This window comes from Sus scrofa, chromosome 6 (genome assembly GCF_000003025.6).
Source record: "Sus scrofa isolate TJ Tabasco breed Duroc chromosome 6, Sscrofa11.1, whole genome shotgun sequence".
NCBI lineage: Eukaryota > Metazoa > Chordata > Mammalia > Artiodactyla > Suidae > Sus > Sus scrofa.
The window spans coordinates 81,779,391-81,920,797 of NC_010448.4; the positions used below are offsets into that span (position 1 = coordinate 81,779,391).

The 141,407-nt window shown below is 49.8% G+C and overlaps 3 protein-coding genes and 1 long non-coding RNA gene across 8 annotated transcripts; all 4 read right to left on the reverse strand.

The window, feature by feature from the left end:
- On the reverse strand, window positions 16,745-19,369 carry LOC102160820. The gene is made up of 2 exons (XR_300432.3): window positions 19,311-19,369; window positions 16,745-17,784 (listed from the first exon to the last, which is right to left on the reverse strand). It is a non-coding gene; the product is annotated as an uncharacterized LOC102160820 (long non-coding RNA).
- Window positions 24,487-80,116, reverse strand: MYOM3 (myomesin 3). 2 transcript variants are annotated; one of them, XM_021095533.1, is made up of 38 exons: window positions 79,903-80,116; window positions 79,565-79,693; window positions 77,093-77,271; window positions 76,796-76,876; window positions 75,923-76,082; window positions 75,092-75,249; window positions 70,527-70,622; window positions 67,778-67,866; window positions 65,783-65,827; window positions 65,167-65,307; window positions 63,617-63,778; window positions 61,522-61,663; window positions 60,220-60,419; window positions 59,478-59,531; window positions 59,005-59,132; window positions 56,857-57,040; window positions 53,585-53,759; window positions 50,823-50,944; window positions 50,243-50,430; window positions 49,887-50,013; window positions 48,367-48,545; window positions 43,563-43,677; window positions 42,175-42,331; window positions 41,342-41,451; window positions 39,510-39,554; window positions 38,661-38,797; window positions 36,547-36,691; window positions 36,299-36,358; window positions 35,835-35,902; window positions 34,736-34,846; window positions 32,730-32,817; window positions 32,169-32,207; window positions 31,788-31,896; window positions 30,526-30,689; window positions 30,262-30,298; window positions 30,064-30,086; window positions 28,198-28,253; window positions 24,487-25,975 (listed from the first exon to the last, which is right to left on the reverse strand). In XM_021095533.1, the coding sequence occupies exons 3-38, from the start codon at window positions 77,251-77,253 to the stop codon at window positions 25,715-25,717; spliced, it is 4,317 nt and encodes a 1,438-aa protein (XP_020951192.1). In that variant the 5' UTR covers window positions 77,254-77,271; window positions 79,565-79,693; window positions 79,903-80,116; the 3' UTR covers window positions 24,487-25,714. The 2 variants fall into 2 exon arrangements, with proteins under 2 accessions (XP_020951192.1, XP_020951193.1); XM_021095534.1 differs by lacking the exon at window positions 79,903-80,116 and having other exon boundaries at window positions 32,736-32,817; window positions 79,565-79,710.
- Window positions 88,459-105,627, reverse strand: IL22RA1 (interleukin 22 receptor subunit alpha 1). Its single transcript, XM_021095535.1, has 7 exons — window positions 105,477-105,627; window positions 100,227-100,359; window positions 98,927-99,105; window positions 97,041-97,216; window positions 93,865-94,003; window positions 91,605-91,726; window positions 88,459-90,418 (listed from the first exon to the last, which is right to left on the reverse strand). Exons 1-7 carry the CDS (start codon window positions 105,517-105,519, stop codon window positions 89,468-89,470), a joined length of 1,743 nt encoding a protein of 580 aa, XP_020951194.1. The 5' UTR covers window positions 105,520-105,627; the 3' UTR covers window positions 88,459-89,467.
- Window positions 114,607-134,714, reverse strand: IFNLR1 (interferon lambda receptor 1). Of its 4 annotated transcripts, none has more exons than XM_021095536.1 (7): window positions 134,596-134,714; window positions 130,247-130,382; window positions 124,665-124,849; window positions 122,860-123,002; window positions 120,546-120,705; window positions 120,110-120,243; window positions 114,607-118,816 (listed from the first exon to the last, which is right to left on the reverse strand). In XM_021095536.1, the coding sequence occupies exons 1-7, from the start codon at window positions 134,651-134,653 to the stop codon at window positions 118,043-118,045; spliced, it is 1,590 nt and encodes a 529-aa protein (XP_020951195.1). In that variant the 5' UTR covers window positions 134,654-134,714; the 3' UTR covers window positions 114,607-118,042. The 4 variants fall into 4 exon arrangements, with proteins under 4 accessions (XP_020951195.1, XP_020951197.1, XP_020951198.1 ...); XM_021095538.1 differs by having other exon boundaries at window positions 114,608-118,816; window positions 130,247-130,300; XM_021095537.1 differs by having other exon boundaries at window positions 114,610-118,816; window positions 130,177-130,300.

Sequence of the window (141,407 nt, forward strand, 5' to 3'; positions counted from 1 at the left end):
GACCATGTTAGAAAGTTATAGCCCACCCTGATCACCTTAATTAATTAATTAATTAATTTATTTATTGGCCACACCCAAGGTATGGAAACTCCTGGGCCAGGGATTGAACTCCCTGCTCAACCTATTTAATATGCAACATGGTGCCCCAGCTCCTGATCCTCTTTGTTTGACTCTTTTCTCTCTCCCGTAGCCCTCATCACCTTCTAACTTATCTATGTGTTATTGTGCCAGTTACAGGTTATTTTAGCTCCGACCCACCTTCCTATATTCTCTATGATGCTGGGGCTGGAACTCTGAAAAAGATCTTTCTACTTTGCCACCTGGTCCCTGTTAGACTCTGCATAGACAATGCCTGAGGGAGGTTGCAGCATGCAGAATTTCCTGGACCAGGGATCAAAGCTGAGCCACAACAGTAATCCGAGTCACAGCAGTGGCACAGAGTCCTTAACCGCTAGGCCACCAGCGAACTCCCACTTTGCAGTGTTTTTAATATTTCCAGAAACAGCTTCACCGCACCCGCCTCAGAAATACCAGCTCCAACCAAGCAGTACTCCCTCCCTGTTCCCCCCCACTTCTCCCCACCCCACTATAACAGCAGCTTCATAAGGGCAGGGGTTTTGCCTGTTTTGCACACAGGACTATTCCAAGCAATTAATACAGGGACTGGGCACTTAATAAGTGCTCAATAATATTTGTGGGCTGAGTGAATGGCTGGGTGCATGGGTAGATTGTTGCTGGTTTATGATTGTATTTGAATTACTTGTTTGACTGAGTTTTCTATTCATTCTGAGCCAAGATTAACATAAAGTATAAATACATTAGAATAGCATTTTTTTTTTTAAAAGATAGACACAGTCTCCAGAACTTGGGTGTTTAGACTTAAGGTTTGTCTAGTGAGGTTTTGGGGACAGTCCTGGATTGGGAGATTGAAAAGCAGGATAAAGCTACTAATGACAGGGACAGCCCAATATTCCTCTAGTCAGTGGTCAGCTCAGGAGATCAATGTATTTAACAAAATAATTTAAGACACACTCATTCTGGACCAACCAATAGCCTTGTCCTTTTTTTTTTAGAAACTAGGATTTCACAGTCAGGGCTGAATCCCTGGTAGAAGCTGCTGAGTTATGGAGACAGGAATAGAGAACAATCTCTGGCAAGAAGCAAAGGACATGTGAGGTCAGAGTGCTAGCTAGTCCAAAGGGAATTCATGCACTGGTTTTCCATTTGATCAGAGGACAAGTGAGTGACTGGGATCCAGAAGTGGGACGACTCACTTCCAAGGAGTATTTATTATTTATTTTTAGGGCTGCACCTGCAGCACATGGAAATTCCTGGGCCAGGGGTCAGATTGGAATTGCAGCTGCCAGCCTATACTACAGCCACAGCAACTCCAGATTCTTAACCCACTGAGCGAGGCCAGGGATGGAACCTGCATCCTCATGAATACTAGTTGGGTTCTCAACCCACTGAGCCACCATGGGAACTCCCCAAAGCACCCTTTAGACTACAATTGGAACAATGCAGAGAAGATTAGCGTGGCCTGTGCTCAAGGATCAGATGAACATTCATGAAGTGTTCTGTTGTTGTTTTTTGGGCTGCATCTGTGGCATCCAGAAGTTCCCCAGCCAAGGATGGAACCCACACCACCGCTGTAACCAGATCCACAACAGCGACAATGCTGGATCCTTAACCTGCTGAGCCACAAGGAAAATCCAACTTGCTTTTTTGGTTTGTATTGTAGTGTTCCATGGTTTTGAGTCCCCTCACCCTTTCCACTTGTGAGGACACAGCAGAAGACAAGCAGCCCTCCCAGGAAGTGGGTTCTCACCAGATACCGCATCTGCAGGCATCTTGACCTTGAACTTCTCAGCCTCCAGATTTATGGGAAATGAATGTTTGTTGCTTAAACCCCAAACAAAACAAAATGACACCCCACCCCCAAGTATCTTGCAGATACCGGTGACTTAGAAAGTCACTCTTCATTAAAATAAATTTTTTCTTTTCTTTTCTTTTTTATTTATATATTTATTACTAGTTTTTTAGCTCATCAAACACCATTTTTTAATTCTCGGTCTTTTTTTTTTTTTTTTTTCTAGGGCCACACCTGGGGCATATGGAAATTCCCAGGCCAGGGGCTGAATAAGAGCTGTAACTGCCAGCCTACACTACAGCCACAGTAACGCTGATCCAAGTGGCATATGCAACCTACACCACAGCTCACGGCAATGCTGGATCCTTAACCCGCTAAGTGAGGCCAGGGATGGAACCTGTGTCCTCCTGCCTACTAGGTTCCTTACCGCTGAGCTGCAATGGGTACTCCCAGAGTTGCTTCTTTTAGGTTTTGGCTTCCTATGAAGAAAATGGGATTATTGAGTAACTTTGATTACTTTGTTAGTGGATGTGCGTGAAGTTTTAACTCAGTGATGTTGTACAGAATGTTTGGTGTCCTTTGTTTTTTTCACTAGTCTTGTGTCTGCTGCGTGCTTTAAGAAAAGAGTCTGACCCCTTGAGTCTTTGCACTGGGTAGATTTCTTCTCGGGGATTGACTCTCAGACCCACATGGAAAAGCCCTCGTGCTTCCCAGCAGTTTATGAGCTCTGGAGAACAAGGTAAGGTTTTTTTCCTGTGTGAGTCTAAAGCAGTTTTCCTTTGTCGACCTTGAAAATGAACTGACAACCAGGGTATAAACCGATGGCAGGAGCAGGGAGGGCTATGTGGAATTATTTGTTTTGTGGTGCTTGGCAGAAACTTAAAACTTTATGAGTGTTTTTGAAGGTCTTTTGGGGCTTGTTTTCTTCTTTTTTCTTTCAGTAATCCGGGTAAATCAGGATTATGTTTTATGCATCTTCTTCTGACAAGACGGTGTAAGCTCAGATTAGTTTACAGGTTGGAATTTCTACGATGTTAGCGGAAGGAGAGTGATTTAGGCCACTTAATGCTGGTGGCGGCATGTATTTTAGTGAAATTTGTCTTTTTAGAAAAAAAGCCTTTAAATGCTTCTGAACTTTAGTATAGGGCTGTAGAATAGGGCGATCCCAGAGACAATATGAACTACGTTGAATCGGGAAGAATTTTCAGGTTTTAAAAAACAATCTGGAGTTCCCGTCGTGGCGCAGTGGTTAACGAATCCGACTAGGAACCATGAGGTTGCGGGTTCGGTCCCTGCCCTTGCTCAGTGGGTTACGGGTCCGGCGTTGCCGTGAGCTGTGGTGTAGGTCTCAGACGCGGCTCGGATCCCTCGTTGCTGTGGGTCTGGCGTAGGCCGGTGGCTACAGCTCCGATTCAACCCCTAGCCTGGGAACCTCCATATGCCGCAGGAGCGGCCCAAGAAATAGCAAAAAGACAAAAAAAAAAAAAAAAAAACAACAAAAACCAATCTTTTAAGTGAAATGAGCACCTCTAGAGAGTTGGTTTGCAAAGGGGATTAGTATCACAAAGGAGTTTCTTAGCAACAGTGGCATAAACAATATTTGCAGCACAGGAAGTCTTTAATTCTTCCAGGAAACCCCCCACGCCCCACCAAAACATTTCATTTAATTATGAAAGAGGATCGCTAGAAATCAGCCTTAGGAAAATGAATGGATGTGGTTTGGAGGTGCAGGAAAGAGCCAGGAGGCATGAGCTCCATCCTTCACCATCTTTATATAGGGCTGACCTCGTGGTGGGTTTGGCAGATAGGCTGATAAAAAGTCCTAGTCCAGTCTGATATCAAAACTTCAGACTCTCATCCAACTTAAAAGTTTCCCTTTTGGGAGCTCCCTGGTGGCCTAGCAGTTAAGGATCAGGTGTTGTGGCTCAGGTCTCAGCCGTGGCGAGGGTTCCATCCCTGGTCTGGGAATTTATGCATGCCGCAGGTGTGGCAAATAAATAGATGGATAGATAAATAAACAAATAAAATTTCCCTTTCCTTCCTTCCCCCCTCCTGGCCACTATTGGTCCCTCTAGGACTGGGGCAGGGGGAGGGAAAGGTCTTTCTTGGTAGCGTCAGTGATAATCTGGTGTTAGTGCCTTGGATGTGGTGGAAGTCGAAGGATGACTGTCTCATAAAGGATGATTTTGTGGATGTTTTGGAGGTCCTCTTTCTGGGGACCCCACCCCACAGTTCTGTAGGGTGGAAGATGCCTCCTCTGGCTGCCCACCCTATTTCTGCTTGATGGTCTTAAAATCCAGCCTCTTTCTGCTGATGTCATTGGGCTTCGGGCAGGAAACACTCTTGGGCAGATTTCTTTGGGGGCATCTCACTCCTGGCAGTTCCCCTGGGTCTGCCCCTGTGAAACATGCAGCTTTACCTTCCTGTCTGTTGAACTTCTCCCTGGAGGTAGCAGTTTTACTGGTTTCTCTTCTATCCTTCGAAGGACAGTCTGGGTTATTGTTTGTGGTGCCAGTTAACAAGTCACTGTGTCTCAGCATTGAAGCTACCCTTCATCGCCCTGCTTTGTGACAGTTACCTTGGACCCTGTGAGTATTTCTTCCTTTGCTGGCTGGCATGACATTAAGCCTTGTCTGTAGAACACGCTCAGGGGACACTCCTGGAGGAAGGGGGCTTTCCATGATCTCTGTGTTCTTTTCTTGCTCCTGTGACATGGGGCAGCCAGCAGTGTGTAGTGACCGGGATGTGGGAAAACCAGTGATGTTCATGTTTTAGAGTCACTGTGGACGGCTTCACTGAGTTTCAGGGGCCCCCTGTGGGCATCTTCTAAGTGAGTTCTTCGGACACCCACTGAATGGCCTCCCAGCTCTTCTTCCCCAATGCGAGGTTTCCCAGTGAGTTTTGTTGTCACCCAAGTGGGCAGTTTTCGGCTCGCCAGCCCTGGTCTGCGGGATCTCAGCAAACTTCTCCTCCATCCAGGGCAGCAGCATCTTCTCTAATGAGGTCTGAATCTCTTCCAGATTCTCTCTTTCCCTGAGTGCTCTACCAAAGTCTCACAGGTAATGCCTGATCCCTGTATTTGCTATTGGTTCATTCCTTTGAATTCTCTTTACACCTTAGTCGTTAATTATTATCTGTCCCCTGTTATCCAATAACAATTCTTTACATTAAGCTTTCCCTGTGCAAATTGCTGTGTGTTTGCTGTCTCCTGACTAATACATTTGTCTTTTTATTTTGATTTTTGGTAATTCTTTGTATATTTTGAATCTTAATACTAAGTTAGGCATTTGTTACATGTCTTTCTCCAGACTCTTACTTATATAAAAAGTACACATAGATATATTTTAACTAATTGTTATAAAGAGGACACTGGTGTGTTATCCCACTCCAAGGTCAAGACTTAGAACAGTGTAAACACCCTGCAAATCCTAGCATATCTTCTCCACCATCATGATTCCATTTTTAAACTTTTTTCTTTTGGGGGCTGCACCTGCAGCATATGGAAGTTCCCGGGCTAGGGGTTGAATTGAAGCTGCAGCTGCTGGCCTATGCCACAGCCACAGCAATGCCAGATCCTTAACCCACCGAGCAAGGCCAGGGATCAAACCCGCATCTTCATGGACCTGCATCTTCATGCATCTTTCGGGTTCTTAACCTGCTGAGCCACAATGGAAACTCCCACAATTCCATCATCTCCCCTCCTCCCACCCCAGATAACTACTATCCTGTTTTTTATAATAATACAACCTTGGCTTTACTTAATTTTTTAAAAATTTTAATGATTTTTTTCCACTATAGCTGGTTTACAGTGTTCTGTCAATTTTCTACTGTACAGCAAGGTGACCCAGTCACACATACATATATACATTCTTTCTTCTCATATTATCATGCTCCATCAAAAGTGACTAGATATAGTTCCCAGTGCTATACAGTAGGATCTCATTGTTTAACCATTCCAAAGGCAATAGTTTGCATCTATTAACCCCAAATTCCCAGTCCATCCCTCTCCCTCCCCCTCCCTCTTGGCCATCACAAGTCTCTTCTCCAAGTCCATGATTTTTTTTCTGTGGAAAGGTTCATTTGTGCCATATGTTAGATTCCAGATATAAGTGATATCATATGATATTTGTCTTTCTCTTTCTGACTTTCTCTTTCTGAGAGTCTCTGGTTCCATCCATGTTGCTGCAAATGGCACTATTTTGTTCTTTTTATGGCTGAGTAGTATTCCAATGTGCATATATAGTACATCTTCCTAATCCATTCATCTGTGTTGGACATTTAGGTTGTTTCCATGTCTTGGCTATTGTGAATAGCGCTTCAATGAACATGCAGGTGCATGTGTTTTTTCAAGGAAAGTTTTGTCCAGACATATGCCCAAGAGTGGGATTGCTGGGTCATATAGTAGTTCTATGTGTAGTTTGCTAAGGTACCTCCATACTGTTTTCCATAGTGTTTATACCAATTTACATTCCCACAAACAGTGTAGGAGGGTTCCCTTATCTCCACACCCTCTCCAGCATTTGTTATTTGTGGATTTCTTAATGATGGCCACTCTGACTGGTGTGAGTTGGTACCTCATAGTAGTTTTGATTTGCATTTCTCTAATAATCAGGGATGTTGAGCATTTTTTCATGTGCTTGTTGGCCATCTGTATATCTTCTTTGGAGAAATGTCTGTTCAGGTCTTTTGCCCATTTTTCCATTGGGTTGTTGCCTTTTTCGCTGTTGAGTTGTATAAGTTGTTTATATAGTTTAGGGATTAAGCCCTTGTCAGGTGCATCGTTTGAAACTATTTTCTCCCATTCTGTAAGTTGTCTTTCTTTTTTTTTTTTATGGTTTCCTTTGCTGTGCAAATGCTCGTCGGTTTGATTAAGTCCCATTGGGCTTTACTTTATAGTTTTACTACATATGTATGTGTCTGGCTCTTGGCATAACTGACACCATCTTGGGCGCTCAGCTCCTCCTGTCCTCCCACTGACCCCACCTAGGACTGTACTGTGTAGTAAATCTCTTCTCTGTCGTCAAAGACTTAATAGTTAATAGATAATATTTAATGATTGTTAGGTCCAGGCGGCCGCTAAGCTCTGTTAGTCTTCAAACAACGAAGACCTTCTCTGACATATTCCTAGTGCCTGGGAGACTAGTTACTCATTCCTAAATCCTGATTGAGAAATACACTGTGTGTTTCCAAGCACGTATCCCTCTACCCTAGGTTAACTAAAGAAAATATTCTCTGGGGAGTTCCCTGGTGATCTAGGGGTTAGGACTTGGTGCTTTCACTCCCGCCTGCAGCCTGGGTTTGATCCCTGGTGTGGAAACTGAGATCCCACATTGAGCTTCTGCATTTGTGGCCAAATGGCCCCTTGAGGCTGCAGAGCGCTCCTGCAAATGCTTGCAGATTGTCATCTGCCTGATCCCACCCCGTGAGTAATTTACCATATAATAAATGGATCTGTTGCGTCCATGGAGCTGCCTGCCTTGTTTTTCAGTCTTAAGATAACTTCTCGGTTCAGTGGACACTTTTCATTCCCTCTGCCCTCTGACAATGTAATTATGTTTATTTTTAATTCTATAAGAATAGAGTCTCACTGGATGTGTTTTTTGATAACGTGTGTTTGTGAGATTGGTCCATGTGACTGTGTATAGTCCTGACTAATTTGCTGTATAGTATTTTGTTGTGTGACTGTATAAACCTATAATGGGAGTTCCTGTCATGGTGCAGTGGAAACGAATCTGACTAGGAACCATGAGGTTGTAGGTTTGACCTCTGGCCTCGCTCAGTGGGTTAAGGATCTGGCATTCTGACAATACACATCATTCATAGATCACCAGCAAGTATTTCTTCATTAATTGTATACCTAGTGAATAGAAACCATGGTAGGATAATTACAAATTAGCATATGGTTCAAAAATTATTCATATTTTGGTGTTCCCATTGTGGCGCAGTGGAAATGAATCCGACTAGGTACCGTTGCCGTGAGCTGTGGTGTAGGGTCACAGACACGGCTTGGATCTGGCGTTGCTGTGGCTCTGGTGTAGCCTGGCAGGAGTTGTAGCTCCTATTGGACCCCTAGCCTGGGAACCTCCATATGCCGTGGGTGTGGCCCTAAAAAGGAAAAACAAAACAAAACAAAAATCTATAATGTATCCATTTTAACTGGTGATGGACAACAGAGTTGTTCAGGTTTTAGCTATTATGAACCATGTAAATATGAACATTTTTTATTGACGTATAGTTGAGTTACCATGTTTCGTTAATTTCTGCTGTACAGCAAATTGATTCAGTTAAACATTAAATACGAATATTTTTGGACAGGTCTGCTCCACTGGGCTCTTTCATCTGCCAGAGAGCCCCTCCCTGGCTGTTGCCTCTGCCTGCAATATCCTTCCCCTGGAACATTCTCTACAGGGCTGCCCCCTCTCACATTTCAAGTCTCCGTTCAGACGTCAGCTTCTCAAAAAGACTTGCCTTGATAATGCAACCTAAAATAGCTCCATCCTCACTCTTCATCTGTCCCCTCACCCCATTCACAGCTTACTATCTGAAATTGCTTTTTTTTTTTTTTTTCTTTTTCCTTTTCCTTTTTGGGAGTGCACTTGAGGCGTGTGGAAGTTCCTGGGCTAGGGGTCAATTTGGAGCTGCAACTCCTGACCTCCATCCGCCACAGCCACAGCAACACCGGATCTGAGCTGCATGTGCAACCCACGCCACAGCTTGTGGCAGCGCTGGGCTCTTAACCCACGGAGTGAGGCCAGGGATCAAATCCGCATCCTCAAGCACACGATGTTGGTTGGGTTCTTAACCTGCTGAGCCTCAGTGAGAACACCTCTTGGGGTTTTTTTGGTTGTTTGTTTTGTTTTGTCTTTTTGCCTTTTCTAGGGTTGCTCCCGCGGCATATGGAGGTTCCCAGGCTAGGGGTCTAATCCGAGCTGTAGCCACCAGCCTATGCCAGAGCCACAGCAACTCGGGATGCGAGCCTCGTCTGCAACCTACACCACAGCTCATGGCAACGCCGGATCGTTAACCCACTGAGCAAGGGCAGGGACTGAACCCGAAACCTCATGGTTCCTAGTCGGATTCGTTAACCACTGAGCCACGACGGGAACTCCTCTTGGGGTTTTTTTAATTGATTTTTTTTTCATTGTGGTAACATATACATAACACAAAATTTGCCGTTTTTACCACGTTTAAGAGTGCAATGCAGTGGCCTTTTACCTTTATAGTGTGGTATAACCATCACTGTCTATTTCCAGAGCTTTCCATCATCCCCAACAGAAACTCTACACCCATTAAACAATATCTTCCCCTTTCCTCCTCCTCTCAGCCCTTGGTAGCCTCTATTTCACTTTTTGTCTCTTAGGAACTTGTGCATTTCTAAGTGCCTCATGTAAGTGGAATGATATAACATTTGTCCTTTGGTGTCTGGCTTTTAGGATTCATTCATGCGGTAGCATGTGTAGGAATTCCATTCCATTTAAAGGATAAATTATATGCCATTGTCTGTATATACTACATCTGGTTTATCCATTCATCGGTTGATGGACACTTTGGTTGTTTCTCCTTTTTGGCCATTGCGGATAATGCTGCCATGAAGTGTATAAGTTTCTGTTTGAGTCTTTGTTTTCTGTTGTTTTGGACATATACCTAGGAGTGGAATTGATCTTATTATTTATTTGTTCATTTGTTTATTTTTTCCCTTTCATTAGACTATAGACTGAAATACCTAGGGCAGTCTGACTCACAGACTCATTTTTGAGCTCAAGACCCATTTTTGAAATGAGATTCCGCAGGTCAACTGAACAGGGCATTATAATTGCAACCTACATCAGAGAGAATTAAATGTCCCAGATCCTATGTGTTTGGTTTCTGTTCACTCTAAATGAAGACGTCACTCAGCCCAAATTCTGTCGATGACTGCTTTTCAGACTTCCGTTGAACTCTCTGTTGACAGCAAAGTTGTTTTGTTTGGTTTTTTGATTTTTTGACCTTCTTCAATTTGCTCAGTGCCATGAGGAAACCAACTATCAGGATCATCAATACAGGTGTGATAAATTTATTGAGTAATAATAATAAAAAAAAGATTGTCAAGGCGCTGCACTGTTCTCAGGCAATTCGTGATGTAATTAAATTCAGGACTTAGTCAACAGTGGAAACTAGAGGAACTGCTCACGAAGCAAATTCACTTGCATTTTAACTTTAATCAGATTAGTTATATAATGGACAAATGTGACTCGGGAGGCCTGTTCAACATGGGTGAAAGCAGACTCAGAACAAAACGTTGTCCACTTGTTTGTACACTTCTGCAACCTCTGATGGTCCCAGTAGGATCTCATGTCCTGGGCTAGAAGGTGACACCCACCCTTTAGCTTTTCACTTCACCACTGCATATCAGGGGACAAGAAATTGCTTAAAGTTTTGCCAAACTACTCTCATTTCATGCTTCTTGGAATTGTAATATGTGAGTTTTGGGGGAAATCCTGATGGGAGGAGGGGAAATGGAGAGAGGAAGAGAAAAAAAGCAAGAGCTGTTAACAGTAGACTCTAAACAAGTGCCAAACCCCCAACAAGTTCTTAGTAAGTGTCCACTACATGCTTGCTACAGTGCAGTGAGACAGGGGTTGGAGGATAGACAGGTGATCATTTACTGTTGTTCTGTCCTCAAGGAATTTATGATCAAGATGGGGCAGATAGAACTCCCAGCTGAGAAATTCCCACAAGCCAAAGATGTAAGTACCAAGAGCTGAGAGAGTTGCTGGTACTACTTAGACTATCAGGGTGGAAGGACTCATTGAAATACTCTGATCCAGTCCCTCATTGGGGGAAGCCGATGCTCAGAGAAGGTAAGAGGTTTGCTTAAGGCCACACAGCTAGATGATGTCAAACCTAGGACATCTAGGACTTTAACTAGGGTCTCCTGACTTCTCCACTAGTATATATTTTTTTGGGGGGAGGGAGGCGCACTCATGGCATATAGAAGTTTCTGGGCTGGGAACAGAACCCGTGCCATAGCATCGACTCAAGCTGCTGCAGAGACAATGCTGGATCCTTAACCTGCTTCACTACAAGAGCACTTGATCTCCACCAATGTTTTTTCTATTGACCCGCAGATGTCTCTGTTCAGCGACTAGTCTAGCTTGGCTCTGTCCAATGGACAGATCAAATTCTATAGCATAAGCTATATACAGAGTTAAACAGTTTCTAATAGTCACATTGAAAAAACAGAAAGAGGGAATTCCTGTTGTGGCTCAGTGGTAATGAACCTGACTAGCCTCCATGAGGAGGTAGTTTTGATCCCTGGCCCTGTTCAGTGGGTTAAGGATCTGGTGCTGCCGTGAACTGTGGTATTGGTCCCAGAAGCGGCTCGGATCTGGTGTTGCTGTGGCTGAGGCATAGACCAGTAGCTGCAGCTCCAATTCGACTCCTAGCCTGAGAACTTCCATATGCCACAAACAAACAAACAAACAAACAAAACCAAAAAAAACAGGTAAAATTAATTTTATTTGTTTATTTTTGAGGTATAAGTCATTTCTAATGTGTTCATTTCGGCTGTTCAGCAGAGTGATTCAGTTATATATCTGTATCTATATGCCCTTTTAAAATATTCTTTTCCATTATGGTTTATCGCCGGACATTTAATATATTTCTCTCTGCTATATAGTAAGAGCTTGTTGTTTATCCATTCTATATATAATAGCTTACACCTGCTAACCTCAACCTCCCACTCCATTCCTTTCCCACTCCACTCCCCCTTGGGAACCATAAGTCTGTACTTTATGTCTGTGAGTCTATTTCTTTTTGTAGTTGGGTTCATTTGTGCCACTTTAGATTCCACATATAAGTGTTATTACATATTATTTGTCTTTCTCTGTCTGACTTACTTCACTTAGTGTGAGAATTTCTAGTTGCATCCATGTTGCTGCAAATGGCATTATTTCATTCTTTTTTATGGCTGAATAGTATTCCAATGTGTATATGTACCATATTTTCTTTATCCATTTATCTCTATAGCCATTTATGTTGTTTCCATGTCTTGGCTATTGTGAAGTGCTGCTACAAACATAGGGGTGTATGTATCTTTTTTTTTTTTTTTGTCTTTTTGAATTATGATTTTCTCCAGATTATGGTTATGCTCAGGAGTGGGATTGCTGGATCATATGGTAACTCTATTCTTGGTTTTCTTTTTTTTTTTTTTTGTCTTTTTGCCATTTCTTGGGCATATGGAGGTTCCCAGGCTAGGGGTCGAATCGGAGCTGTAGCCACCAGCCTATGCCAGAGCCACAGCAACGCTGGATCCGAGCCGCATCTGCAACCTACACCACAGCTCATGGCCACGCCAGATCATTAATCCACTGAGCAAGGGCAGGGATCGAACCTGCAACCTCATGGTTCCTAGTTGGATTCATTAACCACTGTGCCACGACGGGAACTCCTATTCTTGGTTTTCTGATGGGCCTCCATACTGCGGAAATTAATTTTAGTTAACATTTTATTTAATCCAATATATCTAGAATATCATCATTTCATCATGTAGTTAGTATAAAATTATGAATGAGCTAGTTCATATTTTTCTTACTGTACTATATCTGAGAAATTTGTATATATATATATTTTTTTTGGTCTTTTTTTTTAGGGCTGCATCCATGGCATGTGGAAGTTCCCAGGCTAGGGGCTGAATTGGAGCCAAAGCCATGGCAGCACCAGATCCTTAAAACACTGAGTGGGGCCGGGGATCCAATCTGCATCCTCATGGATACTAGTCGGTTTCTTAACCTGCTGAACCACAGTGGGAACTCTGATCCTCCTTTGATTTACATCTACCAAAGGGCAACGGTAGATTAATTGAGCAGCATAGATAAAACATATTTATGAATATATAATATGTAAATATATATGTATATATATGTATATATCCATGTATATATATGTGAAAACGATTTGCTAGTGTAGCATCTGGTACTCAAAGTGTTATTCTTATTTCCTAAGAATACAAGCGATTTGGAAGTAGTGTCATGCGCTGAGCACCAGCTGGATGGATGAGACAACTTTATTAAGCATGTTTAGTATCCTGTGAAATCAGTACAAAAGCAAGTGGGGAAAAACTAAAGTTGTCACAGGATGTTAGAGCAGGGCAAGCCAGCTCATCTGGTCAGAGTCAGGAGAAGCAAATCTCACTGAGCCCCATGGGGCCTGACCCTGGCTGACAGCTGGTATGAGCTCCAACTGCCAGGGAGATCTGAGCTCTTTGGCCAGCAAGCTACGTGCATTTATAATCTGCCGTGTGAATGTATCCACTTCAATTTCTGATTTGGAGCTAAACAGGGAACGGCCCTGCTGGAAGCTGAATTGCTTCAAAACCCAGATCCAACAAATCCTTGGAGAATAGAGAGGTTCATAGTCACCTGGGTGGGTAGGCAGCCTTGTTGTCACCACATGGCAGCTGAAAACACTGAGTTCTGGGAGAATGATGGGGCCAAGATAAGTGTGATTTGATGTCGCCTGCCCCAGAGGATGCCATAGGGACCAGAGATTGTTATTGGAGAAATAATAAGTAAACTAAATGCTATTAATTGCCTTCCCATCTTCAGAAAGCCACCTGGCATCTACTGCTTTAAATGGTTCTGTTTTTAGTTCTTCTAATGGTCTCTCTACACTTCTAAAGATAGATTTATGTGGTTACTTCTCAATGCATTGATTTCTACTGAATTCTCATTGTGGGTTATACAACCTCCAGCCTCTTCCTGTTCTTATTTTGATGTGTTATATGCATTTGAGCTTCATAAACATGTTTTCCTTCCCTCAACTTTCTGCAGTTATCTTTTGATCTCCAATAAACAGAGTTTACATACTTATCATTAAGGAAGTAGAACCACGTAATGTGCTAGGATGGCATTTTCTTCTTTTCTAATTCAATGCCCTCAAGGAAAATGTCCCCAGAATCAATTTCAAGTGAATTCTTCTTTCATACACATTACCAATTGCTTAAAATCATGACATATTTTATTTTTGGATTATGTCTTTCCCACACCATCCCTCCCTGCCCCGGGCATTTCTGAGCTTCTATTTTCTTGTTGGGAGTAGCTAATAAAAATTGCTCATCTTTTTTGAGCAATTACCACATGCTGGGCACATTATAAAGTGCTTTATACATAATAATTAATGCAGTCTTCATGGCTACCCAAAGAGGAAAGGACAATAGCAGCTCCACTTTATGGACGAGGATATTGGACCACAGAGAGGTTACATGGTGGAGCGGACTCTGCCCAGCGTCCATGTCCACACGCTTTACTGCTCTGTTCTTTTCAAAAGGGACGTGTGCCATCTCCACCATATTTCAAATCCTTTCTGGCTCCCTACTCACTCTGAGTATTGCTCCCCTGTTCTAATTTAAATGTTTCTCTACATTTGGCTTATGTCTTTCTTGTTCAACTATTAAATTTTATTTTAAATGAACATTTTTGGAGGGCCGGTATTTGGCCTTCCACATCCAGGCAAGAGGTCCATGCAGTTCCTGGTAGTGAGTTGAGACCATTCGGCCAGAGAATTTTGGGTTCTGGGTCCTGCGAGCCTAGTTTGGAAAGGTGAGATGTCACAGACTCTGGGTGACCACGTTCCCTTGGCTCCAAAGACTCTCTGAGTGGTGGAGAGGGGGGCAGCTGGCAGATGGTCAGAGTGCCCACTGAAGAAGGAGACCCTCTGGCCTTGGTCCAAAGCCAATGCTGTTTTCTTCAAGTGGCTTTTAACAGCTTTTGAAAATAAATTCATCCTCAAAGCTCAGGGATCTGAAACCACTAAGATGATTGGGAAAAATGTACCTTAAGTTCTGCTTCCTGTCCAGCTGTGGGTGCCACTTAAGGGTCAGACCTACTGGGCAGTCTCTGGAGTACCAAGGCAAAGGGTGCCCATCCCTATCCGGAATCTGATCAGAAGGCAGATGCCATAAATTGCTGAGGCATTTCCCAGGAGGAAGGGATGCTCTGAAAGGCACATCCTCTTGGCTGTGGTGACTCCTCACCAGGAAGGGGCTACTGAATACTGAAACCAGGAGACTGAGTCACGGTGAAAATCTACTTATGATATGCCCAAGTAAAACTCCAACTAGATTGGCCCTCCTGCACACTGCAGCTATGAACCTCTGGATGAAAAATAAAATAAAATAAAATAAAATAAAATAAAATAAAATAAAATAAAATAAAATAAAATAAAATAAAATAAAATAAAATAGTAAAAGAAATAAAATAAAAAATAAATAGCATAAAAATAACATAAGATATAAAATAAAATAAAATAATAAAATAAAAGAAAAAACTTACCCAAAGCACTGGAGAATAAATAAAGCAGACAGATTCTGGAGGGGAGTCAAGACCCAAAAGAAGGGAATGGAATAGGGTGAGTTTCTCATTCTTTTTACAGCTTTCAACATATTACAGTTGGCACATTTGCGGGTGTCTAACATTTCAGTAGAAAACCTGCAGTATTTCTAGTCTGAAAATCCAAAGGACAGAGTTGAGAGCCATCACAGCCACAGGAAAGTGAGGGGGAAATTCTGGAAAGGTGAGAGCCAGAGAGAAGAGATCTTTATAAACTCTATACAAATCTCTGGCAGACCTCTAGTTCACACATTTGTTTGTATATATGAGACAGAAGACACACAGATCAGGTAAAGATAAGGAAATGAACTGATCTTTGAGCTTCTCGCCCTAAGACACTGTTTGAATTTTGAGCCCAACCAAGTTAACTACCTGACAAAACAACAACCACAAAAATCAGCACTCTGTAGGGGAATATAACATAATCCAGGGTCTTCATAACATAATGTTCACAATGAAATTCAAAGTTATTTGATGTACAAGAAAAGAAAAATGTGATCCATTTTCAAGAGAAAAGATAATCAATAAAGGCTGACCCTGTGATGACCAGATAATGATTTTAAAGCAGCCATTATGGTGATACTCAGCTATAAAGGAAAGTATGTTCATATTGAAGGAAATGATAGGAAAATATTGATAGAGAAACCAAAACTATAAAAAAGAACCAAATGGAACTTCTAAAACTGTAAAATTCAATATTTGAAATTTAACAAACCATTGAATAGGCTTAAGTCTCAAAGAATCATGAAATGAGAGAGCTAGGTAACATCAATGAGTAAAATACAAAAGCAAAATAAACAGGATCCTGGAACTAGGAACACAGAGATAAGGAGAAGCTAGTTTGGCAGAGACAGGGCACCTTATCTGCAGTAGCTTTTAAAACATTCAAAAATCTTGTTTCTCTTTTCTGCCTAAAATTATTATTATTGTTATTATTATTATTATTTGCTTTTCAGGTCTGTACCAGTGGCATATGGAGATTCCCAGGCTAGGGGTCCAATTGGAGCTACAGCTGCTGGCTTACACCACAGCCACTACAACATCAGATCTGAGTGGAGTTTGCCACCTACACCACAGCTCACAGCAATGCCGGATCCTTTAACCCACTGAGCGAGGCCAGGGATGGAATCTGCAACCTCATGATTTCTAATTGGATTCGTTTCCACTGCACCATGACAGGAACTCCTCTGCTTAAAATTATAATGCAAGTTTGTTATAGATTTTGAAAATGCAAATAAGAAAATAAACATCAATTATAATCGCACTGCTAGAGAATGCACTGTCAAAATTTTAATGTTTATTCTTCCGCCAATTTTAATTTTCCTTAAATAAAAATCACATTCTACATACTCTTTGAAATCTGCCTTTTGATTTTTTTTTTTTTTTTTTGGGTGGTACCCAAGGCATGTAGGAATTCCCAGGCCAGGATCAAACTTGCACCACATCAGTGACCTGAACCACAACACTGACAACTGCTTAACCACTAAGCCACCAGGAAAGTCCTGCCTTTTGATTTTTAAAACCTATCCTGACATCTTTCTGTGCCTCCATGCATTTTTTTTTTTGCATCATTTTTAATGATGGCATACCAGTCATGATATGACAGGATTATAATTGTATAAGAAGTATATTGGCCTTATATTTTCAATATAGATCACAAATGTTTTTCTCAGTTAGATTTTGCCTTTTAGCTTTATGGGGAACCTCTCCTTTCATCAGTTGACCATTGTTCAATAAAAACCTGTCTCCGTCTCTCTGGGTGGCCATCTGATACATAGTATTTCCCATGTGGACAGGACCCATGTCTGTTTTTGTCCACACTGTACAGCCAGCATGGAGGATAGCATGGAGCATAATGCCTGGAGTGAAATAACTACTCAGCAAATATGTGTTGGATGATTGACTGACTCCTGATCCATGTTCCTGAGGGGAGGCCTAGGGTACCATCCACTGATTGCTGTCTTCCACTCCTGCCATGTAGCTAGTCTGCTTTCCACCTAGTAATTCATGTTCTTTGACTCCTCTTTTAGAATGTACCCTAGAAAATGTTTCAGTGGTGCAGGCAGAGGTTTATACACGAGGATGTTATCCCAGCCTTATTTACAATAGTGAAAAACTAGAAACTATTTCTGGCAACATGGAAATGATACATAGTCATGCAATAGACAAACACCAATATATATGGGATTTTGGAATGCTTTTCTGTGATGTGAGAGAATTTTTATGATTTTATAGCATAGGAAAAAAAAAAAAACCCAGAATGTAAACTTATAGGTAGGATTTCTCAACCTTGTTAAGACTGGTAGGAAATACACCAAAAAATGTTAACAAGTGGTGTGTGAACTGGGAAAGCTTTTGGCTGAAAGGATCAGAAAACCTGACTGCTAGTGCCTTAAATATAGGGGGTTTACTTTTCTCTCATAATTTATCTGGAGGTCTGAGGGGCTGGCATCAGCAGCTTGGTGATGTCAGGGCTGGCATCTCTGCAATCCTTTTTTCTTGATGGGCACAAGATGGCTGCCCCAGCTCCAGGTGTCACATCCACATCTGCAGCAGGAAGGAGGAAGAGGAATGATCTGGTACCTGCAGTGTCTGTCCCTTCTATCAGGAACATGAAGAGCCCACCCAGCAGATTTCTGTTTAGGTGTCTTTGACCAGAACTGTGTCCCATGGCTACTCTCAGCTACAAGGGAGTCTGGGAAGGTGAATATTTGGCTTCCCAATCTCTTGAGTGGAGGCAGCAATGGGGAAGGGGTGGGAATATCTGTTAGGTTCATTAATAAACAGGGTCTTCTCCTGTACTTATTTCTGGTTGGTGGGCTTAGGATATTTTTTCTTTTCTTCTTGGTTCTTCTCTATCTTGTCCAATTTTTCTGCAACATCCATTTATCACGTCTATCATTGAAAAAATACAACAGATGCCACTTTAAAATCCCTTGTAAGGTTGTGGGCGCCTATCTCTGGAAGGGTCTGTCCTGTCATCATCAGTCAAAGAAATGCAGAAGGAACTGTTGAGTTCTGTGGGAGCTGGATGAGCCCATTTATCTTCCCCAGCAACTGGGACTTCAGGGAGTGGGTGGGTGGGGAAATCTGTCGTTTTTTTTTTGATCCTCTCAGGCACCATGCCAGTTACTTGGCAGGTATCCCCTCATCTCATTCTCCTAGCAGCTTTCCTTTACAGATGAGATACAGAACCTTTAAATGACTTAAGTCACACCCATCAAGAAAGGCAAAGCAGGATCTTGGGTTATAACCCGAACCTTTAATTTTGTATATTCCTGCCACAAAGGAAGCTCAGTAAAGTTGGTGCTGATTGAATGCAGTGTTGATGCATCATTTGAATGTGCAATTAAAAAAAAAAAAAACTGCAGGCACTACTTGATAATTATTTCTTAGAGGACATCTACATTACCATTCATTTTAATGAGTGTGATTGAAAAATAGCAGGTTGCATAAACTGGCTTCAAGACAGGAATGCTGTGCTTACTCGCCTGTATCTAAAGCCCTTGACTAATTGCTGAATAAATAACTCATGTGACTCCAGATGAAAAGACAGCCAAGGGTTTGTTTCCCAAGAAGTCTTTAAATTTTTTTATTATGAAAAATTCCAAAGCTATACAAAAGCAGAGAGATGGTCATGTGAACCCCCATGTACCCATCACCCATCTTCAAGAAACATCAGTATTTTGCTAACTTTTTCATTTATTTCTCTCCCTCTTACTTCAAACAATTTAATATTATTATTATTATTTTTCTTTTTGGCTGTGCCAGCGGCATGTGCAAGTTTCCAGGCCAGGGACTGAAACTACACCATAGCAGCGACCTGAGCTGCAGCGGTGACAACACCAGATCCTTAACTGGCTGAGCCACAAGGGAACTCCTTTAAAAAAATAAACAAACCGGAGTATTTTATTTTATTGCCTTTTAAGGCCATACCTGTGGCATTTGGAAGTTCCCAGGCAAGGGGTCAAATCAGAGCTGCAGCTACAGGCCTACACCGCAGCCACAGCAATGCCAGATCCAAGCCTCATTTGCAACCTACACCACAGCTCATGGCAACGCCGGATCCTTACCTGAGCGAGGCCAGGGATTGAACCTGCATCCTCATGGATACTTGTTGGGTTTGTAATCCGCCGAGCCACAACGGGAGGAACTTCCTAAACTGGAGTATTTTAAAGCAAAACCAAAGACTCACTTCACTGTGAACATTTCTTTCTTTTTTTTTTTTTATATCGTTGATTTACGATGTTCTATCAATTTCTGCTGTACTGCGCCATGAACATTTCTATAATTGGAATGAAAAGGTTTTTGCATGGCCCTGTGCTTCTCTTTCTTTAGATCTGCTAGCACAGAAAGCAGTGATCTAAAATCAGCCTGGGGCCCCTGGGTCTCTGGGAGGCCCAGGAAACAGGCGGGGGCGGGGAGGGCACATTCCTCGCAGGCTGTGCAATTTGTTTTGCTCTAACCCAGGGCACTCCTTGGCTGAAACTCCTCCTGCCTCAGAATTGAAACTTTTCTCAAATGCTGCAGATAAAGGAGCTGGCTTCCTCTAGCTAGAGACATCTGGGGAGTGTTGCTTCTGAAACTATTTTTGGCGTGAAAATGTCACCCAAGTTGCTTGAAGTGATTTGGAAGTTTTTAGGTATTGAGAGCATCTGATGAGCGGTGGCTGAGGCCGAGTGGGTGAAGGTTAATTATTCCACAGGCCCATTCTTTCCCACCAGGGTTCTCCATTCGGATGCTCTTCCTGTTTACAGCTTGCAGTGCTTTAGGCCAAGGATTGCACCCGGGGTTGATGTGTGAAAGGCTGCAGAGCGGGTGTGGGGGAGGTGGCCTGCGGTGTGATAAATGGCAGAACCCACTGGCTGGTTGGCATTTTTTTCAGCCTGCCCTCCCAGAAGTCGTGCAGGCCACGAGATCCACGGAGGGTTCCCGGAGAAAGCTAGGACCATGTGTTTCTGGAGGAGCTGCACCAGATAAAAGACAAGGTACCAAGGATCAGGCTGGACCAGATGAGATGCTTCCCAGGATGAGTCTGCAAAAGAATAGCACAAGGAGCAAGTGGCAATTGTAGCTACGGAAACATCAGAGTGGTTCAGAAAGCGGTATGCTGGAAGGAGCCCAGATGGGGGCAAGAGGCCATCAGGAACAGGTCAAGGAGAGAAGAAGGTCAAGGCCAGTGGTTCAGGCTGCAGTGCTACTGGGGTGAAGCTGGGGAGCCTGGCGTCATTGGATAATGGTGTGCCCTGCCATTCCTACCCCACCCCCCCACCCCCGCCCCGGCTTAGGAAATGCGAAGTAGATGAACACGGAGAGGACCTGAGCGGAGGGGGTTGAGTCACCTGGAGCTGCTTTGGCTCCAAAACTCCTGACACCAGATGTGTGGGTGTTTTCAACACCAGCACCCAGTACTTCCAATCCCCAGATGCCAAGGGCATGTCCTGCAATTCAATTTAACCTGACACTAACCACCCAGAGGTAGAGCCAGATTCCACAGGTAAGGGCTTAGTCCCACAAGGCTGCCCTCACCTTGGACACCAGTCTCGAGTGCTGGGCTTGCCCCCTGTGTCTCTGACCGACTGGCTGTGGACTGAGGGCTCCCATGACTTCCTCTTCAGATTCCGTAATTTGCTGGAAAGGCTCGCAAAACGCAGGGAAACATTTTACTTCCAGTTTCTGGTTTGTTTTAAAGGATACAAATGAAAAACCAGATGCAGAAGTGAGTGGGGTGAGGAGTGGGAGAATGTGGCGCATCCTCCCAGCACCCTCCTGGCACCTCGAGATGTCCACAAACCCAGAAGCTTCCAAATCTCCTTGTTAAGGTGTTTTCTTTCTCCCTTTCTTTTTCTCTTTCTTTCTTTCTTTTTCTTTCTTTCTTTCTTTCTTTCTTTCTTTCTTTCTTTCTTTCTTTCTTTCTTTCTTTCTTTCTTTCCTTCCTTCCTTCCTTCCTTCCTTCCTTCCTTCCTTCCTTTCTTTTTTCCTTCCTTCCTTCCTTTTTGGCTGCAGCAAGCAGTGGCTTGATGTGAGATCTCAGTTCCGAGACCAGGGATTGAACTTGGGCCGCCGCCGTGAAAGCACTGAGCCCTAATCACTACGCTACCAGCGAACGCCCTTGTTTGGGATTTTTTAGTGGACGCTTCAGTACTTAGGCACTGCTGACTGAAAAGAAGAAAGCACAGCCTAAAAATTGAGAATTTTGTTTTATTCTGTGGACTTTCTGAGGATCGAAAGTGGACATAAAAATTGAGAATTGTGGGGAGTTCCCATTGTGGCACAGTGGTTAACGAATCCGACTAGGAACCATGAGGTTGTGGGTTCGATCCCTGGCCTTGCTGAGTGGGTTAAGAATCCAGAATTGCCGTGAGCTGTGGTATAGGTTGCAGACACGGCTCAGATCTGGTGTTGCTGTGGCTGTGGCATACGCCAGCAGCTGTAGCTCTGATTTGACCCCTAGCCTGGGAATCTCCATGTGCCGCAGGAGCAGCCCTAGAAAAGTCAAAAAGACAAAAAAAAAAAAAAAAAAAAAAAAAAAAAAAGAAAAAGAAAAAAAGAAAAAGAAAATGAGACATCTCAAGTTAATGAGACACAGAAAAAAGTTGAGGACTTTCAGAGTTCCCTTGTGGCACAATGGGTTAAGAATCCAGCATTGTCATGGCAGTGGCTGCTGTGGCATGGGTTTGATCCTTGGATGGAGAAATTCCACATGTGGCCAACAACAACAACAAAAAAGTGTTTACCTCTTTTCTATGTATGGGTCTGGTCTTATTGAAATCCTTCCTTTCATATGCACCTGAACATCTAGGGCCAGTATCCTGTTTTTCTCCATCCTGAAATTAAATCATTGGCCATTGGTGTTAACTCAATCTCTAGCCCCTCTCCCCTCTCCAGGGGTAGGGGGGTGGTGATTGGCGTGGAGGTGGGTAAGGGGCTGAAAGTTCCAACCCTCTAATCATGCCTGGGTCATTCTGGTGACCAGCCCTATCCTGAAGGTATCTAAGGGCCCCCACACCAGCCATCTCATTAGCATACAAAAGACGCTCTTACCACTCTAGAGGCTGTGGGAGCTGTGTGTCAGGAATCCAAGAACAAAGACCAAATATTTACTTACATTTATTATGTCACAATAACCACTTTCTCCAACTTGAGTAGTCCATGAGGTTTCACTGGGATTAAGTGGAAGAGCTGAGAGAATAACGAAAGGTCTCAGGGACCTTCATCCCACTGCCCTACCCTTGACCCGCCCTGTCCATATTGACTCCGATGAGCTCTGGGAGGTGGGAGCAAGGGAAAAGAAAGCAGAGAAGGCGAGGAAGTGGGGATCCCAGTCTTCAGCAGGGATGCTCCAAGATGCTGCTCTGGGGACTCTAACCACGGAGACTGGATATATGCAGCACAGCAGGGACCAGCTCCCTTTCCCAAACTGATTTGTCACCAAAGCAAGAAGCTCACAGCACTTCCAGTCCCATGATGTTTCTGAACTTCTTCTTAGAGTGCAAGCCCCAACTCCACCAACAGGGGGCGCTCACACCATGCTCCATGGGGCCCAACAGGCAGGATCCATATGCCTCAAGAAGAACTCCTGACAATTGCGGTGTACCATTCTCCCCTCCTGACACCTCCCCTACCCCAGGAAGAAAATTTTGCCCTTCTGGACAGTGGGACCAAGAAGCCACCTCCATTTACCTACCCACACACTGATTTGCTCACTCCCTTCGGTGATTCTCAAGGGTTTATTGAGAAATTAGGCATAGTTCACCTCTGGAATCTGGACTCCGGGTACCCCTGTGCACTGTGGCCGAGCAGATCATCCTCAGAACCAGGATTGGGGGACTTTTGTTCCTGTCCTGACTGCCACTTAAAGCTTGGGTTCTCCACTGTCACACCTGTAAAAATGGGGCCAGGGGTGCTGCTGCATTTGATCTGCTGAGCACTGAGCTATAAGACTGCTTCATAACCTTGTAAGTGCTGCGCCTACATGGTTTATTGTCATCATACAACCTCTGCCTGCCTTCTCGTGTTGGGGTGATGATCACGTGAAGGAGAAGAGATGCTAGATGCTAGGTGTGGAAGTGAACTACATATCTGAGTATAGGAAGGCAGCTATGGTTTTTTTTTGTGTGTGTGCTTTTTAGGGCCACATCTGCTGCATATGGAGGTTCCCAGGCTAGGGGTCCAGACAGAGCTACAGCTGCTGGCGTATGCCACAGCCACAGCAACACCAGATCTGAGCCGTGTCTGCAACCTATACCACAGCTCATAGCAATGCTGGATCCTTAACCCACTGAGCAAGGCCAGGGAGCGAACCCACAATCTCATGGTTCCTAGTCGGATTTGTTTCCGCTGTGCCACGATGGGAACTTCAAGTCTGCTATGGTTTTGAGGGTAAAGTACATGAATACTGTGTTCCCTGATTTCTTTGAAATATATTTTTTATTGACACGTAAAAGAAGCCAAGTCTCTCCTCTGAGATTCCACGTGTGAGGGTGGGAAGGTGGGGTGGGGGATGGAACTTTTCTCATCACATCGTCTTAAGGAGAGAAAAGCAAAGGAGATTCCTTTTTTTTTTTTTTCTTTGTAGGGCCTTACCTAAGGCATAATTCCTAGACCAGGGATCCAATCGGAGCTGCAGCTGCTGGCCTATACCATAGCCACAGCAACACCAGATCCAAGCACATCTGCGACCTACACTGCTGCTTGTGGCAATGTTGGATCTTGAACCCACTCATCGGGGCCAGGGATCAAACCCGTGTCTTCATGGATATTAATCAGGTTCTTACTGCTGACCCACAACAGGAACTCCCTAGATTGTGTTCTTAACTCGCTGAGCCACAACAGGAACTCCAGCAAAGGAGAATCTAATTCTGGGAATTCATAAAAATCTCAGCTGAAAGGGGCCTCAAAAACGGTCTTTGAGCCTTCTTGTTTTATAGATGGGAAGTCAAGGCCCAGAGAAAGGAAAAAAATGCCCAAGATCACTCAGTGTGTGCATGGCTTCAAGCCCAGGTGTGCCTACCTCCTCGACCTGCATGATCCCCCATCCTCATTCCCAGCCAGGCCATAGTGGGGTCCCTGGCTCCCTGCCCCAACCCCCCTCATTGAACACCTGCCTTGACTGCACATGTAGCCTGGAATACAAGCCGCTGGGGGTATAAATTGCCATCACGCCCTAATGCCATGTAGGTGGTGGATGTAGGAGGGATTCATTGTGTCATTAAATTCAGAAATCATTTCAGAAATCAGAGGTGGGGGTTATGTGCTGGTGTTGGGAGCAGAGATGAGTTTTATTTTCTCCTTTATAATTTTCAAGATTTTCCAACACTTTACAACAAACTTTAAAAACCCCACCCCCTCTAAATATTCTTTGAAAAAAAAAGGAAACCAGAGAGTGATGAAACGCCCAGCTCTGTCCTGAGGTCCAGCAAGCAAGGCCAACCCGTATCTGTCCTGCCAGGCAGAGCGGGCAGCTGGAAGAAGTCCTGAAGGTCATCCAACTCCCCCGCTTGGCATCCGAGGTCACTGGGCGGCGTCACCCCACCTCCTCACTTTCGTTCTCCCCATCCCCTACCCCGGACATCTCCTCCCAAGACCCTCACCAAACTGGACCCATGTTTCAGGGTCCAACAACCGACTCCGCTAGTGCCATGAGACGTTTTAAAGCTCACCCTCCCCAGTTGGGACAAACACCTGCCTCTCTCCTCTCACCACCAGAGGACCTTTATTTGGACCTGTTTTATAATCCTTATCATCTGACGTGTCCTGGTGTCATTTGTACCCACGTCTGTCTCTCCTCCTGGGCTGAAGCCTCCTCCAGGGTGGGACCTACGTATTACGCATCTTTGTGCTCCCAATACCATCCCCAGGCTGGGACGCGCTAGACATCAAACGAATGTTTGTTGAACTGAAATGAGTTGAAAATACAGCATCCTTACAGAGGGATGGTGTGTTACATCCGTTTCTGGCAGGGCTCGTCAGCCTCGGCATTGGTGTCATCTGGGGTTGAGCTCTAGGTGGTGGGGAGCTGTCCCGTTTAACAGTACCCCCAGCCTCTACCTTCTAGATGCCGGTGGACACCTCCAGTTGTGACAGCCTAAAATTTGGGCACTGCCAAATGTCCCCTGGGGAAGACACTGTCTCTTGTTGAGAATCCCTGGTATATGGTTTTAAAGGGTTTTCATAAACAATCCTTAGGAGTAGGAGGCATTCCCATTTGATAGATGAGAAAAGCGAGGCTCAGGGAGAGCTTAGATTTGAAACGGCAGGTCTCCCATTCCAAAGCCATCACTGACCCCACTGTCCTGGAGGCCTCCCAGGACCCCAGCTGGGTCTTTGCTTCTCCACTGCGGTGTGACCCATGTCCCAGGTTCCACCCTGTCCCCTCTCCCTCTGCGCCCCCTCCATGGCCTGTGCCAGGCTGGGACCCTCTGGTTGACCCTACTCATGCATGCAGACCAGACCTCAGGCTCTGCCTGAACATCTGTCACATCTTCAGCACCTTGTCCTCCTCCCCGTGCTTGAACACGCTGATGGTGACCTGTCCCGTCTCGGAGCCATACTTGTTCTTGACGAAGACGCCATAGCGCCCGCTGTCCTCACTGTTGACCCTCTCGATGGTGATGGTCACCTCCGACCCCCTCACCTCCATGTGGTAGCGGTCAAGGAAGGTGACGGGCTGGTCATTCTTCAGCCAAGAGATTTCAGGGGCAGGGTCTCCTGAGACAACGCAGGTCAAGCACAGGGTCTGTGTGAAAGGACAGGAAGGGCACGTTCTGTCTCTCCCCTCGCAATGACCCTTGACATTCATCTTCACTCTCCCAGGGAGCTCCCAGGGCAAGTTGCTCCTTGTGATACATTTATCCTGTGTGTTTTATGGTCACTCATAAAGTAACAACATTTTACTTCAACTCCACACTCTCCATCCTCAAGTCAATGGAAACACTAGTAATTTTGGACAATTACTGTAATTTCTTTTTTTTAGGGCCACACCCATGGAACATGGACGTTCTCAGGCTAAGGGCTGAATCAGAGCTATAGCTGCCGGCTTTCCCCACAGCCACAGCAACGCCAGATCCGAGCTGCATCTGCGACCTTCACCACAGCTCACGGCAATGCCGCATCCTTAACCCGCTGAGTGAGGCCAGGGATCAAACCCGAATCCTCATGGATACTCGTCAGGTTCACTTCTGCTGGGCCACAAAGGGAACCCAGACAATTATTACTCTAGCAATTACCTACCCCAGAAGGGCCTGAACTGTTATTGCTTTTTTTTTTTTTTTTTTTTTTTTTGTCTTTTTGTCTTTTAGGGCTGCACTCAGGCATGTGGAGGTCCCCGGGGTAGGGGTCCCATCGGAATGGTAGCCGCTGACCTACACCACAGCCACAGCAGTGCCAGATCCTTAACCCACTGAGCAAGGCCAGGGGTCAAACCTGAGTCCTCATGGATACTAGTTGGATTCGTTACCGCTGAGCCATCACGAGAACTCCCGTTATTACTTTTTTTGTTGCATATTTCACCATGATTTTTACCATGCAAATAAGGCTATGTTGCTTTAACATAAAGATTTATGAACTGAGTTTGAAATTTTTTTTTTTTTGGTCTTTTTAGGGCCACACCTGTGGTATATGGAAGTTCCCAGTCTATGGGTTGAATCAGAGCTGCAGCTGCTGGCCTATGCCACAGCCACAGCAACACTAGATCTGAGCTGTGTCTTGGACATACACCTCAGCTCACTTCAATGCCAGATCCTTAACCCACTGAGCAAGGCCAGGGATTGAACCTGCGTCTTCATGGATTCTAGTCAGATGCATTTCCGCTGAGCCACGATGGGAACTCCAAGTTTGAAAATTCTTGAACCAGCTCAGCTCAGAGCACTCTAGTGTAATGGTCAAATACTCAGAGTCTGGAGCTGGGCTGCCTGTGTGTGAATCTCAGCTCTGCTCCTTTAAGCTGTGTGACCTTAGGTAAATCCCTTAATCTGTCTGAGTCTGTTACCTCAGCCAAGAAGCATGACAAGTGATAGCACATGCTTTCATATGGCTGCCTTGAAGGTTAAATAATGGAATCGTGCCAGGGACAAAGTAAGCAACATAAAAATGTGAGCTATCACTTCCTAGAATATTAGGCTTCATAATTTCAGTCCTGAAAGAGCTTTTCTTTCTTTCTTTCTTTTGCCTTTTCTAGGGCCACTCCCATGGCATATGAAGGTTCCCAGGCTAGGGGTCTCATCGGAGCTATAGCTGCCAGCCTATACCAGAGCCACAGCAACGCCAGATCCGCATCGTGTCTGCAACCTACACCACAGCTCACGGCAGCGCCAGATCCTTAACCCACTGAGTGAGGCCAGGGATCGAACCTGCAACTTCATGGTTCCTAGTCGGATTCGTGAACCACTGAGCCACGATGAGAACTCCATCCTGAAAGAGCTTTTATGAATCATTTAGTCGAGCTCCTGTGGAGCTAAATCCTGTGGAACCTGGAGAGATAGGGTAGAGCTGGGGCGAGTCCCCCGTGGGCCTGACACCAGCCTCAGTGTCTTCCCTTTCTACCACCTGGGACCAGTGAGGTGTAGTCACTTGACCAGACTGTGGTAGGATCTGGCCTGTTTGGCTCTGGAATCCACAATCCTTTTTTTTTTTTTTTTTTTCCACAGTTGTACCTGCAACATAGAGAACTATGGCTAGGGAGTCAAAAGAGCTGTAGCTGAGGCCTATCCCATCGCCACGGCCACACCAGATCTGAGCTGCATCTGTGACCTACGCCACAGCTTGTGGCAATGCCACACTCAACCCACTGAGCGAGGCCAGGGCTGGTACCTGAATCTGCACAGAGACAAGGTTGGGTTCTTAACTTGCTGACCCACAAGGGGCACTCCAACTCAGTGCTTTGCTGTTTCATGCTCTTTGATGGATGGAGGAGGGAAGCCAGGGTGTGAACGCTGGCTGGGGGCTGGGGATGATCAGTACCTTATCTTCCATGATTGTGGCCACGTCCGGCAGGCCCCTCACCACTTTGGCACGATCTGGAAGGGAGAAACAAGACCCCTGGGGATGAATGTTTTCCCGCTGGCTGCTTCCCAGAAGCAGGTTCCATGGGGGGTTGAGGTTTATTTATTTATTTGCCTTTTTTTTTTTTTTTTTTTTTTTAGGGCCATGCATAGGGTATATGGAGGTTCCCAGGCTAGGGGTCGAATCGGAGTTACAGCTGCTGGCCTACACCACAGCCATAGCAATGCAGGATCCTCAACCCACTGAGTGAGGCCAGGGACCAAACCCACGTCCTCATGGATACCAGTCAGGTTTGTTACCGCTGAGCCACGACGGGAACTCTCTCTGAGTTCCTTTACCTACTTTCATCAGGTGGGGTGGGCCTCTTTAAACTTGTATTATGTATTTCCTCGTTTTCACAAACCGCAGCTCGGGGACATAATGTATTTCTGTCACTGAGCTGAAGGTATCGTCATGATTGGTGGTACCTGGAGGGGATGGTGAGCTGCCCCTCCCCTCGAGAGCTGGGTGAGAAGGTGAAGAAGCTTGAACTGATGGCTCTGAGCCTGACTGGGCAAAATGCACACGTGGCTGTGGTGAACCAGCGGAGGAGTGCACTGGAAGGAAGCTCTTGGGACATGAACTCTGGTCGAGGGGGGACCTGGCGGCCATGGTGGTTGGGCAGGAAGAAAATGTGGTTGTAAATCACTGAGTAGAAACCCACCAAACTCCTTATGTGGCAACCGAGGCTGTGGGGATGGACTCTAGACCGCAATCGGACGTGCAAAGAGCCCACAGTGGCTGGTGTCTGTGCAGGGGATGGAGGGGAGCAGGGGTTGAGTGGGGGGAGAGGGTGGCCTCAGAGGTGGACACCATTGTGGGCGGGAATGTTCCCCAGGCCGGTCATGGCGGGGTGCAATGGTCCACTTCCCCAGTGGACTCTTGACTCCACAAACCCCAGCAGCGACGGTTGGGGAGTTCAGTTCTCCTCTCCTAGGGTTCTGGAGGGGATGTCCTGTCCAGGCATTCCGGGGTGGGAGGGCACGTGATTGGACAGTGGTGTGATGGGCTGAGTTGGGTCTCTGGGCTGCAGAGGCGCCCCTCCCCCGCCACTGCCAGGGCTCTTCAGTGTCCTTAAACCCCAGATTGCCCCCTTCCAGATTTCAGCTATGAACAGCCTGCACTTCCTGCCAAGCAAGGACGCTTTGGGACACAGGGAGGGTGAATCCTTCCTCCTACAAATGGCTCCAAATAGTCAGTTTCCTGCCCTGTTGTCAGGTTGTCCGGGGCTGCTTTGCTCTGTTGCCCGGAGTTTTTCCATCATGGAAAGTCCTACCTTGACCCGCTGGGCCAGTAAGACCAGAAAGCCAGCCTCTTGGCTTTAGATCTGGCTGAGGGAGATCCGGTGAAGTCCAGTACATGGACTTGGTGGTGGCCCTGGGCAGCTCAGAGGCTGTATCCAGGATTAGATGAGGCCCTAGGACCCTAACAGCCAGAATCAACTTCAACTTTAAAGTAGATCCCTCCAAGGCCTCATGCTGAGAGGCCAGCCCAGCCTTGGTCCCATCTGTTCCCTGCCTTGGAGTTCCACCGCCACTGCTTGTGTGCCCACTCGGCACCAGGCTCACACCAGGCGCATCCATATCCATGATCTCAGGTACCTGTGGACTCCTTATCCACCTGTCCTCGTGCTGCCGCTGCCTAGGTCTCCTGGCAGCTCTGTGACAGCTCAGAGCCACACACACCCCCAAAGGGAACTGGGACTCCAGCTGCCCCGAGGCATGAGCGGCTAGGAAGCTGCCCCAAACGCAGCAATGGAAATGACTGAAATATGACTGGACTTACTCTTCTCGATGATGGCCAAGGCTCTGAAAAACAGAAATGGGAAAAAGGGTCGTGGTTCCACTTGTTAAAGGACAGTCCTGCCCAGGTGGGGGTGGGGGGGCAGGGGAAAGGTGGAGGGGGCTGGCCTCCCAGTAAGCGGTTCTATGCTCAGGTGCCCCAGGGGCCTTGATCACACTGGGAAATGCCAAGGGAACTTACTTCAGTCTCTGGTGCTCAGCCATGGCATCCTCAAAGGCTGCGAGAAGAAGGGGAAAAGGGGTGTCAGGGCATCTGCCCCCTCCTCATCCCCCCACCCCGGCAAGCTGCAGGTTCAGGGCCCAGTACTGACTGTTCCTCCAGTCTCTCCGTTCCAGCATTCTCTTGGGGCAGTGCCAGGATTGGGTGGGGAGATGGGAGTCTCCCTAAAAGACCATGGGGTTTTCTAAACAGGGTCCATTGAGGTCAGACAGATGGAAAACTCACCTTGCCCTGAGAGATCAGTTGAGAGCTGCCGGACTTCCTTCCCGGCTGCTATCTCTAAAGTGTATTTGCCCTTGTCAGAGTCTTTGGGGTCCAGGATGTGGAGCCAGATCTCATCCAGGGTGGTGCCAGCCCTCACCCGGTCACCGCTCTCCAGGCGTTTCTCTCTGAACGTGAGGGCAAAGAAATGGTTAACACAGCTCAGCCTGGGACAGGCTGGCTGTCTGCGCATCTATAGGCACCCTGGCCCCAAACTCCTCTTCTGGGGTTTTATTTCCAGATGTGTAGGCTGAAAGTGGTGACCATCCCTGAGACACTCGATAAATACCCACTCATCCGTCATTCATTCATTCATCAAACCTTGTGCCCGTGCTGAATCTGTATTTGTGACATGTCCTACATTAGGAAATGGTACTTCAGGGTCAGTGGCCACCTCTCTCCACCTCACATATGAGAGTCACTTTCTAACCTCATCCTAAAACCTCCCAGGATTTCTTCCCACAAGTGTTCTCCCTTAACTCTTAGAAATTATTTCAACTTTTTTCCTTCTTTACTTAAATTTCATTCCTGGAGACACCTGGCCCACAACCCCAGTGTTGTGCTTCAGAAGTGACACCTCTGGGTTGAGTCACGGGGACTCAAAAACTCTAGAGAAGGAGCTTCATTGCTCTGAAATTCAACATGGCATTGGGCTCACTTGCTTGACAAATTTGACTAAGTCAGTCTGGCCTTCTCCAGAGAATGGGTGCAGTCATGTCTGCCCCACAAGGCAGAGGCATGCAAATAAGAAGCACTGGGAAAATTCTGTTCTCAGACTCTCTGGGGTCACCTAGCTTCTGGCTGAGTCTCTGATACCTGAGCCTGCTTTCAACCCTGGCCCTCAGTTAATTGTCAGCCCCACGGGTCCCTCTGCCTGTACCTCTCCCCTCAGCCTGGCTGCCTGAGTTTGCTACAGCTGCAAACACCCACAAGGATACCATGACTCATTTGACCATATGGTTCTTCCTTGTTCCTGCATCCTTCTCTCCCCCAGTTCCCAGGTGCCGCTTTAAGACAATGATCCTTCTGTGACCATGGATATTCTGGGAAAACAATCTTAGCACCACTTTCCCTAGGGAGCCCCCCTCAGTGCCTCACCACTGTTCCCTGTCCCTGACTCCCTCTGTGGACAGCACTACCAGTGGGAGACCCTGTCTCTGCCAAGCCCCTGGGACTGGGCTTTGCAGCAGGTGCTGGGCGAGGGCTCCAGGGCAAGGCCAACCTACTTGTGGAACCAGGTGGTTTTCATGTACTTCACATTGTAGTACTTGACCCTGCTGAAGATCCGGATCCCTTCCTCTGTCCCTTGGATTTTCAGTGGGGTCGCAGAGAGGGCTGGGGAGGAAGAGAAGAAGGGTGAGTCATCCCCAAGGCCCTTTGGCAGCACATCTGGGGGGCAGTCAGCTCACTCCTGCCCTGGGGTGTGGTGGTGCTGGGGGAATGCAGTGTGGTGAGGAGGCAGGAACGTCTCCCTCTCCCCCAGTCTTTGAGGTTGGAAACTAAACCCACACCCCTGGCAGCCAAGGATGGCTGGAGCCCTGCCCCCCCCAACCCCAGGAGGCTATGTGGTATTGGGGCAGGGCTGGGCAAAGAGGGGGCTTGCTTACCACCAATCCTGCCCAGCTCAGTGAAGATGTCGTCCAGGGCTGAAGGGAGACAGAGGGAAGGGTCAGCAGATGGCGGGCTCCCCACAGATGCTTGGGACAGGGGTGGGGGCACGTCCTTGGACAAGGCTGGTGGAGCTTATGAACAGCTCCCAGGATGCAGGCTTGGGGGCGGGGAGGGGATCTGGGGCGCGTTCGACTGATGCAGCCCTGGGGGTGGGGGTGGGGCTGGGGCGACACGGATGGAGGATGGATGGGTCAACCTGACGATTTTCCTGCAGGCTGAGCTAACCAGCCCTGTGAGGGGTCTGGGCCCCACGGTGGGGCAGAGCAGAGAACTCAGGCTCTGGGTTGAGTAGCCTGGGTTTGTTGTGGGATAGTGCAGAAAACATGGGCATCAGCATCACACTGGCCAGACCCTGGCCACTGGCCAGCTGTGTAGCCGTGGGCAGGTCACTTAACCCCCCTGAGCCTCAGCTGCCCCAGGGGACATGGATCCCATACGTTTACCCCATGGGTCACAGTGAGGCCCTTTCAGCCCGTCTCTAACCTCATGGCTCCTACCTTCACCTGTGAGGTCCAGGATGGTGTCGTCCTCCCCCCGATCGTCAGAAACCTCCGCTCTGTAGACGCCCTTGTCCTCCTTGGACAGCTGGAAAGAAGGACGAGAGAAGGTGTTTCTGGCCTGGGTTCCAGAAGGAGCGATGGGCAGCAGTTCGGGAGGCCTGGGCTCCAGGCCTGTCCCAACTCTGTGTGTGACCTCAAGCAAGAGGCTTCTCTTCCCTGGGCCTCAGTTTACGCACGTGCAATGGGTGATGTGTAAGGCTCCTTTCTCCTCCAGAGCCTTTGATCCCAAGCTCATGGCTTATCTGGGCCTGGGGGCAGGAAGGGGAGTCTGCGGCTGGAAACCGCAGGTGGATTTTCAGGGAGCTGCTTTGAGTAGAGCAGAGCGAGCCCCCCTTGCAGAGCTGCGTTGAGCGGAGCACACCCTCCCCCTGAGCTGCTCTGCTCCCTGTGGCCCCCAGATGGAAGGACCTTTCTGCCCTCGCAGAAGGAAGGTGCTTTTTTCTGCTCAGGACAAGGGGATCCTTCTTAGCACATGCTTGTCAACCCCAAGTAAAGCCTCAATCCACACTCAGCAAAGCTGGGCTGTGCTTCGAGAGCAAGGTCAGAGGTCAACGGTGCCCTCTCATGATACAGCATCTCCTTTGGGGCCTGGGGTGGGGGTGATATTCTGCCTCCCTGTCCCCTCAAAACACCCTTCCCACCCTGACCATCTCTACATAGGGTGCTTTGAGCAGGATCCAAGGCAGAGGCATCTCTTAATATGGGGATCGAAGGCTGAAAACCCCAAGAGTCCTGTCCTATGTCCCTTCCCCCCACCCTCAGTGAAGGCTCCAAAGTTCCAGCCAAACCCTGGGGAGGGCGACTGGAGAGATTTCTGGACCGATTCTCTAGCCTTGAATCTTGGTATTTAAACCCTCTGGGCCTCTGGGGGCACAGCCTTGGCCCTGGCTTAGGCACTATCTGCGGTCGTTGTGGGGATCGAGGGAGAGGACACTTCAAAAGCCAGAAAGTTGTGCACCAATACGCCAGATAATTATGACAAGACTCCGTAGCTATTAAGCACCCACTTGAGGCCAAGCCCTGTGCCAGGAGTTTGCACGGTGATGACAAAGGCCAAATTGGCATCATCTTGGCTGGGATTTGGGACGGGACCCTGAAACCACGATTCCTTCCTCGTCAGCAATCCTGCATTTACCGCAGTCCTTGGCACATAGGGAGGCTACAGAAATCAGTGGTAGGGCGGAAAAACACCGAATGCTTAAGAATAAGGCTTGTATTTATCTCTTAACCAGGTCTCACTCCTCCAAGGGCCATGAGGTGGACGTGGGTTGGAGAAGTGAGCTCCAGGGAGTTTCCATCGTGGCTCAGCAGTTTAAGCACCCATGAGGACATGTGTTTGATCCTTGGCCTTGCTCAGTGGGTTAAAGGATCCGGTGTTGCCGTGAGCTGTGTAGGTCGCAGACTTGGCTTGGATCTGGTGTTGCTGTGGCTGTGGCTTAGGCCGGCAGCTGCAGCTCTGATTCAACCCCTAACCTGGGAACCTCCAGGCCTGCTCTGCTCTAGCCCAGACTGTTTCATAGAGACAGCCTTCCTATCCCACATCTCAGGCTGCAGGGGCAGGAAGGAATATATGAGAGAGCGTCCCTTTTGACTTGCTCGAGTTATAGATGAAAATTGAGGTCAGAGAGGGACAGTGACTAGCCCAAGGCTACACAGTCAGTGGCAGGGCCAGGAGTGAAATCCAAATGAGAGGAAAAATCAGTATTATTGAGCCTGTCTTTAAACTTTTGGCATTGTTTTCTCTATAGTCTTTGTTTGGCATTCCTTTTGATTTTTAAAATGATTGCATGAAATGAATTATTTATCTTGATCACTGAGATTTTAGCGCCCCCTAAAGTCTGTGCATGAGTTGAGTGCCTGCTTGCCTTGCCCTCTCCTGACTCCCCGCCCTGTGCTCCGGGCACTGCCTGGAGGCGGAGCCCTGAAGTCAGAGCTACCCTTACCTCTTCAATGCAGACAAGCCCTGCTCCTGTCTGCGGGTCATACTGGCCAGCTGGGAACTCTCTCTTCTGGAAGAACCACTGGAAGCGGGTTTCTTTCTTGGTGTTGGTCACCTAAGGAAGGTGCCGAGTCAAGAGACCCCTTCAGGCTTTGGCTTTTAAGTGAAGACTTAGTTTGTCAGAACTTTTGTTGTAAATGTGACCCCCCCACATTTCCCCCCCACCCCACTTCTCTCTGTCTCTTCTGATGGCTTCTAGACACTGGACTTTCGCTAATGATGTTTCCTCTGCTTCTCAATCCTTCTCCTATTCCATTTTTCCTGTAAATGCCTATCTCATCTCCTCCAGGAAGCCTTCCTAGAGTGCCCCTTATCATGAGTAATCAATTTCTTGCACCCCTCCATCACAGCAGGAGGCATGCTGTTCTCCCATGATCTTGCTTTGGACCGTGGGATCCTAGAGGCCTAAGGAGACCACTGTTTCATCTTTGTACGCCCAGTGCTTGCAGAATGTCTAACGCAGAGTAGGTGCTCTGCATTGGTTGAACGGCTACGCTTCATGGGGTGTGCCCTCCCCCTGTATCTAAAAGGCTGCAGGGTGCTGAGAAGGAGCAAATGTTTTGGAGTCAGACACCCTCTGACTCCCCCAGCTCAAGGCTCTCTCTTACTGTGTGGTCTTGAGCTATTCCTCTGCTTATTTTCTCATGGGTAAAGTGGAATCATAACGCCTCTCTCACAGATGACTGTGAGGCAGTTGAGATAAAAGAATGCCCTGAAGCGCTGAGCACAGGGTCTGGCAAGACTGACACTCAGAATCCACCCTCAGACCCCTGACCCCCCCAAACCCCTCCCAGAGCAGCTGGCAGATCTAGCTCAAGGCTGACCTAACACCCGCCCACTAACTCACTCTAACTCGGCTCCTTGGGATTTTGTTTCCTGGTTAAATACAAAATTCTTAGGGCTACTTCCTCTGCTGGGGAACAGACTAGCGCAGGGCATGGTGTTTCCAGGAGTGGGGCAAGATGGGCAAGGGGCTTGGGAACAGCCACAGGTCTGGCCCCATTGGTTTGGGGGCAGGGCTGGAGGCGGGGGCGGGGATTTGCCTTGCAGGTCAGCAGCACTTGGCAGTCCTCCGTGACCTTCCACTGCAGAGGCTCCTCGAAATACGGACCTGGGAGGGACAAACACACACGACCATCGGTCAGAGCGCCAGGCTTAGCCTGGGCGCCACCTGGTGGCGAGACAGGGGAAGGCAGCTGAAGAGGGGCATCTAGTGACCACTGGCCGCTCGGATTTTGGGATTTCCGTCCCCATCAGGGCGGGGACTGGGGTGAATGAAGTAAGGGAGGCCCTTAGGGTGCAAAATTTAAGGCGGCGCTCATTCTCGGGGTTAAGCAAGTGCTCTTTTGTTCTGGCACGAGGAGGACAACACTGGATCCAATGGTAGTGACCTTCCCTCGCGGGGGCGGGGGCAGGGGCGGGCAGTAGGGTGGAGGGGTTTATTAACCCACTAGCCCAGTGGTTCCCCAGCAATGACTGCTGGCCTGGTGGCCGAGGCAGTTCTTACCCTGTTTTCTCTTCCAGTCTCTTCTCTTGGCATCCGCCTTCCTCAGAAGTTTGTCAAACTCTGTGAAGAGAGAGGGGAACTGGCGTGATTGAGAGGAACGCGGGTCTGGAGGGTCTAGAGTGGGGGCGTCAGGGTGGACAGAGACCTCAGGGCTGGGAGCTGAGGCCAGGTGCGTGGGGTGCACCGGAGCAGGGGTGGGGCCGGGGGTGGGGGTTAGGAGGCGAGGGTAGGTGCAGGGCAGAGCTGACCGTCATCCACCAGAGCCAGAGTGATCTGGTTCTTGGCTTTTCCATCTTGGAGCTGGGCCGTGTAAGACCCTTTGTCGTCCTCAGTCAAGTTCTGGATGATAACTTCCACCAGGCCCTTCTCTCGGACAAAATTGATTTTGCGGTTCTGGGGAGAACAAACCCAGAGAGTCTTTCCTGCCCTTTTCCAATCCCAGGGAATTTATGGGGCACAAGTCTGGCCGAAGTGGGATTTGGGGGTGATATATGCAGCATTAGAAGCCTTCAGAGACTGGAGAGGGGGACTCCTGAGTAACCTTCTCCTGTATATACTGGGTTGTCCCCACACCCGGCCCCTGAGAACAAACACCCTGGGGCCCCGCAGGCAAAGAGTCTGCGTCCTTGATTTAATTGCCGTTAACCATCAGCCCCCAACCTCCTATTGGTCCGCTGCCAACAGGAAGTTGTTTTCCATTTCTTTTGCAATTTGATAGAAAAAAAAAATCCCCCTAAAACTTTAAAGGAAAAATGCGAAAAAGCCTGTGTACGTGCTACCCAGAATTAACACTCATTTACATCGGTCACAGTCTAACATTTTTGCAACATTTTCTTTTCTACATTGAAGACCTTACTCCCTCTGGCTTTATTTGTATGTATGATTTGAAGGAACCATCTGGTTTTATTTTATTTTCCTATGGGGCATCTGATAGCCTTAGCGTTGCGTTTTGAGTCCAGGCTTTGCTATACTTCCTACCGAGAGCCAGGGTCATGCTTATTAATCTTTGTTTTTCCCTCTGCTCCTACTGCATGCAGAGATGCTCCAGGCCAGGGATCCAAGCTGTGCCACAGCAGTGACCCAAGCCACGGCAGTGACAACACCAGGTCCTTAATCCTCCAGGCTACCAGAGAACTCCCCTTGTTAATCTTTTTTTTTTTTTGGTCTTTTCTAGGGCCGCACCCACTGCATGTGGAGGTTCCCAGGCTAGGGGTCCAATCAGAGCTGCAGCAGCCGGCTTACCCCAGAGCCACAGCAACGCGGGATCCGAGCCAGGTCTGTGACCTACCCTACAGCTCACGACAATGCCGGATCCTTAACCCACTGAGCAAGGCCAGGAATTGAACCGAAACCTCACGGTTCCTAGTCGGATTCGTTAACTACTGCCCCAGGAAGGGAACTCCTCCCCATGCTTAATCTTTATGCAGAACTTTCCAATCTAGTTTCTCAATTACTCCTCCTGATCCTGGAGCAACGAGCCCCATTGTACAGATGCACAAACTGATGCACAGAGAGGTGCAGAGACCTGCCCAAGGGCACACAACCCACGGGGAATGAATAGGAGTCTTCTGACATCTGGCTCTGAGCTCTTTCTCCTCTGTCAGAACCAGAGCCCCTCTTTATAACACATATTTAATGTTGACCACTTGGCCATCTGGAGGTGAAATTCACAAATAATATCATCCTATGATTGAATCTCTCATGAGACTGAAATAAGCATGTTTGTAAGTAAAAACAGTTGCGTGTGGGCAGCTAACGTGGTTCAACTAATACAACTGAGCTACACACATGATTTTTTAAAAAGAAATATAATACCACAGCTATAATAGCAAGAGGAAATAACAATAATTTTTTCAATATGCAGCTGCTCAGACACAATCTCACTCGTGCTGCACTGATTTATAATGAATTGATTTGAATTAAAGAGAAGAAAAGCAAAGCTATTCTGTACAAGAAGAACAGGAAAATGAATGAATGAACACACATAAATTGGCTAATAGAATAAAGACTCTATTCCGTGTATACTAAAACCGTGAAAATTCTTTGTGTTTGTATCTCAAGGTTAGGGTCCAAATGTGCATGATTATAACCACGAAAGTAGGGTTTTCATCTTAAGAGCGTCTGGCATGAAATTCTTTGTGGGAGTGTCCCTTGCATTGACAAGTGTCTAACTTGCCTGCCACCTGCCCCCCGCCCCTAAAATCCATGTGTCCCCACTCCCACCTCATGACTATGACAGCCTGAGCAGGTGGCCATTTCTAAAATGTCCACTAGGGGGAGGCACTGGCCAGTGGAGACCAGTGTCCGGGAGGCCACCTTCTGCACTGGGGACCTCACCTAGGAATTCTGAGCCCCTAATTACCGGTGAGCTGAAGATTTCCTTGTCGTTGAAGATTAGATGCAGCTCAGCGGCTGGAGACAACTTTTCTACTTCCAGCCAAAGCCGCACCTCTCCTCGCTCAAGGATGTCAACGTTCCAGCCCGAGATCAGCTTGATCACTGGGAGGCAGAGGACAGGAAGGGGTGGGCAGGGCACCCTTCTCCTGCCCCCACCCCCAACAGCCCCTCTTGAGCACACCGTGAACAAATGTACACAATGCTTCAGAGTCTGATGGAGACGTGACCAGGTGAGGGGCTGGGGAGCGTTTTCTCTCATTCAGTCACCTCACATTGCATCCGCGTCCAGGGCTTTCATTTTTTAAATTCTTTTTAGGGCCACACCTGCGGCATATGGAAGTTCCCGGGCTAGGGGGTGAATTGGAGCTGCAGCTGCCGGCCTACACCACAGCCACAGCAACACAGATCTGAGCTGCCTCTGTGACCTGTGCTGCAGCTTGTGGCAACACCAGATCTTAAATCCACTGAGTGAGGCCAGGGATTGAACCAGCATCCTCATGGACATTTTGTCAGGTTCTTAACCCGCTGAGCCACAGCGGGAACTCCCCCAAGGGAGTTCAAAAACACCAATGTCTGGCTCCAGCCCCAGAGGCTCAGATGACCCAGGATCCAAGTAGAAACCATCCACTCTGCCCTCCCTTTCACCCCATGTGCTCTCTGCTGGCCCCTCTTTTCCTTTCATGGACTGCTGATCCATGGGTCTCTGACTCTCCGGTCCCATGACGCCCCCATTCTGCATCCACACCCCACCAGGCTAGCTTCAGGCTTTTGGCTGACCCAGCCTGGTGGGACTGGGCCTGGTGGGACTGCTTACCGGGGTTTCTGATCTCATGGCTCAACTTCTTCAGCTTGTCCAGCTCTAGGACAGGGAGGAACAAAGAAGAAACCAAAGAGAATGAGACACTGGTGTCATTGGGCACGTGGGAGCCTTCCTGGCATCCACACTGGGTGAAAGTCCTGAGAGACTCAGCTTGGGGTCACATGGCTACCAAGGGGGTGATGATGACCATGGTGGGCCTTGGCTCTGGGGCACCGAGGGGGGAGGGGCAGTGGGTTACCCCAAGATTGCTTATTCTCCTTGGCCTTCAAGGCCTGGTCAAATGCCACCTCCCCCGAGGAGCACCTACTGTGTGCTCAGCTCTGCATGATCTTAGCAGGTCCTGCTGAGGGGCAGGCATTATTGCTGCTTCCTGAGTACAGGGCCCACTGGTTCCCAAGCCCCCTTGTTTATTTATTTGTTTGTTTGTTTATTTATTTGCTTTTTAGGGCCACACCCGTGGCATACGGAGGTTCCCAGGCTAGGGGTTGAATCAGATCTGCAGTTGCTGGCTTACACCACAACCACAGCAACGCCAGATCCAAGCCATGTCTGCAACCTACACCACAGCTCACAGCAATGCCGGATCCCCGACGCACTGAGCGAGGCCAGGGATGGAACCCGCATCCTCATGGATCCTAGTTGGATTCGTGTCTGCTGTGCCACAGCAGGAACTCCTGGAGCGCCCTTGTTAACCCGCGGTGACACGCTCTCCTGGTGCTGAGGGTCTGCTCCCCCGCTGATCACTTCTGTCTCACGTGTCTAGGGCAGGTGGGCAGCGTGCTCTCTCGCTAACTGCTCCTCTGTGTTAGGTTTGTTTCTCCTGCTAAGCTGAGCTCTGGACCTGCATGAGTGTCTAGCACACAGTAGGTGCTCAACAATTTGGTGTTGCATGGATGAATTGGCAGCAGCAGAGCCCGTATCTCACTTGCCATGGTAAGAGCCAGAGTCCTTAGTATGATGTGTTGGAATGCATGGCAAGTAGCCAGCCCCAAACCACAAAACAAACCCCTCATTTCGTGGATGGTCTTTGTTTGCATAGTCATCCACGTGTATCTGCATAACAGCCTTGCTTCAGTGGGGGCGGCAGGGATTATAATCTCTCTTTACAGGTGAGGAACCAGAGGCCTAGAGAGGGGTCCTGACTTGCCCAAGGTCAAAAAGCCAGGAAGTTGCAGAACTGGGACTGGAATCTGGACCTGTCTGGCCTCTGCTTCATAAGGAAATCAAAGGGCCTCATGTGCAACCAGCAGGGAGGACAGTGGGCTGTTCCTCTGTTGCTATGGAGACAGCAGAGGGTGAGTCTTGAAAGTCCTCAGCACTGATTTCACTTTGGCTTAAATCATCAAACATGGATGACTGTTTCGACCAGGCATCCCTTCTCGGGTTTGCCACAGACCCCACTGCTCCCTATTGCCATGCTCATTCCTCAGATCAACTGCCATTGGCGAGTTATCATTACACTGCGCTGCTGTTTTTCTTAGGCTACTGAAGGAAATGAAGTAATTCACTGGCACCTTTGCTTTTATCGAAATTAGAAAAAGGAAAGAGAGGGACAAGAAGAGTGAGCTCTGTCTGGCAGTGATTTCTACCTGCTGAGGCCCCTGATGCAACCCCCTGTGTCAGGACAGTCTCTGGCCCATGGTAGGTGCTCAACAGATCCTTATTCATTGACTGGCTGACAGGATGGGTGGGTAAGGGCCTACTTCCCTGGAAATCTCTGCTTTCCTCATTTTTGTGGCCTCTTGCTGGCCTCAGGAGTGTTTGCGTTTGGGACTCTGGTCTGGGTCTGTCTCTCTGGGGAGGTGACAGTGGAAAAGGGGCATCACCTTCCTGGGTCAGCGTGTGGCTTGCTGAAATTTCTTCATCAGCATCGGTGACCACCACTGAGTAGGTGCCCAAGTCTTCGGGGCCAGGATCTTTCAGGATGATCTTGGATCTGGCAGAGACAGGAGAGCAGTGGCTCAGAGAGGGGCCTTATGCCCTGGAGGCTGGGGAACTGGGGGTCCCTGTCATCTTTGGAAGCCCTGCCCCCCATCCCCAGCCCCATCCCCAGCCCCAAGCCAAGCCAGGAAGCAGGGGTGGCTGCCTCCTTACACCTCCTGGGGTCCCCTGCCCAGACACGTCTGGCCTGCCACCTTCAATGGCCCCTGTTAGGGAACCGCCTTCGCACTGGCCACACTGTCTTGCCTCTCTCTCCAGGGCTCAAGTCATCAGCTTTATCTCCCGCTGGCAAGGCTGAGGCCAGAGCTGCAGGGGTGGGGTTGGGGGGAGTGGGGAGCTAAGGAGGAGTGAGACCTGGGGGCACTTGACATCCTAAGCCCTCTTTTACCGATGGGGAAGCTGAGCTCAGAGACTTGCAAGAGCAAGTCGCGGGCATCCAGGCTAGAATCCACGTCCTGAGCATCTCCTTGGAGGCACCCACATAGAGGCACCCACATTCCTTATAGAAAAGGGATCTCACCATTTCAACCCCTCCAGTGCACCCTCCCTCTCCTGTCCCCAAGGTGACACTCAGCATCCTTCATCAGACACCAAGCAGCCCTCTCAAGCTCATTATCTGAGGGTCCTGCCAGGCAGTCTCACCCATGAACTTCTGGTGACTCATCTGACAACGTCTAGGACCTGTGGACTGGCCGTGCTGCACCTTCTCCTCACTTACTTGTTAACTTCCTCCTCGACCTTGACCCTCTGTGGGTCCGGCGGGCCCTTGTAGTCCTTGGACCACTGAAACTCTGCCGAGTCGGGGGCCTCAGGGGCTTCAAAAGCCATGTAGATGAAGCCTTCATCATCCACCCCAACCTCAATCTCCCGGGCATCTGAGGGTGAGACCAACCGAGGGTGAGACCAACCGAGGGCACCGGATGTTTAGACATAATAAACCGGGTGGGGCCCCTCCCTTGCTCAGACCTTCCAGTGGCTGCTCATTGCACTTGAGAAGATCATAAACCCCAGACTCCTTGTTGTGGCCTCCAGGGCCTTGCATGGTCTGGCTTCTTCTCAGCTCAGATATCACCTCCTCCCTGGCCACTCTGGCTAAAGAAATGCCCACCCCATCCTGGCACTTGCATCGTTTCCTTTATAGCACTTATCACCGCCTTCTTATCAGTTACTTGGTTACTGTCCATTTGTCACCCCCCCCCCACCAGCCAGAGCAGGGATCTTGCTTTCTCATCACTGATGTGTCCCCAGTGGAGTGTGGGCGTCATCAAATACCCTCTGAATGAGTGAATAATTTTATAGTGAGAAGAGCTGAGAGATTCCATCATATATTAACTGTGTGTTCCGGTCATTTAACTTCCCTGAGCTACAATAAAATCATCTCTAAAGTGGGGACAGTGGTGAACAGCTCCCTCAGGGGTTTGTTGGGAGGGCCAGGCAGTGTAAGGACCCAGCACAGCATCTGGCATGTGGGTGATAGGAGGGGACCTCGGGAGCTGTGACTGCAAGACAGGCAACCACGTGGGGCCTCTGAAAAGAAGCTGGGTTTTATTTTAAAGATCCACAAAGAGTTGTATGAATTTAGGGACGTGGCATATAAAGAATGCAAGACCGGAGTTCCCGTCGTGGCGCAGTGGTTAACGAATCCGACTAGGAACCATGAGGTTGTGGGTTCGATCCCTGCCCTTGCTCAGTGGGTTAACGATCCGGCGTTGCCGTGAGCTGTGGTGTAGGTTGCAGACGCGGCTCGGATCCCACGTTGCTGTGGCTCTGGCATAGGCTGGCAGCTACAGCTCCGATTCGACCCCTAGCCTGGGAACCTCCATATGCCGCGGGAGCGGCCCAAGAAATGGCAAAAAGACAAAAAAAAAAAAAAAAAAAAAAAAGAATGCAAGACCTATCAAATAAAAGGAAACGTTCATATGTTCATATCTCAGGATCCCACAGAAATCCATGAGAGTGGGGGATGGGAGAGAGGCAGGCAGGAAGAGCGGGAGGGAGTGTGTGTGTGTGTGTGTGTGTGTGTGTGTGTGTTGGGGGTGGGTGGGAGGAGGGCCCTGCAGGTCCTTTCCTTCTGCTGCAGATCCCTCCCTCCCCTGCCGCCCTTACCGGGTCTGTCCTCCAGAAGTACGGGGTCGGTGGGCATAGACGGCTGCCCTGGACCAGCTGAATTTACAGCCTGGACCTGGAACACGTAAGTCTTCCCCGGCTGCAAGTCAGAAACCTGGGGGGTGGAGGGGAGGGGCCAGGGTGAGACCGAGGATGGCAAGGACCCACCAGTTCCACAGCCACGGCCACGGGCTGCAGGGAACTGCTCATCGTCCACCCCAGCGACGGCCAGGCTGCCGTGGGCTGAGGACAGGCCAGGGGCCCACTGCTCTCCTGAGCTCCACTTTTGGGCCAGCCTCTCCAGTGAGATTACCTCCCATGCCTGCGGGGTCTGGAACGCCACCTGCTCGGGGCTTAACTCATTATCAGCCTTCAGCCAAGAGACCGCTTGCCCCTCTTCCTGGGCCCACACCTCACCTCCAGCCATCACCCCAGAAAGAAGCTTGCGGATCATCTGCCACATCTTTTTCTTGAGCCCTGCACACCTGACTGAAACGGACTCAAGCCCTATGGTCCTTCCCACCCATGTCCTCCGCCTGCCTTTTGTCTGTGGGCAAACTTTACTCAAAGAATAGGTTTAAACAGAGAAGTGAGGGGGTTCTCGTTGTGGCTTAGCGGTAACAAACCCAACTAGTATCCATGGATGTGGGTTTGATCCCTGACCTAGCTCACTGGGTTAAGGATCACACCTTGCCGTGAGCTGTGGTGTGGATCGAAGATGCAGCTTGGACTAGCATTGCTGTGACTCAAGCTGCAGCTCCAATGCAACTCCTAGCCTGGGAACTTCCACGTGCCCCAAGTGCAGCCCTAAAAAGACAAAGCAAACAAATAAACAACAACAAAAAAAACCCAACCTAAAATACAGAGAAGTGAGAACATGCTTTAGCAAACAAAAACCATCAAAAGAGACCAAATAATAATAACAGTTTAGTCTTTAAGCAAAGTCAAGGATCTTTAGCTCCTTCTCAAGGGCTATAGATAATATTCTGAGCCATAACCTATGAGGCATCGTGTAGATAGTGAACCCCCACCAGGTTAACTACACGGAGGCCACAATGTAGCCATGACACAAGCGGCCACAATTCTGAGGACTGGTCTCAAAGAAATGGGAACAAACTGACCCTGGAACCGAAGATGAACTGTACTTAACACAGTCAGGATGACGCTGGTCAGACCACCGCCTGATCAGCTTCAAGATAACCCCCAGAGCTGACTGTGCTGTTCCTGCACGTAGCCCCCTCCCTCTGCCTATGCACCCCTGAAACTCTCTTTTAAAAGCTCTTGCCCATTGATTATCAGTTGGGGGGTGGGTTGGCCTTTGGACTGAAGTCCAGCCTCCCACCCAGGTCCCCGTCCCTGAAATAAAGCCAACCATCCTTTCACCAACCTTGGCTCTTCACTGGCTTTAGAGCAGTGAGCACTCAGACCCCAGTTTTGGTAACATGGTCACCAAGTTCCCATTTAACTTCCCTAAAGTTTCTTGAATGTGGCCTTTCGCTCTGTGTCCCAGCCACAGCTTTGATGGAGCTTTAGTACTCCTCCCCTGGATTAGTCCAACCGCTTCCTAAATGGAATCTCTGCCTCTAGACCCTTCTTTCCCATCTATCTTTCCCTCTGTGACTCTTTTCAAGATGCTAGTCCGATTACCCTTAACCTGTTCAGGGGCCTTGAGGGTAAAGGTCAGATTTCGAGGTTTGGTACCTAAAGTCTTCCTAAGCTGGCCTTAGCCTCCGTCCTCTTCCTCCTCCTTCATTCCCCAACTCCCTCAGGGTCCCCTCACGCATCCTCCCTGCCTTTTCACGCTGGCCTGCCTTTGCCTTTTCTGAGTTCTTGCCTGGAATGCTCTTCCCCCCTTGGTCTAGCATCTCCGACTCACCCTGACCACTCAGTCTGGTCAGATGGGAGGAGTCCAGGAAGGATCTCTTACTTTCCTCCTTGGTGCCTCCAGAAGCCCTCGGACCCTCCTCGATTATAGGGACACAGTGTTGTCGTTGCCTGTTCCCCAAGGCCTGGGACTTTAGCTTTTTATGTCTAGGACCTAGTTCCAGATCTGGCACCAAGCAGGTGTGGAGAAGTGTTGAGTGAATGACTGAGTGAGTGACTGTCAGTCAACCACGCACACGCTGACCCTGGACCAGCCTGCCTGGGGAGCAGAGCAACCATCCATCTCTTGTGGCTCTTGCGGGCCAGCCGTCCAGCACTGGCCACCTCTATTGCCGAGAACCGGGTCCCACGGAGGCAGAAACTGTAGAATCTCAGAGCATTCCACCGGCTGAGGCTTCCCCTCCCCAGTTCGGTCTTTATAGCCCTGATGTTATTGTTTAAAGAAGAAAGTTTTTTTTTTTCTTATTATGAAAGAAATGCATGCTTGTTGGAGGAAATATGAAAGCAATAGAGAAGAATATAAAATGATGGGGTAAGGGCCTCCTGGCAGTCCCACTCCCAAAGATGATCAGAATTGGCAATTTTGCGAAAATCCATGTAGACGTGTAGATGCACATTAACCACATAGAAATGTGACATGCACCTGTTCTGTTTGTTCGTATCTTCGTTCTGCATTGTTTTGGGCCCCTCAAGCCTGCTTTCTTTCCTCTCTGTGCTAATGGAGTGAACGTGTGGTCTTGCAAGCCACACCCCCGCCTGCCTGCTGGTGAAAGATGCCTCAGGAAAATGAGCTGGAAAACATAATCTCTCTTTCCCTAGAGCTGCAGAAAATAAAATCAAATACACACCACGGGACTTTCCTCACCCACTTTCCTTAAACAAAGGAGGCCTGTGAGACGCGCTGGCTTTGGCGATGGACGCCACGGTCTGTGAAGTCTGGGATCCTGACGGACTGTCTGTTAGTGATTTGTGTCTGCTAGAATGCTTCAACTGACACCTTTGTTTTCTGACATGGAAAATAGGTGTGAGTTGTCTTTGTTGTGCCAGGAGAGCACTGTTCGTGCTTTTCCTTCTCCTTCGTGTGTGACGTGAAAACAACCATGCTAGGTGAATTAAACCAGTGCTTCTGCTAGATTTCCTATGTATCCAAAGAGTTTAGAGCTTGCTTCTCATCAAAATTAAGAAACATATATATGCCTATATGTTCATTAATATACAATATGATATACATATTTAATGTTATCTAACATATAAATATCCTGCTCTGCATTGTGCTTTTTTTCTTAGCCATATATGATGGATGTATTTTTAATTTTAATTTTACTGAAGTATAGTTGATTTACAATGTTGCATTAATTTCTGCTGTACAGCAAAGTGACTCAGTTATACACGTATATATATTCTTTTTCATGTTCTTTTCTTTCTTTCTTTCTTTTTTTTTTTTGTCTTTTTGCCTTTTCTAGGGCCACTCCTGAGGCATATGGAGGTTCCCAGGCTAGGGGTCTAATCGGAGCTATAGTGCCAGCCTACGCCAGAGCCACAGCAACGCCAGAGCCACAGCAATGCGGGATCCGAGCCGTGTCTGCAACCTACACGGCAGCACTGGATCCTTAACCCACTGAGCGAGGCCAGGGATCGAACCTGCAACCTCATGGTTCCTAGTCAGATTCGTTAACCACTGCGCCACGAGGGGAACTCCTCATATTCTTTTCCATTGTGGTTTATTGCAGGATATTGAATATAGTTCCCTGTGCTGTACGGTAGGATCTCATTGTTTATCCACCCTGTACATAATAGCCTGCCTCTGCTAATCCCAAACACCCCATCTTTCCCTCCTCTAACCCCCTCCCCTTTGTTAACTATGAGTCTGTTCTCTGTGTCTGTGAGTCTGTTTCTGTTTCATAAAAGTTCACGTGTCATATTATATTTCGTTTTTGTCTTTTTAGGGCTGCACCCATGGCCTATGGAAGTTCCCAGGCAAGAGGGGGTCGAATCAGAGCTACAGCTGCTGGCCTATGCCACAGTCACGGTAATGCCAGATCCAAGGCGTGTCTGTGACCTACACTGCAGCTCTTGGCAACACCAGATCCGTAACCCACAGAACGAGGCCTGGGATTGAACCCTCATCTTCATGGATACTAGTCAGGTTCGTTACTGCTGAGTCATAACTTGTATCATATTTTAGATTCCACATATAAGTGATATCATATGGTATTTGTCTCTCTCTTTCCAACTTACTCCATTCAGTATGATAATCTCTAGGTCCATCCATGTTGCTGGAAATGGCATTATTTCATTCTTTTTAAAGGCTGAATGATATTCCATTGTATATATATACCACGTCATCTTTATGATGGATATATTTTCATGTCCAAACATACATGTGGCTCTATCTCATTCTTTGCACTATTGCCACTCCTTAAATGACCATGGTCTTTATGTTACCTGGCACCGAGTCCACACTAAGGCTACAATATGAGTTATTTAAGCAACTCCCCCATCGATGGGCATTTCAGTTGTTTCCAGCTTTTGCCTTTGTCAACAATGTTACCATGAGCTTCACTCTCTTAGGTCTTTGCACACCCGACTCATTATTTTTCTACAGTTTGATCCTGGAAGCAGAATTCCTAGCTCAAGGGATGTGCTTATCTAAATGCCGATCTGCCTTGCTGATTATAAGTGATTTTTAGGGAGGCGTCTGTCCAGCAGAGAGCAGGTTAAGACCCCCAGCCAGCGAGACCTATTACCAACTTGCTGTGTGACCCTGGCTAAGCCACTCTCCCTTTCTGGTCCTCTGCTGCCGTTACGTGAGGGCAATGATCACTCGGGGTCGTTCCAGCTTGGATGTTCTGTCGTCCTGCCACATCCTGGGGCAGGGAAGGCTTAGGGCGAGTCAGAGGAGGAAGGGGAAGGGACTCACCCTCAGGTGGGTGCCAGAGATGGGGTGTGGAGTGACTGGCTTCCACTGCTCCGAGCCTTCCTCCTGGAAACTGACGAGGTAGCCTGTGACCGGTCCAGCCCCTTTGTACAGAGGGGCCTCCCACTTCAGCATCAAGGAGGTGGCCCGCACCTCAAACACCTGCACATCATATGGGGGGCCTGTGGGAAGATGGGGTAGAGAAGGAGGTGGGGAGCTCAGGCAGCGAGCCGGGTGACAAGTTGGCAAGCTTGTCAATCTTTCAGTCCCAACCAGGCCTGGAAGTGCCTGCTCTGGGCAGGGAGGGGACCTGGCCAGTTTGGCTTCATGACAAAGCTTGGTCTGGGCCTAAAATCGAGTTGACTTGGAGTTCCTGTCATGGCTCTGTGGTTAACAAACCTGAGTAGGAACCATGAGGTTGCAGGTTCAATCCCTGGCTTTGCTCAGTGGGCTAAGGATCTGGCGTTGCCGTGAGCTGTGTGTGGTGTAGGTGGCAGATGCGGCTCGGATCCTGTGTTGCTGTGGCTCTGGTGTAGGCCGGGATCTACAGCTCCGATTCGACCCCTAGCCTGGGAACCCCCATATGCCTCGGGAGTGGCCCTGGGAAAGGCAAAAAGACAAAAAAAAAAAAATTGAGTTAATTCTTCAAAGCGTGCACAGCATCTCTTCCTCACAGAAACATCTTTGATTCTCCCCAGACACACTCATCCTTCTAATCTCTTGGCCATTTCAGTGTTTAATGCAGGGGTCAGGATGTGACCTCGAGTCACATCACAGGGTTCATGTCCCAGCTCCACCCTTTCAGGCTGTGGGGACTCTGAGCAAGTTACTTAGCCTCTATGTCCCTGTCTCTTCATCTGTACAATGAGGATAATAATGGTTCTGATTTATGGCAGGTGTCAATACACAGTAAGTACCCAATAAATCTCAGTTGTTTTTAAGTGCTGTTAAGTCAAGCACCATATATAGCAATTCTCTGCCATTCAGGTAAAGGTTTTGTGCAGGAAACACCTGAGCTGGACAGGATGATGGATGGTGGTGGTCCTTCCTTCCTAAGGGGGAGGCGAAGGGCTAGTTTGTGAGAAAACTAATGGGGCTGTGGGTGTGGCGTGTAGGGTGACCAACCCGTCCTGTTTGTCCAGGACTGGGACTCAGGACTCTCAGTGGTAATTCAAGGAAAGTCCCAAGTAAACTGGGATGAGTTGGTCACTTGTGTGCCTTTGGGGTTTGAGGATGGTCTGTGGAGAGAAGCAGAGCTCAGGTGGTGTGTTGAGCTAGAGGATAATTCGGATGCGGATACAGGGCCAGTCCATGACCAAGGTCAGGGCTCCTGACTTCTTAGGGCTAAGGCTGTCTGTGCCAGGGATTACAGGGCCAGCTGGTGAAAGTGGTCAGGGGTCTGGGGTTTGGGACCAATAGAACAAGCCTGACTGCACTGCAAGCCCAGTGTTCACTTCATTGGTTTGTACTGGGGAGGGAGGGAAGGGGCAGGTGTTGGGCCTCAGCCCCTCCCGGCCGCTCACCTGGCTGGGGCATCGTCCATTCTTTGCACTCAAACAGGCTGCTGGGTGCTGATAGCTCGCCAACACCTGCCAAGTTTGCTGCCCGGGCACGGAACTCATAGAAGTGGCCTTCTTGAAGGCTGCTGACCTTGAAGAGCAGAAACACACTGTGAAGGCTGAGGCTGGGGAGGCAGTACTTCCCCAACCCCCTCCCCAGGTTCACAGCAGGAGGTCCATGGGGCTTTAAACAAGATTGGTCAGCCCTGGACAATGAGCTGGATTATCTAGGCAAGGGAACCTGAGGCCTCTCTCAGCCTCAGCACCTCCCGCCATGACCTCTGGTCTCCACCAGGCCAGTGGCCACATTCCAGCCTTACCTTGCAAAACTGGGTGGGGACCGGCTGCTGGTTGACGGCGTGCCAGTCCAGCTCCTCTGAGTCGTGCTGGTCCAGGAAGTAGCCCAGGATCTTGCAACCTCCACGACGCTTGGGGGGTTTCCATCCAATGACCATATCATTTTTCCCACAGTTCAGGAGGATGAAATCATATGGAGCGGAGGGTGTAGCTATGGGGAGGCAAGGAGGTGAGGGCCACTGCTCCCCAGGGGTGGCCAGACCGGGCGGGGAGGAGCTTGAGGGAAGCAATGGCGCCCCCAGTGGGTGCCCACCCTGCTCCAGGGGTGCTAACTTGGTAGCCTCCACTGGTAACCCTGACTCTGCTTTATGGTGGGCATCTGGACCTCTGAGCTGGTCAGACTTCACCCCCTGACCTCAGGCCATTGTTACTTCCTCCCCAAAGGAAGGCATGGTCAGGGTCAGAGCCAGATGCCACGAGAAGGCTTCTGTCTCATGGCCTCTGGGACTGGACCCTCCAAGTGGTGGTCTATAAGCCCCCGACTCTCTGCCCAGCACCGCTGCCCCCAGAGGCTTACAGGTTGCACCTGCCCCTTGGACTCACCCAGAGCCTGCTTGACCCTGATGGGTTCGGTGGGGGCTGAGCTCTCACCCACTCCAGCCTCGCTCACCGACCGGATACAAAACTCATACTCCTTCCCCGTCCTCAGCCCGGGAACTGTAAACCTTCGAGAGAAACATGCAGCCATCAGGGATGGCCAAACAGCTCGGAGACATTTTCTGAACTTTCTCGAACAACCTTGTGGGGATAAGCGGCCACCAGCGTGGTAGGATTTGAGGTCCCTGGGCCATTTTCTTACCTCAAGACCTAGCCCCTGCTATCAAAGTGATGCCTCCACTCTGGAGGATGAGGTTTTTTAAAGGGTGTGGCTTCTAGAGCCCATTATTAAAATGCAAATATGCTGGGAAAGATATACATTGAAGCTCCAGGTAGCCAACCCCTGAACTGAGCAGCCTGGTGCATCTCCCTGACTATGGGCCTCGTTCTGGAAACACAACCAGTGGCCCTTCTTATCTTCATATATGCTGTGAGTCTAAAATACAGAGTTTTTATTTCTTATTTATTTATTAAAAAAATTTTTTTTTTGTCTTTTTAGGGCCACACCCACGGCATATGGAAGTTCCCGGGCTAGGGTTTGAAACAGAGCCACAGCCTCCAGCCTGCACCCCCGCCACAGCAACATGGGATCCAAGCTGTGTCTGTGACCTACACCACAGCTCACGGCAATGTCAGCCCCTTAACCCACTGAGTGGAGCCAGGGATTGAACCTGCATCCTCATGGATTCATTACCACTGAGCCATGATGGGAACGCCTAAAACACAGAGTCTTTTAAAAGACCCTCAAAGAGAACTGTCAGCCAGAGACATAAAGAGAAAATGTCCCTTCTTTAATAGCATTTTATTTTATTTTTTTCCTGCTGCACATGTGGAAGTTCCCGGGCCAGGGATCAAACCCATAACCACAACAGTGACCCAAGGCACAGCAGTGACAATGGACGTCCTCAACTTGTTGTGCCACCAGGAAACTCCAATCCTGTCCCTCTTGATAACACCCAATTGTGAACTCGTTTCCTCCCTTATCACTCATCAACATTTTCCTGCAGCAAAAGCTACAGGGAGCTTCTCTTGGCCAATTGACCCTGAGGAGTTGAACGGTGCAATGTTGGAGGGGCCCTTATGGATCAAAATGTCTCATACCTTCATTTGACAGGTAGGGAAGGGCTGCCCTAGAAGGAATAAGGTGAGCCCAGAGCCCACGGCCAACTAAGACCACAGCCCGGAGCGCAGCCCAGCTCTCCTGAACCTAGTGCCTACCCATTCATCATTCATTCATTTATTTGTTCATTCAGGTCTCTTTTGAGCATCTCCTGTGATCCAGGGTCTGTGGAGCTCGTTATCATTGTGAACCAGACCCCACTGCGTGGCTGAGCTCCCTCTATGCCATGAACCCAGCCCGCACTCCTGGGCAGCAGTATTCAGCCTCTTTCCAGCCCTGCCACATGTGACCAATGACATGCACACAGCTGACACGTTCTCTGGACAGAGCAGGGGACCATGCCACGCCACGCCCCACGTGGGATGCGTTCTTCAGACATACCTCGCTCTTCACGTGACTCTCCCTCAACCCCTGCCCTCCAGGAAGCACATCTGAAGGCAAGTCAGGGCAGATTTGACTCTTATTGTGGTTGTTGTTGTTGGGATAACCTGGACTCTGAGCTCCTTTGCCCAAAACCTGATCACTCTGCAACTGGAGACCTTTGGCAGTGACAAAGCATAAATGACCTTGAGGCACTGTGTGCCAGAGGGGCACAAGGTCCCGTCCCCTTTTCTGGGTAAGATGGACTTGGGGCTCACAGTCCAGGGTGAGAGGAGCCCACAGGTATGGTCAGGGCCAGGTCAGTCATCTGATGGAAAGAGAGGAGGGGTGTTCCTACCTGAGCTCCTGACCCCACAGAACCTCAAATGTGAGAAAAGTCATGAGCCCAGAGCCTTGAGGCTCCTGCCTGCAAGGACTAGGGCCCCCGAGTGAGGGCAGAGCCCCAGAAGGGAGGGGAGTTGGAAAGGCAGGTGCTCAGGGGTGGGAGCTGAGGCTCAGACAGGGCGAGTCTCTATGCAGGCGCAGCAGGCGAGTCAAGGGTGGTGGGTACGGAGCCTGAGCCCCGGCCTCCCTGCCTGTACCTTCTGCCTCCTTCTGTCTCTAAGCTCCTGGAGGGACAAGACCTAGCCAGTCACCGCTACCTGCAAACAGCACACCCTGAGCAAGGGCTAAAGAGGCCAATTGGGTCATGTCCTGGCTCCTCCACCTCCTAGCTAAGGAGGATTTGGCAAGCTACCTAACCATTCTGTGCCTCTGTTTCCTTATCTGTACCATGGTAATAAAAATAATCACCCTGGAGGTCCCACTGTGGCTCAGTGGTAACGAAGCCAGCTAGTACCCATGAGGAGGCATGTTCAATCCCTGGTCTTTCTCAGTGGGTTAAAGATCTGGCGTTGCAGTGAGCTGTGGTGTAGTTGCAGACGCGACTTGGATCTGGTGTTGCTGTGGCTGTGGCATGGACCAGTGACTATAGCTCCTATTTGACCCCTAGTTTGGGAACTTCCATATGCTTTTGGCCCTAAAAAGACCAAAAAAAAAAAAAAATCCTAAGTTCATAGAATTTCTGCTAGAACTAAATGACCTAATATAAGAAAAGAGCTTTGAAGAGCCCCGTGCTCAAGAATTGTGAATGATAGGCTTCATTATTATTACGGCCCCGCCTCTCGGGGTACAGGAAGGGGTACAGGGAAGGGGGAGGCAAACTCACTTGTTGCCCTGGATGGGTTTGTTGTTAACTGTTTGCCACTCGGATGATCCTGCCGCCCGGGAGTAGATGTAATAACCCAGAAGCTCTGCGCTGTCTTTCACGGGCTCCCAGGTCAGGGAGACAGAGGTCTGTGTGTCTCGGAAAGCTTGAACTTGAGCTGGAGGAGGGAGAGTGGCTAAAAGACAGAAATGTGGGCTGAGTGAAGATGCTGAGTTACACGACCCGGGGGGGTGGTTAGGAGAGTCAGGGAGGAGCTCCCACAGCAGTGGGGGGGGGGGCGGGGGCAGTGCATTCCAGACATGCCCTGGGCTGTGGGTAGCTCTTCCCTGGTCCCGGAGGTGTGCTCCCAATTCTTGCATTCTGATAGTCCTCCCCCCTTTTTCTCTGCTTCCTCTCTAAACCCCGGTTCATTAATCCTTACAATCCCCCCCCAAAGGTCATCAAATCTGACAATTTTCCTCAGCCTTTATTTTTAATTTCTAGGAAATTTCATCCCTTTTTCTTTGAAACTAACTTTCATGGCCCCCCCAAGACTATGCTCTTTGAGGTAGAGGCTGCCACGATTTGTTGGATGGACAGATCTGGATGGTAGAATGGATGGATAGATGGACGGACAGATAAATGAATGGATCAATGGACTAATGGATGGATAGGTGGATGGATGGGTGGATGGATGGATAGATGGATAGATGGATGAATGGATGGATGGACAGATAAATGAATGGATCAGTGGACTTATTGATGGATGGATGGATGGGGAATGGATGGATGGCAGGTATAGGATCTTCCTAGTTCTTTTTTTACTTCTCATACTCCCTACACATCCTTTGGTGGCTCCCCATCTTTCTTTTGGCCCCAAATGTGGGACTACGTTAAGCTTCCGTTCTTTGACTTGCTCCATTTTTCTGCTCTCCTCTTGTCTCGAGGGTCCACCTATTTCCATCCTTTAGCCCTCACCCCTCCGCAGGTGACTCCCTAGGCTTTACCTCCAGCCCCGCTCTCTCTCCTAAATTCTAGAGCTTCATCTTCCATTTTCTCCTGGACACCTCTCCTTGGGTTCTGGTGGTGCCTCAGAGTCAACAGACAAAGGCTAAACTCAGCAAACATCCAACATAAATCCAGTATTTATCGACGGCCTACTCTGAGCCAGGCTCTGGGCTTGGCCCAGGGGAAGTACTGAGAAATGGACTTGGGGTCCTGGGCTCAGGAAGGTCCTTGTGGTCCAGAGACTGCCCATATCCAGTCACAGTTGGAGGCAGTGCAGTAGTAGAGGAAGGCTTGGCGGAGCGGAGAGGCTGGAAGGAAGCCACTCTGGGACCCCATGTGTCGGAGAGACCTGATTCAACCCACAGGCAAGAACTTAAGCTGAGGGCATGGAGTGGCCCTCAGCACTAAAATCAGGGTTTCAAGGAGGATTTCAAGACCTGATGATCTGTTCGCGCTATAATGTCAATTTTGAAGGTAGAATGCAAAGGTCTACCTGAGGTTTGATTGGACTTTCCCAAAGATGCTTTGGTTTGCAGGTGGTCAAAACACCAGACCAGGCACCTAGATGCTCATAGCGGTTACCCTGGGCAGTGGAATCCTGGGGGTGGGGGCATTCTCTTCCCTCCCTCCCCCCTCCCTCCCCCCTCCCTCCCTATCTCTCTCTTGCTTTTCTTTTTTCCCATTTTTGTATAATAACTTTTATAATACAAATAAATGCCTTTTCTTTTTTCCTCCCTTGCCCTCCTCTCTTTTCCTCACCCTTCCTTTTCTGAACTGTACCAGAACCTTGCCCTGAGGGTGCCTTGTGGTGCAGAGACTGCCCACATCCAATCACAAACCACGCACTGGCCAGGCCCCTGAATCAAGCCTAAATCTTTTTTTTTTTTTTTTTTTTTTTTTTTGTCTTTTGTCTTTTTGTTGTTGTTGTTGCTCCTATTTCTTGGGCCGCTCCCGCGGCATATGGAGGTTCCCAGGCTAGGGGTTGAATCGGAGCTGTAGCCACCAGCCTACGCCAGAGCCACAGCAACGCGGGATCCGAGCCGCATCTGCAACCTGCACCACAGCTCACGGCAACGCCGGATCGTTAACCCACTGAGCAAGGGCAGGGACCGAACCCACAACCTCATGGTTCCTAGTCGGATTCGTTAACCACTGCGCCACGACGGGAACTCCTGAATCAAGCCTAAATGTTAACCAGACCCGAATTAAAGTTCACTAGTCCACCAACCTACTTATCCCAACTATGAATATATATGTGTGTACACACACGCACACACACACACACATATACACACACATATATTTTTTTCTTTTTTCTATGTTATCATAGCAGTGTAAATCTAGGATTTTAAATTTTACTCATATGGGCCCTGCAGCTTATCAGGCTCTTCTCAGACGGGCACAGCTGCAGCTGTGTTCCTTAAAGGACAAGTTGGTGATGGCCGTGGCAGGGAACTTTCTAATCTGATCTGATCTGATCAAAAAGGGAAGACCCCCCAGAATCCAGAGGCCTCAGAGGAGAGAGGGAGCCCTGGGAAGTCAGGACCAGGCTGGACCTGCCTCTGGGAGACGCGGGAAGGGGCCTGGGGTGGGGGCGGTAACCAGGCCTTCGGAGCAGCGGCTTTGGTGAGGGAGGAGGAGAAGGTCAGCTGCTTGGAAATGAGCTGCCCAGACCCACACAGTGCTGCAGAGGAGAGGGGTCCCACCTGGCGAGGCAGCGCTCAGGGTGGAAGAGCTCAAGCCCCCCCAGGGAGAGGGCGGGAGGCCGGCTCAGGGGCTCAGCCCTGGCTGAGTGCGAGGATCAGGCTCTGGTTGGAGCCCTTTAGAACTGAGGGACTGCTTGATCACACTCGCCTCCTCCGCTGGACCCAGCTGGCTTCTGCAGCCTGTGAATTGCTCATCTAGAAAAAAATGCCTGTACTTCCTAGAGCCTCCCGCCCAGTGAAATATAATTCCTTTATTTTATTTATTTTTTTGGCCGTGCCTGCAGCATGAGGAAGTTGCCGGGCCAAGGACTGAACCTGCATCACAGCAGCGACCCCAGCCACAGCGGTGAGGACACCGGATCCTTAACCTGCTGAGCTACAGGGGCCTCCAGAAATGTAATTCCTGATGTTCTAAAACTTTGCAGGCCTGAGATCATGTTGCTTTTTAGCTTCGTGATAGGGAGACGTGGTCGGGGACAGCGAACTGGGCAGGGCTCTATCCCTGCAGCGGTGGGCTCCTGAATCCTGGCTGTAACAGCCTGGCCTGGCCTGGCCTCATCTCCTGCATCACACAGGTACCTGGCTTCCCCTTCAAGGCGATGGGCTCGCTGGGCTCCGAGGGATCGCTCATGCCGTACTGGTTTACTGCTCGCACCCTGAAGACATACGACTTTCCTTTCTCCAGATCCAAAAGGGCGAATCTCCGGGATTTCACAGGAGTTTCTGAGCTGATGGCCTCCCAGGTGCCACTACCTATGACTGACTGTGATGCAAGAGAGAAACGCATGTTGGTGAAGTGCTTGTCTTCCCCTTGGTAACTTCTATCCCTGGCCCAGGGGGCCCCTCAGCCCCTGAGTTCTGGCTCCACCTGTCGCCGTGACGGATGCCCACTGAGCACCTCATGGTCAACATGTCCAGAACTGACTCTGGACCTTGCCCCCAGGCCAGGGCCACCCACATCGAGTTAGCGGCACCCATCCTTGCAGCTGCTCAGGCCAAAGCCCTGGGAGCCGCCCTGGGACCTTTCTCTCATTTCCTGCCCCTCAAATATGCTCCACCGGCAAACCCAGTTGACTCTACCTTCGAGTTTATCCAGAATCCAACCATGGCTTACCCCTCTCATGGTACCACCCCATGGCTTACTCCCTGCCACCCTGTGTGCCAAGTTCCATTCTAAGTCTTGGTGTGCTTCAGTCAATTTAATCCTCACATCAGCCCTATAAGATGTACAATGATTATGCCTCTTTTATGCAAGAAGATACTGAGGCCCAGAGAGATTAAATATCTTGCAAAAAGTCACACAGCTACTGAGGAGCAGAGACAAGATTAGAACCCAGGCAGTCTGACCCCAAAACAAACCCTCAATTATGCACAGCTTTTCTACATTGGAGAAATAGGATCACCTATAAAGGTGTGTGGAGGCCCATTTGGATCACGAGAGCCAAGACTCCTCCCTGGAACTTTTTTTTTTCTTTTTTCTTTCTCCCTGGAACTTTCTTATTTGTGGATTCATGAAACCTGTACTATGCACCTGCTATGTGCCTGGGACTGTACTGGATCCAGCAAGTAATGGGAAGGCAAACCTGGCCTCTGCCTTTAGGGCGATCGGAGGTCAGGGTTTACAGTCTAGGTGGCTGGCCCGGGCCATGTGCTGCATCTTTTTTCATCCTCATAGGGAAGCACCTCCCTGTGGAGGAAACTGAGGCTCAGAGAATTTAGCAAAGCAGCTCACACAGCACAACTCAGGATTGGAATGGATCTTAACACCGTGCTGTTTTCCACTCTGCCTCCCCTCTACTGTGAAGCCCACTTGACACGCACTGTCCCCTCTTCAGACTCCTGCCCCCACTCTAGTCCCAGTGAAAGGTTCACCTTCCCATTACTTACTGGGTCCAGCACGGGGCCGGGCACATGACAGGTGGATAGTATAAGTTTAGTGAATCCACAATGAATCCACTCTACTCCCGCCTCCTGGTGCCAACACCCACCCACCCTGCCCCTCCCAGTGCCCTGTAAGTGCTGCTAGTCAATGACCAGCCTAGCTTCCCTCCCACCGTGGTCCTGGCCAAGGAGAGGTGTTTTATCCAATGTGTGACCAGATGTTGGGGTGGGGGTGTACCCAGGAGATGGTGGCTCTTACTATTGTTACTGTCTCTGTCTTTCTTTAAAAATTTTTTTTTAATTTTGATTTTTTTGTTTTTATGGCCGCACCTGTGGCATATGGCGGGTCCTAGACTAGAGGTTGAATCGGAGCTGCAGCTGCTGGCCTACACCACAGGCGCAGCTAGGCCAGATCCGAGCCTGTCTGTGACTTACACTACAGCTCATGGCAACACTGGATCCTTAACCTGCTGAGTGAGGCCAGGGATCGAACCTGCGTCCTCATGGTTACTAGGTGGATTCGTTTCCACTGCACCACAATGGGAACTCCTCGCCTATATCTCTTAATTTTCTGTATTTCCATGAACAGCTTCAGGAATTGCCATTAGTAATTGGCCTCTTGGGGCTGAAGGGACTCTCAAAAGGTCATTTAATCCATCCCCCTGCCTCTGTGCAGGGCTATGCTCAGGATCTTCCAGGCACGAATGCTCTTCTCTTTTCTGAAGACCTCCTCAGGGGACACTGCTGGGGTCTCCCACGGCCTTCCCGATCCCCCCCACATCCTGGCCCCGCAGCATGTCCATTTCTCAGGCCGACCTGGGGTTGGGGCCCTTGGGGTCTCCGTACCTTCTCCAGGAAGTAGGTCAGCGGGGCTCTGCCCCGGGGCTTCGGCTCCTCCCAGGCCAGAACCACATAGGCATCACGGATCTCGCTGGCGTGGACGTCGGTGGGAGGTGAGGGTATGGTCACCGCCTCTGGAATCAGAGTCATCCAGGGGCCCTCAGAGACCCCAAACCTCAGCCCCTCACTTTAAGGAGGAGGGAACTGGGGTCCAGAGCAGGATGGAAACTCGCTCCATTCACCCAGCAAGGCCGGGCAGAGCCAGGGCTGGAACCCAGGTCTCCCCAAGTCCTGCCGGGGACCTTCTCCAGCATCTACCTCCTCCACGAGGGGCGCGCCACCCACTAGCGAGCCTGGCCTCCCTCCCCACACCCCACACACGGACAGCTTCTGCCTCTTGGCCACTTTGTTCCCAAGGCTTCCAGAACCACAAAGGGGACAGGGGGCTTGAAGCCAAGTGTCAGGAGGTTCATACATACCTTCGAAATCATCTGTGCTGACCGTGATGGTTTTTCCCAGGTCAAAGGGGATCTCTAGGGTGGAGAAGGGAGCACGTTGGGGGAGCAGTAGGGGTGCAGGACAGGGCCTGCCTTGCTCTGGGTGCCGATGCTCCCCTGTTCCTGGTCCTTGACTTCTGGCCCCTCACTGTGTGTCCTCAGGCGGGTCCATCTGGGCCCCGACATGCTCAGGGGCCTAGAGGCTTATGCTGCTGTTCTCAGACCCCAGAGATGCTCTGTCCTCTTGGGACAAAGGGGCCAGAGAGGTGATGGAGTTGGATCCCCAGGGCACAGCAAACCCAAGTCAGCTGATGCCTCCCTCAGGGCTGAGAGGGCTCTGCTCCCCCCCTGTACCCTGGGCTTGGTGCTCCTGGGGCAGGGCGGGTCTCCTCCTTCAGATTAAGGGCATCCAAAGAAGGCGCTGTGGTTTCACCCCAGGTTAGCATCTTGTGTGGACAGGTTTGTGCTTCTTCCATCAGATGAGCTGTACCTTCCGCATCAGGCTACGGGTTGCTAAGGGCAGCACTGCCTCTTCCATCAGACTAGGGTTTCCCAAGGCTCTGTCTCCTCCATCAGACTAGGGGTTCTTGAGGGTTGGGCTGTGTCTCCCTTCTTGGAACAGGGCTTGGAATGGGGGCTGTGCCTCCTGTCTCCTGTGTGAGGTAGTCCTGAGTGTGCCCTGATATGATGCCCTGGAATGCCCCTTCGAGGCCTCTGGACCCACCTGTCTTCCTCAGGGCTTCCTCACGATCACCCATGACGACAGGTTCTGAAGCCTTGGAGGGGACGCTGCTGCCCGCTCTGCTGATGGCTCTCACCCGGAACCGATAGCTCTGGCCTTCGATGAGGCCTTGGATTGGGCACCGACAGGTCCCACCGGGGGCCTGGTGGCAGGGCACCCATTGCTCAGACTCGCCCTGGCACCTGCAGGAGAGAAGCCTTGGCTTCAGCTCCTGCCCATGACTCCCATCTTCCCAGTCTGAGCCTCTGCCAGGCCGTTCCCCACCCCGGGCTGCCCGCTCAGCTCATCCCGGCCTGTTGAAGTCCTGGTCTCCATTAAAAAGCCTGGCTCTGACCTCGGGCCTCCAGGAGGCCCTGTCACCATCCTCCACCAACCACGATGCTAATCAGAATAGCTAGTGGCTCTCATGGAGCTTTCCTTGTGCCTGGAGCTGTGCCATGCCCTTCACATCCATCAATCTCCTTTAATCCTGACATCCTTGTCATTAGCCGTGATTTCCTTCCTTCTACCAATGACATTTGCATTCAGAGAGTGAGATGGTACTTGGCCCGAGATCACACTGCTCATAAATGGTAGTTAGCATTCCCCTGAGGGCTGCCCACTCCCTGCCGCTGTGCGCTCTGGAGTGACCCTCAGAGCCAGGGCTCTCTGTGCCCTTTGGGTACCTCTGTCCTCAGGCGGTACCCCAGCACAGTACTGGTTGGATGGGGCAGTGGCCACACGTGGGTCCAAATCCTGCATCCACGACTTTGGGCACATACCTCAGTTTCCTCATCTGTAGAATGGGCACAAAAGAGCCCCTTTCCCCCTTAGATAGGCACTGTCGTAAGGATTCAGTGAGGTAAGGCATGCAGCTCCAGGTGTACAGTCTTTGAACCCCATCAGTGGCTGGATGAGGTGATACCTCCAGGGAGGCCTCAGAGCGGGCAGCGAGTGCAGGAGGCGGGATGCCCCAGACCCTCCTTTTTCCTGGCTTGTTCCCTCCCTCCCGGGTCAGAGCTACGCCATCTCTGTCACTCAGGGAGGAAAGTAGCCAGCACACGCACATGTGCTCAGGTTTCAAGCACTGGTTGCCCCTCCCAGAGTCAGCTTGTGGTGTAAAGGGTCCAGAGGGCAGCGGCTGACCCCAGAGGTAGAGTTGCAGGTATCAGTGGACACCCCTCTGTGGCCCCTAAATAACACAGCAGGTCTGCCTCCTATCCTGTTCCGAGGAGAGGCATGGGGGCCCTTTATCCTCTGGCCCCCACTCTCATCCTCCCAGAGCCATCTACCCCCAGCACTCACAGCTCAATGGAGTAGCCGGTGATGGGGTTGCCCCGGGTGTCGCTGGGTGGGGTCCAGGTCAGGATGAGGCAGTCTCTGTTCACATTCAGGCATTGGACATTCAGGGGGGAGCCTGGGGCCCCTGGCTTCTCGGCTGCAGCATCTGAAACCCAGGGTAGGGGGCGGGAAGAGAGTAGGGGAGGCAGTTCAGGTTCACGCCTGCTTGGCAACCGACCCCCTCCTGTTCCCACCCATCATCCTCTTCTCATTAACCCTCGGGGGTGCTCAGCTTCGATCTTGAGGACCAGGACCTGAATGACCGCCTCTTCATTGTTTATTTTTTCTTCTCTTCATCTGTTTGTTTGGTTTATTAGAATGGCTATGGGGGAGTTCCCATTGTGGCTCAGTGGTAACAAACCCGACTAATATCCATGAGGATGTGGTTTGATCCCTGGTCTCGCTCAGTGGGTTAAGATCCGAAGTTGCCCTGACCTGTGGTGTAGGTCGCAGATGCGGCTTGGAACTGGTGTTGCTGTGGCTGTGGCGTAGGCTGGCAGCTGCAGCTCTGATTTGACCCCTAGTCTGGGAACTTCCATATACTGCGGGTGTGGTCCTCAAAAGACAAAAATAAATAAATAAAATGGTTATAGGTTGACAACTTAAAAAAGAAATGAGTCATTTTGTAAAAGAGGCTAATATGTTCTTTGGAGTTAGAAAAGTATGGAATTGGAGTTCCCATCGTGGCGCAGTGGTTAACGAATCCGACTAGGAACCATGAGGTTGCGGGTTCGGTCCCTGCCCTTGCTCAGTGGGTTAACGATCCGGCGTTGCTGTGAGCTGTGGTGCAGGTTGCAGACGCGGCTCGGATCCCGCGTTGCTGTGGCTCTGGCGTAGGCCGGTGGCTACAGCTCCGATTCAACCCCTAGCCTGGGAACCTCCATATGCCGCGGGAGCGGCCCAAGAAATAGCAAAAACAACAACAACAAAAAAGAAAAGTATGGAATTGAATGCAGAATTGCCATTTCCTAGCCGTGCAATCTTCTGCTCAGTAAATAAATTATCTGTGACTTCATTTCTTCATTTGCTTTCTTTAAGTTTAATTGTATCGGAGTGTAGTTGATTGACAACGCTGTATTAGTTTCAGGTCTACAGCAAAGTGAATCAGTCATAATATAAATATTTATGAATATTATAAATATATTAAATATAAATATATACATATAAATATAAATACATACACATTTGAGGGCCAAGACCTGAATAACAGCCTCCATTCTTTTTTTTTTTTTTTTTTTTTTTTCTTTTTAGCGCTGCACTCGTGGCATATGGAGGTTCCCAGGTGAGGGGTTGAATTGGAGCTGTAGCTGTTGACCTGCACCACAGCCACAGCAACGTGGCATCTGAGCTGTGTCTGTGACCTACACCACAGCTCACGGCAATGCCAGATCCTTAACCCACTGAGCAAGGCCAGGGATCGAACCCACAACCTCATGGTTCCTGGTTGGGTTTGTTTCTGCTGCACCACAATGGGAATTCCAGCCTCCATTCTTTTAAACAACAGCAACGGGGGGTGGAGGGGAGTGCCATTTTTTAGGGGCCCATTCACACACTTGAATAATTGGCCTAATCTCTAAGTTCTGGAGTAAAATTCCATTTTGCAGATGGGGAAACTGAGTCTCAAGGGGGACTCATTGAGAGAGTTGGGGTGTCGGTGAGGGGGAAGGGTCAGTGAGGAGAGTGGGAACTCGGTAGGGGGGACCTTAGTGAGAGGGAGGGGGGCTCAGAGGAAAAGCCAGCTACCCTAGGTCACCCAGCTAGTGAAGTGACAAAGCCAGGAGGCAGAAATCAACCAGGGCCTAGAATGATCCCCGCCCAGGCTCAGTCCTTCCTTGCCAGCTCCCTCAGAGTCAGACTCTCAGGCTGTGTCCCTTTGGAGGGTCATGGGATGTCACAGGGATTCTTAGGGAGCCTCTACCCCAACACCCTCACTGAACTATAGCAGGGAAGCCGAGGCCCCAAAGAGCAGGGGACTCACCCGAACATCCCACAGCAAATCAGTCCAGGCAGAGCCCTGGTCTCAGGGCTTCAGCTGGGCGCCCCGCCCCAGCCCCCTCACCTCTCACAAACACGTAGGCGCTCTGCTCGCGGGGCCCAAAGGGTGATGGCACCTGGATTGTGTAGAGCCCCTCGTCCTCCTTGTAGGCACAGGACACCTTCAGGGTCGCCTGACGGTCCCCGTAGAGTGTCTGCCGGCGGCCGGAGGATCTCAGTAGCCTCCCTGCAGAGGGAAGGGTCCAGTGTAAACTTGAGTGTGGGCGTCGGGACCTCATCTGGGAACCTGCTGATGCTCGTGGGGGCGGTGTGGGCGGAGGTGGGGTTGGCGTGGCTCTGCTGGGGAGCTGGAGAGGGCGCGGTGACCTCCAGGATTCTGCCAAGGTGGCCTTTGAACTCTCCTCTGCAAAAAGCTTGGAAGAGTTGGGTGGGGGTTGTTGGGGCAGGGCTGGGGGTCAATGAGGGAATGAGGGTTCAAGAAATGAGGGTTCGGCGGCTCAGTGAGGAGTTGGAACTTCTGTGGGGAAGTGGGAGCCGGAAAGATGGGGGGCCTTGTGTGGGGGTCAGGGGCTCTTTGGGAGGTTGGGGACTCTAGGAAGAAGGTGGGGCTTCGTGAGTGGAGACTATGAGCTTAACGAAGAGCATAGGGGCTTGTGGAAGATCTTTGGGCTCAGGAACAGGGTGGGGGACTCACTGAGAGAATTGGGGTGTCGGTGAGGGGGGATGGGTCAGCGAGGAGAGTGGGAACTCAGTAGGGGGGACCTTAGTGAGAGGGAGGGGGGCTTCATGAAGGGGCTCTGGGTCTAGGCCTCACCCTGTTTCGGGGCCCGTGGCTTCCCCACTCCTCCGCCCAGCCCCTGCTGGGTGCAGCTTCCCTAGGATCAAGCTTGGGGCACCGGAGGGTGAGGTGGGGCTGTGCTCCTTGTCCTTTGGCTGCAGGCCTGGTCACAAATATGGCAGGAGGTCCGGCAGTCCTTCTCCTACCTGGCTGGGCCACCTCTTCCTGCCTTAGCTGACCAGCTTCCCCAGCCCTGGCCCGGGACCCCCAGGGGTCTTGCAGCTCACGAATAGAAGTTCTTTACCTGTCCCCACAGCCTCCACTCTGAAAAGCCCTAGGCAATTGTCACAATCTGCCCTGACATTCCTCAAGGTGACCTGCCTCTTGGCCTTGGTCATTGTTCCTATGGCTTCGAATGTCCTCACTTCCCCCTAGGGTGCTGATGGGGATCCCGGAGGTGGACCACCCACGGGCTCTCAACAAGCAGCGGCTGCCATTGTATTTTGGCTTCCTCCCCACTCCCAGAGCCCCTTGAGCTCATGCAGGTCTGTGCCAACCCCTGCCCCAGCACAGGGCCTGGCACCATGGGTGACTCTTTGCAGGGTGACTTGATCTGAACCCACCCAACTGAGCGCTGCTTCCCCCTGCTCCATCAGCACCCATCGCTCAGCTTGTGCTGGTCGGGGGAGGGGCACAGCCGAGCGCCACCCCCAACTCCCCACCCCCGGCCTCCCCCGCCCACCTGTCCCAGGATTAGGGAAGGATCAGGGCTCTAGTCTCTCGCTGGCTTCCACCTCTGCCTCGACAGGTTGGGGGTCAGGACTGGGGGTCCTCACCATCTTGGAACCACTGGATGTTCTGCTCTGCATCTAACACGTCTTCTGAAAACAGGCAGCACAGGGAGAAGGATTCCTTCTCACGGGCGAAGACTGGTTTCAGCACCGACGTGAATTCCACGCTGGGGCCCATCATCAGTCCTGGGGGGGAACAGAAATGTAGGGCAGAAGCCTTCGGAGGCCACCAGCCTAGCCTGGGGCCTAGATGGGAGAGAGGACCTTCTGGGGTGTCCCTACTCCTCTGGGCCAGGCATCGCAGTTCTCCAGGTGGTCTTAAGGAGAAAAGGGGCCTGCTCCTGGGGCCTGGGGGTGGGGAAGGGAAATTTCTAGGTGGGACCAGATGAGTTGAAATGGCAAATATCCGTTTGTCTTTTTTGCTTTTCCTTTTCTCATTTAGTTTTGGTGGCAAGACAGGTGAGCAGGTGGAGGCAGCTCTGGGGTGCTCAGAAGCCAGTCTACAAGTATTAACAGTTTCTAGGCAAAGCCCACGTGGACATCCCTTTGCAGGCAATGGATGGCTCTATTGTAAAGGGGGCTGTGGGGACCCTGATCAGGGGTCCCAGACTCCCTCCTCTCCCGCCTCCCTGAAGCCCCACCCCTCCCCCAGCCTCCTTACTTTTAAAGATCTCCGAATCGAAGCCAGCATCCTTCCCCAGGTAAGCTGAAAACCCAGAGCAAATGGAGTTTGAGAAGGCTCCAACCCCATGTTCCTACCAGATTTTGGAGGCATGGCCTTGGGGTGTGGGTTCGAGTCCTGATCTAGTAGCGGCTTCCCCTTTGGCCCAGAGAAAATTCTCTGTGCCTCAGTTTCTTCATGAGTGAAATGGGAACAGTGATTTCTACTTGGTGGTGAGGGTTCTGAATACACAAGTTCACACGAACAAAGCCCTCAGCTGGAGCCTGGCATACCGTCGGTGCTCAATAAATGGTGGCTTCCTTCCTTTACCCAGACCTACTACCGGGACCACACAGTCCTGGAGGTGGAGCCTGGTCACACTGGGATTTTTGGAGGAGCTGGGGCAGTGAGAAGAGAGCCTCCCGGAGGCTTTGGGTGAAATCCAAGGTGGTGTGGATGCAGATTGCCAGGGAACGGCGAGAAGGCTTTGTTCACATAGCACCTATCATGTGCTGCTAATTAACTCATTTAATCCTCACAACGGCCCCATCTATGGGTGTTGTTGTTAGATCCTCTCATACAGATGAGGAAGCTGAGGCGTAAAGACCCAGCGAGCACCCCAGCAGCCTGAAGCCCTGACCTGACACTGGTCCCTGGACGGAGGGAGGGATGAGGTGATGGGAAGGATGGGCAGACAGAGGGAAGCAGGGCTCCGGTCCCTGACCTTGCACTTGACTCTGGGCACTGCCAATAGGCACAGCTCAGATTCCATGCAGAAAGCCTGACCTGACAGCGGGGACAGCTGCCTCCAAGAGCTATTTGGGGAACAGGGCAGAGGGGTGGAGAGGCTGTGAACAACAGCTTAACGAGGTTTGATGAGAGGTGGGGGTGGAGCGGGATTCCAGCCTGACCGCTGCCCGGTGTGTGTGTGTGTGTGTGTGTGTGTGAAGCCACACACAAGCAGCTTCTTTCTGGGGCCTGAGGGCAAAGCCCACATTCTCCTGGGCTCAGAGGTGTGGCCCCCTGGGCTGGGCCCTCTCCTGGGCATGGGGTGGGGGAGGGAGACTTATTCTTCCCCAAGAGCCTGCTCCAGCCAAGCTTTATCTAAACCACCTCATTTAATCCACAGGAGTGTCTGAGGGCGGTAGCAGATGTCCCCCCTGTGCAGGTGGGAAGTCAGGGGAGTGAGGTGGTGAGCCCATGCCCCGGCTTGCATGTCAGCGGCAGGGCCAGCAGGTGGCCTGGGGTCTGGCTGACTCCTGAGGGTCTCCCCTGCTTTGTGCTGGGATTTCAGATGCCCTTGGGGAACCTCCAGGAAGGGCCTGAGCCAACCATGAAACATAGACTGGAAGCCAAATGGGGCAGTGAGGGTCAGCAGGGGAGCTGGTAGGACTCAGCCCTTGCACGGAGCAAACCTGGTGGACAGGCTGCCCTTTTTTTTTTGGTGTTTTTATTTGTTTGTTTGTTTGTTTTTTGCTTTTTAGGGCCGTGCCCACAGCATATGGAAATTCCCAGGCTGGGAGTTGAAGCAGAGCTACAGCTGCCAGCCTGCACCACAGCCACAGCAACATGGTATGTGAGCTGAGTCTGGGACCGACACCATAGCTCATGGCAATGCCGGATCCTTAACCCACAGAGCAACACCAGGGCTTGAACCCGAGTCTTCATGGATACTAACTGGGTTCATTATTGCTGAGCCACGATGGGAACTCCCAGGACACCTTTTCTGAGGCCTTGGCTGGATTTGGATCTAACCTAACCTGAAGGACAAGGGGGTCCCCAGAACAGGGGTGTAGGTTGTACAGTCTTAGAGCGGAGGCCCTCCCTGGCTCCGAGGGCCCCAGGGAAGTGGGGATCTCCGTGGCTGCCCTGGTCACCCGATCCCAGGCTGAATCCCCCGGACTGGGGGTCCCTCTGCATCTGATGGCAGACCCACATTCTCAGCTGCTCATGAGAGGTTGGCCGTGGGAGGTCCAGGGGGATGGGAGGACTCACTGCGGACAAGGACTTTGGCGAAGGAGGAGGCCTGGCCGTAGGCGTTCTTGACCATCACTGTGTAGGTGGCTGCGTCCTCAATGGTGCATCTGAAGAGGAGAGATGGAGTTGCCCCCTGAAACTACTGGGCTCCACCGGAACTCAAGTATCGGTGTGCAGGTGGGGGGTGGGGGAGTAACAGGAAGGCCCTTAGGCTCTAGGTCAGTGCCTGCCTCTGAAAGCTGGGTGTCCTTGGGCTGCCACTGTCCCTCTCCACCCCTCCAGGTCCTTCTCTGAAAAACTCGGGACATAGCACCAGCTTAAGCCACCTCAGGTGAAAGGGCTGTGGAATTATGCTTGTTGTTACTGCTTCTGCAGCATCAGAGAGCTTAAGTGACTTGTCCAGAGTCACAAAGCGAACTGGAAGTCAACCCAGCTTCAAGGTGACAAGCCCTCTCCCAGGCAGGGCCTCTGGTCCTATTGACACCTCCAGAGCAGAATCCTGGAGCCGGAGTTGCCCAAGGAACATGGCCACTCTGCACCAGACCTGGGCCAGATGCCCAGGAGCTCTCAACCTCAGGCCTGGGTCTCACCACCAGCCAGGCCAACCCCACCATCTTGTTCCCAGTGGAGGCTTGGGCCGGCTCCATCCCAGGTCATTGTCGTGGCCAAGAGGTAGATCATAGGACGTGGCACATCTGGGCCCTTTAGGAAGCAGGGGGCCCCTTGGTGCCCCCCTCCTCACCTGGCTGCTTGAGGTAGGAATCCACCCCCCCCCTTTTTTTTTTTTTGCTTTTTAAGGCTGCACCTGAGGCATATGGAAGTTCCCAGGCTAGGGGTTGAATCAGAGCTGCAGCTACCGACCTACACCACAGCTCATGGCAATGCTGGATCCTTAACCCACTGAGTGAGGCCAGGGATCAAACCCGCATCCTCATGGATCCTAGTTGGGTTCATTAACTTCTGAGTCATGAAGGGAACTCCCAGCAATCCCTCTTGTTTCAAGGGCCAGTCCCACCGGTCCGTCCGTTCCTCCCACGGGCCAGCTCCCTTGGTAACATTGTCTGGTCAGGGAGGGTCATATTTGTGTTGGTATCTCTGATGCCAAGTTGGTTGAGGTGGAGGGTTGGGTGTATTGGAAAGAACCCAGATGGAGAGCTCCACGCAGGCCTCTTCCTTCCCAACCATGTTTAAGACTCATACCTCCCATGGCCTGCAGGCACATGAAAAGATGCTCAAAACTGCTAATTATTAGAGAAATGCAAATCAAAACTGCAAGTGAGGAACCACCTCACACTGGCCAGAAAGGCCATCATCAAAAAGTCTACACATAACAAACGCTAGAGAGGGTGTAGAGAAAAGGTTACCCTTCTACGCTGCTGGTGGGAATGTAAATTGGTAAAGACACTATGGAAAACAGCATGGAGGTTCCTTGGAAAACTAAAAATAGAACTAACACCTGATCTAGCAATCCCACTCCTGGGCATCTATCCAGACAAAACTAAAATTCAAAAAGATATATGGACCCCCATATTCATTGCAGCACTATTCACAATAGCCAAGACATGGAAACAATCTAAATGTCCACTGACAGATGAATGGGTTAAAATGATGTGGTACACATACACCATGGAATACTATGCAACCGTAAAAAAGGAAAGAGAGAGTGACATTCATGGCAGCATAGAAGCAACCAGAAATGATCATACTAAGTGAAATATGTCAGAAAGGGAAAGACAAATACCATATGATATTACTTATATGTGTAATCTAAAATATGGCACAAATAAAACTATATACAAAGTAGAAACATGCTCACGGACATAAAGAATAGCCTTGTGGTTGTCAAGGTTAGGAGGAACGGGGTAGGATGGACTGGGAGTTTGGGGTTAGTAGATGCAAATTATTACATTTAGAATGGATAAGTAAGTAGGTCCTACTGTATATCCAATCTCCTGGGATAAACTATGATGGAAAATAATATAAAAAAAGAGGAGTTCTCATTGTGGCCCAGTGGAAATGAATCCAATTAGTATCCACGAGGATGTGGGTTCGATCCCTGGCCTCGAACAGTGGGTTGGGGATCTGGAGTTGTCGTGAGCTGTGGTATAGGTCACAGACTCGGTTTGGATCATGCGTTGCCGTGGCTGTGGTGTAGGCTGGCAGCTGTAGCTCCGATTTGACCCCTAGCCTGGGAAATTCCAAATGCCGTGTGTTCCGCCCTAAAAAGCAAATTAAATAAGTAAAAATTTAAAAAGAATGTATGTATATGAATGACTGAGTCACTCTGCTGTACAGCAGAAATTGGCACAATGTTCCATAGCAACTGTAATTCTAAAAAGAGATGGAAAAAAGAGACTCACCATCTCCTGAAAGGCCTAACGCTCTCCCTTCTGATTGCTTCCTCTTGCTCGTGTGTGTGTGTGTGTGTGTGTGTGTGTGTGTGTGTGTGTGTGTGTGTGTGTGTGTGTTTTCTCTCTCCCAGGGTCCTTGCTGCTAGCCTCTGTGTCCAAATTTCCCATCGTGTGTTTCAAAGCACCTGTTAAATACCAATTCCTGGGCCCCACTCCGACCTATTTAATCTGACTCTGCTTGGTGCTGAGAAGCGGGTCCATTCCACCAATCAGTATTTTAGCAAGCAGCACCCCAGCTATTTCTGCAGATGAGGCTGACACGCTTAACAGCTCCGAGGGAGCATTTGGACTCCTGCTCTGGTCTCCAGAGCGCTGGGCTGGGGGGGCCTGGCACTCAGTGGGGCTCCTGGGCTCACCTTCTAATCCCCAGCGTCAGCAGCCCGTAGTTGTTGGTGATTCGGTACTTGCCAGCAGGAAAGAGGCGGGGATCAATTCGTATGTCGTTTTTGTACCTGCGGAGACACAGCGGTCTGTGGCAGGGAGTGTGGTTCTCAGTGGGAAGGGTACAGAGCCTCTCAGACCTGGATTCCAACCTCAGCTTTGTGCTGCTTACCTATGGGACCCATGGCAGCACTTTCACTGCTCTCAACCTCAGTTTCCCTCATCTGTGAAATGGGAGTAAGAATTGCACTGACCTTATAGGGTTGTTGTGATGATTAAATGGGATAAGATATGTAAAATCCTGAATTCTAGAGATCCTCAAGCTTTCATTCCCTTTTGGGGGGCAAAGAAGAGGGAGCCAGTAATTAGGGGTAACTGCTCCTTCCCCTACCAGCAGTACCCCAAGAACCAGGCCCGTCTTCTTTCCTCTCTGAAGCGGGTTCCAAGGAAAGTTCCCCCACCCTACCTCCTTGTCATTGGTTCTTTTTTTTTTTTTTTTTTAGGGCCATACCCATGATGTGTGTAAGTTCCCAGGCTAGGAATCGAATCACAGCTGTGGCTGCTGGCCTACATCACAGCCACAGCAATGTAGGATCCAGGCCTGTGTCTGTGACTTACACTGCTGCTCACAGTAATGCCAGATCCTTAACCCACTGAGTGAGGCCAGGGATCGAACCCACCTCCTCATGGATACTAGTCAGGTTCTTTACCACTGAGCCATAACGGAACTCCCCCCTTGTCAGTGGTTCTTGATCTTAGTTTTTGTTAAAAATCACCCGAAGAAGCTCTAAGAATATCTATGTTCCGATTTTGAATACAAGCCTTTGCGAATTTGCATCAGAAACTGTTCATTGTTCTCCAATAGCTGTTCTCTTATTCTGAAGGTGTAGAATTTACCACTGAGCCACTCAACATCCACCTGTTGCCCAGCCTCTCCCTCTGCTAGGTGTGGCCGTGTGACCATGACCAAGACTTATCAACAGAAAGTGAGCACACGTGGCATGTGGCTGCTTGTGATGACACCTTTTGGCCCTTTGTCCACCATCTTTCGCTCCATCATGAGGCAAGAATATGGCCATGACAGCTGCCACCTCGAACTGGGAAGACCTGGGCTCTGCCCTCAAGCTGTGAGCGGGAACAGGCCTGAGTCCCTGAGGAGTGTGTGGGGTAGGGTTCTACACCTATTTACACAAAGAAAAAATATCTATCTTATTTAAGCCATTAAAAAAAAATCTGGAGTTCCCGTCGTGGCGCAGTGGTTAACGAATCCGACTAGGAACCATGAGGTTGCGGGTTCGGTCCCTGCCCTTGCTCAGTGGGTTAACGATCCGGCGTTGCCGTGAGCTGTGGTGTAGGTTGCAGACGCGGCTCGGATCCCGCGTTGCTGTGGCTCTGGCGTAGGCCGGTGGCTGCAGCTCCGATTGGACCCCTAGCCTGGGAACCTCCATATGCCGCAGGAGCGGCCCAAGAAATAGCAAAAAGACCAAAAAAAAACAAAAAAACAAAAAAAAAAAAAAAAAAATCTCCATGCTCAGGCTGTGGCCCAGATCAATGAATCAGACTTTCTGGGCGCGGAGCAGGGTATCAGTCATTTTAAAATTTCCCAGGAAGTTCCTAAGGATGGCCCAGCAGATGGCCCCGCCCCGCTGAAACCCGGATGTTTCCTTTTGTTTTCTGGGAGCCTTGGAGTCTCGTTCTCTCTGCCATGGGCACCAGACACTGGGGTGGCCTGGCCTCTGTCCACAGCCCACTGGGGTAGGTTCTAGAGGCTTGAGGAATCAGGGAATGAAGGCTAGGAGGCCTGGGTTCTTGACAGAACTTGCTGGGTTACCTTGGGCAAATCAGTCCCCTTCTCTGGGCCTCTGTCTGTGAGGCCTTTGCAGGAAAGCGTCAGCTCCAGTGAGGTTTGAGGTCAAAGGGGAGCCCTTGGCCAAGAGGGGGCGCCCCAGCCTCGGTACATTGCCTTCCTAAGACCTGCCCCGCCCTCTCCATTTGTCTCCATGACAACCAAACAGTGCAATACCCACACCCCACCACACGCCCCAGGCTGTGCCCTCTTCTGAACGAGCCCAATTAACTTTCTCCTAGGGAGGGTAGTGTCTAATCTGGGGGCCCAATATTTTTGCCTCTCCCAGGCCTGGAGGCCAAGGTCAGCTCCCTCCATCCTCAGCTGTCAGGAACATTCCAGACACCTCAGCCTGGCCAGCCTCTGCCGTTCCCAGAAAAAGCAGCAGCTGCAGCTCTGGGCAAGACCTGGACAGGCAGGGACCTCAGCTCTCAGCTTGCCTGCCTTCTGCAGGCCCTTGAAGGCACGGCTGTGTGGAGGCGGCTACCTGGCAGCCAATCATAAAAGAGCTGAGACAGTGGAGGCATCCAGGGCCTGGCTCAGAGAGGCCCACGTAAAAGAGTGAGGTTTTTGTCATTTATCTAAATGTATTTTTCCCTTAATGTGTTTTGGTGTTAGATTTTTCTTTGGAAGGTTGATTGGCCTGGCAGGTTGATTCATTGATTAATGAATTGTGACCAGGGCCCACTTCTACCAGCTAAACCTAGCCAGTCTGAGCCTTGCCTAACTTGCCCTGTTGTTGCTCCTGCGTTCAGGAAGTGCTCAATAATTGCCGAATGAATGGACTCGCCTGACAAGCCCAGCGAGCCAGGATCTTCCTCCTGATCGGGGCTGGGTCCCTACCAGGGCTTGGGCAGAGCTCTGGAGGCCAGTCCCAGGATGATATGTGGCCCTGCCAGAGCGACTGATGATGAGAAACCAGATCCCCAAAGCCAAGAGCCCCAGGGGCCCCCTGGGTCCCTCCAGCTGGAGGTGGGCCTGGCCTTGGCCTCCACCACTTACAAGGAATGCTCAGCTCCTTGTTGTGGCAACCTTGCTGGCAGGGGTGAGAAACAAGCCTCCTTCCTAAGAAGCTCCCACGGAATGCCTTCGATGTGGGCCTCGGTGCCAGGGCAGGACAGGGTTTGGTTGCCAGGCCAGGACAGCTGAGGGGCTGACCCCCATTTAGCCTGGGCTGGCTGTTGGGAGCGGTCCTCCTGCTGGACTGCCTCAGTCCCCAGGGAATTCGAATGAGTGCCATCTGGCCACGATTAGCCCCAATACTGCCTCTCCTGGTCCTCTGAATGCTCTTTCTCTGACTTCTGAGGCATCATATGTACTTTAAGGGAGGGAAAAAAAAAAGACACTCTAATGATGACTTTCCTGCTCTCTTGGCCAGTAGAGCTCTGGGCTGGAAGGCAAGAATTTAAATCCTCGAGCTGTGTGACATTTGACAAGGCACACTCCCTCTCTGAGCCTTGCTATCCTCACCTGTGAAGTGGAGATAGAGTCTCTATAGCTCATGCATGGCCCCGAGGCTCAAATGAGAGAGAAGGGCAAGGCTGACATAAAGGGGTTCAAGTATAAGATGTTTTGTTTCCTTCATGGCCTCAGTTATTTGTGTGCTTATCTCCTCTCACCCTCAAGATCTGGCTTATATGTCGCCTCCTCCAAGAAGACTTCCTGAGTCCTCCAGGTGGAGGCAGCCACTGCCTCCTCTTCACGCTACTCTTTTATCTCAAATATCCCCCACGAAAGTTCTTTTCTTTGTTGACATGTCTCTTCTGGGCTGAGAGTTCCCTGAGGTGAGACTGCCTCTGGGTCATTTCTATGTCTCAGAGCCGAGTCAGGGCCTGTGACAGATTTATGCTCCTGGTAAATATTTGTTGAAATCTCTTCCTTGTCTCCCAACAGCGTGCCTGGCAATGGGCCTCAGAGCCAGGGGAGCTCAGTAAACTGTGAGCTCAGCTGTGTGAATGACACACCTCTCCCGGTGGCAGAAGTGAGACCCCAGGCTTGGCCAGGGCCACCCCCATCTCCACCACACCTGCCTCCCCGCCCGTCCACCAGCGAGGCCTCAACTCTGCAGTTTCGGGGACACTCCCCGCTTTCTCTGCACTTTTTGAGTTCGCAGGGCCTCCGTGTTACGGTGGCATTAAATCCTTGCTGCATGCAAACCCGACAGGAGGTCTTCAACCCATTTTACAGAACTGCAAACCGAGGCAGGACCCGAGAAGTTAAGAGCCATAGTTGAGACCACATGGTGAGTTCGCAGAGAGAGAGCCATGCCTGGAGTTGGGGCTCCCACTGCAGGGCCCCTGCCTCCCCTCTTGCCCCCTGCCTCCCCCCAGCTTCCTTCCACCATCCTGCAACCCCGGAGATGCCCAGCTCGGAGCAGCTGCCTCTTCATGCCACCGGAATCATATTTTTACAAGTGCAGCAGCCCTGTCTTGTAGCCCCAGGCTGGCTGGGAGGCAGCTAAGAATAACCCCTTCCGATGCTCCCCAGCAGCTGCTGCTTTGTCAGGGGTGGGCAGAGCTCAGGGTCCGGCGGGTCTGAAGCTTTTCCAAGACAGCAGGGACTTCTGTGGGATGAGGGGACCGGGCCCCTGGAAGGGAGCTGCTGGGTGGTAAGACACTCACACTCAAGGAACCCTGGGGGCCCAGAGCCTGGAGGCAGGGCAAGGACCCCTTCTCTCCTGCCCCAGGGGCTTACCAGGTGACCTGGGGTGGAGGCGAGGCCTGGACTGTGCAGGTCAGCAGGACCGTGGAGTGCTCCCAGACCGCGTGGGAGCGCAGCGGGATCCAGAACCAGGGCCCCCGACCGGAACACAGCTCCCGCAGCTCCTTGGCCTTCTGGACCTTGTCCTCTGTCTGGAGGCGGAGGGGCTCTGTGATTCCTATGAGCCAGGGCTCCCCACTGCCCCATCTCTGCTGTTACCTTTCCCCTGCCACCCAGGCTCTGGAGTCAGACCCCTGTGGGCTGGAGCCCCCCTCACCACACAGAGGGCAGGGCGTGGGCTTCAGGACCGGCTGGCCTGGGGTCAAGGTCAAACTCCACCACTTACTAGCTGTGAGACCATAGGCCAGTCCTCCACTTCCTTATCTGTGCAATGGGGATATAATAATATTCTTATCCTCCTAGGGGGCTACAGTGACGATTAAATGAATTAATAAGTGAAAAACATGGTTACTGATAATGCCTATGTAATTATTAGAGTTATTCCTGTCCTGCCCAGGGAAGGGGTTACGGATCCCTGACATTTATCAGGAATAGCATTTCCTGAGGGTCTTCTGTGTTCGAGGTGCCGGCAAAGTGGCTTTACAAGCCCAGTCTCATTTACTGAGAATTGGTACCACATCCGTCCATTTTACAGATGAGAAAACTGAGGCTCCGTTAAAATCAGCCACTTGCCCAAGGTCACAGAGCTAGAGGGTGGGGGCGCTAGGATGTCCAGCTCTTCTTGAAAAGGGGGTAGGGTGAGGTGGGCAGCATGGGATGGGTCGCTGGTCCCAGGGCCCCGGGGCCCCAGCCCAGTCCCCTCACCCGCCGTCTCAGCGCCTTCCGGTCTCGTCGCTGGCGCAGCAGCCACTGGGTCCGAAGGAAGGCGACCTCCGTCCTCTCCCACTCATTGTCGAAGCCCACCCGCTTCTGGCCCCGCTCTTCCAGCTCCACGGTGCTGGTCTGGCGCCTCAGCTGGGCCTCCCTGCGGTGACAGAGGCCATCAGGGGCCGAGAGCCTGGGGGTGGTGTTGTGGGGGGGGGAAATCCCAGCCGTGCCTTCCCCACCCCCTGCATTGCCAACCACACTTTAAGCTTCTTGAGGACAAGAGCAGCATTTAATCTCTTGCCTTCAAAATACCGCAAACGGCTCCAGCATTGAGAAGATGCGTAATCAATATTATTGATACAGGCCACGAGGCTGCTTTCCAAACCCGTGTTCCTCTTGTTTTCACCACAGCCAGGTGGACAGGTCTTAGTCTCCCCACTTTACAAGGTAGGGGCCTGGGCCAGGAGGCTTGCTCAGGGCCTGCTGGGACCAGGACCTAGGCCTCCTCGCCTGGGCTGTGGCCTCCTGAAGCTCTCAGGCTCAGAGGCCCGCCCGTCTCGGTATGCATGTCCCAAACTTGGGCTGCTTTACTTGCTCCTCCTTCCCCACTGTGTAAAGCCAGATGAAGTGTGGATTCTCATCCTCTCCCCTGGCGATGGTCCCTCCCTCCTGCCTGTGGATCCGTCCTTAGGGTGGTCCAGAGGGCCTTGTGCTCAGACAGCCCTGGGGTTAAGCCTTTGTCCAGCCACTTACTCTAGATGATACCTGCAGGGGGGTTCTTTAAGTGTGGGAACCCAATGGAGAGGCAGGGGACTGGGCAGGATGGCCCCTTCTCAGCCCAGGGCTTTCTGGAAGGGTCACCTGACTTACCATGATGTCTCTGAGGAGGCTGTCAGAGCCAGGGCTGCTGCCAGGGCGTAGTCTGCGGCGCTGAACTGATACTCTTCCTCACTGCCCCCAGGAAAAGAGAGTTCATGGGTTCTGTGGGTGTGGCTGGGGATCCGGCTGGGGGCTCCCAGAGGTTAGGGCCATGTCTACCCACCTCAGGACACCAGCTGTGCCTCCCCCATCAAACTGGGGTCTCAGAAAGCGGGGCTGTGCCTCCCCCCTCAGACTGGGGGTGGGCCCCCGGTAGGGCAGTGGCTGGGATGGGTCCCGAGGCCCCACCTGCTGCGGAAGGTGTGTCTCCGCGTTGAGGAGCCCATGTGCAGGCTGTGCTGCCGCTCCTCCTTCTGCTCTTCCTCCTGGCGGTGCTCCAGCCTGTGCACCTGCACGGTCTGGGGGGGCCGGGGCTCCCCCACACCTCCCGGGCTGTGAGGCAGAGTCATGGCTGTGAGAGCAACAACCTGCCAAACCAAGGTGCACAGTCAACTCCACCTGTCCCTTCCCCATGCGGCCCTCCAGCATCTCTGGGAGGTTTGCTGGTGAGGAGGTCTCTCTCCAGGGGGCAGACGGAAGCTCAGGCCCGATGGGGAGAGGGAGACCTGCCCCAGGTGACAGAGGCGAGCTTCAAGTTCTCAGCCTGGCTTGTCTGCGAACAAGCAGAGCCCCATGCTGGAGAGCAGCCCTGGCTTCCAGCAACACCCTGCCCTTGGCCCTCCACACAACTTCCCTTCTCCGGCCTCAGCTTCGCAGATGCTGGGTGACTGGCACTGGTGTCCAGGACATGGGGACACAGGCAAGGAGGGTGGCAGCCCTGGGCTGGCTGGTTTGGGTTCTTGCACTAAGTTCTGTCCCAGATCTGGGCTTGGTGTCACCCCCAGGCCTCTGAGGGGACCTCTGCTGTTGAGGCTCTAGGCTGCTTGGGGGAATTGTAGAAACGTGGGAGGGTCCTTGCCGGGCTTGGCCCTGCTGTAGGCCCTGGGCGTGAAGAGGGAAGCACAAGTGGAGCCCACCCCCTCAGCTCTATCCCGTCTGCTTCTACGCAGTCCAGCTCCGCCCTGTCCCCACCTGCTGGTGATGGCGGAGTTTGCGTGTGCAGATTGTGTTCTGACCTGGGTGTGCGCTTGCACGTGGGGGACCATCTCTCTAAGTCCATGATGTGGAGGTGGGCCTGCGGGCCTGCGGGCCTCATTGGAGATCTGGGGCCTAGAAAGGCCTGTCTGGGGCATGAGGGAGCTCAGTCTGCTAAGAGTCAGTCTTAGTGGGAATTGGATCCTTCTGGTTCCTAAAAATTTGCTCCCTTTGGGTGCTTTTTTGTGGAGCCCCAAGGGGGACTGGGTTACTGCAGAGTGTCAGCAGGGATCAAGGGCTGCCTGAGAAGCTTCCTTGGCTTCCTGCAATGACCTTGGCTGAACATAAGGGGATGGTCACCCCTTGGGCTTCCCATCTGGCCCCTCCCAAGGAAGAAGGGCTGCCTGCACCCAAAGAATGACCAGCCTGCTCTCTCTGCCCCCTCCTCCTTGCAGCCTAAGAAAAGAGTTTCCAGCACCTTGGGTGGGAGAGGCCCCTGCTTTCCTGGGACGTGGGGCCCTGGTGAGGCAGCTAAGGCTAACGTCCCCTGGCGCCAGCTGCTGGCTCCCTGCTCCGTTCCTGATTAGCACAGCGGGGCAGGCCTGGCGCTCATCCCTGACCTCCTGCGCTGCCCGCAACCAGACCCCTGGCTTTAGCGGATGAGCCATCGATTCTTTTTAAAGCACTGGCTGAGGCTTGGGATTAAGCAGTGAGAAGATCGGAGCTTCCCCGTCCTCTTTCCAGAACACTGTGTGTGCCTGGCCACCGGGGAGGGCTTGACGGTATGGGGGCCAGGAGGGGAACCATCCCTCTGGCCTTCCCCCTGAGGGTGCAAGGCCCTGGGCACTCCCCACTGCTCCCCTCCCCTCCCAAGCCTCAGGTTGTTTTCCACTGGCCCCCTGACAGCACCCCCGGTGAGAAGGGGCAGGAGGCCTCTTCTGCTCCTCCTTCCTCCTCCAGAGGGGAAGGGAAGCTCACAGGGCCAGAGTGACTCAGAGCCCTGAGCTGGGTGCTGTGGGCGGGAGCTGGGACACAGCCATGCAAGGGGTCCGGGCAGGCCGAGGTGTGTGCTTAGCGGTTCCACCAGCTTCTGAGGCCGCTGAGGAAGTGAGGCAGCGCCTTTCCTGCCGGGCCTCGGTTTCCTGCCCATGAGCCCAGGCTGGATGAGAGCCCTCCTGGCCCTGCGGGCTTGCTCCCATCCCCTGCCTGCCGGGCAGGCCAAGCCGGGCTCCACCAGCAGTGCTCTAGGTTTGCTAGAGCTGCCAGCCCACTCTGGTCCCTGCTGATTCCTAATTCCTGCAGGAAAGCCTCCACTTCCCAGGGCATCCCTCAATGGCTTGTTTTTTTTTTTTTTTTTTTTTTTTTTTTTAATGTAGCTTTCACATCACAGAAGCTCAGCTCAGAAGACCCAGGGCCTCATCGAATAGGGAGATGGGGCAGAGATTTTGTTTTTTCTAGAATTTCCCTCCATTTCCACTTGGGGTAATGCCCAAATATGTCTACTTTTTTCTTTCCAAATCTCCCAGGATCCTTTCCCAACACACATATAACACACACACACACACACACACACACACACACACACACTTCCCAGTGGAAAGTTGAGGTCTTCACTCTTTGGAGATCCCCCTCCTACCCACCCCCCCCCCCGCACCCCCTCCCGCACCGTCCCTGGAGGCGACTCACAGAAGCAGCTGTGTCTACTTAGGTGTCTCTGGGGAGAAGTTTTCAGAGGATGAGAGGGTCCTGGGTTTCCTCTTGCCCTGGGCTCGGCGGGGACTGGAAGAAGAATGTGATCCCGGAGCCTGCACGGGCCTTAAATATAGCAGTGCCGAGACAGTGTGATGACAATGGATGAGAACTATGGGGGGGGGGGGAACGGAGGGGAGGGGCCATTCCTTGGGTCCAGCGTTGCCCAGGCGGCAGCGACAGGTGGAGCTGCCCGCACCCCACCCACCTCCCGCAGACAGCTCCTCCCCTCAGCTCCACCCCTCCTGCCTAAAAAGAGCCCCCTCCCCAATTACAGTGGAAAGAAGGTGGGTGCTCAGGCCTGGCTGTACGGAGAACAGATCGGGGTGGTTTTCTTGGTGGCTGAGAGTTCTGATCTGAATTCTCCCCCAACGGACAGGTGCTCTGGGGAAGACACTGAGCTTCTCTGATCTGATTCCCCTTCTGAAAATAGAGACAGTGAGGCTGGGCCCCCAGACTTCATGGAGACATGGAAGGGGTATGACCTAAACATGGGTCTTTAGTGCTCATAAGTCATCACGGGCTAGAATGGAAGCAGGTTTCTTCTCATCTCTCTGCACACCCATGTCCAGCAGCGACTGACCAGCCCCTGCCCCTGCCCCTGTGGAGGGGGTGTCACAGGCAGGAGAGGAGAAGTCGTTTCCTTCCTCATTGTCCAAAGTTCTCAGGCATCTGGAGTGGCCCCTGTGGGAACTTTCGTCCTGATCTTTGCCCCCCACTCCTCCCACCCCCGTCTCCCATTTCAATTCCTTCCTTTCACATTCATACCCCGGCCTGGTGGACACTGAAGATGCAGAGAGGAAAAGACCTCTGACACAGGAGAAATCCTAATCTAGATGGGGAGACAGGCTCTTACAACCAGGGGTGATCAGGCAGGTACACCTGAGCCAGGTCTCAGAGGATGAGCAGGTGTGTGTGGGGGGGGCTGTCCCAGCTCCAGTCCAGAGACACAGCTCCTGGCCTCTTCCTGGGGCCTCAGGGGGCCAGGACCACTGTGCCTATCATTCTTCTTAGTGCTCTGGGGACTCCTCAGGAGAGAGAGAGAGAAAGAGAGAGAACACACAGATGAATTCTTCAGCTCAAATCTCAGACTCCTGAAAGGGATTCCTTGTACACTGCTGGTGGGAATGTAAATTAGTGCAGCCACATAATATGGAGATTTCTCAAAAAGCTAGGACTAGAACTCCCCTATGACCCAGCAATTCCACTCCTGGGTATATAGCAAAAAAAAAAAAAAAAAAAAAAAAAAGAGAGAGAGAGAGAGAGAGAGAGAAAATTAAATCAAAAAGATTCATGCATCCCAGTGTTCATAGCAGCATTATTTATAGTTGCCAAGATAAGGGAGCAACATAAGTGTCTATCAATAGATGGATGGATAAAGAAGATGTGATCAATACACACATACACACATACAGACACAATGGAATACTACTCAGTCATAACAAAGAGTGAAATTTTGGCTTTTGCAACAACATGGATGGATTTGGAGGGTATTATGCTAAGGGAAATGCGTCAGAGAAAGACAAATACTGTATGATATCACTTATATGTGGAATTGAAAAAATACCACAAACTAGAGAATATAACGAAAAAGAAACAAACTCCTAGATACTGAGAACAAACATGTGGTTACCAGTAGGAAAAGGGAAGGGGGAATGGGCAAGATAGGGGTAGGGGATTAAGAGGTATGACCTACTATATATAAAACAAATAAACTATAAGGCTATATTGTGCAACACAGGGAACACACAGTATTTCATAGTAACTGTAAATGGCATATAACCTTTAAAAATTATGAATCACTATGTTGTACACCTGAAACTTATGTACTATTCTATGTCAAGTATACCTCAATAAAAAACATTAAAATTAAAAAAAAATCTCGGAGTTCCCGTCATGGCGCAGTGGTTAACGTATCCGACTAGGAATCATGAGGTTGCGGGTTCGATCCCTGCCCTTGCTCAGTGGGTTAATGATCTGGCGTTGCCATGAGCTGTGGTGTAGGTCACAGATGCGGCTCAGATCCTGCATTGCTGTGGCTCTGAGGTAGGCTGGGGTCTACAGCTCCAATTCGACCCCTAGCCTGGGACCCCTATGCAGCGGGGAAATGGCCCTAGAAAAGGAAAAACAAAAAAACAAAAAAACCAAACTCAGTCTCCCGCTCTATATGATCTCTTCCTAAGCACTCTCCCTTCCTCCCTGGCTGCAGTGTTAAGAGCATCTTTGGGGGAGAACACTTGGCCGCCCTCTCCCATCTTTTTTTTCCTTTTTTTTTCTTTCTTTTTTAATTATAAATAATTGTTATTTCCCCAATACATTTTTTTTCCTACTGTACAGCATGGTGACCGGGTTACACATACACATATACATTCTTTTTTCTCACACTATCATGCTCCATCATAAGTAACTAGACATAGTTCCCAGTGCTACAAAGTAGGATCTCATTGCTTATCCACTCCAAAGGCAATAGTTTGCATCTATTACCCCCAAATTCCCAGTCCATCCCACTCCCTCCTCCTCCTTGGCAACCATGAGTCTATTCTCCAAGTCCATGATTTTCTTTTCTGTGGAAAGATTCATTTATGCCGTGTATTAGATTCCAGATATAAGAGATGTCATTTGGTAATTGTCTTTTTCTGACTTACGTCACTCAGTATGAGAGTCTCTAGTTCCATCCATGTTCCTGCAAGTGCCATTATTTTATTCTTTTTTATGGCTGAGTAGTATTCCATTGTGTATATACACCACATCTTCCTAATCCAATCATCTGTTGATGGACATTTGGGTTGTTTCCATGTCTGGGCTATTGTGAATAGTGCTGCAATGAACACACGGGTGAATGTGTCTCTTTTAAGGAAAGTTTTGTCTGGATAAATGCTCAAGAGTGGGATTGCTGGGTCATATAGCAGTTTTATGTATAGTTTTCTAAGGTACCTCCATACTGTTCTCCATAGTGGTTGTAACAGCTTGCATTCCCACCAACAGTGCAAGAGGGTTCCCTTTTCTCCACACCCGCTCCAGCCTTTGTTATTTGTGGACTTATTAATGGTGGCCATTCTTACTGGTGTGAGGTGGTATCTCATGGTAGTTTTGATTTGCATTTCTCTAATAATCAGGGATATTGAGCATTTTTTCATGTGCTTATTGGCCATCTGTATATTTTCCTTGAAGAAATGTCTATTCAGGTCTTTTGCCCATTTTTCCATTGGGTTGTTGGCTTTTTTGGTGTTTAGTTGTATAAGTTGTTTGTATATTTTAGAGATTAAGCCCTTGTCAGTTGCATCATTTGAAACTATTTTATCCCATTCTGGAAGTTGTCTTTTTTTTAATGGTTTTCTTTGCTGTGCAAAAGCTTGTCAGTTTGATTAGGTCCCATTGGTTTATTTTTGCTTCTATTTCTGTTGCCTTGGGAGACTGGCCTGAGAAAACATTTATAAGGTTGATGTCAGAGAATGTTTTGCCCATGTTCTCTTCCAGGAGTTTGATAGTGGCTTGTCTTATATTTAAGTCTTTCAGCCATTTTGAGTTTATTTTCATGCATGGTGTGAGGGTGTGTTCTAGTTTCATTGATTTGCATGCAGCTGTCCAGGTTTTCCGGCAAGACTTGCTGAAAAGACTGTCTTTTTCCCATTTTATGTTCTTGCCTCCTTTGTCAAAGATTAATTGACCATAGGTGACTGGGTTTATTTCTGGGTTCTCTATTCTGTTCCATTGGTCTGTATGTCTGTTTTGGTACCAGTGCCACAGTGTCTTGATGACTGTGGCTTTGTAATATTGCCTGAAGTCTGGGAGAGTTATGCCTCCTGCTGGGTTTTTGCTGGCAATTCTGGGTGTTTTGTGGTCCTCTCCCATCTTATATTGACCCAACTAAGGAAGGATTTCCAAGATGCGCATTCATACCTTCACTGTGAGGGTGTGACCATCTTACTACAGCCAAGAGGTGTGGGCTTTCAGTCCAGCAGGAGACAGACATTTAAGCTGATTCTACAACCCCTTCCCCCCAAAGCAGCCTGGTGGAGGTGCCACAGCTTACTAGCTCTATGACCTTGGACAAGTCATTTAGCCATTTTGATTTTATCACCTGTACAGTGGGATCATGATGCCTGCCTTGGAGTCTGATTGAAAAGATCAGCAAATGTGAAGCCTGTGCCACAGTGCCTGGCATCCAATAAATGTTTGCTAAATGAGAGCTCCAGCAATAATTGCATGATTCTAGGAATGCTGAGAGCTCTCTCTCCCTCTCCTTCTAGGTGTGGGATTCTCATGTACCCCTTTGCTGACCAAACCCCAAAAATGCCCTCACTCCTCCTGATGTATCTTAACGTGAGCACGAGGATGGGCAGAGGGCAGACTTGGGGCTACAGGAACCTTGGCTTAAATCCCAACCTTTGGCACTTGTACTCACTAATGGGGGGACCTTGGCCTCCTTCCTGGGCTCAGTTTCCTTATCTGTAAATCGTATATAAGCTCTAAGACAACAGGGAACTTGCCTGCCTCTCTAGTTCACTGTATCCCTAGCCCCAAGAACAGTGGCTGGCATACAGCTGGGTCCTTGATATATGTGTGTTTAAAAATGAATGAATGGGGAGTTCCCTTCATGGCTCAGCGGTTAACAAACCTGACAAGAATCCATGAGGGTGTGGGTTCGATTCCTGGCCTCACTCAGTGGGTTAAGGATCTGGCATTGCCATGAGCAGTGGTGTAGGCCAGGGGCTATAGCTCCGATTTGACCCCTAGCCTGGGAATCTCCATATGCCACAAGTGCGGCCCCAAAATAGCAAAAAAGAAAAAAAAAAATGAATGGGAGTTCCCATTGTGGCTCAGTGGGTTAAAAATCAAACTAGCATCCATGAGGATACAGGTTTGATCTCCAGCCTCACTCAGTGGGTCAAGGATCCAGCATCGTCACAAACTGTGGTGTAGGTCACAGATGCATCTCGGATCCTGTGTTGCTGTGGTTGTGATGTAGGTCTGCAGCTGCAGCTCTGATTCGACCCCTAGCCCAGGAATTCCACATGCCACAAGTGTAACCATAAAAAGAAATAAAATTAATGAAGGGATACTTATCTTTGCAGAATATTTGTATGATTCAAAAATGAGGTTAAAATGCATGGAATGCCTGGTATAGTACTTGCCTCATGGCCAGTATGCCTTAAATATTTAATTCTTTTTCCTCTTTCTTTTCTCCTTTTACTTCCCTCCCTGGACTTATGATTGTTAACAACAGTCACTTGAACCCTATTTCACCTGCCAACCACCCTGAATCTACCACAATTTTGTCAGACAGCAACCAAACTGTCTTTGTCTGATGGCTCCACCTGGCGGCCAAGAGGAGAACTGTCTGGTCCAATGCTTTATCCTGCTATCTTTCTCCCTGCTTCAGTCTCCCTTCACTCCCTCTGTTGCTCTTACACGTCAATTAATTCCAGTTACTGTTCTTATCATACTATATAGGTCAAAATGCATATTCCTTATGCTCTTTACTTCTTTTTTAATTTAATTATTTCTATTTTTTCCCATTATAGCAGGTTTACAGAGTTCTGTCAATTTTCTACTATACAGCAAGGTCACCCAGTCACATATACACATATACATTCTTTTTTCTCACATTATCATGCTCCACCATAAGTGACTAGACATAATTCCCAGTGCTATTCAGTCGGACCTCATTGCTTATCCATTCCAAAGGCAGCAGTTTGCATCTATTACCCCCAAATTCCCAGTCCCTCCCACTCCCTTCCCCTCCCTCTTGGCCACAAGTCTGTTCTCCATGTCCATGATTTTCTTTTCTGTGGAAAGTTTCATTTGTGCTATATATTATATTCCAGATATAAGAGATATCATATGATATTTGTCTTTCTCTTTCTGACTTACATCACTTAGTATGAGAGTCTCTAGTTCCATCCATGTGGCTGCAAATGCCATTATTTTGTTCTTTTTTATGGCTGACTAATCTCTTTACTCCTTAGAGTAGGAAGGGAAATTGGTCTGAAGCAGCCAAGGGGCCGGGGGATGGGGTGGGGGGCTGAGGTCTCAAAGCTGTGTCCCTCTGTCCAGGCTGACAGTCAGACTGGGAGGGGCACAGAATTATCTGACCCTTTGGGACCCTGGAGGAGCCCTGGTTCCAGATGGCCCTATTCTCTGGTTGGAAACTCAGGCAACCCCTGTATATCTCTGGGGCTGGAGGTGTGGGAGGCCTGGGGTCTGCAGGCCTCAAGGATTGAAATACCCAACTCCCATCCAGGGAGCGAGATGGGGGTGGCTCTAGGTGGATGATGTGAGGACAATGAATAGGAAAATTATTGGTATAAGGGCACAGTTCTAGAGTTCGCTGGTGGCCTAGTGGTTAAGGATTGAGAATTGTCATTGTTGATGTGAAGGATCAATCCCTGGTCCAGGAACCTCTGCAGGCGTGACCAAAAAAAAAAAAAAAAAAAGCAGTTTCCTCTGCTTGTCTGAGAGGAATCACTATAGGAGTTTATTAAAATTCTGGATTCCCCAGGAGCTGTGGACTCTGCAGCTAAGGAAGCTGTATTTTTATTGAGCTCCTTAGGGGATTCTCATGGTAAGGCAGGTTTATTAAAACTTGGGAGAGTAACCTGTCTGAGTCACATTTTCCTCTTTGCAAAATATCAGCAATGCAGCCATTATGGAAGGTTATTGGAAGAATGAGCAGCATGCAGGAACTTCCCAGCAGCATGGTTGAGATCTTCTTTCGGCCACTGCCATTCGTTTACTCCTGGGCTGGGCTCTGGGTGACTTGGAGGCAGGTGACTTTTCACAGACTCACCTTCCTCTAGACTGGGTGGGGCCTGGGCTGCCAGGTCAAGGCCTAAGACACTCAGGAAAGCCTGGGCCCCAATGCAGCCTTGGAACCTCTGACACTCTGCCCTCTAGTGGGTTCCAGCTGCATCTGCAGCTGGGGCTGCCTGCCAGGCCGACTAGAGGGGGGGAAGCAACCTAGTTCCTGCCCTGCAGTGGGGACAGGGCCAGCCTGAGGAGGGTCACAGGACTCAGGAAGTCATGGGCTGGTAGGAACATCTGCTTAGAGAGCTTTGTGGCCTTGTGAGTTGAAAGAGCTGTTTATGGCTTTTAATAAAAAACCTCTGTGACACCCTGCCCTGCTCACCGGGTGAGAACAGTCCAGCTGTTAAGCAGTTTTTCATCACTAAACAAGGTGAGACAGTCAACCTTTGGCCACGTTCGTCCCGTCCTGAATGACAGGAAGTGGACCTGTTTGCAGTGTGGGGGAAGGGAGCAAGCATGCACCAGTTTAGCAGCGGCTGGGAGGAGAATGGGCCAGGGATGCTTGAGAGGGCGGCCCACTCCTCGGCTACAGAGCTATTGCATCGAAACCAGTGACCCTGAAGCGGTGTTAAATATTAATGACAAACAGATAAGACAGCACTGCCTGGTGCTGTGTCGCAGGAAGGGAAGGGGTGAGGGAGGGGAGGGGAGACGTACCGGGTACAGAGACGGGAGGCCAGTGCACACTCTGGAAAGGGTCACCCCGGGGCCGCTGGACTTTGATCCTGTTTCTCTGAAATGTGCAGACAGGGCTTTGGTTCCGAAGGGGGATGGGGGCCTTGGCCCCTCTGGGACCCCACGGGGACCCTCCTCCCATCCTTCTGCCCCAGGAAGCTCATCTTCCAAGAATCCAGGCCCGCGTGGGAAGCTCCTTCTCCTGATGAAGACAAAAAGCACCTGCTCTGAGCTCTGACTGCGTCACGGCCCCAGGGGGAGCCCATGGGGGAGTCCCTTCTCCTCTCTGGGCTTCAGTTTCCTCTTCGGAGTGTAACTGAGCAGGACTCTACAGCGCCTTCTCGGGGCAGCCCCTCCCCCCATAGCCTCTGTTTTAGGTCCTCTCTGAGGAATGGCATGTATCTTGTGGGCGGTTTCTAGGAACATTGTGACCTGACCCCTGCGGACAGCTACAAGACCAAAGGATTTCTGCACCGAGAGTTTGCAACAACCAACCATGCCCCTCCCTCACCTTGCCTTTAAACATGCTGTACAGGGGAGTTTCCATTATGGCTCAGCCGTAACAAACCCGACTAGTACCCACGAGGATGCGGGTGCCATCCCTGGCCCCGCTCAGTGGGTTAAGGATCCGGCATGGCCATGAGCTGTGGTGTCGGTTCCAGATGTGGTTTGGATCTGATGTTGTTACGGCTGCAGCTCCCATTCAGCCCCTAGCCTGGGGACTTCCATATACTGTGGGAGTGGCCCTAAAAAGGAAAAAACACAAAACAAAAAAAAAAACTTTACAATTTTGGTTCCGGGAGCTGGGGGTATTTGGAGGGCATGAGCCACCTGTCTCCTTACAGGATCATGCCATAAAACTTGCTCTGCTCCAAACGTCAACATTTCAGTTTGTTTGGTTTCACTGTGCATGGGGCACGTGGACTTGGCCTGACAGCAAGGGTCGTGTGAGATGCAATGATACAGAGGATGCGAGGCAGACTGAAAGCTCAGACGAGGGCCTTGCCTTTACAGAGGAGCAGGTGTACGGGCTGCAAGGCCAGGTAGCCTTGAGCTGCCTTTAGTGGGGTGTCAGGGAGGCAGGCCTAGGGGCTCCTTTCAAGGCCGAATGAGAATGCTACAGTCATCCCTAAAACAGCTTCCGCCTCTGAGCTCAGGGAAAAGGTTCCATGCGTTTCTAGCAATCCTTTCGCTCGCCTGCTCCTAGACGGTCCGGCCCCTTCAGCTTGGCCTGGGGTCATGCTGAGGAATTCAGGGTAATTTGAACCCATGAGATCCAAAATCAACCTGAACAGGGGGAGTGGGTTACTCTTGTATTGTCCAATTAAAAAAAAAAAAAACAGATCACAACAGGAAAGAGCTACTGTTTATTGGGCAACGGCCACGTGCCAGGCACTCTGAGATACTTTACAGATATTATTTAATGTCATCCTTACCACAACCCTGTGAGGTAGGTGTTAGTATCCCCATTATACAGATGAGGAAACTGAGGTTTTGAGCAGTGATTCATTTGCTTGGAGTCACCCAGCTCGCAAGTAGGAAGGGTGGAATTTGAGATGGGCTGAACCCAAGGCTGAGTTTGCAACGTTGTGAAGTAAGTACAATTTGTTGTTGTGTCTCCTTCAGGTGCCTCATGGCCCCCTGTTCCTTTCAACAACCCCCCCACCCCCACCCCACCGCCCCTGCTCCCAGCATAGGGTCTGAAACTCCTGCCCACAGAAAAGGTTTGTGTTCTCCCTCCCTGTTGGGCCTGCATTTCACTTGGGGTAAAGCCTCTCACAGAGGCACGAAGCTAAAATGGTGCAGTTTCAGGAAGGGCCCTGGTTGGGAAGGAGCTGCAGGCCACACCCCTCCCTGTTGTCTTGCCATCGAGCTGTCCCTGGACTTGGCAGAGGTGGGGGTTGTTCTGGTTCTGCCCATCCTGGTACGAGGCATCCTTTTTCAGGCTCCTTTTCTCAACTTTGGGGAATCTCAGAGGGGCCAGAGACCTCACTCGGCTGAACTAGATTATGAAACTGGCTCCTGGAGAACTTGGTGTCCAGCGTGTTGGGAGCCGGGCGGTTCCCTGCATTAACTCCAACAGTGCATCCTGCACATGCAGAACTCGGCGTGCACATGCTTGTTTGCACACAATGCACTTCTGTAACTCCTCTGCTGGAGTGCTTCTCACGCCTTGGTGCTCCGATGGGAGCTCAGCCCCAGCAGGGGCCCAGCCTCCTCCTTTTGCTGGTTCCTCGAGGGCACCCGCCTGGGGCTGGGCTACAGGGTGCGCAACACCGCTGGCTGTGGGAGTGATGGCTGAAGATACGAGGTGGGGACAGGGGCAGGAGGAAGCCCCAGGCCCGCCCTGTTCTCCGCTCAGGACTCCCACTGCACGGTCAGGGCCAGGCCTCTGAAAAGAGAGTCCAGTTCCGTGGGTGACTCCAGTTCCGGGGCCTGAGGGCCTGGGGTCTTGCCCTCCATCTCCGACACTGGACCCTCCTCATTGGGACACACAAGGGACTCCAGCAGGCCCCACCTGGGACCCTCATCCGTGGGGGAACATGGGAGGGAAGGAGTTTGCAAAGGGAGGGACACAGGGTGGCCCTCGATCTGGACAGAGGAGAGGAGAGGCAGCCGGCCCTTGAGGTAGGCTGGGGTCCCTGGTTCTCCCTTGCGCTTAACCTTAGAGTCAGGTGCTCTGTCCGTGTGAACCTCCAGATGCTGGCAGAAGGATTTTTCTTCTTGGGGGTCCTCCATCCCCAAGGAGGTCACCCCCTGCAGAGAAAGGCCACCTGGGACGCAGCCTCCAACTGGTGCCTCCTTCTGGAGCTGACCTTCAGTTCTGAGGTGTTTGGGACCAGGCAGTGTCAAAGGTGGAGAGTCTGTGCCAGAACCTTCCAGGCATAGCCCATAGGAAGGAGGGCAGCTGTCCGGCGTGGCCTGAGGGGTGTAGGAAAGAGGCTGGACCTCAGGGACGGCCTGTGGAGTGTAGAAGGGTGCTTTAGCTTCTGGGGTTACCTGAGGTGCGTAGGACGGGGGTCTGCTCTCAGGGGCAGCCTGGGGGGCATAGGACACTGGAGGGAGTGTCTGGTGAGGTGGCCTTCCAGAGGGCCGGAGGATGGAGAGGTCCGGCTGCCCGAGGTAGGCCATCTCAGACAGGCTGTGCAGCGGTGGGGCTCTTGGGGGCTCCCTGGGCCCAGGGACCTTGACTTGGGAGTACTGGACAGGCTGGGCCAGGCTGCTGGGGCCGCTGAGGTCAAAGACGGGGATCAGGACGTGCTCCTGGATGAACCGCAGAGGCTGGAAAGTCAGTACGCGCTGGATGTTCTGTGTAGGGAGAAGAGCCCACGTGTTAGTGTGTGTTCGGAGCTCCCTGAGGCTGCGGCAGGTGCCACGGTCCTCTGTGTGGTCCTCCCCGGGGCGGGGGTGGAGGGGAAGGGGCAGACCACCAGGGGCTTTCAGATGAGTAAGCCCCTAAGTGCTGGGGCCTCCGTGAAGGGACAGGGCTTCCAGCCTGTTGGCTGAGGGCCTCGTCTAATGTCTGAGTTATGGAGGGAGAGAGGTGAGGCTGTGGCTTCTCTATGAGGATGGCGGCCTTGGATTTGGGGTCACCCTGGGGGATGCCTTCAAGGTGGTTCAGCTGTTCCTCAGCTCCTTGGGCCCCAGGGGCCTAATGTAGAGAGAAAAATGGGAAAGAATGGGGGATGGGGGAGGCCTGGATAGTTCTACAGGAAATGGCTCATCTGGCTTTTGACTGGGAGGGGTGGATGGGCCGAGTTGACTCCTCCAGCCCCAGATGATCCAGCACTGCTGCTTCGGCAAAGACGTGGTGCCAGTGGCCAGACTCGGGCTGCTGATGGGACTTGTATGGTTTGCTAGAGCTGAATTTTTATTTTTATTTATTTTTATTTTTAATTTATTTTTTTGCTTTTTAGGGCTGCACCCGCCCTATGGAAGTTCCCAGGCTACGGGTTGAATTGGAGCTGCAGCTGCCGGCATACGCCGCAGACGCAGCAAGGCAAGATCCAGATGGGAGCTGCATCTATGACCTATGCTGCACTTGCAGCAATGTCAGATCCTTAACCCACTGAGCGAGACCAGCGATCAAACTCCCGTCCTTATGGATGCTAGTTGGGTTCTTAACCCACTGAGCCACAGTGGGAACTCAGGGCTAAGTCTTTAAAAATTAGTTGCCATGATTTGAAAAGTGGGAGGATGCACGTTCCAGTCTGAAATTCTGACCTCTCTTGTAAAAAAAAGTGAAAATGTGGCAACACTGGGCTGGTAGTATCTGAGCTGCTGGTTCAGATGGGGTGTGCTTACCGCCGCCCCCATGAAAGCCACATGGGTTTTCTATTCCACACCTCTCTTCCAGATCACCTAGCGCTCTCTGGGACACCCCGGGAGCTGCCAGCCATGTCTTTAGGTTGGCGGGGGAAGTGAGGGAGAGGCTGGGTCCCTGGGCCTGCCCTCCCCCAGGCCTCCCCCTCTGGCCCCGGGGGCCCCTGCTCACCAGGGAGTTGGGAGGCGGCGGTGGCTTGGTGATGTATCTGTAGCCCAGGTAGCAGAGCCCGGCGACGAGGAAGCCCATAGAGAACAGGACGGCGCCGGAGAAGGAGTAGGTCCACGTGCGATCTGGGTGAACAAGAGGCCAGAGCAGGGAGCGTGAGGTTGCAAGCATGGGGGCTGCAAACTCAGGCCTCCCCCCGACCCCCACCCCACCTCTCGGGCCAGGCCTGGGAAGGACTCTCCTAGCCCCAACGCTCGCAGGGCCAGGACGAGGGCATAAAGGGAGGGGCACACACCCTATGTCTAAATAGTCAGATTTGTAAATCACGGTTTTACATTAAGCAAAAGAAGTTCTGTGCTGTCACCTTGATAAAAGCACTTTTCATAACTAGCTGGAAGGCCAGGTTTGAGCTTTGATTCTTGGCCTCCTTAGGGTACTGTGCTGAGAGCTAGAGGGGCAGGGAGGGTGTCCGTGGGCCCATAGGGGCCTCCCACACAAGGATATGGGCTCATGGCCAAGTTTATCCATGTCCACTACAAATATCCACCCCTTGGCCGCTGGCTGCCCTGTGGGCTGAGGGCCTGTACACCAACAGAGAGTCTGACTTCTGGAAAGACCCACAGAAGAGATCTACTTAGACTGGACACAGGCTCTGGTCATTGGTATAGGGAATTTCAGGGGTCACAGGTTCCAGAGGGATCTGCCCTCTTGGACCTAAGGACTCTTCATCTTGTCAGGCGGGCCATGGCCAGAGCAGGGCTCAGACAAGGGCCCCTCTTGCCTGGGTCTAAGGTCCGTCCTGGTTGGGGGTGGGGGAAGAAGCAAAGGGAGGGGAGAGCTGACAGTGGGAGGGGCCTGTCCTCCCCACCTCTCCACCCAGGTATGAGCTGGGTACCAGGAAGACCTCTCTCAAGAGGGAGCGTGGGGAGGCACCATGCTTTCTAAAACAGAAGGAGAGGACAGCCAAGGGCTTCAGTGCCGTGCCTCCTCCCTGTGGTCCTGCATATTTGGGGTGCGTGGGTGCAGCCAATTCTGGGCATGTCACACTTCCTGTCGCCAACCCAAGTGGGACTGGAGAAGGGCTTGGTAAGAAAGAAGTAATGGACAAGATTTATCTTGAGAGGGTCACAAATCATAGATACACTCCCAGCTCAGTGCCTGTGAAGTTGGTTTCCTTTTTCTAGCTCTCCTGTTGCCAAGTTCTATTCTGGTCTTTATGTGGCTCTTTCCCCAGCAAGGACATGTCCCATGCAAGTGGCCAGGGCTGGCTGTTTCACCAGGCATATCTTCCTATGAAAACCAACACACAGAGACCCAGGTGGAGAAGCCCGTCTCTTGCGGGCTCTTGGGGAAACTGATGAATTGTGTTTCCAAACAAAGCTGAGGACCTGAACCTACCTGATGATGCTTCCGCCAAGCTGCGGTTATACCCTCGGGCTCACCCTCTAGCAGCCGCCTCGCTACAGCTCATCACAACGGAAGTCACCTACTGACGTCATTAATCTAAACACGATGACTAAGGGGCAGACTGAGTTTCCAAATCCATCCAATCCAGTGCTCTCCATTTCATCCTCTAAACTTACAGCATTACAACATTTCTATCTCTATGAAAATAAACGCTAATAAAAACATCATGACGCTTACGAAGAGAGTCAAGTTTCAGTGTGCTATGGGAAGGGAGCACGGGACACCATCTTACCAAGCCAATGACTCAAAACGATTTCTATAGTAGCACAGTGGTGAGAAGGTGTTCTCTGCCATCAGGTCTAGTTCTATCCCTCACCATCTGTGCAATCTTGGGAAAGTTACTTAACCACTTTGAACTTCAGTTTTCCCAGTGGATTGAAGATGCTTCATGGGTTGTTCATGTGTCTGGTCCCTGGTCGGCACTTCAGAAATGCTATTATAAACACTGTTATTTTTATTTGACTACGGAAGGTATTGAGGGATCTTTTTTATTGTTTCTTCTCTCCATCTGCATCTGAGTTAATATTAAGGTGAATTTGCTTTGCCAGGATACACAGTTTGCCAGAGAGAGGAAATTCAGACATAGGCTGGAGGGTGGAGATTAAACATTTGCTGGGATAACCTACCAGCTAACTCATTTATGGAATAAGCAAAGATTGACTTTAATAATACACTAATAACCCTTCTGTAGTTTTTCAGAGCACTGTCAAGCCTCACCTTGGTTACAGGGGGGAAAGCACAGAGTCAAGGTTGGAATTCAGGAGTCCCACTTCCCTCCGGCTTCGGCTGAACTTACCTGGCAGGGTCTTCACCCGGCACATGTAGGGGGCGCTCTCCTTGGACCAGGTGGGGACAAAAATCACAATGGTCCCAAGGAACTCCGTGTCAGGGGTCAGGCCAATGAACTCGAATTCTCTCTGCTTCCCTCCAAGGTGCTGAATTTGACAGAGAACCCAGAGTAACATCTTTGACACACCAGCTCCGTATGGAGCCCAAGCGCACCCCCTTAACCTCTGCCTGGGTTATTGCACTGAGTCAAATGGTACCACCAGCTGCCCAAACCACAAACTGGTAGAAGTCAGTCTCCAGTGCTCCATTTCCATTCCCCTACCTTCTGCTTTCTCCCCAAATCCAGTCAGTTGCAACCTCTGTGTGCTTTCACTTGGAACACTGTCTGGTACATAGTAAGCACTCTATAAATACTAGTTGCTGTTTTTATCACCGCCATCACCACTATCACTATCACCAGCATCACCACCACACCATCACCACCATACCATCACCATTACCACCACTACCACCATACCATCAACATCACCACCACCACCACCATCACCACCACTACCACTACACCATCACCACCATACCATCGTCATCACCACCGTCACTATCACCACCATTTCTACCACTACCACCACCACCACTATCACCACATACTATCACCTTCACCACCATCACTACCAACACCACCATCACCACCACCACCTCACCGTTCTCCTCTCATCATATCATTCACAATGTCCAAGATGCATTCCAAAATTTTTAGACATATATAAAAACGAGAAAAAAAATGTAATCCATATTCAGGAAGAGAAACAGTCAATGGTGACCTGCCCCAAGGTGACCAAAATGTCGGTAGACGATGATTTTATAACTGCTGGTATAACTACGCTCAAGGAAGATAAATAAAATGTGCTTATAATGAATGAATGCCTAGGAATTCTCCGTAGCATAGAGAAGCTAAACATTAAAACTTTAGAACTGAAAAATAATTAAAAAAAAAATCCCCACCGAATGGTCTAAACAACAGATTGGAGAGGACTGAACATCAGAGAACGTGAAAACAGATCAATAGAAGAGAGAGAATTAAATCGTGGTGATGGTTGGGCAACACTCTGAATGTACCAAAAGCCACCGAATCCTACACTTTCGAATTGTATGGTGTATGAATTACATCTCAATTTTTAAAAAGGGAAAAACTGTCAGAATGTTGTCTGCCAGAGGTACGCTTGAAATATAAAGGCACGGATAGGGTGAACACAAATGGAAGTGAAAAGATATGCCATGCCAGTTATAAGAAGGCTGGAGTTTATTAACAGCAGATAAGGTAGAGTTCCATAAAAACAGTTCCTGGAGATAAAAAGGGACACTTCATAATGATAAATGGAGACACAACAGTCATAAATGTGATCATAGATTTTCCAATATGCACAGACTTAAAGGGGAAAATAGACAAACCCACAATCAAAGCTGGAGATTGTAATCCTCTCAGCAATTAAAAGAACAATAGGCCTCCCACAAATCAGGAAAGACACAGAAGATCTGAATAACTCTATTATCCACCTTTATCTAATGAATATTTATAAAGCACTCCACCAAACACCTGCACCATATTCTTTTCAAGTGCACATGGAGCCTTCACTGAGATAGGCCATATGTCGGGCCATCAAACAAGTCCCCTTAAAGGACTGAAATCATACAGAATATGTCCTCTGACCACAAACTGACTTAAACTGTAAATCTATAATAATAAAATATTCAGTAAAACCGCAAATATTTACCAAAAATTAGTTGTGATAAGGACTCTCCCTGCTCGGTAATCTCTAACCACTCCCTCTCCCCCGACTACTGAAATAAAGATTCCTCCACCCACCCTCCTGACCTCTACAGCCTGGCCCCAGCCTGTCTTCTCAGGTTTAGCTCCCCTTGCTCCTCTCCATCAGTGGTTCTCAAACTTCAGGGTGGGTAAGAAGTACTGGGTTGCTCCCTAAAATTCAGCCCCTGGTGTGCAACTCTAGAATTCGATGAAGTGGATTATAAGGGGGCCCAAGACCCTGCCTTTTAAACAAATGCCATGGGAGATGCTGATGGCTTGGAACCTTGTTTGAGAAACTGTTCTCCATGTCCCTTAGGCTCCAACCCAAATGGGCAGTTTTGTGTGTCCCAACAATATCCTGAGTTTTCCTGCTTCTCTCTCTGATCATGGTGGACAGTGTAGGCCAGTAGGGTGGGGAGGTGGGGCCTAGGGGGGCATGTGGGTTTAGAACCAAATTGAATTCGAATCTTGACTATGCTGTTATTTGCTGAACAATCCTGAGCAAGTGACTTAAGTTCTCTGAACCGCTGTTCTCTCATTCAGAAAATGGAGATAATAGCACCCACCTCATAGGGTTATGGTGAAGATTTAGTGACAAAACAAGCATATATTAGCGGGTGCACCTCAGAAACTGGTATCAGCCTCTGAAAGTTTTCTGTTCTGGAAATGTGTCCAAACCTCGGAGCTGACAGCTCCTCTCTCCTCCACTCCACCCCACACAACTCTCTTATTTTCCTCTACCGAGAGCTGTTTGAATTCTTGTCTTAACTCTCTCTCCGTCCATTAGATGATAAGATCCTTGAGTGCAGAAATTATGGATTAGTGGCACAGGGGAAAACACTACCTATTTTATTTTCTGAATATAAAAAGAAATAACTTGCATATCATTTGACAATTTATGTCCTCACCTTCCACCTTTCATTATTATTGATCTTAAGACACTGCCTGTATCCAGAAAGTGGATACTCCCTAAAAAGTGGGGAACCAGCAAAAAGAATCACTGAAGTAGCAGTTGATTCCAGCATTTTCCAAAGTGGAAACCTGAGGATGTTAATAGAAATTAATTGTTCCTGGGATGTTAGAAGGCATTAAGGCAAGGAATAAAAACACATATGTAATGCAAAATAAAAGGCATTTCTCTGATCAAATAAATGTGAGATAAGTGGTATTAAATGAATCAAAATGAGAGTCTTGACTTTGCAGGACTTGTCAGAAGCTTTAGTGCATGATTGTATATGTGAATCTATAAGAGGGATGCTGTGGACGTATTTTGGGAAATGCTAATTTATATAATACATCTCCTTTCTACTTAGAGTCATATAGGAGGGAAATGGGTTTTCAAGGCAGGGAAGGACCAAGGTGGCACGTATATTTACCATTTGGTAGGTGTCATTGATGTGCAGCTCAATGCGGTAGAACAGGTCCTGAAAGATGTCTTCCAGGGTTAGCTGGTGGCCATTCCCTGCGCGAATGGGCGTGTAGATGGGATGGACTATCATCTGGATGGATCTCACCTTGGGGATGCAGGTCACATCAGGTGGTTTGATGATAGCTTGGAAAAGGGAGAGATAAAAAGTTGGAATCAGCCAGGAGTGTCTTGAAGCTGCCTTGGACCATGGCTTCCCCTCTTCCCAGCCCAGCCCCAGCTGTGCTTCTGAAAGCACCAGCTAATTAAATGGGTGAGAAGAGAAAAATTCGGCAAGCAACTGGTGTTTGGGTGTAAGACTGGCAGAAAGGGTGACCAAGCGTGAACGGGGAGAGCCCGGGGAGAGGGGCCTGGTCCCCTAGGTTGGTCACGTGCTGCTCCGGCCTCCATACATTTCCACCTTGAGTCTTCCTAGAGCACCTTGCCTTCTCGTCCATTGGCAATGACAACTTTGGGACTGGATGATTGGGCTACATATCCTAAACGATGTGTGAGGTGCCCAACCTCCTCGACTTAGCCTCAAAGTCAGCCCTAAGACGTAATCTCTCTCAAGACGGAATTTTCCAAATAGCCCAATGACCTTTACTGGTTTACAGACCCCTTTGGGAATGGAAGGGGGTGTTCATGGAAGAACGCCATGGCTCTTCTCTCCCCCCAAATGTACGTTTACAAAAACCTTGCACTCAATTTCAGGGATTCATGAACCTCACTCCCCCGTAAGCTAATTTATAAAAAGTCCTCAAGGATCCATTGACCTCAAAGATAAAAAAAAAAAATCTGAGCTGGAAGAATGTTCAGGTCAGTGTTGTTTATAAAATTGAAAAACTGAGTTAAATGTCTTCCAAAAGGGAATTAGGGAAGTCAGTCAGGATACTTCCATGGAATGGATCGTTTTTGCAGCTGCAAAATATCACACTGTGGAAAAATATTTAATGACATGGGCGAATGTTCGTGATACCATTATATGGAAAGCAACCAGCCAACCAGACCACAAACGAGTAGATACGGTTGCCAGTAATTGCAATTTCAGTGTTCAGATTATTTGGGCCTATTTTTATTTTCCTTTGCATATTTCTGTATTTTCCAAATTTTCTACAATAAACATGCCTTAACTGAACAAGCTGAGAAAAAGCATAACTTGTTTAACTTCATTATTTATTTTCTTAAAAATAATCATGTGGCTGTTCAGTTAGTGAACATCATCCCCTGCTTAACTTGCTTGGAGAGTTTGGCAGCCCATCCACCCACCCATCCATCCATCCATCTTTCATCACTTACGTATTGAGCACCTCCTATTGGCCAGATGCTATGATAAGGGTTGGGAATACAATGGATTCCACGCCCACGCATGCCCTCGCCTTTCAGTGGGGCAGGTGGATGATCCATGTGCAAGCAAACACAGTGACTGCAGATTGTGATCTGAGCTCTGATGACAGCGAAGAATTCATTGGGACAGAGACTAGCAGGCGGGGACCTAGGGCGATGGGGTTGTTGTGGCTGGGGGGAGGAGTATCGCTGGGGAGGTGATGCTGAAGATGAGACAAGACTACGGATTGCAAAAGCGTCAAGGTGGGGGTGGGGTTTGAGTTAGGAAGCAAGATACAGGTGGGTACGGGGGAGAAGCAAGACGAAGGTGGCCTGAACAAGGGAGGTCGGGATGGAGATGGAGGAAGATGAACAGCCTCACCAGGGAGGCTGTCTAGTCAGGGCGCCTTCCCTAAAAGCCACAGCCCTAACGGGCCCAGGGAAGCAGAGCGCTTCTGGGGCCTCCACCCACTGCAGAGGGGAAGAGGCCATTCTCCTCCCACCCCCGAGCAATGAGGGGCTCCCACTCACTGTGCTGCAGCGAGCTGAACCGGTCTGTCATCTTGGTGGCTGACCGGCCTCCTGGGTCGATGGCGGTGACCCGGGCGTAGTAGAGCTCGGTGAGGTTCCCCGTCTCCAAGGTCAGGTTGCAGGATTTCCGTGTGATCCGCTGGCAGCCCTCCTTCGCCAGCCACTCTCTCTCTCCGTACCTGTGGGCGAGGGAAGGGCCGGAGCACAGCTTTAATGAACAGACTTGGCACCAGGCCTGGGGTTTATTAATAGTGATAAGGATGTTGACTATTTACTTAGCACTTGTGTCCCAGGCCCTTTATGTGGACGGTCTGTTAGTCCTCACAAAGGGAGTTTCCTGCATTATCCTCCCTCCTTTTCAAGTAATGGAGCTGAGGCTTAAGGAAGTAAAGGTAGCCCAGGTGTTTGAAGCCTGGGTGCGAGGAGCCAGGATTTGAACCCGGCCCTTCGCAGTTCCCACTCTGGTGGCCCCATTTACAAATGAGGGGCTTGGGGCTCCAAGAGGCCAAGTGACTTGCCACAGGATGAAGGGACAGCAGGAATGGAACCCAGGTTTGCATACTCCTGAACTCATGCCACCCTCGTCCCCTGCTGGGAAGGGCGACGAGCAGGAGCGAGGAGGGGCAGGGGCTGCAAGGGTCGGGCACGGCTCTTTGTTGACCTAGTCTCACCAAAGTTATACAGCAGTGATTGGGTGCTTATTCTTTGCCAGGCACAAGTGCTAATAGCCAAACAACTCTATGAGGAAAGTGCTATTGCTATGGTCACTTTACGGATGGAGAGATGGAGGCTTGGTGAGGTTACCCAACTGTCCAGGGTTACGGGGTGAGAGCTGGTGTGCAGGCCTGGGGGGTCTGCCCCCAGAGTCTGTACTCATTAGCCAGGACGTGAACCTCCCTCTGCAGAAGAAACATAAAGCAGCAAAGCGGCATCTGGGGGCGGGCTTCTCTGTGACACCACCAGTCCAAGTGTGGCACGTGGGGACATATATGGAAGAAGGTGGGTCATTTTTGGAGGGGTGCATTTCAGAGTAGAGTTGAAAGAGGTTGTATTGGAGTTGCCCCTGTGGCTCAGTGGGTTAAGAATCTGACTGCAGTGGCTCAGGTTGCTGCGGAGGTGCGGGTTCAATCCCTGGCCTGGTGCAGTGGGGAGAAGGATCTTGCTGCGCTGCAGCTGTGGCGTAGGTCACAGCTGTGGCTCGGATTCCACCCCTGGCCCGGGAACTTCCATATGCTGAAGATGTGGCCATAAAAGTCAAAAAAAAAAAGAAAGAAAGAGGCAGTGCTGGCGGGAAGCCTACGTCTTATACTGGACACTGTAGATGGTGTCTGGGGAGCTGTCTGGCCTGCTGTCCCACGTCAGGATGTTTTCGAAGTTGCTGGACTGGAATTTCACGTACTGGAGAAGATCTGAGGTGTCCTCGGGGATGTGAGCTGTGAGAAGTGAGAACAGGCTGAGCAGGTGCAGAGACCCCCCCCCACCCCCCAGCCTTCTAACAAGCTGCCCACTGAAAGAACAGCTAGCACCCGCTTCCCAGAGACTGCGGACTGACCAGCCCTGCTTCCCTTCGCTTCTCCCCCTCCCTTTGTTTATTGAGCTCTGACTTGCATTCCATAAGATTCACCATTTGAAAACACACAATTCAGGGGTTTCCTAATACATTCACAAAGTTGTGTAACTGTTATCACCATCTGGCTCCAGAACATTTTCCTCACCCCTAAAGAATCCTTGGATCCATGAGCAGTCACTCCCCCTTGCTCCCCTCCTCCACCCCAGGCAACCAATAATCTGCTCTCTGTCTCTATGGATTTGCCTATTTGGACATTTCCTATAAGAGCGTCTTCTAATACGTGGCCTTTTGTGTTTGCTTCTTTCACTCAGCTTCATGTTTTCAAGGCTCATCCATATCAGAGCACGAATCTGTGCTCATTGCCTTCCTATGGCTGAATACTATTCCATCGTGTGGATAGAACACACGGTTTATTCTCTCCTCAGTTGATGGATATTTGGGTTGTTTCCACTTTTCGGCTATTTTGAATAAGGCTGCTGTGAACATTTGTGTACACGTTTTTTTTTTTTTTTTTTTTTTTTTTTTTTTTTCTTTTTAGGGCTGTACCCATGGCATATGGAATTTCCGGGCTAGGGGTTAAATTGGAGCTGCAGCTAAGGACTATGCCAAAGCCACAGCAACATCAGATCCAAGTTGCATCTGTGACCTACACCACAGCTTGAGGCAGCACTGGACCCTCAACCCACTGAGCACCAGGAATTGAACGCACATCCTCAGAGACGACATCATGATCTGCTGAGCCACAATGGGAACACCTGTACCCATTTAAATGGACATATATTTTCAGTTCTCTTGGTATTCAGCTAGGAGTGGGACTGCTGGGTCAGATGGTGATTCTATGTTGAACTTTTTGAAGACCTGCCAAATTGTTTGCCAAACTGTTCTCCAAAGCAGCTGCACCATCACACGTACCCACCAGCGATGTTTGTGCAATTATTCCATTTCCTTGTCAACACCTGCTATTGTTTTCTCATTCATGTCCCAACACCCTCTGAAGTTAGTGTCCCCATCAATAGAATATTTTAGACCTCTTCAACTAAATGTTGAAAGTCTAAGAAGTAACGTGCCCAACTACAGTTCAAAAATATGCATGCACCCCTCTGTTCAGAGCAGCACTACTCACAATAGCCAAGAAATGGAAGCACCCCAAATGTCTGTCAACAGATGAATGGATTAAGAAGATGTGGTACATATGCACAATGGAATATACTTGGCCATAAAAAGAATGAAGTAATGCCATTTGCAGCAACATGGATGCAACTAGAGTTTCTCATAATAAGCGAAATAAGTCAGAAAGAGAAAGACAAATACCGTATGATATCACTTATATGTGGAATATAAAATATGGCACAAATGAACCTATATACAAAACAGAAACAGACTCACAGACATAGAAAACAGACTTGTGGTTGGCAAGGGGGAGGATGAGGGAGTAGGATGGCCTGGAAGTTTGGGGTTAGTGGATGTAAACTATTACATTTAAAATAGGTAAGCAATGAGGTCTTACTGTAAAGCACAGGGAACTATATTCAGTCTCTTGGCATAGACAATGATAGAAGATAATATAAGAAAGGGAATATATTTACATATACATGTATATATATATGTATATATATGACTAGGTCACTTAGCTGTACAGCAAATATGGACAGAATATTGTAAATCAACTACACTTTAATTAAAAAATGAAAAAAAAAAAAAGAGGAAACGCTGAGTTCCTGTTATGGCTCAGTGGTAAGGAACCTGAATAGTATCCATGAGGATGCTGATTCTATCACTGGCCTTGCTCAGTGGGTTAAGGATCCAGCATTGCTGTGAGCTGTGGTGTAGATCCCAGATGCAGTTCGGATCTGGCATTGCTGTGGCTGTGGTGTAGGTGGGCAGATGCAGTTCCGATTCGACCCCTAGCCCGGGAACTTCCATGTGCTGCAGGTGAGGCCCTAAAAAGACAAAAAAAAAAAAAAAAAAAAAGCCACAAATTATCCAATGGCAAATTGAATAAATGACTATAAATGGCATTGATTAAAAAAGAAAAGAAAAGAGAAAAAGTAACTAGTCCAGAGTCAGTAGTTTCAAACAAAGATGGAGAAGATGTTGGTGAATTCCTGCCTCTCTGCTGGTCGAACCAATCCCTGCCCAGCCACCACATGCCTTCTGAGAAGGGCAAAGGCACCTTCTGCAGCCACACTGGGGGAGAGTAATACGTGAGGACACATGTGGGCACATGTGACCTTGCAGAAGCTGTTGAAGCAACTCGAACTTCAATATCTTCATCTCTGAAATAAGAATCATTGGACTTATCTAAAGATAAGCAATAATGACCACAGCAGCTGACACGCATGAGATGGATGCCAAGTGCTGGCACTGGACTAAGTCTCCTCGTTAAGTCCTCCTGACCACCAGATGAAGCAGGTGCTATCATGACCCCCATTTTATAGAGGAGAAAAACTGAGGCTCAGAGAGGCAGCTTGCAATATGCAGCACAGTGCTAGACTGCATGTGGGGTGGATGCAATGGGGCCAGGAAAAGGCAGCAAAGGCCACAGCCCCAAGAAGAGGACCCGGGGGGAGAGCACTGCCCCTAAAGCAAATGTCACTGGAAACGAGAGCCCTTGACTTGCAAATCTCTTCTGTCAGCCTCCAAGCTTGGTCTGAGGAAAGGAAGAGAGGGCTGGCACCGAGCAAGCTCAGAGGGCCTGGCAGGCTGGGGTGGGAAGCCAACAGGTGCAGACCCAGTTGAGTCAAGGCCTTCAGGCTGTGTGTGTACAGGTGTCTTTGATGTGATGGGTACCCCCCTCCCCACCCATCCCATGACCGTGACTTCCAGCAGGTCTAGAAAGTGAGGGAGTGAAGAGTTATTTACTTCTCTGCTCTGAGTCCACACACTGTGCTTTTGCAAAAGGGGTCCATGGGCCTGGGAGGCATTTGTCGGGGAGGGAAGTATATCAGGACAGCCCGACCCTGCAGTGCACCCACTGGCTAAATCTATGGCCAAGCTCCTCTTTAATTCTGGGTTGGTCAGACCCAGAGGCTGCAGAAACCTTTGTGTCCCAGGCTTCTTGGGGGCCCCAGGATGGAGCCTGGGGTGTGGGGAAGGGAAGAAGGGGGAGCTCTTACTGTCTCTAGCCAATGTGATGGATGTGCTGCTGCGCTCCAAGTGGTGGTATCTTGCTTACATCTGAGTCTGGGCAGAAGTGGGGACCTTTCTGGAGGGAGGGGTACTGGATTCAGGGCTGAGTCTTAAGTTGAGGGAGGGAGTCCAGTTGAGGTCAGAATTCAGTGGCAGCTTTGAGTGAGGGGGCGAGGTTAAGGGCAGGGGAGAGGGTGGGATTTGAGAGAAGGCCAGGTGTGTCTGGGGGTAGGCTTGGTTAGGCTCTGCAGCGGGAAGGTTCCTGGTTGGGGTCAGTATCCTGGGTGGGCTACATGGGTTTGGAGGAGGCAGGTGGCCGAGGCTGGGACAGGCTCGGGAGGTAAAGGACCCAGGCTGGGTGAAGGTTGGTCCCATTCTTCAAGAGGTATTTGAAGCTGGCTTCCTGAAGGTGGGTGGGTAGACAGTGGCTGGCTCCCCTCTTTTCGGGGGTGTTGACGTCTAACAAGATTTCCCCTCTCCTCCTACCCACTCATTCCTCTTCCTCTAATCCATCACCAGTTCCTCAGCCTGCGTTGCCTCTGCACTTCCTGGGTGAAAGTCTACATTGTGAAATCCTGGGGAGACACGTATTGCCTAGAGACAGACAGCCTGGGGGACTTGATCAAAAGAGGTTTTTCTCATTTGTTTGGAAAAACAATTCTATGTCAACGAGATGGGGAGCTAAGGACACACAAACCAACAAGCAAAAATAACTTGACATGCTCAAGAATCAGCCCAACGATGCTGGGGCTGAAAGGACCTGGGTCTCTGCAGCGATCTTACTGATATTAACAATCTCCTGAGGGCTGTTCCCCTGAGTCCCCCATGGTAAAGGGCTGAGAACCTCTAAATCTCCAACCAGAATGGGTGGGGGGGTCTGAAGGGACATGACTTGGGGTCTCTCGGGGGATGCATCAAGTCTCCCTAGCTCATCACGAGTCCAGTGTGGTGAGAATGCCCCGTTTGCTGGCAAGTGGAGGAGAGGCTGGAAGCCCATGGATCCGGTCAGCACTCGTGGGGCACAGCAGTGGAGGGGGCCAGGAAGCTCCGGGCCTCTACAGCCTCCATCCTGCACATGAGCAAGAAGGGGCCTTGCAGAGGCCAGCCCGCCTCCTTCTTCAGTCAGGACTATGCTTTCCCTTCCCAAGAAAGTTCCTTGAAATTTATTAAACACCCCAGGGAGCACATAGACTGTCTAGAATCTCATGGCTTGGTCTGGAACTTCTCCATAAGGATACATCCAAAACCTACTTTATTGGATTAGAAAACTACGTCCTTTAGTCCTGTTTTCAAAGGAGCTCTGGGGGTTTTAAGATCTATTGATGCAACAGACCTGGCCACTCTGGGAGAAAGCGCTCTTTTAGGTCCAGCATGAGGGGCTGGAGGAGGTGGTCATAGGGACATGGAAGGAGGCAAGGGCTGGACTCAAGCTCTGTCCATCTTGTCCCTCCCCATGACAGGCCAGTGCCAGCCAGAAGCAGAGGCACAGAGGTACAGCATCTATCAGAAAGATTTGAGGGGTTCAAGGATGTCCATTTCCCTCAAGCTACTTCTCCATCCACTGGGGTAAGGGGATCCATACCCCCAGGTCAGACAGGTGGTTACATCCCCAAAGTCTTGAGGGCCACTTGAGTTTCTGGGAAAACCTGGGGTCTGAGGGACCTTCTCATCCTCCCCAGCAAGCTAAGTTCATATCTACCTCTCCAGAGAAACTTGGCACCCAGTTCAGCCCAGCAGAGAAGAAACTGAAACTGGTTATGCTGGAGCTGGATGGGGTTCCAGGGGAGACGACCCCAGATCACTGGCTCCCAGGTAGGGGGCAGGTCTGAGCACAGGGCGATGGACACTCACCGACCAGGGATCCCACCGCCAGGAAGGTCAGTAGCGTCCTCATGAGGGCCGGGCACAGAGCCCTCGTATGGTCTCCACTCTGGACTGAGCACAGAGGGAGGGCTGGGAAGCTTTGGCGCCTTGGCAGCTGGCTCCACCCAGGCGCGGGGGCGGGGAAAGGAGAGAAGGTGGAACCTGAGTGGTGCGGGAGCTGGGTACAAAGGTACCTGGCCTGGGTGCTTCGGAATTCCAGGTCCTGGGCGGGATCCAAGGGAGTTCCCTTCTTAGTTGTAGAGAACAGCATCAGTGACAGGTCGGCTTGTTTATCTGGTCTGGTGGCTGATTCATCCCAAGACTCTTTAATGCTTTATTAGTGAGCTGAGAGGCAGAACAGGCAAAAATAATCCGTGATGTATGGCCTTATCAGAGAGCAATTTGGCACTTTGGTATCAAAAGCCTACAACCCACCAATTCTTTTTGCTGCATTCTGGGAGTTCCATTCTCAGGAATTCACCTTAGGGAAAACAACTGGAGCAAATAAGGAGCAGAAAATATGTTCTAGAATGTTCCTGGTGGCAGAGGGAAAGCTGGACCCCTTGGCTTTGTTCTGGCAAGAGGAGATACGGGGGGCGGGGGGTTCTGCTGCCCTTCCTCCTGTCCTGAAGCAGGTCTGCCACGCTTGGGGACAGACTTCCTCCTAGAGAGGCTGCTGAAGGTGAGAAGCCCAGGCACTCCTACCTCGAGCCTTTGGGGTCTGGGACCTTCAGTCCATTAGAAAAAGAAAAGATCTCAAACTTTAGTGACTCCTACTGTGCTAGAGATGGGGGAACATTCAGGAATGGGACTTTAGTTTGGAACAATGAATATTTGAACTGCCCACTCACGCTGTCCTGACATGTAGAGCTGTATCTACAGGGATAGCATGAACTCCACCGGGATGGGTGTTTAGGGAATGATTTTCCCCCTTCTCTCTGGGCCTCAAGAGAAAGTTGAAGGGGCCTGGACTCTGGTTAGGGTGGACAGGATTAGAGATCTCTGCCTCCTGGGAGAGGTGGCTGGCCCCAGTCACACGACAGCAGGCGGAGACCTGGCTCTGCGAAGCGGGGCTAGAGAGGTCTTGGCTTTAGGAGGTAGTAAGTTGTGATATCGAGGGATTTATATTTAAGTTTTTCTTTTCTCTGTTGTAAACTGTTATCAGTTTGCTCTGTGCATCTGGTAAACTTTGATGAGACAGCCAAATTTGAGCTGTGCTTTGGGGAAATTAAAGTATGGTTTGTGCCAGACCTTTCTTGTTAATTGCAGGAAACTACATTTCCCAGAATCCTTTGTCAAGGCTTCCTGATAGGCTCAGCCAATGGGAGACACTGGAGGAAGACTGTCCAGCTGGTGGAGAAAAGTCAGGGTATTGCCCCCCTCTTCCTCTACTTTGATTGGCATCCCACACATCAACTGGGTCTCTTCCAGAGCTTCAGCTGCTTCCAGCCAGGCAGCTGCCACTGTCTTTCTGATGGGTGGTCTGGCTTCTGATAACAGCATCTCATGTTTCCCCTTTGGCTCAAAGGAGGGAGCAGCTTCCTGCTGTAGTGAATCTTGGGGCTGCTTCCCAGTCCCTGATTGGACTCTCAGCACTTCCATCACTTGGGTAAACAACCCTCTTGTACTAAAGTCCTTTAGTTTGAAAGATGTAAGAAGTTTCTGGATGTGGGGCCTTAGATGACTTTAGGGACAAGGGGGTGTGGGGAGATCATGGCAAGAGAAATAGGTTACAAACGCCAAGAAAGACCCATAAGGAGAGTGATCTTGGCTGGCAGTCTGAGAGGACACACAGCAACCCCACAATCTGTGGAACATGAATTCTTCCTGGGGAATCTCAGAAGCATCTGGAAGGAACCTATGAAAGGATTAGGCCCCTCATGGTTATGATGGACTACGACTGTGGGATTATTAATGAGAAGGAAGACACCTAGATCGTTAAAGAACTTGGGAACAGCCAGACATCATCACTAATAGCAAAAAAAAAAAAAAAAGAAAGAAAGAAAGAAAGAAAGAAAAAAATTAAAACGAGGACAGCATCCATGTCTGGAAATAGGGGTTTGGTTAAATGCATGGTGGTATGTCCACCCAATGAAAGGTGAACACAGCCTTCAAAATAACACTGGAGAAAACGATTTTGTGGCTTGGGAAAAATTCACCATAATTTGTCAAATGAAAATAGCATGGCGCAAACTATGTGCTGTACCAGCCTCGTTAAAACACATACACAGGACGAGAAAAAAAGTCTTGGACAGATACATGTGCAAATATTCATGGAGTTGTTTCTGGGTGGTAGAGACTCACAGATATTTTAATTTTCCTTCCTTTGCTCATTGGCGTTTTCTGAAATTCTTATAGAAAATGTATTGCTTTATATTTAGGAAGAGTAAAGTCATTGCCCAAAACAAGAAGACATGGAAGAAATGCCTTTGTCGGGGCTGGACCCATTTCTGGGAAGGCCATTCCTTCTCCCTTCCCCGAAGTCCCCCTTCTTCCAAGCTGGTTGGGATGGTGTCCCCTCCGGCAAGGTGCTCATGACAACGGCAGCCCACCAGGGTTTCACTTTAAAAAGTCCTTCTAGAGCTCTGGTCTGCTGTGCACTTAGTGTTGTCCAATAGTATCCAGATGGAGGTGGGGGCCAAGTGAGGTGCCAGCGTCGTTTGCAAATATCAGAGGAGGGGCTGTGGCACAGAGGAGGGTCAAGCCCCTTTTTGTGTAACTCCCTCTGAACAGGAGAACCAGGGGGACAGTCAGAGGACATATTAAGGAGGCAAATTTCTTTTGATTTAAGGAACGCACGCTCCCTGCGAAAAAGTGTGGCTGACTTTAGGGTGGGCTGCCCGCTGTTGCTGGGGGGATTCGGTGGGAGACTGTGACCACTGGCAGATGATCCCTAGATAATGTTTGTCTCCAGGTCTCTAAAATTCAATGATTTTTTGTCTCCCCAGCGAGGGAGAAAATGTTCTGAGTGCAAAGAGCACCCCTTGTATTTCTCTCTACCCTCCACGTGGTTGAACACAGACCAGCTGCCCAACATTGACTTACAGAACTGACCTTTAGGCAGCAGATCAACCTTGATTGACCTTGCTAATTCTCTGGCTCAGATTGCCAGAAAAATGTGCGTGTTTCCTCTCTGATAAATTTTTCCTATGCCCCTTGCCTTGTCTTGCCTCTGAGCCTTTGTACAAACTGTACCCGCTGCCCAGAGCGCCATTTCCACCCCTTTCCCTCATCTTCAGACCATGTCTCCAACTCTCTTCCGCCAGGAAGCCTTCCATTTATGAGCAGCTCTCCTTGGTGAGTTAAGAGCCACAGCTCTGTTCTCCGCAGCCCCACCCTAGCGTGCCTCTCACCACATTATTCGTTTCCCTCTTTAGGGGACGAAGCATGTAACTTGCATTCAGGAGGAGCTGGCACAGAGCAGATACCTGGGGATACTTGCTGAATGAATGAGTGGGCTGGGGGGAACCGGCCAGGGCTTCAGTATTGGCTGGGGAACACCCCTAAGCTGTAGAAAAAGCATTTCCTAAAATGACAAATATTCAGGAATGTGACCTGCTCCTGTCCTTTCTCTGAATACCCAGAGATGCCGGAACCTGTTCTAGAGCAGTGAGAACATTCCGAAGGCCACAGTAGGGTGTGCTTTGGGGGAGGGGAACGCCGTTTCCATGGCTGGTGACTCGGCTATGGGAGAGTCTGAAGGGGTCCCCGATCATGCGTGGATGGGAGAAGCCAGGGATAAAGCCTTGACAACTCACTCCAGAGCCTTTTCTTTCTTCCTTTTTTAAAATTTTTTTGGCCACACTTGTGGCGTATGGAAGTTCCTGGGTCAGGGATTGAATGAACCTGCGTCGGAGCAGCGACCCAAGCCTCTGCATTGACAACGCCAGGTCCTTAACCAGCTGGGCCACCAGGGAACTCCCCCAGAGGCTCTTCTTAAAGAAAAGCCTGAGAGTTGTCAGATTTGCTTTGGAGGCCATCAGACTCTAAGCCTGGCTGTGTCAGTCAGGGACCTTGGTTTAAGTGTTCCAAGGTCAGAAGGCTGGGTCCAGTCCCTGCATGTGACTCCAGGTCGCCTTGAATAGGCCTTGGTCCCTCTCTGAGCCTCGGTTTCTCTGTCTGTAAAGGAGGCTGGGTCTAGAAGTCCTCTGAGGGCCCTTGGAGCTTGAATGGCCCCTGCTTCTATGTCACTTTGGGGTTGGAACCTCTCGCAACATCCCGGAATTCCCTACATGGTTGTTGTCAGTGACATAAGGCAAATTCAGCTCAGTATTCATTGACTCTGCTTAGAATTTCAGCTCTCTCTCAGGGAAGGTGTTCCAGAAGCTTATTACATGCGTATAAGATTATGCTTCCTCATAAAAAGATTAAGACCCTCCATCTCATGCCAGGATTGGGGGAATAATTTGTACCCTGGGAACCCAGAAGTGAACAGAATGTGGGTTTTGGGCAGACAGACTTGGCTTCGAATCCTGGCTCTGCCACTCACCTGCATTGTGCATGTGGCTTCATCTCTCACCCTCAGCTTTCTTGTCTACACATGGGACTAACAGTCTTGACTTTCAGTGATGCTGGGGGAATTATTATTATTTTAATTAATTAATTTCTTTTTATGGCTGCACCTGCGGCACATGGAAGTTCCCAGGCTAGGAGTCAAACTGGAGCTGCAGCTACTGACCCAAGCCACAGCCACAGCAATGCCAGATCCGAGCCATGTCTGCAACCTAGGCCACAGCTTGCAGCAACCTGGATCCTTAACCTGCTGAGCGAGGTCAGGGATTGAAATTAAATCCTCATGGGTACTAGTTGGGTTCTTAACCTGCTCAGCCACAACAGGAACACCTTAATTTATTTTTTCGATTGAAGTATAGTTGATTTACAACAATGCTGGGAGGATTAGATAAGCTGATGTCTCTGAACTTTTTCAGAGAAGACCTTCTGCGTGAGTTTCCTCTGTTACAAAGTGCAGAACCAAGGACCAAGTTAAAAACCGTTGCAAAACCCCAGCCTTTTGGGTGTGTGGACATGGAGATGGCAGGAGGCAGCAATGAGGAGCGATAAGTGTCCCCTTGGAAGTTTGAGTTGGTGGTAGTTGCCGAGGCCACATTCCAGGCATGGGGAAGGTAAGGGCATTGCGTCCTAAAGTTTAGACTCTGAGGCTGGGTTAGAGGTGTTCAGAGGAGAGGCATTCCATGAAAGGGGCTGGAACTTAGCGATGGGAGTTGGAGTGGGGGATTCTGAGCCCCTGTGACAACCTGGCTTCAAGACATCCATATCGTGCCCAGAGAAGCCAAGGATTGGAGTGGAGTTGGCTATGCCATGCAATGTGCAAGAATGAATGGGACTCTCCCTGGAGGACTCCTGGACAGGGGCCTCCTGCCACCTGCTGAAGGCTTTTTGCTCCTGGACATTGTACACTGAGGCCTTTCCCTTGGGATTTCTGCCTTCTCCTCCTAAACCGCTTAAAGAGACAGTAGGGGGAAAACAGACTGTTGACAGTTTATGGCAGTCACACCTCTGCATCCCATATCATCGCATGCCAAGGGGTGGGGCTCCCTGCACTGGAACAGGTCTTGGTGCCAACCAGTATCTCTTGAGTAACTGACTCACGGAAATGACTCACTTATTTAGGTAGAACTGTAACTTCTGGTATGTTTTTTTAACCCCCCCCCAAACTCTCATCAGTGTAGCCCCACTTTGTACACACAGGAATGAACTCAAGGAAGCTGTAAGCAAGGAGCCATTGCTCAGGTGCTGAGTGATACTGGAAATACTACCTTAGAGCTAGGGAATTAAGCTTTAGTTGTGTCTCCCACTTCTGCCCCTCCCCTCAACATTTTGCTCACTGAGCAGCACTGATTCCCCCTCAGAGCAGATGCTGGGTTGAGGAAGGACAATCATCCACATGCGACAGGATCTGGGAAGGAATCTAATACAAGGTTTCTGGCCACTTCATATGTTAAGTCAGGGACAGCCAGTCCCTTACTGGCTCTAGTTCATTTATCAATTCACTCATCCATCCATCCATTCTTTCATCCATCTGTTTAATACCAAGCTTCCACTCTGTGCCAGATACTGGTACTGGAAGGAAAATAATCTCTTCTCAAAGGAGCTCTCCATCACCCCATGCTGCCCACTCTCAGCTGCCCTGAGCTCTGTTCTAGTAAGAACCTGTGCACTTGGCAGCCATGCCATACCACCACTGTCCAGAGGGTGGCAGCAAACAGGCCAAGAGGCGCTCCAGTGGTGAGGAGGAAAGCTCTGCCCTGTTTCCTGGCAAGTCGGTTCAAGGGGCAGAAGTCCTAACCTGACCACAAGCTGTAATACACATGCGATATGAATTGGCAAGGATCGAACAGAAGGCCCTGGAAGTTGGCTTAAAACTAGGATGTAACTCGGCCTTAACGAACCCCACTATTATCTGTGTGGTTTGATCCCTGGCCTCGCTCAGTGGTTAAGGATCCAGCATTTCCATGAGCTGTGGTGTAGGTCACAGACGAGGCTCAGATCTCCTGTTGTTGTGGCTGTGGTGTAGGCCAGTACCTGCAGTTCCGGTTCAAGCCCTAGCCTGGGAACTTCCATATGCCAAGAGTGTGGCCCTAAAAAGACAAAAAAAAAAAAAAAAAAAAAAAAAAAAAGAAAGAAAGAAAGAAAAGAAAAGGCAGGATGTAGGGAAGCTGACAGGGCTGCACCTGGGTCTCAGGGGTGGAGCAGAACCAGAGTTTACCATGTTTCATTCCAGCAGCTCATGCAATGGGCCCTACTCTTCTCTCTGGGCTTTCTTGTTCCTTGGATATAGCACCATAGCAAGTCGGAACTTATTTATTCTGGGCCCAGCCAGCCAGGAAGACTTCCGAATTCCAGGGAAAGGAACTTGTTAGATCAGCTCGTACAGGGTCTAGAGCCCTGCCTTGGCATCCGTATTGACAACAATCTGCAAGCGTATCACTGGGTGGTGTGAAAATTAATCAGGTGGAGTCGGGAAGTTCCTGCTGTGGCGCAACAAGCCTGGGGGTGTCTCTGCAGTGCCAGGACACAGGTTTTATCCCCAGCCCCGCCACAGTGGGTTGGCGCTCAGATCTGATCCCTGGCCTGGGAAATCCATATGCTTTGGATGGCCAAAAAAGAAAAAAAAAAAAAAAAAAAAAAAAGATGGAGCCAGGAGGCCAGAAAGGGGCAATCTCATGCCCCATCACTCACCATGGATTGCAGACAGAATAGGAAAAGACCTATCTTTGCATCTCCAACAGGGGAGGGTTACTACTTTACTAGCCAGGAGGAGGAAAGACTGTCTCCTTGCCTGACAACAGCCTAGCCAATGAGGGACCCAGTCACATCCATCTGGGCTGTCAGAGAGAGAGTGTCATAACTCAGCCAAAGAAAAGCCACTACACTTTGAATGCCCAGTTTCCTCCAATAAATCGTTTATTTAAAAAAAAAATTAGTCTTTATTTTTCTTTTTATAGTCGCACCCAAGGCATTTGGAAATTCCCAGGGTAGGGTCGAATCGGAGTTGCGTCTATGCCACAGCCACGGCAACACGGGATCCAAGGTGCATCTGTGATCTACGCCACAGCTTCTGGTAATGCTGGATCCTTAACCCACTGAGGGAGGCCAGGGATTGAACCTAAATCTTCACAGAGACAATGTTGGGACCATGATGGGAACTCCCTCTTTGTTTATAACCGCTTCTCCCAAATAACCTCTTTTCCATTATAAAAGAACATCCCTCTTCTTTGTTTTCTGGATTTGCCTGTGGTTCATCACAGATTACAATGCTTTGCTGTTCCTGAATAAACCTATTTTGCTGGTAAAATAACTGGCTGTTGTTGTTGTTGTTTTGTCTTTTTAGGGCCACTCCACAGCACATGGAGGTTCCTAGGCTAGGGGTTGAATCTGAGCTGCAGCTGCGGGCCTACGCCACAGCCACAGCAACTTGGGATCCAAGCCGCGTCTGTGACCTACACCACAGCTCACGGCAACGCCGGATCCTTAACCCACTGAGCAAGGCTAGGGATCGAACCTGTATACTAGTCAGATTTGTTTCTGTTGAGCCACGACAGGAACTTCTGTTTTGTTTTTTAGGTCAACAGCAGTTACCCTGTGGGAGAATGGGTGGGAGCTGTGAGACCTTTCCCAGTGGAGATCTTCTGGAATGAGTCTGGGTTTGCAAGGCAGCCACATAGGCTATTCTGTATACTTTCAAGGACCATGGTTGCATTAGGGGGAGCTGCCAAGGTGCTGGGCACAGCTCTGGCTTCACTGTAGCACGTTTCTCATGCACTCAGCTTGATGGTTCCAAGTGCAAGTACCTGCAACTCCCTGGCGCGGGGGCAGGGGGGTGGGGGGGGAGTGTCCCTCTACACAGGACTGATGGGAAGGAGTGGATAAATTTCCCAGTTCCCCTCCCTGGCAGGGGCTCAAATCTGGAGAGTCCAACACTGAACACCCTACGAAGATGGTGTCCTGGTTGCCCAGAGCAGTGACTTGTTTGGTTGTGAGCCTGGACTGGCTGCCTCCCCTCCCTGTTGTCCCACTCCTCTATCGGTTCTTTCTGGAATCGCTGTGATCTTGGAAGGACAGCAGCCAGCACTGCTTGAAGTGAGCTCTTCGTTCTTGCTCAGGAATTGAACGTGCACAGCCTGGGTGAAAACCACTAGACCGTCAGAGGCTAGTGGCTGGAAGCAGAGGCCCTGGATCACGTCTGCATTGTAAACAAGAATTTTACAAAGAGACGGAGACTATAAAGCAGACGCAGAGTTTCCTATAAGCACAGCAGGGAGTTCTTGTCGTGGCTCAGGGGAATCGAATCTGACTAGTATCCGTGAGGACGCAGGTTTGATTCCTGGCCTCACTCCACGGGTTAAGGATCTGGTGTTGCCATGAGCTGTGGTGTAGGTTGCAGACACGGCTGGGATCTGGCGTTGCTGTGGCTGTGGCGTAGGCTGGCAGCTGTAGCTCCCCTTGGACCCCTAGCCAGGGAACCTCCATATGCTGCAGGCGTGGCCCTAAAAAGATATATATATATACACACACATAGCATATGTGGGCGAGCATGCAGAAAATCTGTTTAGAAGCAAAACAGCCCACTCAGAGAGGCATGTGCAGGTCCCTGCTGGTGGGGAGCACGTCAAAGGGGTGATATAAATCACTCATCTAGGGGCTCTTCTTCTGGGTCTTTGTCTTTTCCTCTGGCCAATCATCTTGCTTTGTTTTGTTTCCCACACCTGATGGGCCCTCCCGCATATGCATGTGCATCCTCCGGCCACCATGGATTCCAACGTGGGTGGGGGGGGTAGTGGTGGTGGTGTGTGGTGTGTGTGTTTATGGGAGGTTACAAAAGCTTATTATGGTCTGGCATCCCCTCCCATTTTGACCCCTGAGGAGCCTTTCTGCGCATGTGTAGCTGGGGAGGTCTCCTTGACCTCACGAGGGATTGAAGTGGTCATCTTATCTTTCTCCTCCAGCAGAGCTCAGCTCCTGCCAGCAACTTTCTCCCTGAATGTGTCAAAGAGAAACGAGCTCCAGTTTACTCCGTCTGACAGGTCCCAGCTGTTCTCGGCCCAGGGGCCCATCGACCTCCTACCTCGGCTGCCCTGCTTTATGCCCCCAGTCTTTGTTTCTGGGTCTGCTGCTGGGGACACAATCCAGGACGTTTGTAGTCTTAACAGCCAGATGAGCGGTGAGGCGCTTTTGAAACCTAAGATTGGAAAAGATCCTTTTTCACAGGATCCATTGGATTCTGCCATTTTTTTTTTTCTTGAAAAATAGAGCTCTTTATTTAAAAATTTAGGGTAGGTCCCAACAAGCAATAGGCAATTATTTAAATATGATATACACATAAAATTAGAAATAAATACAAATATCTAAGAACAATATATAATCTTCTCGGTACCCTCACGCATGGTAACGTGGCTTTCATCCAGGGCATCACCGGCCATTCACCTGATGTCCTTCACGGTGGCCCTGGAACTTGAGCCATGCAGTTCCTGGCTGCTGGGCACATGAAAGGCCTCTGTAAACAGTTCAATGCAGAGCACACTTGACAAATGAATAGACTGATTAGCATGCTCTTTCCTAGTGGTTCTCACAGCTTATGTGTTTATGACTGCCTGGCGAGAAAGGAGCTGGAACTTTGAATAGAAATAGCCGACGTCAGAAACGAAGCTTTGGAAAAACTGCTTAAGAAAAACACAAGAAAGAAAGTCATTCCTTCACACAGGCCTAGACGGCAATCATGAGGGCTTTGAGGTATTTGAATTACCTGCACACAGCAGTTCAGCTGGTTCTAGAAAGGACATCGGGCTTGGTCTGGTTATCATCCTGGGAACTGGCCCCGAGCCACAGCCTTCCCCAGCTCCCTGGGGTCTGTGAGTTCTTCCTCCTCTGCACTCAACGGTGGATGTGGACAAGCCTCATGGCAGGGAAACCCCTGCAGAAATGCACGTGTGCCTCCTGGGCTTGTGCATGGGTATGCGTGTGAGTCCCAGCAGTGGCGCAGGCTTCCTGCCAGCTTAATGCCCTTTGGACACCATTGCTGAGACCTTGGCACTGTGTTGATATGACCGAGGGGAGAGGGGTTGGCCCAGTGGACCTAGGACCAAAGATCTCACCCTTAGGTACATACACAAGTCATTTCAGCTTCTTCTTTGGAAACAAAAGATAGGTGTTCAAGTTAAAAACGGATTTGCTGGAGTTTCCTCTGTGGTGCAAGGGGATCAGTGGTGTCTGCAGAACCAAGGATGCAGGTTTGATCCCTGGCCTGGCAGAGTGGGTTAGAGGATCCAGCATTGCCACAGCTGCAGTATAGGATCTGATCCCTGGTCCGGGAACTCCATATGCTGTGTGGCAGCCAAAAAAGGAAAAAAAAAAAAAAAAAAGCAGGGGGATGGTGTTGCTGACCTTTTCTTTATCAGTGGAAACTCCTAAGCTCAGCTTTACAGGGAGGTCACTCTGGTTGAACTTGGGGGGATCTTATAGACCATGGCTCTCCCTGAAATTGAGGCACCTCCTATGAAGCCCGAGGCTTTTGAGAACACAGCTTGGGAATCCCTGGACCAGATGCCCTTGGGGAAGCTTTTCCACAATTCTCACTTAAGGCAGTACCCTCATGTTGGCTTCCAAACAATATAGCCCTGTGGATAAAACGGCTATGCAGATGCTTTTTACATCCACAGAGACACCTAGCTCCTGGCAGGTGCCATGGCAGACCCCAGGGCACAGAGCCAAGGATTAGTCGCATCCCTGCTGGACCACAAAACTGACAAGAAGCTTGGCCTAATGGGCGGAGACCCAGCTATGCTCATCCATATACTGGTGCCTGTCGGTGAACAAGGGAGCTGTTGGAGAACATCCATCACTACCTCCAGGGAAGAAGAGTCACCTGTTCCTAGAAGGCAGTGGTTTCTCAAAACCAGAAGGGGAGATAGGCCTCTTTATGAACGCAATGGTCAACCAAAGGGTCTAAAGTGCTGAGATGGGGATTGCAGGCCGGGGGGTCCAACGCCCTGCTGGGTTGCTACCCCACCACCAATCATCAGACTCCCTGGAAAATGGACTATTTGGTTCGTTCTTGGCTGGGAACAGGGAGAGAGAGACCAGGGTCCCCCTTGGCTGGGCTCCTGCTTCTGAGAGCTCAGTTTCCTGACCAGGAGGCGGGGACAGTGAGGGCGGGAGGCAGGAGGTAGACTGGCGGTGGGGAGCTGACAGATGGATGCTTCTAGACACTCTGAGCTTAGGGTCACAGGTAGTCCCCTCAGAGCCTGGGTGAAGGGGGGAGCCTCCCAGCCACCATGTGGCCAGTGCCAAAGGCATGGCAGGCAGCGCATCACACTCACGTCTCTCGGAACCCTGGCCACGCCCCAGGTGGCTGCAGAGAGGAAACTCAGGCACAGAGAAGGAAGGTGTTTCCTCCAAGGCCACACAGCCGGTAAAGAGCAGAGCTGGATCGGGACCCAGCTCTGTGTGTTGTGAAGAACTGGGATCCGTCACTCAGAGACGGGGATCTGCATGACCACGCCCTTCCCCTTCCTCCCTGACACCCTCAGCCTGGACTTTTTTTTCACTGACCCACCCTAGGGACTCCTAAATCAGGACACGGGAGCCTCGGAGAGGAGGGAACCATGCAGGCGCAGGAGGGAGGAGTGAGTCTCTGCTACACCAGCTGTGCCTCCAAATTTCCTCCCTTCCCATATCCACATGGCCCTTGTGCCATCAGCCGTCCATGTCCACTGTGATCTGACCTCACCTGTGCAGTGTCATCCAGGGATGACTCTTCCCGCCGGCCTGTCACCCCGGGGACAGTGGGGTGATCTGACCCCAGCCCATCCGCGTCTCTACCCCTCCTGGTGCTCAGCCCAAAGCTGGCAGGTCATAGGACAGGTGGCTTCTGATGGCTCAGCCTGGCAGACAGCCTCCAGCTGGGGCTCCCCGAAGTGCTGCAAGAACCCTCTGTCACCCCGGCGATGATGCTCCAGGGATTTCAAGTCTTTGTGGTGAGTTAGGTCCCCAGGAAACGTGGTAACACCAGACTTGACTGGAAGCCAGGGGATGGCTCACCTGGCCAGGTAATGCCCCAGTGTCCTACCTCTGACCTCGGTGCTCTCGAGGCTCTTAGTCTCCCAGGTGCCAGCACCGCTGTCCTCGCTTTCCGATTCGCTCCCACCCTCTTCTTCCTCCTCCTCCTCGTCCTCCTCAGGGCTGCTGTCCCAGCAGAGGGTCAGTGTCCGCAGAGAAACTGGGGGCTCCCTGGGGACCAGGTTCAGCCGTGGTGATGAGAAGCCCCAGCTGGCCCAGGAGAGGTTGTCTTTGGGGGGCTCTTCCAGGGAACTCAAGTCCTCGGAGAATTCCGGTGGTGGCAGAGGCTTCTGGCACTCCTCCCCATCTGGCCCTCGGCCTGGCCCCTTCTTGGCCAAATAGCCCGAGGACTCAGCCTCATCCCAGGGGGAGGAGCCCGCAGTGCTGGCCCAGCTTCTGTCTGAAGAATTGCAAACAGAGGAGCCTTCGACCTGGACCAGAGGTGACTGGGGCCCTCCTGCCTCAGCATGGCACGGGGTCTGGTGCTCCAGCCCCAGGAGGGGGGGTGGCTCCATGTAGGGCTGGAAGATGACATGGTCGTCTGTGTCCTCGTCTGTGTCCCCCTCCTCATTCTTCTCCTCCTCAGCCCTGTTCTTCTCTGATCTTGCCTGGATGGTGGCTGGGGCCCTGACTCTAGGCATCAGCCTGACCCTTATAGCCAGTTCCTTCTGGGGACAGAGGCTCAAGTCATCCAGGCACTCTGGGCCACTGGACCGAAAGGTTGCCCCAGGGGGTCTGTGTCCTGGGAAGTCCTGATGTGGGGAGGGGAGAGAAGAGCAGGAAATTCAGCCTTTGCAAAAGCATGACTGTTCTAATTTGGGTTCCCCTGGAAACAGACCCTGACATAAGGACTCCAGTGTAAATAGTTTCCTTGGTGATGCAAGATAATATGAGAAAAAGAACGTGTGCATACACACACACAAACACACACATGTGTGTGTATATATACATATCTGCATCACTTTGCTGTACAGCAGAAATTGACAGAACTTGTAAATCAACTGTAAAAAAGAATAATAGGTAGAAAAATAAAAACAATAAATAGTTTCTTTGGGATATGTTCCAGGAAGTACCAGCAAGGCACAGCAGCCAACAGGCAGGGCGTGATGAGGCAAGTTACCCCAAGGGCAGCTGGAGCTTAGCTCTGTGGGGACTCAGGGAATCATGGCAGCACATGGACCTCAGAGCACCACTGGGTGGGGGATGGAGGGGGCGGTGGCGGCGTGAACTCTCTGGCACATGCAGGCAGAGTGGATGCCATGAGCCAGAGAGAGCCCCTAGGTTGCAGGTGTGGCTGCAGGAGGTCGAGCTGGAGAGTTCCCAAATGATGGGAAGGCGGAGGGATGGGGCAAGGTGCAGACACATCTAACACGTCTCACAGAGGCTGTCCTTCAGTTAGTGGGAGTTCCCTGCAGGTCCCAGAGCCGGGAATGCTGAAACACTCCCATGTGGCTGGGACGCTCAGCATCCATCCTCAAAGCCCCAGCTCCACCTGAGGGCTCACGGAGCCTCACCTATGGCTCAGCCTCCCTTTCTGGGCCTTCCTCTCCACAAGTCTGACCCCTCTGACCCCTCCGGGCTTCCCCTGCCCCAGCTGGCCCCCAGGATCTAAGCGAGTGAGCTACCAGACAGTAGAGGAAATTCCAGGGTCCACCTGGGCAAGACTTGGCCTTAGTGAGAGTGCGAACTAAGTGTTGGGTTCCCTTTAGCTGCCACCCTCCCCATTTCCCCTCTGGGCATCTCTCCTTTGTCCCAAGGCTGGGGGCTCTGCTCTTGGCACCTGACAAATCTTAAGCAGAGAGGAGATTATTTTTAAAAGAGACTTAGGGCACTTGTCCTCCCCCCACCCGGCCCAGGGCATATTTGCTATTTTACTTTGGTGCCAAAGGAATGAATTACTAATGGTGAAAATTTAGACGGCGTGATAGATGTTTTGCAGTCTGGATCATTTTGATAGTCTATCTGAACCACCTTTAAGTCGAGCTCCACTTGCTCACTCTTTAACAACCCTCCCTCTTTGTCACGCACCCCCAGATGTGCCATACCAGGGCCTGTGGCATCTTTGCCTGCTGAAACCAGTAGTTTCCTGTGACGCTCTTCCAGATCACATGCCCTGCGGCAATGACCAACAGCAGCGGCAGCAGAAATGGTAGGAGAACCAGGAATGCCCAGTTGGGGCCTAGAAAGAAAAAAATAATAACAACTAGAGAAACAGGGGCTTCTATCAACTGCATAGGTGCCGAGGGCTTCACATAGATGATCCTATTTAATCCTCATAAGAATAAATCCATCCTACAGACTGTGGAAGCCAAGGTTCAGAGAGGTATGTAAGCTGCCCAAAGATGCACAGCAAGTGGGGGGGGGGAGCTGGGATTTTAATTGATGTGAGTCTGTCTCTAGACTTGTGCTCTTAATTATCATATTATGAGGACTCTGAGGCCCAGGGAGAAAGTCCCCACTTCTGGACCCCTTTGCACCCACCTGGGCCCTCCAGGAAGAAGCAGGTAGGCTTGGAGAACTTGCTGTATTTAGGGTCACCGAAGGTGTAGATGGTTCTGCCGCTGAGACAGTGGGGTCCGTGGGTGGCTGGCTGGAGGGGAATCTGGACTGGCTGGCCATGGGGAGTGGCTGGAAATCGGGTCTGTTTGGAGAGAGAAGCAGAGTGGGCTGAGCTACTGGGGGGACATGGTGGGACTGGCAGCCAGGACACAGCTGTGAGTCTCCCATCTTCTTTTCTTGCATTAAAGGTGAAGCATGGGGAGTTCCCAAAGTGGCTCAGTGGTTAATGAACCCGACTGTTATCCATGAAGATGTGGGTTCGATCCCTGGCCTTCCTCAGGGGGTTAAGGATCTGGTGTTGCTGTGGCTCTGCTGTAGGCTGGCAGTTACAGTTCCAATCGACCCCTAGCCTGGGAACTTCCATATGCCACGGGTGCAGCCCTAAAGAAGAAAAAAAGACAAAACCAAAACAAAACCAAAGCAGTTTAAGCATGAGGGGAGCACTTCCCAACTCTATCTCATTTCTCTTCTGCTGAGTCTCAAGGTAGAGATAGTTTGGGTTCAAAAGCAGCCCGGCCATTCTGCATCACGCAAGCTACACCTCACCACCTCCTCACTTTCAGGCACGAGTTCCGCAGGCTTCCTACCCTCAGGGCCTGTCAATCAATTTGGGCAGGGGGAGGGGTGCTTCTTCAGCTATCACAGTCACTGAAAACGCCAGGGCTGCCTGCCCAACACAGTAGCCACTGGCCACATGTGGGTACCGAGCCCTTGATGTGTGGCTGGTACCAAACTAGATGGGCTCTCACATCGGCGCTTGAAGACCACGTAAGAAAAGAATGTGAAACATCTCAATAATTTTTATATTAGTTACATGTTGAGATGATAACATTCTATTGGATGAAATAAAATCTATTATGAAAAGTAAATTCACTCTTTTTTTTTTTTTTTTTTTTTTTTTTTTTTTGGCTTTTTAGGGCTGAACCCGTGACATATGGAGGTTCCCAGGCTAGGGGTCTAATTGGAGCTACAGCTGCTGACCTATGCCACAGCCACAGCCACACCAGATCCGAGCTGTGTCTGTGACCTACACCACAGCTCATGGCAACGCCAGATCCTTAACCCACTGAGCGAGGCCAGGGATCAAACCCACATCCTCATGCACACTGTGTTGGGTTCTTAACCCACTGAGCCACACAGGAACTCCCTCTGTGAGGGCCTTGAAGGCAGGGACCACATGGAATGAAAACTTACATCCCTGGGATCCAGAATGTGCAGGAGGTCAAGCGTGTAAATATTGGTTCGGTAAAAGAAAGAATGAATAAGAACAGGGGTCAGTAAACTACAGCTCCACCTTTTTTTTTCCCAAATAGAAGTTTACTGGAACCCGGCTATGCCTGTTCATTTATCTATTTACCTACAGCTCCCTTTGTGTTACAGATGGAGTTGAACAGACAGGTCACATGGCCTGCAAAGCCAAAAATATTTACTTTCTGGCCAATTACAGAAAAAGTTTGCCAATGCCTGACATAAATAAGGACACATAGGCATATGCACATGCATGCACAGAACCAAGTCTGAAATCGGCTATATACCAAAGAATTCTTTGCAATCACCTCTGGGTACTTTTGGTCTACTTCTCAGCACTTATCTGTACTTTCCAGTTTTTTCCTAATGGATCTCATGGCTTGGCAAATAGGCCTCCTGCAGCCCATCATACTTCAATCAGATTTTATTAAAAAATAAAAGGGGAGGTCTCACTGTGGCTCAGCTGTAATGAACCCAACCAGTATCCATGAGGATGCAGGTTCGATCCCTGGTCCCCCTCAGTGGGTTAAGGATCCGGCATTGCTGTGAGCTATGGCGTAGGTTGCAGATCCAGCTCAGATCTGGTGTTGCTGTGGCTGTGGTGCAGGGTGGCAGCTGCAGCTCTGATTGGACATCCAGTCTGGGAACTTCCATATGCTGTGGGTGTGACCCTAAAAAAAAAAAAAAAGGGGGTTTCATAATGAAAAAAAAAATAGGTAGAAACCTGCTGTGCTCTTATTGTCTGTAATGTGCAGGAATAGGATGCCTTGAACTTGGCCTCTTAGGTAAAAGAGGGGCAGGAGGTGGACCACAGGCCAATCACACTGTGCAGAGTCAGGGGGTGGCTGCCAGGAGTGAGGGGTATGCAGGGAAGGCTTCCTGGAGGAGGCATTCATGGAGTAGTAGCCTCCATGGGGGAGGAGCACTGGGATTTAGTGGGAGAGTGAGGAAGGGGACTCAGCCTGGGGGCATAAAAGGGGCTTCTCACCTTGTTCCTGGTCCCCTCCTTCCAGAAATCCACCTCATAGTTCAGATCGGGCTGGGGCACACAGTGGGGTAGCTGGTATGTGGCATTGACGCTGAGGATCTCCTCTGTCCGGTTGAATACCAGAACTGGTGGGGCCGGCTCCACTGAAAGAAACAGAATAGGACCTGTCAGTACTCCCTGGGGGCCACAGAGCATCCATGCCCCTGCCTCCCAGCAGGCCTGCTCCTCACCCAGTTTATTTGCTGGCAAGTTCCTTAATTCCTGTGGGTCTTGCTTTATTTCTTTTTTAAAAATGGGTTGAGAAAAGCAAACCTCATAAGTTTGTGGTGAGGATTAGAGACAAAATATATGGAGTTCCTGTTATGGCTCAGAGGTTACAAACCCAACTAGTATCTATGGGGATGCAGGTTCAATCCCTGGCCTCGCTCAGGGGGTTAAGGATCCTGTGTTGCCGTGGCTGTGGTGTAGGCCGGCAGCTGCAGTTCCGATTCGACCCCTAGCCTGGGAACCTCCATCCATATGCCACAAGCGCAGCCCTAAAAAGCAAAAAAAAAAAAAAAAAAAAAAAAAAAAGAGTTCCCGTCGTGGTGCAGTGGTTAACAAATCCGACTAAGAACTATGAGGTTGCGGGTTCGGTCCCTGGCCTTGCTCAGTGGGTTAAAGGATCCGGCGTTGCCGTGAGCTGTGGTGTAGGTTACAGACGCGGCTTGGATCCCCCGTTGCCATGGCCCTGGCATAGGCTGGTGGCTACAGCTCCAACTGGACCCCTAGCCTGGGAACCTCCATATGCCATGGGAGCGGCCCAAGAAATGGCAAAAAGACAAAAAAAAAAAAAAAAAGACGCCTTAAAAAAAAAAAAAAGAAAAAAAAAAGAAAAATTAAAAATAGAAAAAAGAAAAGAAAGAAAGGAAGGAAGAATTAAAATATATTGGGGAGGAGTTCCCATTGTGGTGCAGTGGTTAACAAATCCAACTAGGAACCATGAGGTTGCGGGTTCGATCCCTGCCCTTGCTCAGTGGGTTAACGATCCGGCGTTGCCGTGAGCTGTGGTGTAGGTTGCAGACACGGCTCGGATCCCCAGTTGCTGTGGCTCTGGCATAGGCTGGCAGCTACAGCTCCGATTCAACCCCTAGCCTGGGAACCTCCATATGCCATGGGAGCGGCCCAAGAAATGGCAAAAAGACAAAAAAATAAAAATAAATAAAAAAATAAAATATATTGGGGGGAAAAATGTTCTGCTCGCTCAGTGTGAACACTGGTGGTTTCTGAAGGCTATAAGCATGAGGAATGTTTTCCTCTCTATTTCTATTTTCCTTTCCCTCCAAATTTCTACTGTGTGCAGAAATTACATGTGCAACCAGAATTTTTCAAAAAAAATTGTTTCTTAAAGCTAGAGATTGAACATAAAAAATATAGGAATAAGTATATAAAGTGTCTTGTGTAGTTCATGACCAAGGTTGTGCTCAATAGAAGATAATGAACCTCGGACTTCCCGTGTGGCTCGCAGCATAACTACTTGGCGTTGCTTCTGCAGTGGCTATGGCTCGACCCCTGGCTCGGGAAACTTCCATATGCCGCAGGTGTGACCACGTGCTAAAAAAAAAAAAAAGATAATGAACCTCATCCAAAGGAGAAACAAACTGAACTGCTGGTGGGCTCCCCTAACTTTCTACCACAAAGTCACACCACGGCAGGTGGCCCCGGACAGCTGCTCTGGGGAAGGGCGAGGCACACGGCGAGGACAGCAGTGCCACTGAGCCAGGCTCCTGGGCAGACAGCCTCCCTCCCGCAGGTCCCTTGCATACCTTCAAAAAGGTAATCCATGGACTTGGACTCCACCCAGGGGGACCTGGCGCTGGGAGAAACTGCTTGCACGCGCCCCTTGAACTTGTTGCACAGGTCTTGTTTCTCCAGGCACATCAGAGAACACACCAGCTCTTTGGTTCTTGCACACATTTTCACTCTTTGCCACCGTTTAGGGGTTGCTGAGCTGAAGAAGGAGACATGGATTCAGCCTCTTGGGGTGAGGAAACGCTGGAGAACAGGTGATGGCTCGTCCCTCTGTCCCATCCGATTGTTCATCCGTCCATCTGTCCATCCAGCCAGCCATTGGCTGAGACAGAATGAGAACAGTCAAGGTAGGAGCTCAGACTCTGGAATGACAGACGAGGGCGGGACTCCCGGTTTTGCCTCTGACCTGCTCTGGGACCTTACGCATGTCACTGCCCCCAAGCCTCTGTCTCTTCATTTGTCACGTCTCCCTCTCAGGGCCTTCATGACAGCTGCTATCATTACTACTAGTGCTCCCTTTCCACCTGTGTATTCCTTCAGGCACTTATGGGCCACCTGCGGTATACCAGGCACCGTGCGGTGTGCTGTGCAGCTGTCAGAGGGGACACACAGCTCTGTGAGTCCAAAATCCTGAGAATGGGAGGTCCAAAGAAGGGACCTGCTTGCTGGGCCTTACTCTTGGGGAATCGGCAGTTCACGACAGACAAGGTCCTGCCCTCGGGAATTTACACGCTGGCGGGAGGGCATGAGAGACCATCCCTGTATCAATGAGGTGAACCTAGGAGCGGGCAAGTGCGGTGATCACAGGGCAAGGTGGGGGCAACTGCTTTCCAAAGGCGGCTCAGGAAAGGCCAGGGAGAGAATGCTGACACGGAGGCCGGGAGGAAGAGAAGGGAGCCAGGAGAAGGCGTGGGAGAAGGAACAGCAAAAGCAAAAGCCTTGTGATGGGAAGGGGCTTGACCTGTCCACAAAAAGGCCAGGGTGGCCGAAGCCCAGCAGAGAGGATGGATAGGCCGGAGATGAGGGTGGAGAGGGATGGTGTGTTAGGAAGCCACCGGAAGTTTCTTTTCTTTTTTTTTTTTTTCTTTTTTGCTTTTTAGGGTCACACCTACAGCATGTGGAAGTTCCCAGGCTAGGGGTCAAATCTGAGCTGCAGTTGCTAGCTTGCACCACACACACAGCAATGCCAGATCTGAGCTGCATCTGCGACCTACACTGCAGCTCATGGCAACGCTGGATCCTTAACTCACTGAGCAAGGCCAGGGATCGAACCCGCATCCTCATGGATACACGTCGGGTTCATTACCACTGAGCCACGACAGGAACTCCCCACCAGAAGGCTCTGAATAGGGGGACTGAGGTTATCTAATTTATGCTTTTAAAATATCACTGTGATAAACCAGCTGGGAGGCTGCAGCGGTGGCCCAAGAGAGAATGGTGGTGGAGATGGCAAGAAGAGGCGGGATGTAGGAAGCATTTTGGAGGGCAAGACTTGCTCCTGGATTGGATGTGGAATGTGAGGAAAAGGAGAATTGAGGACTCTTCCTGGGTCTTAAGACTGAGCGATGGGTGAATGGAAAAGGCTGATATGAAGGTAAGTAAAGAGAAAAGAATTCACCAAGTTTTGTTTCCGGATAAAGTTATACTATGTAAACATGAACAGAAAAGGAACTGGGGTAGGTACATTAATATGAGACAAAATAGAGACTTCAAAGATGAAAGCATTACTAAAGATGACAAGAATCACTACACAATAGTTAACGATTCCACTGACCAGGAAGAGATAAAATTCTAACCTGCATGTGTCTACTAAATAGCTTCAAACTCTATTCAGCATAAATAGACAAAACTACAGGAAGAAATAGAAGATCCACAATTACAATGAGAAATCTGTAATACAACTCACTCAGTAATTGACAATTGAACAAAGAAAAATAATTAGTAAATACATTTTTTCTTTTTTTGTCTTTTTGTTTTTTCTAGGGCAGCACCTGTGGCATATGGAGGTTCCCAGGCTAGGAGTCGAATCGGAGCTGTAGCTGCCAGCCTTCGCCAGAGCCACAGCAAGTGGGGATCCGAGCCGTGTCTGCAACCCACACCACAGTTCACGGCAATGCTGGATCCTTAAGCCATTGATCGAAGCCAGGGATCCAACCTGAAACCTCATGGTTCCTAGTCAGATTCATTAACCACTGAGCCACGATGGGAACTCCAGTAAATATTTTTCATGATGTTGAAAAATAAACGTCATAATTATGAAAGTTGGTTTAAGAACAAACAAGTGGGTGAGTCATGCATGAACCATAAACAAAATATTAACAAAAATATTAGGAAATATTAATAAAAGTAAAGCAACTCTCAAGAAATTTCAAAGAACATGTATCTCTCAAACTATTTCCTCTGACCACAAATAATCCAGTTTAAAATTATTATTACTATTATTTTCTAAGATTTTATTTTTTTTTGCCTTTTGTCTTTTTAGGGCTGCAGCTGCAGCATATGGAGGTTCCCAGCCTAGGGGTCTAATCGGAGCTGTAGCTGCCAGTCTATGCCACAGCCACAGCAACGCCAGATCTGAGCCATGTCTACAACCTACACCACAGTTCACAGCAGCACCAGATCCTTAACCCATTGAGTGAGGCCAGGGATCGAACCTGCAGCCTCTTGGTTCCTAGTTGGATTTGTTTCCACTGCACCATGACGGGAACTCCTCCAGTTTAAAATTATTAACACAGAGAACTAAAGAAATTTTGAACATTTTACAATGTTTTAAAATGACTCATGGATCAAATATTTGCAAACTATGTGACTGATAAGGGATTAATTTCCAAAATACATAAACGGCTCATACAGCTCAACATCAAAAAACAAACAACCTGATAAAAAAAAAAAATGGGCAGGAGACCTAAATAGACACTTCTCCAAAGAAGACATACAGATGGCCAATGGCACAAGGAAAGATGCTCAACATCATTAATTATTAGAGAAACGCAAATCAAAACTATAAGAAGGTATCGCCTGATACCAGTCAGAATGGCCATCATCAAAAAGTCTACAAATATTAAATGCCGGAGAGGGTGTGGAGAAAAGGGATCCTTCCTGCACTGTTGGTTGAATGAATCTCCAACTAAACAGTATGGAGATTCTTTTAAAATCTAAAAAGAGATTTACCATATAATTGTACAATTCTAATCCTTGGCATATATCCGGATAGGATGAAAACTTTAATTTCAAAAGATACATGCACCCCAATGTTCATAGCAGCACTAGTTACAATAGCCAAAACATGGAAGCACCCTAAATGTTCATCAAGGAGATGAATGGATAAAGAAGATGTGGGACAGGCATTCCCATCATAGCTCAATGGGTAACGAACCTGACTAGTACCCATGAGGACATGGGTTCAATCCCTGGCCTTGCTCAGTGGGTTAAGGATCTGGCGTTGCTGTGACTGTGGTGTAGGCCAGCAGCTACAGATCCAATTCGACCCCTAGCCTGAGAATCTCCATATGCCACAGGAACAGCCCTAAAAAGACAAAAGACCAAAAAAAAAAAAAAAAAAAAAAAAAGAGAGAGAGAGAGAAAATGTGATAAATATATACAATGGAATATCACTCAGATATTAAGGATGATTAAATTTAAAATAATTAAATAATAGAAGAATAAAATAATGCCATTTGTAGCAAAAAGGATGGACCCAGAGATTATCATGCTAAGTGAGAGAGAGAGAAACACAAATATATCACATATGTGTGGAGTCTTAAAAAAATGATACACATGAACTTATTTACAAAACACTCACAGACAAAACAAACATGGTTAGCAAAAGGGGAAGGGGAGAGGGGAGGGATAAATTAGAAGTTTGGAATTAACAGACACACACTATTGTATAACAACGAAGTCCTACTGTATAATACAGGGAACTATATTCAATATATTGTAATAACCTATAATGGAAAAGAATCTAAAAAAGAATGTGTGTGTATGTGACTGAATCAATTTTCTATGTACCTGAAAATAATGCATCATTGTACATCAACTATACCTCAATTTAAAAAAAAAGGCAGGAGACTCAAAAATCACACACTGGAAAATAAAATAAAATGACTCATGGATCAAAGAAAGAATTATGATGAAAGTAAATCTCTAAAACTCAATGATCATAAAAATAGTATAAATAAAAATTTATGATATGCAGCTGAATAATACTTAGAGGGAAACAGAGCTTTTAAATACTTAGAAAATAAGGATAGGAATTAATATGCTAAGCAATCAATGGAAGGAGTCAGAAAATGCATGCTAAAAACATATCCATGAACAGTCAAAACTGTAAACTACTACTTCAAAATGGGCGATAAAAGACATTTTAGGAGTTCCCATTTTGGCTCAGAGAGTTAAGAACCCGACATAGTGTCCTTGAGGATGCAGGTTCAATGTCTGGCCTCGCTCGGTGGGTTAAGGATCTGGCGTTGCCAGAAGATGTAGGCCCAAGATGTGTTTCGGATTTGGTGTTGCTCTGGCTGTGGTGTAGGCCTGCAGCTGCGGCTCAGATTTGACCCCGGCCCGGGAACTTCCAGATGCCGCAGGTGTGGCCATTGAAAAAAATACAAAATAAATAAAGAACTAAAATGAAAGACTCTCCTTTCCCAAGCCAGGCCCCCACCATTAACATCTGGATGCTACAGATGGGGAGACAGTGACAGAACAGGAAGAGCACAAGCTCTGTGGCCAGACAGATTGGGGTTTTTCTTCTGGTTCCATCACTGGCTTCCTCGGGCAAGTCACGGACCTGCTGAGTTGTGTCCTCACCTCTCAAACGGGGGAAATGCAGGGCCTGCCTGGTGGTACTGGGAGAAAGGAGCGAACTACTACTCACGCAAGGCTCCCAGCACCCAGCCTGGCACAGTGGGTCCTGAGTACATGGCAGGTCCCTCCCGTTGAGGGAACGCCTTGCCTTCTCAGCAACTCTCTAAGTCTCTGATTTTTTTCAGCTGACTCTCTTACAAAAGAACTTCAGATGAGGCCCATCTATATGTAAAGACGGCAATTCTGCTTTCATTTTCGGATTCCTCTGGATCTGCAGTGGTGGCCTGGGCTGCCAAGCTGAGAAGGACCCCAAGGCTCTGGGCAGGCCCCACAGGGAAAAGGGTGATGATCTGGTGATGCCAACCCAGCTTTACAAGAGGTGCCCCTGCCTCCCTTACTCGCTGCAATGCCAAGCACGCATCCAGGCCCTTAAGATTTCCATCCCTGGGCCCTCACGGCTCCATCCGAGCCCTGCTCCGACTTTTCTCAAAGATCCAACCCCCACAGGCCCATCACCGGTGGACTGTTCTCCATTCAACATCAGCCCTGCCTCCAGTCTTTGGTCAAACGCCCTCTCCCAGTACCTGCCGCACGCCATCCCCTGAAGGACCCAGGGGACCAGCGAGCGCTGCCCATGCTGAACTCTTCCAGAGAAGCCTCTCCAGCCCCTGCCCACCTCCTCTGTCTCCCCACCCACAAGCCTGGGAGCTGCCCCTTCACCTTTGATAGGCCACAAAATAGGTCACATTCTGGGGGTTGCCAGGACCTGGAAGCCACGTCAGGTACACACCGAAGTCCCTGGAGAGCAGCGTCACGTTCTGGGGAGGGGCCAGGTGGAGCCTCCCTGGGGGAGAAAGAGATCATGAGGCCTGGAGCTCCTGGCGGGTCTTGACATGGGCCGGTCTGAGCTGAAGAGCAGGTGCTGGCTGGGTTTGAGAACCAGGAGTTACTTCGGGTGGCTGAAGCACAGGGGACATGATGTAGGCTGGGAACCCGGGGGATCAGGATTCCAGTCACAGCCATGACCCTGGCTGGCTGTCCTGCAGCCCCTCCCCCTTCCTTAGACCTCAGCGGCCCATCTGTGCTACGAGAGGAAGCCCACTGACACCTGAGGTTTCCAGTAGAACACCATGGAACAGGACCATCTAATGGATTCCTGGGCTCCAGGAGGGAAGGGCCCCGAGGGTCTCAAGGAGCAGAGGCTCTGTCTTGTTCTCAGCCGTGTCCCCAGAGCCTGCCAGCAGTGGTCCCTGGCATACGGCAGGTGCACAACCAAAATGTGTTGACGGGAGTTCCTATCATGGCTCAGCAGTTAAGGAATCTGACTAGGAACCATGAGGTTGTGGGTTCGATCCCTGGCCTCTCTCAGTGGCTTAAGGATCCGGCGTTGCCGTGAGCTGTGGGGTAGGTCACAGACCCGGCTCGGATCCTGCGTTGCTGTGGCTCTGGTGCAGGCCGGTGGCTACAGCTCCAATTCGACCCCTAGCCTGGGAACCTCCATATGCTGTGGGTGAAAAAAAAAAAAAAAAAAAAGTGTTGAGTGAATGAATGAATATTGTGATAACCAGGATTGTTCCAAAGGCTTCCTAACTGGTCTTCCTACTTCCAGGCTTCTTCCCTCAATCCATTCTCCACACGGCAGCAAGGGTTAAAATGAAAGTCAGATGACATCATTCTTTTGCTTTAAACCCATTTCGCTGAAGATAAAATCCAGAATCTTTACACGCACCCATAAGACTACGGAATCCAACCCCCGACTCCGCTTGCTCGGTCCTCTCCAGCCACACTGGCCCTTTCCCGTTCCCTCTGCGTAGCTCTCCCTGGGATCTCTGTCTGCCTCACTCCTCTGCTTCCTTCACATCTCTGTTCGGTTGTCACGGTCCCAGTGACACTTACCCTGGCCACCTCAAACTGACTCCTACTTCCCCCTTCTTGGCACCTCCTCCTTCTCACTGCTAACCCCCGTCTTCTGGAATATGCATCTGATTACACAGCTACCCGGTTTCCACCCTTCCCTTGTCCTCAGAATAAAGTCCGTGCACCTTATCACGGTATGTGAGGTCCTGCCCTGCTTGGCTTGACTGGGTCGACCTCTTCCTTACAGCTCCCCGACTGGATTCCAGGCTGCAGCTTATCTTCCTTTCAAACAACTGCATTCCTTTGTGTGTCACTGTCCTTACCTGCATTTTCTCTCTCTCTCTCTCTTTTTTTTTTTTTTTTTTTTTAGGGCTGCACCCTCGACATATGGAGGTTCCCAGGCTAGGGGTCCAGACGGAGCTGGAGCTGCCGGCCTACACCACAGCCACGGCAACATGGGATCCGAGCCGTGTCTGCACAACCTACACCACAGCTCGTGGCAACACTGGACCCTTAATCCACTGAGCACAGCCAGGGATTGAACCCGTGTCCTCATGGATACTAGGCGGGTTCGTTAACCGCTGAGCCATGACGGGAACTCTGCATTTTCTCTTTCAATCCTTCCCGCATCCCTAGGAGGTAGGTACTAAATATGATCATCACATTACTGATGAGGAAACTGAGGCCCTCCCAGCTAATCACTTGTAGAGTCAGAAAATCCAGGCTCCGGCAACCCCACTGTCAGAGCTCTCGATCACACTTCCTTTCCCGGGTTCTCATGGGGCCTGTTCATCCCTATTCTTCCAATATCTATAGCTCACTATTGGTGAAGGACATCTACTGATCACTGTGCGCCAGAGGTTTCAAAAAGGACCACAACTCCGCTCCTGCCCTTTAGGAGCTCAAGTTCCCATGGAGAAATCAGTGCCCTGAAGTGTCACATGGGCCACAGTGGAAACCCATACAGGTTACAGAGCGGTATCAGGGAGGGAGGGGCCAGTTCTGCTGATGGCTCTCAGTTTGGCTCCACATCCCTGGCCTCTGAGACCCAAATATGGGTGCCTGCTTCCACCTCATCCTGTGTCCTCTAGCAGGACCCAGGTCACTAGGATGCGGATGCTGACAGTGCTCCCAGCTTCTGGACTTTCTAGCAGGTGGCCGGCAGGAAGCCAAACATCTGTCTACAAGTGGCTTATGGGCATAAATCTGAGCTTGGCCACAGTGGAGAAATAGCAACTAGCATAGTTATCCCCTATTGAGCCTTTGAAGGGTGCCAAGCACCAGCGTGGCACTTTATACACAAAACCCCATTCAATCCTCAGAACAAACCACCCTGGGAGAGGCGTCATTCCCCTTCCATGGTGGCACTAGGCTTAGAGAGAGATGGTAAATAACTTGCCTGAGGCTACACAGCCAGTAAGTATAGACACCAGGATCCACCTGTGCTTCAGCCTAAACCTTTGCACCACAGTTTGTATTATATACATCATATATTCCTCAGCTGCAAGTATAGCTAGGTCCAGACAGGAAAACTATCGAGTTTGAAAAGATGGTAACCCACGCAGGTATATGCTGTTCCTCATTGGCTGTAGTAATACTGCTGTGAAGGTACCAGGGGCTGGCGCATCCCTGAGCTGACCTGGGTGGATGGACCATCCTGTGTCAGCTGTCCACCCCAAGGCCAAAGCTGGCCATGCTTGCTTCAGCCTCAGTCTTCTCTGTTCTGGGTGCCTCACCCATGCCTTCCTTCTTAGGTAATTCCCTTAATTGCGCAAAGTCTCCATCTGAATTTCTCCATCTGAAAAGGGAGAAAATAATACCTACTTCGCAGGACGATTGCGTTGATGCTTAACTAGAACTGTGTGGTGCCCAGTACAAAGAAGTTGCTCAAATAAATGCTGGCTCGTTCTTTTTCTTTCTTTCTTTCTTTCTTTCTTTCTTTCTTTCTTTCTTTCTTTCTTTCTTTCTTTCTTCCTTCCTTCCTTCCTTCCTTCCTTCCTTCCTTCCTTCCTTCCTTTCTTTCTTTCTTTCTTTCTTTCTTTCTTTCTTTCTTTCTTTCTTTCTTTCTTTCTTTCTTTCTTCCCTCCCTCCCTCCCTCCTTCCCTCCCTTCTTTCTTCCTTCTTCCTTCCTTCCTTCCTTCCTTTCTTTCTTTCTTTCGCTGCACCTGAGGCATATGGAAGTTCCCAGGCTAGGGGTCCAAACAGAGCTGCAGTTGCCCACCTATGTCAAGCCACAGCAAAGCCAGATCCAAGCCGAAACTGTGACCTACACTGCAGTTCAGGGCAACACCGGATCCTTAACCCACTGAGCAGGGCCAGGGATTGAACCTGGGTTCTCATGGATACTAGTTGGGTTCGTTAAAGCTGAGCCACAATGGGAACTCCAAATGTTGGCTTTTAACATTAGTATTAGATTATGTACAAGAACTCTTCGTGTTTTTAAATTATTAGGCTAAGACTAGGGAGATATCCTGGGAACAATTTTGCTGGGGTTTGGCAGTTGTGTCCTATTCCAAGGTATTTTGTACCCTGTAAACTTACCGGTGGCAGCTCAGAAAAAAAAAAGGGGGTAGGGGCTGGATGGAACTTCCTACACCCAGCCGGGAGAAAGGGGACACACACACACACACACACACACACACACTAATGCACACCCTGCGAGGGCAGGGCACTTCTGTTTGAATTTCCCTACTAGCAAGGGTCAAGTGCGGTATTTTTTATTTTTATTTTTGGTCTTTTTGTCTTTTTAGGGCCGCACCTATGGAGGTTCCAGGCTAGGGGGCTAATCAGAGCTACAGCTGCCAGCCTACACCGCAGCCACAGCAACGTCAGATCCTTAACCCACTGAGCAAGGCCAGGGATCGAACCCACAACCTTATGGTTCCTAGTCGGATTGTTTCCGCTGCGCCACAACGGGAACTCCAAGTGCGGTATTAATGAAGGGATCAGAGCCTTTAGGAAACCTTAAAAAAACACTTTATAAATAAATACAGCTGACTTTAGAACCATCGTCTTGTTTCCTGATTACCTGAAGCTGAGCTGGCATTAGGAAACGTGATCAGTTTCTTCCCGGAAAGGACTAGACAAGAGTCTGCTTGGTCCTCGGAAGAACACGGGTGGGAGGTGGCCTCTGCCGATCCACACGACTCAGGTTGCTGCGCCCAGACCCCTGCCTAAGGCACTGTCTCCCGAGCTTTGGCTCCGAAGGTGGATGCCGCCCGGACGGCGCTCCCCGCGGCCCCGCGCCCGCCCCGCGGCCCCGTGCCCACCCCGTGCCCTTACCTGGAGCGGACTGAAGCAGGCATAGGAGTAGAGAGGCCCAGCGGCCAGCCCCCGACATGCCGGCCGTCCCGCGGCCAGGGTGGGACCCGTTCCCACCTCCCGCCTCCCGTCCCACCGACTGCAGGTGACGCGAACGGCAGCCAATGGGAGGCCAAGCCGTGGACCCGCCCCTCCGGGACGGGACTCCACCCGGGCTTCCCCTGGGGCCGCCCCTAAGTCCCCAGCAGTTCGTTCTGCCTCTGCTTCGTTTCGTTCTGCGGGATCGGGGTGGGGGTGAGGTTCAGTAAATGCGTGTACAGAGTGAGGTGAGTGGAAGAAAACTGGTTTTTTTTTTTTGGCCACACCCGCGGGATATGGAGGTTCTCAGGCTAGGGGTCGATCTGGTGCAGGCCTACACCGGAGCCACAGCAACGCGGGAACTTCTGGCTCACCGCAATGCCAGAAACTTAACCCACTGAGTGAGGCCAGGGATTGAACCCGAGTTCTCGTGGATGCTAGTCGGGTTGGTTAACCGCTGAGCCACGACGGGAACTCCCGAAAACTGTTCATTATTAATAATCACGGCTAGGAATTCCAATAAGGGACTTTTAAGAGGGCAGAGGAGTTCAGGGCAAGTTTATGAACTGAGTCTCAGACACCACTGGCTCTATCCGAGCCTCTTCTAAGTGCCAGGTTCCAAGCCATGCACTTTCCCACATTATCGACATTAATTTCCTGGAGAATCCTGTGGGTCTGACTTATTCTCTATATCCTTCACGCGGGGCGTGGCAGCCTCCAGAGCTTAATGGGCTTGTTCCGGACATAGCTGGTCCCTCTGATGCCAGTGTGTTACTGGTCACCTGAACAGTAACCGCTTTCAAATAATGCAACCAGCCTCACCTCAGAACCGTCTACAGCCATGAAACAAGATATTGCCGGGAGTTGCCGTTGTGGCTCAGCGGTTAACCAACCGGACTAACATCCATGAGGACGAGGGTTCCATCCTTGGCTTGCTCAGTGGGTTAAGGATCTGGTGTTGCCATGAGCCGTGGTGTAGGTCCCAGACAAGGCTCAGATCCCAAGTTGCTGTGGCTGTGGTGTAGACTGGCAGCTACAGTTCCGACTGGACCCCTAGCCTGGGAACCTCTGTATGAGGCAGGTGCGGCCCTAAAAAGACAAAAAACTTTAAAAATTAAATAAAATAAAAAAGATACTGCCGAGGTGCATGTAGTGACTAAGGGATATTTCTAATGTACTCAGTAGCAGAAAAGCAAGTACCGAAACAGGCTGATTAAACCAAAAATGTGTGCCTATCGACCTGGACAGCTTCAGAAGGATGTATGCCAATATGTTAGTGGGGCTTCTCTCTCTCTGGTGAGGATTTTAAGTTCTCTTCTTTCTGTTTATGTTTAATTTCTAAATTTAAGTACTTGAATTGCTACTTAATTACATTAATCCTGAATTAACTTCTAATTAATATGTACTGCTTTTCCAACACGAAAAGTCACTTTTACTCTAAAAATAACCATCCCTCTCCTTTATTAACATATACTATTTTCTGTCCTTCCACAGCTCTCAAAGGAGGTATTGCTTCCTCTTTTCAGATGAGGAAACTGTCATTCTGAAAACCCATAGAGCTTGTGCAGGTGCTGGATTCTGGATTCAGTCCCAGGCCTGTCTCACCCCATGGCCTTTGGGTTCGCTGCTTTGTTCACTCTCCTGGTCTCAGTGACAGGCCGGGTGATGTTTGGTCAGGGGCGACCAAGCCCATGAACAAGACACATGGCAGAGAGACTCCTGGGGGTGATCTCTGGTTGGATGCTGGCTCTCAGTTTGGGTCCTGGCAGTTCTTGGGAGAGAATGCACTTTCACGGGACTCGGTTGCCCTGTGTTTGGCTGTGGGTGCAGACATTCAGAAATGTCAGGATGCTTTTGGGCTTTGCATCATGCTCTCAGCTCAATCCGTACTTCTGAACAGGGGCTCACAAGAGGCCATGTTTAGACCTCAAACACAAGGAGGAGGTGTGTCTCAGTTGGAGACACACTTAAGTATCTTTGAATCTCCTCTGACCCTGACGTCATCTGCCAACTGCAGCCCTTTCAGACCCGGAATCTCACTGAACTGGAAGCAGTTTGGCAGGGGGCATGGAAGTGTCTTCCTTTGCCACTGGCTCGACGCTCTTGGCTCCTTTGAATCTGGCCCTTGTTCTTTTTGGCAAAACCTGCCACATGTTTTCTCTCTCTTGCTCCCTTTCCTTCCACCCTGTTATTTCAAGTTAGGAAAGTTTGTGTCTAGTTGCTTTCTGAAGCCGTATGCAAAGACATTTTGTGCCCCCAAAGTTGGGTAAATTGCATCTCTCAAAATGTTAAAAGATGTTATCACGGACTCAAGTCAGAAAAATCTCAGCCAGTTGCCACAACCCAGCCTCTACACAGGTCCTCAGTGGCTTTGGTTTCTTTCTGGTGTCTCAAATACTGATGATAAGGCCATTCAGGAATAAAATGGGTATCTCTCTACTGAGATCTCCTTAAAACAGCATTCAATGGCATTAATGTTTATTTAAGTCCTTGTTATGCACCAGGCACTATAGTTTACATAGAGTATGTATGTATGTATTTTTTTACATATAGTATTTAACACACACAAGACCCCAATGAGGTGGGTATTAATATCTCTTTTAAGAGATGAAACTCCAAGCGGTTACATTGCTTGCCCAAGGTCACACAGCTGGTTAATGGCAGGGCTGGAATTTGGACTTCAGACTAGCTGGCCTCAAAGCCTGCGGGTTTAAAACTTCTGCTACTCAGCCTCCAGACGGTGAAGGGCAGACGAAATAAAATGTTCTCGTCTAGAATACTTCCCGATTTGCAAAGATCATAGCATTAAACTCTCACCAGTGCTGGCGTTCCAGCTTCCTCTTTGGTGGAAGCAGTGCTTAACGACTGGGTCTTATGGGGCAGGGGAAAAGCCAATTTCTGTGGTGTAAATACCTCCGCCATGGTCAATTTCAATTTGAGGTCACTGAACACAGAGTTGGGAAGAAGTACGTACTGATTAGCCCTCCTGAGTATGCATGAGCCTGCTTCAGCACAGCATAGCGTGGAGGAACCAAAACGGAGTGTTTTCACATTTAGAACAAATCACATCCTAAGCCCTAAGTGGCATATGGGATATATTGAAGTCTCTGAGGTTCATAATCTCTTACATGAGGGTCAAAGGCTTTTACAACAGGGCCTCCACCTACCTCTTGAAGCTCCCTTCAGCTCTCTGGAGAGTCCTCCTGGTTCCCCCTTTCCCTCTCTTTGTCTCTCTCTCATTTTTCAAAATTCCTTTCCCAGGCTTATCTTCCCCCAAGTCTTCTAGTCTTTTTGCCAGCTCCTATGCTTGCTTCCCGTCTCAGCTCATGAGTCACTTTCTCAGGGAACATTCCTTAACTCCTGACTTTAATTCATTCCCAATCCCCATATATGTCCCCTTTGGCAGTACTTAATCATCATTCTGTGGAAATCATTTCTTTTCTTTTTTTAATGGCCGAACCCATAGCATATGGAAGTTCCCTGGCCAGGGATTGCATCTGAGCCACAGCTGCCACCTATGCCACAGCTGTGTTAATGCCAGATCCTTCAACCCACTACAGTGGGCTGGAGATTGAACCTGCACCTCTGTAGCGACCCAAGCCACTGCAGTTGGATTCTCAACCCACTGTGCCACAGTAGGAATGCCCTTAGAAATCATTTCTTGCCTTTATTATCTCTCCTCCTGGATATATCCTCAGGGCCTGGCGCATAGTAGGTGTTCAATGAAGAGTGAGTAACAGACTTGCAAAATGTCTGGGACTCAATCAGCATATTTCCAGATGCCCAAGACCACTCAGCCCCACTCCCAGCTTTTAGCTGGCACATGGTAGGCACTCACTGAAAGTTTACTGAGCTTAACTTGGCATATGACTCATCCTCGAAAGACTTTGATATCTCTCCTGAAAGTATGACTTCACAATCACGTCTCCCTCCATTGATGGGGTTTTACAATCACCTATTCTGTTGACCTCTAGAATAAAGTGTACAAAAACCACATTACTGGGAGTTCCCATTGTGGCTCAATGGGTTAAGAACCTGACCAGTATCCACGAAGATGTGAGTTCGATTCTTGGCCTTGCTTAGTGGGTTAAGGATCTGGCATTGCTGTGGCTGCAGTGTAGGCCAGTAGCTGCAGCTCTGATTTGACCCTTAGCCTGGGAACTTTCGTTTGCCACAGGTGTGGCCCTAAAAAAGAAAAAGAAAAAAACCCACATATCTGAATGAGGGGCTGCAGCTTCCCCCTCTCCTTCCTGTGCCAGCAAAGGGTCCAGCAAGTTTAGGTCAGTGGACATTGGAAAAGGCGGGTGAGGAGGAAATAGTTAAGAGCCAACTGGGGCTTGGGCATTCGGGGAAGAAGGAAGCAATTTGAGGAGCTGGCTGCTGTGACTGTGAGTTAAAGCAAGAGGTGGAGAAAATGGATTTTAAAACTTTTGGTTCTGTGCTATGACTGGAATCCTTTTTGGCTCCCTGTCCCCTCCTCCCCAGACTAAAGATTTTAAATGGCTTGAAACTATTGTTGTTTTGACTGTTGTTTTTCTTGCTGTCCTTATTTTAATGCAATGCAAGGGGGAAGTAGGCCCAGTACAAGAACAGAAAAGCCCATTTTTATATGGTAGTATTACTTAAGACTTTATCAGCAGTAGGGACAGAAACCTCAAATTGGCTTAAGCCAGAAAGGAATTCTGCCATCTCACTAGATTGGGAAACTGAAGAATGGATGGGGTTTAGGAAGGCTCTGGCAGAAAAAGATTCTGATTGGCTTGGCTTAGGCCACATGCCATCTCTTCAGCCAATCAGTGTGGGCAGGGAGGATGAGATAGTGTAATTGGCTAGTCTGGGTAGTGTGCACTCCTCTGGGGTGGGGGTGAATGGAGGACCCTGATTGACAGCCCCTCCAACCACTGGAGTGGAAGAAGTTCTGCTCCCTATAGAATAGATGTGGAGGAGACAAACAGCACATATCTGGATACTGCAGAGGGTTACATATGAGGAGACCTCAGAGATCATCCATACCAACTTCATACTCTGGACGGACAGGCATCCCGATAGTGCTTGGAATCCTACAAGATGAATTCTCAGTACACTTTAGGGCTGCCAGTTCTGTTTCTGAACATTTCCAGTTAGGAACTTCTCCCTTAAATTGATCTACCTTCTTTTACTTTTCCCCAGTCATCTAGCTCTTCCTTTCCAGACCTCTCAAAATAAAACAAAGCCCTTCTCTCCATGTCAGCCTTTCAAATGTTAAGGTCTCTGGATCCTTCTTATCGGTGGTGTCGGGGTGATGGCCAGTTTCCTGGGAGCAAAAGCACCACCCTGGATATCAGGAGGCCTGAACTCCAACCCCTCATTCTGCCTTTACTGAGAATAGTGGCCACCCTGAGAGCAGGGGCTCACTGTTCCCATTTTACAGATGATTAGACCCAAAATTCATTGTGTTGGGCATTCCTGTTATGGCTCAGCAGTAAAGAAACCAACTAGTATCCATGAGGACACAGGTTCGATCCCTGGCCTTGCTCAGCAGCTTAAGGATCCATATAAGCTACGGTGTAGGTTGCAGACACAGCTTGGATCTGGCTTTGCTGTGGCTGTGCTGCAGGCTAGCAGCTGAAGCTCCAATTAGACCCCTAGCCTGGGAACATCCATATGCCACAGGTGGGGCCCTTAAAAGACCAAAAAAAAAAAAAAAAAAATGTGGGTAAACAAATGGGAATAATGCGGAGTAGCTGCCCAGTGTCAGATTTAGAGGGAATCAAAAGGAACAGGCTCAGAATCTTATAAATTTTCTAATTACAATAATTTCACATAATTGAACACCTACTATGTGCTAACTGCTTTTGCTACTCTATCTCATCTAATTCTTTCTCTTCTATTTTTTTTTTTTTTTTTTTTTTTTAGGGCCACACCTGCAGCATATGGTAGTTCCCAGGCTAGGGGGTCTAATCAGAGTTGTAACTGCTGGCCTACACCACAGCTACAGCAACACCAGATCTGAGCTGTGTCTGAGAACTACACCATAGCTCACAGTAACACCTGATCCTTAACCCACTGAGGCCTGGAATTGAACCTGTGTCCTGATGGATACTAGTTGGGTCCGTTACCTCAGAGCCACAATGGGAAGGCCTATCTTACCTAATTCTTTTTTTTTTTTTTTTTGGTCTTTTTTGTCTTTTCTAGGGCAGCACCCGCTGCATATGGAAGTTCCCAGGCTAGGGGTCGAATTGGAGCTGTAGCCGCCAGCCTACGCCAGAGCCACAGCAAAGCCAGATCCGAGCCTCATTGTTCCTAGTCAGATTCGCTAACCACCGTGCCACGATGGGAGCTCTATAGCCAGTCTATAAGGTGAGTATCAGTACTGATACTTTGCCAGTGGGAAACTGAGGTTCAGGGAGGTTAAGAAACTGAGTTTACAGGAATGTCATAGGTACAGCTGCTGGAGGACACATTATGGTTGTTCCTCAGAAAGTCACATACAGAATTATGATATGACTCAGCAATGCCACTTTAAGGTATGTACCCAAGAGAACTGAAACCCTGTCCACTCGAAAACTGTACGTGAATGTTTATAACAGCATTATTTGTAGTAGCCCCAAAGTGGAAGCAGTCCAGCTTTCAATCAGCTGAGGAACGGGTAAACAAAACATGATATATCCATATCATGGAATACTATCCAGTAAGAAAAGGAATTAGGTACAGATACATACTCCATGAGTGGAGTTTTGGAACTGTTATGCTAAGTGAAGAAGCCCAACAGGAGA

Coding starts and splice junctions, on each gene's coding strand:
- MYOM3 (XM_021095533.1), bottom strand. CDS start 77,253: ATGACTCTGCCTCACAGCCCGGGAGGTGTGGGGGAGCCCCGGCCCCCC. Junction 61,664..63,616: donor CGCCTACGTGTTTGTGAGAG/GTGAGGGGGCTG, acceptor CCTGGGTTTCAG/ATGCTGCAGCCGAGAAGCCA. Junction 59,532..60,219: donor GGAAGCCCTGAGGAAGACAG/GTGGGTCCAGAG, acceptor TCTCCACCCTAG/AGATCCCCTTTGACCTGGGA.
- IL22RA1 (XM_021095535.1), bottom strand. CDS start 105,519: ATGAGGACGCTACTGACCTTCCTGGCGGTGGGATCCCTGGTCG. Junction 99,106..100,226: donor TACAGTGTCCAGTATAAGAC/GTAGGCTTCCCG, acceptor CCTCGCCCACAG/GTACGGAGAGAGAGAGTGGC. Junction 91,727..93,864: donor CCGGGTGAAGACCCTGCCAG/GTAAGTTCAGCC, acceptor TTGTTCACCCAG/ATCGCACGTGGACCTACTCC.
- IFNLR1 (XM_021095536.1), bottom strand. CDS start 134,653: ATGTCGGGGGCTGGCCGCTGGGCCTCTCTACTCCTATGCCTGCTTCAG. Junction 123,003..124,664: donor CATGGATTACCTTTTTGAAG/GTATGCAAGGGA, acceptor TGTTTCTTTCAG/TGGAGCCGGCCCCACCAGTT. Junction 120,244..120,545: donor CTTCTTCCTGGAGGGCCCAG/GTGGGTGCAAAG, acceptor TTTTCTTTCTAG/GCCCCAACTGGGCATTCCTG.